The sequence below is a fragment of the Antennarius striatus genome, chromosome 19, assembly GCF_040054535.1.
Source record: "Antennarius striatus isolate MH-2024 chromosome 19, ASM4005453v1, whole genome shotgun sequence".
Lineage (NCBI taxonomy): Eukaryota > Metazoa > Chordata > Actinopteri > Lophiiformes > Antennariidae > Antennarius > Antennarius striatus.
This window is the reverse complement of record NC_090794.1, coordinates 16266877-16411055: the sequence shown is the minus strand read 5'-3', so window position 1 is coordinate 16411055 and position 144179 is coordinate 16266877. Positions and strand designations below refer to the sequence as shown.

Here is a 144179-nt window from a genome sequence, read left to right as displayed (position 1 = left end):
CCCCTGTCTGCATGCGACCTTGCAAGCTCATTTTCAAGTTAAGATAATACAAGATTAACTTTATTGATCCAAGCTGAAACAAAGCTGAGCAACAACAAAAGAAAGGACAGAGGTCACAACAAATGGTTGAAGCACTGACAGTTACTGAATGTTTCAGAGCAACTTCTACACACCAACCAGATCTGTTTTTGATAAAAGGTATACGGTGATCCCTCGTTACTTGTGGTTAATGCATCCCAGGACCACCCGCGAAAAATGAGATTCAGCTATATATCAACAATTTTATTTTTTTTATTTACGGTAATTTAGATGTTTATGAACCCACCCCATTGTCATGTTGTGTTTCTTGTTTTTTCTGGTCATGTTTCCAGCTGTTAGCTTTCGTTCCAGTGATTCTCTTGTTTTTTTTGTGGTTTACACGAGTATTCCTCTGAGTAAGGTGATTTTCTGTTGTTTGTTAGCTTAGAGTTGTTTCTCAAATGGAGATTCTCTGTTGTTACTTTATTAGTCAAGTTCTGCCCTTGAAGGTGATTTTCTGATACGTTGTTAGTTTAGGCTTTCCCTAGTAAGTGATTTTCTGTTGTTACTTTGTGCTCAATAAACTGTTTGCTCTTTTACACTACATCCGGGGTCCTGGCCTTGCTTTTGTCTCACGTCATATAACACCCATACTGATATTAAACCAGTATATATGTATACAGATATTAATGACTCTTTGAGTGCCCTTTTCATCATGTGTTGTGTGAAGACGGGGTTCTCCAGTTTGAGTTTGATGAAGACTACAGGAAGTTGGCCACGCGAGCCTGTCAGCCACTGCCTGAGTGTGGCGACAGCACTAGACTCAGGGCGACTTGCACGACTGTCAGCGACGTGCCAGTGATGTATACAGGAAGACTCTAGGCCGGGAGGCTGCATGGGTGATTGACAGCGTTGAGATGTTGACAGCGAACACATACTGCAGGGCAGGTTGATGAGTCGGTGGTCAGCCAGAGACAGTCTACTGACACGTCAGACCAGATCAGCAGCGAGACACGCATCAGGGCCGGACACTAAGCAAGCATCACATGACCAACCCATGCTGTTGAAGAGTAATTAAATTCAACTAACAAAAACATATTAAACTTTAAAATTAGATTCCTTAAATCCAAGGTGGAAAACTGGAAAGGCTCATGGAACTTCTCTATAACGGCCTAAGAATGATATAATTGGTGTTAAATGGGAAGAAAATCAGACTAATAGTGCCAGTGAGAGACTGAAACAAAAACAGGACAGCAAAGTGAAAATGTTTCTCATGTTCTATGTTGTTTATTCTTTTCTTTTCCTTCACACAGAGTTAAGATGTTTTTTTTATCTGATTAATTTGCACTTCACTATTGTTTTGTTGTGTTTTCACAAAGAATAAAATGCTGTATGAGAAATGGTTTTCATTGCACAACATTACAACATCTACATAACCCAATAAAATACACAAATTATATGGGTTTTAAATGTCAGGGCGGATTGAATTAACTCAGTTGTGCCTTCAAAAAATAAAAACCTTTCAGTTGTTTATTATATTCATTATGTTCTTCATTGTTGTGACACTTTTCACCACACTCCCATTAGAAATCACTGTTTTCAGAAAGTGTAGTAACTCTATTAGCTTTACCTTCATAGTTCAAGAGCATTCAGGAAAGAAAACCACCACAAAGTCACGTCTTTATAACCAGAGGGTCTGATTTCAACACTCAGTACATTCATACTTACTGTATATATGCAGTGTCTGTGTTTGGATCCTTTCAACGTAAAAATATTCTCCTAGAACTTGGATCAATCCCCAACTTTGGTCATACGGAAAACAGCTGTTCAATAAGATTCAGTATTTCCTGTCCTGGAGGGAGTATTCTCTTCAGAATGCAGTCATCTGTTCCCATCCCTAATGCCTGCCTCTGACCAAAAAAAAAAAAAATTCAAACATATAACTTTTTGACTTAAATAGCTGAGTTCTCACAATGTTAAAGAATGTGAAAAAAAAAATCATTGATCCACCCCTTCATCTGATCTATCCCCAACTTCAAAGGTCCTTTCTTTGGGACAACGTCCATCTTTCAAGTTTCATGTTAATCCATCCAGTGGTTTAAGAATAACAGAGTCCTCGTGTTGCAGACCTCAACAAATGGAAAGACTTCCTGACTTTGCCCTTAAGCTACATCCACTCCTCCTCTCTGCCACTCCGTGTGCATTTGACTGAAATGGCATCTTATCTTGTAATTTTATAAAAGCTAAAAGAGAAATCCTGGATTTCCTGTTTTTCCATATGCCTAATCCTCCTACAAAGTTTCATGATGTGTAAAGTCATTTTTGTGTAATGCTGCTAACAGTCGGGCAAACCCAACCACTTAACCTTCTTGGCAGAGGTAAGAATTGTGTCGGAAGTAAGCATGGCCAATAAAAGTCATTTCTCACTTGGTGCCTTCTCACTTCATTATCCTGTGGGTGGCACGTTCTCACCCAGGTCTGGCTGCAACGGCTGCCAATCCCATCTGACACCCCCTCTGCTGTGCAGGGCCAACTTTTCCTGCGTACATAGCTGCCGGTTTCTATTTATACGTGGTGTTAATCTGTGCTAGGCTCTTAGCTTTAAATCTACCTGCAATTAGTTGCCAGGTTTAAAATGGTTCCGCCGCTAATTTTCACGCTACTTCTGGCAAGTGGAAAACTGGGAAAAATCACAAGGTGTTCCATTTTAGCCTGACCTCTGAATGAATAATGGGGCCTTTGAATTGGCTTTCTTGCATGCCGCATAATACGGATTTAATATGGTGGAGCTCTCAGCATGACTCCTGGCAGAGGAATGCAACACTTGCAGGCACGCTGCTTTAACACGCCGCAAATGTGGACTGCTTGTTTTCACTCATATAAAAAGTATCTTCAAAGAGCCACAGAATGTATACAGTATGTGGAAGTACAAGAACATGATTAGCTATATATATATTAGATCCTTAACTGTTTCTTTCCACCCAGTAAAACTTTTTCGCTTCAGTCTAGACCTGCTCTTGGAAACTTTCATGAAAAAACTTTGATTATGATCTGCTGCTACAGACATAAAACTAAATTGAACATTAAATTTTCTGTTGCTCATGCCTCCTTTGACTGTTGTCAACTTAAAAATGAGAAGTCAAAGAGATTGGCTGTTTTCTCTATAACATCAGAGAGATTCAAATGCGTTTTAAAACAAATCACATAGAACACCTAAAATGATCAGTGCTTACAGTTCTCTGACAAGTAACCTCTTGAGGTGTAACAACATTAACCATCTGCTCAAAGAATGAACGACAGGAATAAAATATTTTACGGAGTACAACAGCATACAAAATGTTTAACTATGTATGTTTAGTATGAGTATGTATCTGAAGTCAAACCCCTGGTGGTCTACAACGGTCCCCAAACGTTCTGCACCACAGACCGGTTTAACATCAGACAATATTTTCATTGACCGTCCTTTAAGTTTTTTTCTAAATATAATAATATACGTGAATCCAGTGTGTATTAACTTTATTAGCAGTGTGTCAGTACTGCTGGTCATCCTTTACGTGGTCCACCACTATGGCTGGATGGACACTGGATGGCATACAGCTCAGTCAGTAGAGTGTCTCGTTGATCATGAGTAGAGCCCTCTAGTGGCCGGTGTGGAATTAATTCTGGCTTTGGTCAAGTTGCCCCTCAATCTCTCCTGTATTTTCTGTTTGTGCTCATTAAAGGTTACTTGGATTGATCACCATTCACAGATGCGCTGAGGACACATCACACCTGTCATAATTATCACCTGACCCATCCTGTGGTGATCCATGAGGCCTTGTGATCCATAAAGCAGATGGTCATAGTTCAGTCTTTATCAGCTGAAAATGATGAAAATTCTGACCCCTTTGAAACTTAAAATGGGACAGAAATGTTCTTTCTGGTATTTGGAGGTAATCTGTTTTGATTGCCCACAAAGGAATACAGTTAACCACAAACGCTGTCACTAGAAGGACCAAAACTGATTAGAATACCATTGTAAAAATGAGATGTTTGGGAGCCTCTCAACAGCTGATATCTATTTCATCCACTACAGCATAGGTTGACCATTTATTTTCCATCAGTCACCATCTCTGGCCGGGCCTGGCACTCCTCTCTCCAGCCGCTGATCTTCCTGATTGACTTCACGTCAGGACTTTAATTCCAGCCGATGCCACAGAGACCCATTTCGTGGGGATTAATTGTTGCTTTGTATCCCAAGCAGATGTGTAAAAGCTCAACTGATGAAGGCTGAATGGAAATCACTTTATTGTCATAAATTATAGGTATTAAGGCAGCTGAAGCTTGCATTTACCAGTCATGTATTGGCATTTAATCAAAATTTAATGGACAGGTCTTCAGAGAGCTTTTCTAAATACAGCCGTAGGTATCGTTAAATTCACTGTGAGGAATCAGTGCAGTCGATCTTTAGATCTGATCACTTCTGTCACAATGTGAACATCACTCAGTCTCTCAGAGGTGCTTCACATAATAGAAGATATAGAATTATATAATTGATTTCATCTACTTAGTCTAAACCATTTCATGTGAAGCCATGAAAGGTTGACAGTAATAAACCTGCCTTTGTAAAAAGTTATATTTTTTAGATTTACATTTTATCGGTATATTTTCGTCCCATTTTAAAGACAGATTTGATTATTCGCTTCTTAAATATGGAAGTGTGCAGAAAGCATAATGTTGGAAACAGCCCCCCAGTGGGTTTCTGACAAGGCAACAGTTTACCCACTGGTATCCTCTCCTGACAAGACCTGCATTTTAAATGATCCCCAATCAGTTTTCACAGAAGAGGCCACAAAGAGGACTCAGGTGTTCATTTCACCTAAACATCACTGCTTTACTGGTTTTTATCCCAGCAAGATTTAGAAAGCATAAATGCTAAGCATTTACAGTTTAAAGGCAATGCTGTTGCAAGAGACTTTTGTCAAGGTAGTTTGACAATTATAAATATTTGTGTCTATGCTTAGAGTTAAATGGGATTGTCTGCAACACTCACATCTACAGTGAGACAAACTGGAAACAGCAGCAGGTTGGCTTTGCTTACAAATGGGGAATCAGCTACCATCTGTGTGAAATAAAACACCTCCAGTAGTTCACTTGTTAACATTTGGATTTCAAAAGAGATTCAAGTTAATAAAACTACAATAGTAAGGGATCACTGTATTTAACAACTGATCAAGAAAGAGATTCTTAAACACATTTATTCATAAAGTTGATATTACAAGATAGTCACGTTTACACAAAATCCAAGAGAGATTGACTCAAACAGAACTCACACTTCAAAAACACATTATATAAAATGTAGGAACATTACAGAGTCCACATCGTTACCACATGGTCCACATGGTGTGTCCTGTTTATAAGTGTTCAGCGCTTACCACACTGCACTTCATTAACAATGATCCTGTAGTTATGTTTTTTGTTAATTTGTGTTTCTCTTCCTTTTATTACTCCTGCAGATTTTCTGGTTTACCAATGTGTAGAATGAAAATATTTAGTTACCCCTAAGGTGGCATGGAGAAAAGAAAAAAAGGTCCATCTTTGCGAGATCTCGCAAAAGTATTGCGAGATCTCGCAAAACTTTTACGAGATCTTGAAACGATGGAGCTTTTTTTTTTTTCATGTCATATGAGGGGCTCAGTATTTTAGTGACATGACAAGTAGAAAAGTAAACGCCTGCCAGAGAAACATAGTGGTTAAACTAATCATCTACCCGAGAGGTCATTAGCTCCTCATGATCATGATCACTTCATGTGATATAGACTAGTCCAGTGGTCACAACCTTTATTATCAACGGATCGGTTTATTGTTAGACAACAGAATACAATACAACAAAATAAGACGTTACAACCAGCAGGAAAACTGTTCTTTTCAAGATTTCTGTTTCGTTAAAGTCATAGGTTATTCTTCTGTCTCCTCACTGACTCTTTAATCCTACAAAAGAAACCACCCGAAGACATTTTTTACATCCCACGAAGCGGTGGTGAATTATTGTTGTTTTAGTTTCCATCCTTCTGTCTGTCCACTAAATATCTTCACAACCGTTGCAGATAGAAAGATGAAACAAAAAGCACATTACTCAGACAGCAAAGGGGATGAAAATGAGATGATGACCTTGACCTTGAGAAAACTAGGTCAAGGTCAATTTTCTACTTTTGTACATTTTTTGCACATATCTCAGGAACTGGATAAGATAGAAAGATGAAACAAAAGGCATTATATTCAGGGAGGCAAGGGGATGAAGGTTAGATTACAACCCTGACCTTAAAAAAACTAGGTCAAGGTCAAATTTTCACTTTTATACCTTTTTAGGTACACATCTCTGAAACCTGATGAGATCTTCTTTTTCTTTGCACTTTTCCCTTCAGGGGTCACCACAGCGAATCAATTGCCTCCATCTAACCCTGTCTTCTGCATCCTCTTCTGTCACACCAACGACCTTCATGTCCTCTCTCACTACATCCATAAACCTCCTCTTTGGTCTTCCTCTAGGCCTCCTGCCTGGCAGTTCAAAACTCAGCATCCTTCTACCAATATATTCACTATCTCTCCTCTGGACATGTCCAAACCATCTCAGTCTGGCCTCTCTGACTTTATGTCCAGAACCTCTAACATGTGCTGTCCCTCTGATGTACTCATTCCTGATCCTATCCATCCTGGTCACTCCCAGAGAGAACCTCAGCATCTTCATCTCTACTACCTCCAGCTCTGTCTCCTGTCTTTTCCTCAGTGACACCGTCTCTAGACCAAACAACATCGCTGGTCTCACCACAGTTTTGTACACCTTTCCTTTCATTTTAGCTGAAACTCTTCTATCACACATCACACCTGACACTTTCCTCCACCCGTTCCATCCTGCCTGGACACGCTTCTTCACCTCTTTTCCACACTCTCCATTGCTCTAGACTGTTGAGCCTAAGTACTTCAAATCCTCCACCTTCTTGATCTCTTCTCCCAGTAACCTCACTCTTCCACTTGGGTCCCTCTCATTCACACACATGCACTCTGTATATATGAATATATGTATACTCATATATATGTATATATGATTATATGATATATAACCACAAAACAAAAAGCAACATTTTCAGGAAGCCAGAGGCACAAAAATGTGTAGGTCAGGATAAAAGGTGGAATTCAGGGGTGTCGCAGGATGTTGCAGTCTCTGACTACTTTGTTTCTCGTTGGTTCTGCTAGCTTGGGAGTTTCAGTTTAGCTTTAATGTATTCTGTGCCCCATTAAGAAGGTAGAGGCAAGCATCTCCACAAGTGTCAGAGTGCCACAAGTGTCAAAACATTGTTCAGAATCAGATCGTAAATAAAACAACAATAATATAAGTCCTATACTCTGTCTGTGTGACCCAGAACCGACTGACACACAGACCGGTACCGGTCCATGTCCAGGGGGTTGGGGACCACTGGGATATACAATAACTCCTATAATAAACAGTCTTCAAACGGGTTTCCTGATGGGTGAGGGGTGTATACCAGTGGGTTTAGCTTTGAATCAAACATTTAGCTACATATGTTTTCCATTTCAGTCACAAAGAGGTAAAAAAAACATTTTTGTTTCATTCATCTATCGTTGGAGAATAAATATGATGCTGCTGTGTTCTCCTTATGCAATCCTTACTGACTCTCAGGGAAGCATTGATGGTTACAGGAATGTAGGACAGAAGTAGGTCAGATCATGTCTGTGTGCAGTGACCGTTAATGGGGACGGTATATCTACAGACTGGATGTGCACTAACAGAAAGAAAAATATCAGACTTTAATCAAATTGTAAAAACGCTTGAATGTCAATCAGATTTAAACTGATATGATTTCTATTTGTCAGCATTAAAGACAAGGTGACAGCGTGACGTCTCCTCGTTCTTGGGTCTGCTCACATCTTGTGTGAGAATGACGGCGTGAGATGAAAATGTTTTCAGATGTTTACAAATTGAGACGTCTAGGAGGGAAAAATGACAGCTTAATCACAGGGGGGGGGTGTCTGGATGGAAAATGATGGGAAAACTAGAGAAGTCAGGCACCAAGGAGAGTCCTCAGAGAAACCATCAGAATCTCTTTTTCTGCCTTCCCAAGCCCTGAAAGAGATTCTATAAATATATGATTGGAATGAAACGGGAGGAGGGAGGGAAACATTCCCCCCATTTCCAGAGTTGAAAATGATTGAATCTTAAAGAAGAAGGAATGCATGTGAGCTGATTTATGTTCATTGGAACCGCAGACATCTGCATGTTGTATTCCCTGGATATGGATAGACGTGTGGCACCTGCTGCTCGTCCCACGCAGGAATCTCTACGCTGTCATTTCGCCCTGCATGTTCAGTCATTTCCAGGGATCAATTACAGCTGGTGGCCACACTGGCCCATATTTTAAAGGGATTAGCCAATCAGTGGTCCACCTGCATTCAGCTCCGCCCCTTCTCACAGCTGGAACACCCTTCGTTTACATGCAGCAGTACAACGCAGATACAACAGATGGGAGGCAGAGACACTCATCTTCTCTCCATCCCAAACGGACTGACAAACATCACGTCTTTCTGAAATGGAGACGGGATCGGACGTAGATTTTACCTGTGTTCCAATATTTTTCATTACTATAAATTCTTAGTAAAGAGGATCAGAGGATTACACAGCGGTGACACTCGTCTCCAAGACGGAAGAGGTCAGAAGTTCAGCGCTACCCAGGAGTGTGTGAGCGCTGGAGCGTTCCCAAACCCAGGCTGTGATCTGGTGCCAGAGAGAAGAGCTCAGCGCATGGCAGGAGATAAAGACAACCTGCTGCTGGGTGATAATCAGAAAGGACTGACTGTCCAGACCCACACACACACTCACTGGTCAACTGAAGCTCACATTATCCACACAGGAAAGCAATCAGTCGGTTTATTCTCTTTAACACGTGTTCTACAGTGGAGTGTGTTATTAGGACTAGGCTCGGAAACACACTCCATCTATTGGGTCTATTTTAATATACAACAGATTACATGGAGTACGTACGTAGAGTTAGTCAAAGTGACCATGTAGGGATAATGGACAGTTTAGTTTAAAGTTCAGCCTGGTTATGGTTTTGCATTGTGATTTGTGCCTCCCTGTCTGGGGGGAAGCTGTCATTCTGTCTTTGGTTCCAGGTTACAGCACAGCCCCTCCAAACACAGTTCAGTCACACCCAAATCAGCTGGAACAAGGCAGTCAGAGACTGCAGCATCCTGTGACACCCCTGATCTCAACATTTTACCCTGACCTACACATTTTTGTGCCTCTGGCTTCCTGAAAATGTTGCTTTTCGTTTAGTGATTATATCTGATCAGGTTTCAGAGACGTGTACCTAAAAAGGTTTACAGTGATCCCTCGTTCCTGCGTTCCAGGAAACACACGCAATTGACGAATTCCGCGATAGAATGACAAACTATTTATCTTATTATTTATTGTAAATTAAACGTTTATGAACCCTCCCCATACTGATATTAAACCACCTTCTATCTGTATTACCTTTAAAACACTCTGATAGACTGTTTAAAGCACTTTTGTGTCTCACGGAACGTAGCGCACTTCCTGATGCCGTCAGCAAATAGAATGCGCGTACGGTATCACATGACTGCATCCTCTTCTCTCACACCAACTACCTTCATGTCCTGTTTCACTACATCCATAAACCTCCTCTTTGTTCTTCCTCTAGGCCTCCTGCCTGGCAGTTCAAAACTCAGCATCCTTCTACCAATATATTCACTATCTCTCCTCTGGACATGTCCAAACCATCTCAGTCTGGTCTCTCTGACTTTATCTCCACATCCTCTAACATGTGCTGTCCATCTGATGTACTCATTCCTGATCCTATCCATCCTGGTCACTCCCAGAGAGAACCTCAGCATCTTCATCTCTGCTACCTCCAGCTCTGTCTCCTGTCTTTTCCTCAGTGACACTGTCTCTAGACCAAACAACATCGCTGGTCTCACCACAGTTTTGTACACCTTTCCTTTCATTTTAGCTGAAACTCTTCTATCACACATCACACCTGACACTTTCCTCCACCCGTTCCATCCTGCCTGGACACGCTTCTTCACCTCTTTTCCACACTCTCCATTGCTCTGGACTACTACTGAAATTATTTTCTCACACTTCTAGACAGAAAAGCCCAAAATTTCATTTTCATCCAAATATGACATTAATTGTGTGTCAGAAGATGAAGTGGGAACAGATTCCTTCATATTTTATTGTGTTTTATATGATAATGTTTATTCATTTTGCTAATAAATGCTGATCAAACTCAACATTTCTTGTCTCTAAATACCAAACAACAAACTCTTTGTTTTCTCTTCAAACTGCAAACTAAGAATATATTTGAAACTTAACCCACTTTGAGTCTGTCTGATCTCCAGGGCAGAACTGATCTGCCTCAGTTTGGTACAGGTTTTAATGGATCAGCATGGACAGCTAACACCTCATGGCTGCAAATCAAATATATATCTGAAATAGGATCACATGTGAAAGTGACTCAAATCTGATTTTGTGTTCACACAGACTGAGAGAAGTCTCATTTGTGAGACGTTCATATGGAATTGGCACAAGTGTCGTAACTCAGGCTGTGCATTATGACTGAAGCTGATATGCTGGCTGTGTGAGATATGAAATCCTAGCAGCAGGTATAGCTGAGGGTTTGTGTGTCTGTGGATGATTCCGTTGCTCTGCTCACAATTTGATTCACCTCCACCCTGAAACGCTGCCTACAAAGATGACTGTGAAGAAACACTGCCAAAAATCTGTTTGAAAAACCTTCTCATCTGAGACGTGTCCATGTTCAGTATTTAGCTTAGCCTATGAATGTTTATTTCTCATACATGTGTTTTATCTAATTTGTTTGTTTTGCTGATCTCAGCTGAAGGTTTTAATTTCCAGAATGCTTCAGAGACCACATTTCTTCAATAAGCGCAGCTCCAATTACACTTATGATTGCAAAATAATAAATGAAATCATTTGTAAGTAATTAACTTTCCAACAGAAAAAAATATTAAAACAACATTCTGTAATATATCATTTTGGATTAGAGCCCTGAGGAGGCAAATAAAGTTCAGCTCCATCTAATCTGATGGAGCGGTTCGCTGCGTCTGACAAGCAGAGACTTTCTGGTGAGTCGTGGTTTCAGTCAGCGTCCAACAGCTTTTCATTCCGCCTGTCATTTTACCCCAGATGAGAGACGTCCACACGGCTGGAGCTCACTTACAGGATTTATTCCTAATTTTCAACCAAAAATGGACGAATGCTTTTCAATGAGTCGGAGGAAGTCTGTACAATATGACGCAGAAAGGCTGAATTCTGAATTTTAATAGTGATTTCCAGAGCTCCTTTGGACCGCGGACATCATTAACATGATACTGATAGATTTTTCCATCTCAGCTGATATTGACCATTCAAATAGCTACTGGGGATATATGACAGCTGAGAGGATGTGTTCAATGCCACCAGTGTTGCCCTTCCCCAGAGGGGACACGTGTCAGATAAGTAAAAATCTATGTCACATAAACACACCGCATGACCACAGCATGAAAAGTACGTACTGTGTGAAGTCTACAGGCCAGTCAAGTACTCTAAAGTACAACTTTAAGACGTGCTTAATTTCCTTTTTGTGATATCTTCTGCCTCTGGTGAACTACATGTCTGAACAAGACAGTCACAGACTGCAACATCCCGCGACACCCCTGAATTCAAACTTTTACCCTGACCTACTCTCATAACGGTCGCAGCAATGAATTCTATATTATACTATCCAGTATTTGGTTTTTCATTTCATATTTCTAAGTTGACCACTTCTAGAGGTATACTGTAGCAGACAGACTCAGGACAACCTACAACATTGTTCTGGGTATTAAAAAGCATAAAAGTGAAAATTGGACCTTGACCTAGTTTTTCAAGGTCAAGCTTGTGATCTAATTTGCATCCCCTTGCCTCCCTGAACATAACGCCTTTTGTTTCGTCTTTCTAACTTCCTGAGATATGTGCAAAAAAATGTACAAACGTTAAAATTTGACCTTGACCTACTTTTGTCAAGGTCAATGATCAAGGTCAATAGAATGATCACCATCTCAAACAGGAAATAGATTTGTTAATGAAGCTTCTTTGGCTAGACCTTACTAAACCTCTTAACTGTAAGGTCATACAGACTAATGCAAGCATGGGCAAACTACGGCCCAGGGGCCATGTACGGCCCCGTAGGCTTTGTTCTCCGGCCCACCAAACATTTTCAAACTATAAAATTAAATTTATGAAATAAAAGTGGTTGTGACATTAGTTTTACAGTAAAACTTGCCTGTGTATGCTTTGTTGCCCGTTAAAGGCCAGAACCATTAGTATGATGGTTCCTACATGGATTGGTCTCCACAATGTTGTTACAGTCAGAACAGTGTCAGAGTGAACGTGACCTTTACCAAATGAGCCATCAGAACCCTGAGCCATCTGGACCTCCACAAACACTGCATTTAGTCAAGCAGCTGCCTCAATTTTCAGCCGCTTAACCCCCGTGCAAAGTGACGATTCACTAGAGCACCTTGACAGCTGCTTCACAAACACATCCTTCTATCTCCACAAACTAACAGAAGTTGTTTTGGGGTTTGAACTGGAAACTTTCCAGACACAGGCCGTAGCTGAGTGGCTGGTGTCTGGACACAACCGTCCAGAGAGGCCAGACTGAGATGGTTTGGTAGATTGCGGAATTGCAGAATTTGTTATTCACATGTGGTTCCTGGATTAACCACGAGGAACGACGGATCACTACATTTCCATCCATCCATCCATCTTCCACCGCTTATCCGGAATCGGGTCGCGGGCACTACATTTCCAAAATGTTGTATTTAACTTTTCTCATTTTTTTCTGCACTGGGAGTTCCACAGACAGAAACAGAAGAAGGACTCGTCGACTTGATAAACCCTTTATGTTGGGGTAGAATCATCTACAGCAGGTCGTTTGTTTGCATCTTCTTCCCTTTTGTCTGTTCATGATCTTAGTGTATTTGTGGAGTTGTCTTAAGAGTTTGAGCAAATTGGTACAAATAAACATTCAGATCAAACCATTTGGCGGTGTTGACCTTAAATTGACAGCTGAAGCTATGAGTTTGATGAATCTGATTCGTTCAGCCGATACTTGTCTGAATCATAGTTCTGGTCCAGGCTCCTCGTGTCTCCTCTAACCACCACAGAAACAACCCTGAGAACCCCCGCAGCTATCCTGCCCCGCTCTCAGCATCAGTAACCACATCTACTTAACCACGCTGAGCACCTTTATGCCTTGAGATGATTCCATCCTGACAAATTGCTTATCTTGGCACCGTAGCTCCTCATGTCTATCACCTCATCAAACAGAACCCGCTGCTACTTTCATCCTGAAACACTGAGGTTAAATAGTTGTAGTCCTAAACCCTTGAAAGAAGCCACGACCTGCCAGCCATTGTTACCCCATCCCCGGGCGACCCTTCAGAGGAGCAACCACCAGAGATCAGGTGACTTCACGCAGCGAATCAAACATGGTGGAGGAATGAAGCCAGTAACGCCGGAGCTGCAAAGTGCTGAGCAGGACAGTATCTGATCATCTACCTGCTGCGGCTTCACGCCCAGCGGTACAACACGTTAATCCTCTCATATCCATAGGGGGCGCCGCAATAAAGGAAACCTGAAGCCTTTCCCATCATGCCACAGCAGGAGTGTGTGATGCCCAGGTGGTATCCATGGAGACCGTTCACCACGACACACCAACACGTGTGTTGTGTTCCGTTTCCCCCGTACAGTACTGAACCCAGGAGGCTCGGGGGGGGGGGGTCTCTTCTGCTGCCTGATTGATCACGTGTCACAATGAGGACGACTGACAGCTGCGTCCTGTGATCAATAACCCGTGTCCACGCTGTCACACAGAGTCTGCACCGGTCCGGTTTGTTTCTCCACAGAGAACAGGTCCAGACTTATGAGCCTTTGGCATCCACATTCATCTGTGGTGCGCTGAAAGATAAATAGTGTGAGTTCTTCACTATTTGTCTTACTGTCAACAAACCCCATGGAAATACAGCAGGACTGAAAAATAACAGATTAAACCTACAAAAGTTGGAAGTTCCTGGTTTATGAGCCACAGCTGTCCTACAGGACGACTGTAGAGGTGAAAAGAACTCATCTTTAATTAAGTTGTACTTGATGTTTTTCTGTCAGTTAATGATTATGACTCTTATTTGAATTTTAATACAAATTCAGTTTAAATTGGATCCACTGATTATGTTTCTCTCTTTTTACAAAGTAGTAATTTTTAATTCATATACAAGTAAAACGATCGGCAGCACTATGATTAAACCTTGGTAATTAAACAGTGATTCAGTCACATGTTGTCATTTATTAAAATGATGTTAAAGTTCTTTAATGGAACTGTAAATATAAGTAAGAGACACATTTGTATTTCAAAATAATGGTGTTTTTTGTTCTGATGAAGCACTTTTGCCATGGTAACAGTTAAAGATAATCAAATAATAATCACAGCACCAGACAGCATGCTAATCTGGATTAATCTTGTTTACACACAAATAAAACTCATCCTAACTTTTACTTCAGACGGTATTAAGATGGGATCCATCTTCCTCCAATATCACTTATTGAAGTGAAATGTAATCTAAACCAGTGTGAGTATCAGACCAATAAATCACCGGTAGAGCCTGGAATATTGACTCATTTAGAGAGTAAATAAGCTACGTAGTGAATGTGAGAACTTTTAACCCATTAGTCATCTAATTATGACCATTCTGAGGAAATGCACTAAATGATGAAAATACAGACAAAATGTACTGAAAGACAGATGATGATGATTATTGTTATTAATATTATCAATAATAAATATTATTATTATTATTATTATTATTATTATTATTATAATTATAAGCTAGAAGGTTCTGTGTTCCAGTCCTTTCTATGTTCTCCCTGTGTCTATCTCCAAAAACATGCGTCTTTAGATGAATATATCAGTTCCAAACTGTCCTTAGGGGTGTGTGTGTGTGTATGTGTGTGTGTGTGTGTGTGTGTGTGTGTGTGTGTGTGTGTGTGTGTGTGTGTGTGTGTGTGTGTGTGTGTGTGTGTGTGTGTGTATGTGTGTGTGTGTGTGTGTGTGTGTGTGTGTGTGTGTGTGTGTGTGTGTGTGTGTACGTGGTTGTTTGTGTTTCATGTGGCTACACGGTGCACCGGCATTGCGCCCGGAGTGTCCCCCGCCTCACGTCTGTAAGGCTGCTGGGATGGACTCAGCAACCTACGAAAGTGGAGTAAAGGGTATGGAAGATGAATAAATGAATGAATGAATGAATGAATGAATGAATGATTTTTTTAGTCATATAATAACTCCATATATTCCTCCCGTATCTCCCATCAGTAAACTCGTCTCCTGCTGTGTTCCATCACACCCCATGTGTCTTCTGTAGAGTTTTCTTACCTCATGGAACACGCAGCACCTTGTGGTGGTGGGAATCTGGCACCGACACAAGCAGAACAGGCAGATTGTGTCAGGGGACCGGGGCCAAGACTCAAACAAAGGGATCTGACAGGGAGGAGGCCGCTCCCCCCACACAGACACCATACCGCCTGTGATCACAGCCACAGCGCAAAAGTGAGATTCTGTAAAGTGGAAAGTTTTGCATGTTCTTTTCATCTATTTAGGAATTGTTGGTGATGATTGAAGAAAAAGAAAACAAAGGACAAATGATGGTAACAAATTCTGTTTCTGCTCAACAAGAAACTCTTTAATGACGGTGTTGTTTCCACACACACCCACAGGTACTGGAGGGGTTCAGACCTAAACGTTCCCCCCAGGAGTTCAGTGAATAAATGTGATCCTTCATCACCTTCATCAGGTGACGTCTGTCAGTGTTCTCTACGTTTATTTAAATACCTTCAGATGTAACTAAAGGAAATCACTATCCCCTTTAGATTCTAAGGTGTGATGGACAGACAGACAAACAGACATGAATCAAATAAATCATATGTCAAAAAAAACATCATGTATTGACTTTTAGTAGGACAAACACAATTACTGACTTTTCTTTGCTGTTGGTTTCTTATATCTCAAAAAAACGTTAACATACGTTCATAAATGATAGATGTGTTCAACCATTATGAAATCATTTTTATTCATTTATTAGCTACTATTACGTATAGGAAACGTTGAAACATCTGAGGTTTTAACTAATCTTTTACTAATAACCCCTCAGTCACCTATAGAAACATTAAAACCACACTATAATTGCTGATTTCAATAAAAATGGTTTCGATGTTGATGCTTCTCCTTCCAAATAATTAAAGTTTCTCACTTGACATATGTAATGTGTGCATGATTTGCCTGCATATTTATTTGTTCATTTCTTTAAACGATTGCGGGAGCTGTCTGAATGTTTTATCTGTGTAAATAAATTAATGGCCTTGTGAGCTATTAAAGGGGTGGCTGCCCACGTCAGTCTGGGAGTGTGTGTGTGTGTGTGTGTGTGTGTGTGTGTGTGTGTGTGTGTGTGTGTGTGTGTGTGTGTGTGTGTGTGTGTGTGTGTGTGTGTGTGTTTGTGTGTGTAATCTCCTGACACCCTGCACAGCAAACAGATTCATGCTCTGACAAATCAGCTTCAGGAAACGGCTGCGTCACCACAATCTGATGGCTCCGACTTCAGCAGCCCCTCCAGCGCTGATAGCAGCCGATGGAAGAGAGCTGCTGCTCCTGTCAATAAGCCGTCTGGGGGACGGGTTTGACTCGCTGATCACGGCGTGTGGATGGAAGGGGGCTGGGGGGCATGGTAACATTCCTGGGCCGATATGTGAAGTAATGCCTGAGATCACTTGCTGGCTGCAGGTACACTCCTTCCTGACAGATTTGGACCGAGTGGTCTCCATCACGGCTGACAGATGCAGTGGTGTCATAATGCGCAACATCATTTCTGGGCCCTTTTCCAGGCCACTTCCTCCTTACTACCCCTGCGTGTAATTTATGGGGGCAAATCATAAAGAGTGCCCTACACTCTTCCACAAAAACCTTCAATTCAAAGTTTATTTTTATGAGAGCAAATCACAACTACAGTTATTTCACATCATTTTCTAGAGCAGGGTGTTAAACTCATTTTCAGTGGGGGCCACATCAGCACAACAGCTGTCTTCGAAGGGTCAAATGTAACTAATAAATGTAACTAAATGTAACTCAATGTAATGTAACATAAATGTAACTACTCCTTAACGTTAAATAACTGAATTTATTATTTATTCAAGTTACAAATTCTGATTCAAATGTTAGTTACACAGAAATAGTTGTCAGGTTATTAATCCCACTGAACTCCATCCATCATGGATCAAACTATCAATGAATAGAGAAAAATAACACAAGTTTGGACATTAACTTTGTTTACAATGTTTTTGTCAGTGTTAAAATAGGCTGAATTACTGCATTGTGGGAAATGTAGTTTTGGTCAAAGCACATTTTTGACCTGTTTATTTTAGACACTCTGACCTTATATGCTCTTGCGGGCCACATAGAATGATGTGGAGGGCCACATTTGGCCCCCGGGCCTTGAGTTTGACACATGTGGTTTTAGATCATAATCACTTCACAGACCAAACAGCTCCATCATCAAACACATGGAAACAGCGGCATACTGACTTTTAAAGGATAGAAAGCTTGAGGCAGAGAAACCACTAGAAAGGAGCCCAACAGTAGGGTCCTGTTTAACTCAGCAGAAGTCTGACAGTCCCTCTGCCATCAGCTAAGGTTTATGAATTTATACAGAACAAACAACAACGTGGACATTAACATGTTAATCCAATGGCAGAGAGGTTTCGTTCCACTGCTTGTGGTTTCTGCTGAGTGGAGGATGGAGTTGGCTTCTGTCTGCAGGCAGTGTGGGAGTTTACACCAGGGTCGCGTCCAAACGCTGCGAGTCGGTGGCGATCGGGGAATTTCCTTGACCATACTGTGTGTTCCACCCACATCCCAGAATGCAGTGTTCAGTCAACCTTTATTTACAGAGACAGGGTCATAAGAACACAGCTAAGCAAGAGGATGTGAGTTTGCTGAACAATCAACGCTCACAACTTCACCTCATCACGGAGTTTTAGTAGGCAGTCACATGATACCATACATGCATTCTAATTGGCTGACGGCATCCAGAAGTGCGCTACGTTCTGTGAGTCTCGGACTTCTGTGAGACACAAAAGTGCTTTAAACAGTCTATCAGAGTGTTTTAAAGGTAATACAGATAGAAGGTGGTTTAATATCAGTATGGGGAGGGTTCAGAAACGTTTAAATTACCGTAAATAATAAGATAAATAGTTTGTCGCTATATCGCGAAATTCAATAATCGCATGTGGTTCCTGGAACGCATTAACCACGAGGAGCGAGGGATCACTGTATTACATGGTCGGCTTGAAACTATTGTAAACATGGTGGCCAACAGCCGCTGAAACATGAGGGTTCCTCTTTGAGAACCAGACTGAAAATATTTGGTGCACTTCTTGTCTTGGTGTCAGTTCCAGATTTATGAAGAAGCCTACCTAACTAACAGAAAACGTCCACCACATTAGACACACCCTGAAATCTGAAGTTTTTGCATCTTCATACTGGATAACGTTTAGCATACAGTCACCTTTGTCCCTCCCCAGGGCCATCCTTCCCACGAAATACCGTTGACGGCTGGTTTGAGTTATCCTGTATACAATCAGACTGAAACACAAGTAAAACAAAAGCTACCAATCATAACGCCTCGCTGGCAGAGGTAATCAGGCCAATCAAATTAAAGTTGTGGTCCAAATCAGAACCAATGAGCGTCAACCCCACTCACTGCTCACGTTACAGTCACTCTGCACCACGGCTCCTCAGTTCATTCAGTCATCTTCTGATCTGCTCCTTCCTCTTTTTCCTCTGTGGGTGCATCATTTTGTCGTTCTGCTAACACTTTGGTACGATGTTGAATCTCTGGTCAGTGCATTTGCAGGAAAAGAGGAAATGCCTTCATACCCTAGAGAGTGAACATATGTGGTGAGAACATCCACGTGTACAATATGAATTAAATGCATCCCATAATAAAATCCGACGGAATCCTGTTGTGTTTATCTGCTCTGGTCTCCATTACTGCTTCCTGTGGCTGGTCTCCAGTTGAAGAACTCCGGACAATCTGTAGAGATTACCTCCAAATCTCCGTATGTTCCGTCCACCAATAGGAAAAAGTCAATTAAATCAAAGTAGAGTCACTTCATCATTGTTGAGAACATGCTGCCACTTTTATCTCAACTGCAGCCCAGCCAAAAAGAACACAAAAAAAAAGGGTTCTTTCCACCAGCTTTTCTCAAAATGACCACAATCAAGGACACCCAGACCGGATCCTGGCACACTAAAGTGAATATTAAGTCAAATAATTGGATTTGCTTCTTAAGCCGTCACCACCCAGGAACTGACAATAAGGGAGAGGACTAGAGGATCTCTGTCTCTCCGGCACTCAGTGGGATTAAAGGAGGAGAAATTAATTGAATTCAAATTATATGTGCGTTAATCTTACTGTGAGAAAAAGGGCTGCAAAGTTGAATGCAAGAGTCGTCTGTAAGTACTTCACAATGAAGTGTGAATTGCTCTAAATGATAATCTGCCAAGTCTAATATGGATCTAGTTATAGAAGTAGCATTCCCTATTGATGGAATGAGTGGGGAGAGTGTCTGAAATGTCAATCTGATCGTCAGTATGATTATCTCGTTAGAGCAAAGCTCTCTGGGATCGTCTTGGGTAAGTGAGCAGCGGGCCTTGCATAATGCCGAGAGAGATTAGTGCAGAAATTGAAACCAGTGATAGTTCAGTGTGGGTGGGGTGAGTTACTTTCAGGGACGTGAAGCTGACAGGGGGTATTAGCCGCATGGAGTCACAGCAGGTAGAGGGACGTCACCTTATGTCCTACAGATTATCCTGTAGCTGTCCATATTAATATGACGGCCAGCGGGACCGGAGGAAAGCTCTGACATATTTCTGGACCCCCTTTCTTCTGTTCTACCACTCAGTTTAACACAAACCGTGGGTCAGTGTGACCGGTCCAAACAGATGCAGCAGCCTAGGGGTCCGGTGAGCACGGGGCATCAGATGATGGTTCTAAGCTGGTGATGGTTCCAACTACATGATGGGGTACATGTATTGAAGACAACAACCCAGGAGTCGGTGAACTCAGCCTGACTTTCCCATCCCCAATTCAGCGCCAGCATCAAATGCTCTAACTCTAACCATAAAGACACTGACTCTATCTGGACTATCAGACACACTCTGTCTCTGTCTCTCTTTCTCTGACCCTGTTCTTATCTTCCTTTTATTTCTTTTTCACCCAACTGGTCAAGGCGGATGGCCGCCCAAAAGAGTCTGGGTCCTGCCTGAGTTTTGTCTGGGTTTTGTCCTCAATGAGGGAGTTTTTCCCCACCACTGTCGCTTATGCTCTGGAGGGTTCAGTTCAGTTGATTGATTGATTGATTGATTGATTGATTGATTGATTGATTGATTGATTGATTGATTGATTGATTGATTGATTAGCTGGTTATTCAGGTTTCATGGCAGCCTCAGAAACGAGGATCCATTCTCCTTCCTCATTCATTTCTTCTGGCCTAGCTGACCTAACTGCTTTCTCCGTCTGGACATTTGAGCTAAAGGTCTGAACAACATGATGCATGACTATAAAGCTGCGCTGCTGGTTTACTTGTTTGTCTGTTTACAAGAAGCCACAAACAGCCAACAGCAGATTTTGAAGATATTTTGGTCCAGATGGACGATTCTGAAACAAATCCAGACGAGGCTCCAGTTTGTTAATTCCTTGTTGTTTTCTTGTTAACACTAGAAAATTGCAAATATTTTGACATTTTTCTGAATTTCTCTATAAATAATCTTAAGTAATGAGCATCAATAAATAAATAAAAATCAAGCCTATTCATTGACTAGTGTAAATGAAAAATTTCAATTCATGTTTGAGTGGAGTTTTCATTTTTAATAGCTGTTCTTTCACATAGTAATTCTACTCTTTGTATGGACGCCTGTTTACCAAGTAAATAATTCCTTTTGATGTGAATAAATATTGAACAGTATCATAGATTTATAAAATAATAAAGTCATAATAATATATCTGATGAATATTCATCAGAAGCTTTGTTGTGGCTTGGTGTGGAAACTATTTCCTGATTGCTTGAATTTTAATGACGATGCCGTCGGAGGAGGAAAGAACGGAGTTTGTTTTCTTTCTAGTTTGTTGTTGTGATGTCTTAAAAAAAAAACTGGAGAAAAAAAGCCGGAGGTGTGTGTGTGTGTGTGTGTGTGTGTGTGTGTGTGTGTGTGTGTGTGTGTGTGTGTGTGTGTGTGTGTGTGTGTGTGTGTGTGTTTGTGTAGGTGCCCTTCTGCAGGTTTGTGTGGAGGTGAGCGTGTTTATTTGTAAAGCACTCAGAAATAACTGTTTATTGGTCTGACTTGCTGCTCTCTTGCTTCACGCTGCTCCCTCTGCTGCTTCTCAACCACCAACCACTGATTCATAGTAAACAACAATTTATAAAGTCGGCCTGAGATTCTGATCCAAACTTTAATGACTTCTTTTACACCCTTCCAAAACGTTGTTTTTTTAAAAAAATCAATCCAATGGTATATTTTAATCCACTGACAAGTCAGTAAAATAACCTGATGTCATTATAGTTAAACCTCGTCTTACGTTGTCCGGTGTTACGCTGTTACACTGTTTCTCGATTATACGTCGGTTTTCAAAAAAAATGCTCAAAAAAAATAAAATCATGTTTATGTCATTTTTACTCCACTTTATGTTTTTCTGCCACAAATATTGGACTCCCCCAGTTGGAGCACCATTCAGTACCCCTCCCAGGGACTCTAAGAAGGCCGGGTATTCCGCACTGCCATTTGGCCCCGTAGGCTGAAACGACACTAAGACACCTCTCCACAACCCGAAGGTGCAGGGACGCGACCCTCTCGTTCACCGGGGTGAACTCCAACATATGACAGCTGAGCTGTGGGGCTACAAGCAAGCCCACACCAGCCCGCCGCCTCTCACCTTGGGCAACACCAGGCAGTGGAGAGTCCAGCCCCTCTCAAGGGTTTGGGTTCCAGAGCCCGAGCTGTGGGTGGAGGTGAGCCCGACTATATCTAGTCGGTACCTCTCAACCTCCCTCACAAGCTCTGGCTCCTTTACCCCCAGTGCGGTGACATTCCTTGTCCCTAGAGCTAGAGTCTTTGTCTGGGGATTGGGTTGTCCAGCCCCATGTTGACGACTGCCAAGAACTGCTCAAGAACTGCTAATTTATCTCCCCCTGGAACTGCCACCTTATCGTGGTGGGGGAGTTTGAGTGTCTGAATGATCCAAGGAGTTATGTTGTCAGAGGCTTTCTGCTCCTGCTAGGGTCTCCCTTGGTAAACAGGTTCTGGGTGTATTGAAATACCCAATTCAATACCCAATATTTCAATATTGAGGATGGAAAATGCATTCATAAATAAAATACAGCACAGAACTGGTAACAGCTGTGTTTTTTTGCTGAACTTTTGCTCTCCAGCCTTCTGACCTGAGACGTGTGTCAAAGCAGCGCTGTAGTGAAACGGAGTCAAGACACCTTCAGATGTCAAGGAGGAATTTACAGTAAAACGACGGAGACTGGAAGCAGCACTAAAATATGAGCCTGTAGACGAGGCAGAAGTTGCTGAGTAACTTTTTAAACTGCTGAGACGTGTTTCATCAGTTGGCATATATGGATTTGTCACCGAAGGAATAATTCTGCAAAGGGGGATATTTCAACAAGGGGTGAAATTCAGGTCACCGCCAGTGCGTGTGTGTGTGTGTGTGTGTGTGTGTGTGTGTGTGTGTGTGTGTGTGTGTGTGTGTGTGTGTGTGTGTGTGTGTGTGTGTGTGTGTGTGTGTGTGTGTGTGTGTGTGTGTGTGTGTCAGCCTCCACAAACTGGTTTTGAAATGAAAGAAGTCCCCAGCTGCATTATTCTTCCTGTCTCCCACTCTGTTCTCTCTCTGCCTGTCCACATTATGACAGCAAACCCTGCTGCGCTCTCCATAACTTGGTTGCCATGGTCACAGAAAAGTTGTGATTTCTGCGTGTTGCACTTCTCAGCTGCCATTTATCCCATCAGAGGGATGTGAATGGCTTAGAGGAGGGTTTCAGGAGCAGCGATAGGCCCAATCCCTGATCACCTGACTGCACAGGGATGAGCTGCATGTAAAACCCAGATTACAAAACACATCAGGAAGTCCTGTGAAAATTTAAAACACAATGTCGTCATTAATATTTTTGATGATTGCGTTGTTATACTTTCTGAATGTCAGTACTGCAACACGGGACAGGACAAATAACATCTACTCACAAAACTCTGAAGTCCAAGTTGTGTTGAGTCTTTGTCTTGTGTTTGTGTTTGTCATCCACTTCCTGTTTCATACCTTCCCTCTCTTTTTCACACCTTGATTTCCTTCCTTTTTTGAGATTTTCCAACCTGTGATATTATCAAACCCTCATCTTTAAATTATTCTGTGCCAGTTTGTCTCGATTGTTTAATCCAGACATCCAGTACCTCATATCTCATGTCAAATCAGGTTTTGGTTCTTTGAGTTTTTTGTCTTGCTTTACTTTCATATTTTACAAACTGTTGTTTTAATACTTTGCTCTTTGTCATGGTCTGAGCTGTTTTCCACAGACCGGCCTTTATGTTGTGTTGGATCAATACAAAATGAAACAATAGCAGCAAAAAAAAAAAATTTTTATGTACAATAATCCTTCGCTTATTCACACATCAAGATGCACGGCTTTACTGCGTCGCAGATTTTTAGTAGGTAGTCACGTGATACCGTACGCTCATGCTATCGGCTGACAGCATCCATGTGTCAATGGGATTTTCCATATTAGCATGTTAGCATTGAGCTAACCACCATTCGTTACTGTTGGACTGTGTGGAATTAATAACAACTGTAGTTTATATTCATATGTCTTGTATTAATGAATGTATAAGGATCAGGGCCTGACATGCTGTTTTTATGTGTTTTATTTCAGTTTCACAGATCTTCTCAGTAAATTCACCTGTCAATCACTTTTGATATTGTTTACTTTTTGCGAGTGTCATAAAAACATTTACACAATACCTCCAGTAGCTCCAGACATTTATTAATTATCCACTAAACCTTGGGAATTCAGAATAAATACTATGGGTTATCCGAAAATGATCTCATCTTCAAATCACTTTGGAAATCCTCCGGGGTGAAGTGCTCATGGAAGATTCTTGGATCTTTGGTTATTTTGACCCTGTTCATCCTTGCTTTCCATTGCTCTCCAATCTTTCCAGAAGGTATTCTGAATAAAGATAGGTTCCTATCTTCGTGTCTAACTCCTGTGGTGTTGGAACAACCGTTCACCTCACAGGTAACCATGACTTTATCGGGTTTATCGCTTCATTGATCGTATTGTGTTCTAATGGCTGCCCTGACTGATGAAGCGATGGGTGTCGCCAATGACCTATGACGCCCACGTGACCACCTTCCAGAGGCAGGGTGTGCAAAAGTACTTTTAGTTTAGAACGGCGTGAGGATTGAGACGTCTTCACAAACGGATTCTTTGGTGCCCTCTCCCCAGCCCCCACCCCCCACCCCCCCACACCCATCTCAATCCTTCACATTTCCACAGCCTGATTTCTGGGTTTCAGCTATGATTGCAGCTCCCGGTGGAGTGTCTTTACATGCAGGCGGACTCCACTCGACCGGCGCCTCTGGTTTCAGCTCCTCAGAGCCGCTCATGTCTCTTGGATGTAGAAATAGTAATCTCAGTCTGCTTCTAATTGTAGCTGCTCAAAGGCTGGACCATAGCATGGGCAGAGAATCAGAATGACCATCCAGCACTCTGGAAACATAGATGATTAAAACATCATTTCTATGTGCTTGAAATATTTTTACATTTTTCTACAGACGGACTGACTGTTCGATTTTACCGGTTTGTGTAAGTCGGAGAAGCTTCTAATTGGAAACAGCAGCTGCTAATGCTATACAATGATGTGTGAGTAAAGCTCACTGCTGCATCGGGATGCTTTCATCAGTGGAAATACAGCAAGACCATACGTAACACACACACACACACACACACACACACACACACACACACACACACACACTGAAGATGCTGAGATGCACTTAAAGCAGCTGAAGTGTCTGTACTTGCTTTTGATTTTACACTTTTCCCCCCATTATGATCTTCTTATTGGCTTTTACACTAATTCTGTTTGCCCATAACTTTCACAAAGACTATTTTTACTCAATCAAACATCACAGGAAGAAGTTAATTAAACACACGCTCCCCAGACTAAAGAGACTTGGGGAAATATGTCCTTCACTTGAACGTGATGAATGGCTGCTCCCTACGCTTCATCTCACACTGAAGGTCATTATTTTCTGTGATATTATAGGAATAAATTAAAGTCCTGATCATTTTGTCGACACACTCCTGAACCAGAGTAAACATCCTCTGAATGTCAAACCCTCGTGTCCAACAGGTTAGTGCACTGAAGACGTGTGTGTGTGTGTGTGTGTGTGTGTGTGTGTGTGTGTGTGTGTGTGTGTGTGTGTGTGTGTGTGTGTGTGTGTTTATAAGCTCATGTTTTTCCTAAGCTTCTTCTAGGCAAGTTTTCTTTGAGCCTCATTGTTCAGAATAAAGTAACAAGAAGAAAGACTGGGGGTGGTGGGGGTAATAGTGGGGTAGTAGTGGGGGTGGGGGCAGAGTTGGGTTAATTACAGTTCTGCCTCCCAGCCAGTGGTGTTTGTGTCGAGGCAGCAGGATAGAAGTGTGAGCTTCATGAGATCCACCACCAAGTAGCAGGGACAACAGAGGCCTGTAGCATAAAGCTGGATTACGGTTTAGCGAGATAATTTAACCCTGGCTTTTCAGTACCATAAAGGTGGCTGAATTTCTATCAGGCTACGTTGTCGCGGTAACCTATGCTGAACACCTAACCTGCTCCGGAGCAGAATAAGTTCAGGATAAGAGCTCAGCAGGTATAACAGCCCCACCTACTGACCAATCAGAGCTCAGCGGGTATAAGAGCCCCGCCTACTGACCAATCAGAGCTCAGCGGGTGTAAGAGCCCCGCCTACTGACCAATCAGTTCTCTTGGAAAATGGGCCGTCCGTTTTATGAGAACCCCGTGGATCTTGGTGCACAGCTTGTGCGAAGAGCGCTCAGGCAGAGAGAATATTAGAGATGGCTGTAATCCGGTGGGATTGCCTGAACAATGACTGTAGAAAGGTAGAGGTTTTGGGGAGAGGGGTTACATTACATCTGTCAGCTGCTAGAGCCTTACATCAGGAATGGAACGCACCCCAACCACGCGCTGACAGTCCCACACAGTGTGCATTGACCTGAGGGTCTTTGCCACAGTTAATATATTTCTTAGTGATGTTCATAATTATTATGATGTCCTTAAATCCCTCTTTGGATGGGTTACAAGCAAGACACAGATAAAATGCCGTTAATCAATGATTTGTTTTAGTAAATCATGGATTGATTCATTCATTCATTCAGGTACTTTTATGTATTCTGTTGGCGATGCCTGGATTATTGATTCGTATTTCTCGTATTTATTAATTATTATTGTTTGCTCCTCCGTTGTGAAATATGCGGCTCGGGCCGGTTTGTTGCATGTTTGCGATCGGTCGCATGCAGCAAACTCCGCCCTTTTTATGTGAGCGCGCACAGATCTAGAGTGGACAAGTCTGGATTGAGTTAGTGAGTTGATAGCCGGCTTTATGGTACCGAAAATCCGGAGGGTGGATGTCTGGGTAAGTGAAGCCAGATAAGTAAGAGGAAGCCTGGCTAGGTTAATCCAGCTTTATGGGACAGGCCTCAGTTGTTGTTGCTGTTGATGTTGTTGCTGTTGTTGTTGTTGCTATTATTGCTGTTGTTGTTGTTGTTGTTGTTGTTGTTGTTGTTGTTGCTGTTGTTATTGTTGTTGTTGTTGTTGTTGCTGCTGTTGTTGTTGCTTCTGCCGTTTTTTTTGTTGTTGTTGCTGTTGCTGTTGTTGTTGTTAATATTATTGTTGTTGTTGTTGTTGTTGACATATTTTCCCATGACAACAACAAAAGACTCACCAGACATCCTCACTGACGTGTTACACGTCGCGTCTCTTCATCATGCTACCTGACACTACACACTGAAGCGGTGTAGTTGTCACCTGATCAGCATTATTAGTCACTCACACACACACACACACACACACATACATACACACACACACACACACACACACACACACACACACACACACACACACACAGAATGTCGATACCCAGAAATCATTTTATTTGTTTATTTCACAACAATAAAATCTACTTGTTTTGTTTTATTAATTGTAATTAACTTTAAAGGAATCCTGTTTCATAAAAATAAAATAAAAATTTAAATGTGATCTAGCTTTGATCTTTGACCTATGAAAGTAGGTCAGGGTAAAATTTTGAATTCAGATGTGTCACAGGATGTTGCGGTCTGTGACTGCATTGGTTCCAGCTTTTATAATTTGGAATGTTTCCCTATAATAACCAACAAAAGCTGCTGTTTCTCACATTACTCCCAGTTCCTCCCAGAATGCCCCTTTAGCTTCTTCACGTATCAGCCTCATGCTAAGTCAATGTCCGTTTGTACCAGGTGAAAAATGACCCGATAGTGTTTATTGTGCAGATAATTAGCTCGGTCATTAGCAATGTCACACACTCTGGGTGCATTACAGCCTGTGGGTGTTACTGATGGTCCAGCCTGAAGCCACGGCACTGTGAGGGGAAACAGAGAGAAAGAGGTTACAAATCAATACTGCATTACCTCAATTTCACCTGCATAACTGCAGCCCCACTGCTCAAAGTGCCCCGCCTGAGGGGCAGAACTCAAGGTGAGCACAGCTCCCAACACGACGGGTGAAGATATCTGCACCAGTTTATAAAACTCACTAGTGAGCTTCAAATATCTATCAAAGTGTAGAACTGTGTGTGTGTGTGTGTGTGTGTGTGTGTGTGTGTGTGTGTGTGTGTGTGTGTGTGTGTGTGTGCGCGCGTGCGCGCAGGCTGTAGATCAGGGAGGCAGAATGAATCTTTTAGAGGAATAATGGAGCCTTTCCATCATCATGTCCTCGGTGCTACACGCCGTGTTTCTTCAGGGGTCCAGAGAGGAGCATAAAGCTCTTCCTCCTGATCTCTAGAGGTGCACACACACACACTGTTCTCCAGATATGACAGCAATGGTGAACTTTATTAGAGGCTGCTGTGGTCAAGATTTCGTCTTTAAAATGCCGTCTAGGATCTCAGGGCCTCTGGAGACTCTGTGTGGAGTCCATCTATGCTTGTTTTAAATTGTTTTTACATTTAAAAATGTCTCCAGTCTTCAGGAGCATCCCGGGAATCTGTAATGTAACGTAAACTTGACATTCTCTGAATGGGGAACCCTCACAGGACGTCCCATCTGCATCAGGTTACGAAGACGACAAATGAAATGACTTTTTTTTTGCTTGAATTTTGCTTTTTAATTCACTATTTGACATTGACTGTTGTCCTTTTCATTGTCTGGGATGCACACTGTCCTGATGGACGACTTACTGCACTGAAATGACCACTAAAGTTTTCCCACAGTGAGGCATCTCTCTAACCGTGAGGTAGAGAAAGAATTAATTCAACTTCAAGATGACTTTTAAAATGAAACCCTGTGAGACTCATAAAAAATGAGATTCAATTAGTGATAAATTTACCATGAACATTCCCCGCAATAAGAAAAATCTGTTAGCATTCTATAAAGAATACAGCTCCCTATTTAAAGTTAATTTCCTCTGATTAATCAGCGTGATTAATGAGCAGATAGCCATTCAGACTGTAATAATATTCATTCTGGGCTCATCTATTTTTCTAAATATGTGTTCATTAGCAGAGGCTTCCGTCTACCTTCACTCCTCACCTGATGTTTGCTGATTTGACGCCGCCGTTCGTCCTACATGATGGATGACCGATCGCTGCTGATGATGCTCCAGATCGCTCTGCCCACAAACAAAGCAGAAACTCACTTTTTAATTTCATGCATTGCTTTTAGTCCGATCACATGTGAAGGATCAGAGAAGCACCTGGCACACACACACACACACACACACACACACACACACACACACACACACACACACACACACACAAACCCACACACACACATCATAAAGATGTACAAATAAATGGGTAAAGAGATCCAGCAGGATCTTTTTTTTTCTTGCCCCGTGGGGTAACATGAAAATATGCCCTGAATATTTTTGACAGGCTGGGGTAAAAAAAAATAGCGTGTTGTGGATGAGACGGTGGAGGCAGTTTGTCTGTCCCTGTTGCCTCCTGGTAGATGCAGAAGTGCCACAGCAGCACTTTTCCTCATTCATGGGGGAACATCTTCTTCAACATGTCGGCTGTCATGCTCGCTCCAGCCCCCACCCACCCCCCCCGTCGGCAGGACGTCCTCCTGGGAGATAAGGAAGGGATGCCCTGTAGAATGACAGTCTGTCACGTCTGCAGGCAGGAGAACGTTGGAGCTGACCAGCATAAAGCAGGAGCTTTCTGCCCCCCCCCCCCCCTGCCTCCATCTGCCTTTGAGCTCGTAGAAAGCTGTATCTGAATATTTAAAGGAGAGCATCAGTGATTTCTGATGTCCAGGCCTTCATGCAGATGAAGGAGGAGACGGTCCCAGGAGGAACTCAGCCTTTATTCTTCACACCAGCTTTTTTCTTTTTAATAAATCGAAATGAACTCCTCACACTCCCTCTGAGACCCCCCCCCCCCTGAACTGCAGTGCGCAGTCAAACTCCTCTGCCTCCCACACACACGTGTGTGAGTGTGTGAGTGAGCTCGCCCATGTGTGCAGTATGATTTATCCATCTAGAGGCTGTGATTGGTCCAAATATGTACTCACCAGAACAGGAGTCACAGAGTTAACTGTGTGTGAGAGAGGAGACGCAGCAGAATGAGGGGACACATAATTGAGGGTTTGGGGGGGGGGGGTGATGGTAGTGAGAGGTGAGCAGAGGACAAACTGACTCAACTCAGTAAACAGTTCATAAAGGACCTCAGTGACCAATCAGATGCTTCTGGTACCAGGTTCATGAAGGTGTGACCGGACCTACGATTAAATTCACAACAGCAGTATCAGCTATTCAAGTATTTTATGAAATGAAAAGTCATTCGTTCTCACTCATTTTTAACCCTTGAGGACCTGTTAAAATGTCTACACACATTACCTGATTGGGTCACAAAAGGGCCGTCTCATAAAAGTGTTTAAAAAAAACATGTAATACAGAAATATGTTTTTCTTTCAATGCTTTAGATCTTTTCCATTACTTCAGTCCTATCCATAGATATAAAGTTTGTTATATTTTTTATAATTATTATATACGTTCATATGGAATTTGCCATTAGAACCATGTTTATCTTCTAATGGGAAAAACACAAAATATGGAATACAGTGGTACCTCTACTTACGAATGTCTCTACATATGAAATTTTCTACTGACCAAACATCTTTCACCGGAAAATATTGCCTCTAGTTACGAAAGAAATTTCGAGATACGACAGGTAAAAATACAGTATGGGCTGATACTCGCAGCTCCCACAGGTTCCTGAACGCAACATTCTTATAGCTGCTCTGCCATTGGCTATTACCTAGCATCCTGGCATCCCATTGGCTAAGAGGGACCTCTGTGTGTAGCTACATAGCAGCATCTATGCAGCCTCCTCGTCATTCGTACCTCGACCCATGAGGTGTTCTGATAGTTTTACGTAAATATATTAACTTTTAGAGTATTCACTATGGACCCCAAGAAAGTGACGGAGAAAAGAGGAAAAGAAAAGACAAAGAAAAGAGTTTTTTTGTCCGTACAAACAAAGGAAGAGATGATAGAAAAGCCTGAAAAAGGGATGCGTTTGGTTGATCTCACCAAAGAATATGGCCGTAATGCATCTACAATCACCACGTTATTAAAACAAAAGGAAGTTTAAGGAGTTTAAGGCATCGCGTGGGTGGTTGGAGAAGTTCAGAAGGAGGACTGGAATTCACTCTGTTGTTCATGGTGGGGCAAGAGGGCATGAACCAAAGAGGGCAAAAAACAATGAGGACAGCAGTTAAAAGGTAAATGACCATCATTATTATTCTTTATTCTTTGTTTTTTACATTATGTCCAACTCTCATTTATTGTGTAATAATCTAATTGTAACATGTATTTGTTACATGATTTGATGCATTTTTATGCTTTATAAAACATTTATGTCTGAATTTTGGGGGGCTTGGAACAGATTAGGGCATTTGCATGGAAAACACGTCTCTACTTACGAAATTTTCTACTTACGAAATTTCTTCCAGAACCCATTAATTTCGTAGGTAGAGGTACCACTGTATTTACAAAAGTTAGTGCACAGCTGAATACTTCTGATAAAGATAAATAGATAAACTATTGTATGACTGGAAAAAATGTTTTTGTAGGTGTGACAACACAGACAGTGGGTCTGTGTCTGGGCTGCGGGGTGATCTTACTGCAGACAATGAAGATCATGTTTCATTATAACATGTCAGCATTATTGTATATAGTAATATATATCATATACATATATAATATATAAATACAGTGTATACAGTACAGTATATACAGTATATACAGTGTGTGTGTGTGTGTGTGTGTGTGTGTGTGTGTGTGTGTGTGTGTGTGTGTGTGTGTGTGTGTGTGTGTGTGTGTGTATATATACATACATATATGCTTATAGTTTATAAAAAATGATGGGAGACCATTTTTTGACCCTATCAGGTATTGTGTGTACACAGTGAAAATCTGCTATTCTATACAATTCCAGTGTCATCTGTATATGGAATATTCTTGTGACACAGATATTTGTGAACCATCCAGATGACGATCAAAGCAAAATGTCACAATTAAACAGTGAATCATGTAATGTAGACACAGCTGTGGTGAAAACTGCTTCACGCAAACATGAAAATGTCACACTTTACATACGTGTATGTGTGTGTGTGTGTGTGTGTGTGTGTGTGTGTGTGTGTGTGTGTGTGTGTGTGTGTGTGTGTGTGTGTGTGTGTGTGTGTGTGTGTGTGTGTGTGTTCTGAGGCAGACATGGATGAAGGTGCAGAACCAGGAGGTTTATGGCGCTTCCTTCAACACTGTTAGTCAGCAATTGTCCAACTGGTGAATACAGAATAGGCTGTTTGACCTGAATGTACGTGAATATTAGCGTTAAAGTGTAGAAACAAAACAGGTCTTGGACTTCAGTTCCACTCAGCGTCTCCTCTCTGGGGTTTCTGTCCTGCTGTCTGGTTCATTCAGGACGGTCTGAGCACACAGGACTTCCAGTTTGGTCGGTTCAGATTCCAAAGCCGTCCTTGTTCTATACTGAGGGAGACCGACTTCTGAAAAAATAATTGTCTCCTCTGACCTCTTGACCCTTATCAGGGTGGATTTAAAGTCGTAACCTCGTCTTTATTTCGGCTCCCTCAGGAGGAGATGGGTTTCAGGAAACATCAAGACGCTCGATGTGTTTCAGTCTACATTCTGTCTGACGGAACAGCTAGAAAGTTGTGAGCCTCTCCATCGTTATTAGTTACCTCAAAGCAGTGGAAGTTTCATCAGCCCTATAATTCAAACACTCTGGATCACCAGATCCACCATATTATTAGGATCCAGATCAGAATCCTGAGTGAGCTTTAGTCCAGCATTATGAACATGATCCAAAGAAATATATGGAAATTGTAAATAATCTTGTAGTAGGTTTTCCTTTGGCCATACCTCTCAGAATGTCATCCAAATCTCCTGAGTTTTGAATTATCATGCCACTGAGAAGATGGACATGGATGTTTGGTGACCTGAACCTCCCCGTTTCCTCCCTGAAGAGTTGGATGGTGTGTCGTTTTTGGGTGAGCTGTTAAACTGCTTTCATTCCCAAAGATCTTGGGTGTTCTTTATAAAACACTAATGAGCCAAAGGTTTACCTTTTGGCTCCTTTAAGTTGGGGGTGGTGGGTGGTGGATGTATTTCTGTCATTAACTGCCGCTGGAGCTCTGCACAAACCACTGTAATGTTTTCTGTGTCGCTGTGAAAATGAATGTGTAATCCTCCAGATGTCTTCCAACTCCATTTCCATAATTGTCCACCTGACATAATCCTGAGTGAAGCCCCGTATCTCACCGTAAACGCCGGATCCACAGCCTCTCCTGATGTGACAGCAATGAAAAATAGATGCAGTGTGAGCGGCTGAGCACCGATAATGGGCTTAATGTGCATCAGGTGTACTGGCAAGACGCTTCGTTTAGCTAGACATTCTTTTTGGGTCCACTGGTTTCCACCAGTCCTCCCACACAGGGCGGTCAGGAAACTATTTACAGACACTTGAACCACCAGCTTTTCTCGCCGTGCGGAAAAGATCTTAAGACAGTCATGCATGAACATGAGGCCTGAAGGAACAGCCACCTTTTTATGCGGTGATACAGGGGTAGGAGCGAAACAAAGTGCCTCTGAGAGTTGCCCTTTCCATCTCTGATGGTTCTCCTGCAGCTCCACATGTCAGATATCCTGCAGGTTAACATGAACGACCCAGTCAGGGGGAACTCAGGGACTTTCATATTTACATTAAATGAGCATAATTTTGCACAGCGTCACATGGAAAATATTGTTTTCAAAAGCAAACCAAAAATTTGGTATTTTATAAATTGTACTTCATTAAACGCGGGGCTAAGAGTCAAAGCAGCATCAGAGTGATTACAGGCAGCGATTCTCAGCTCCAATTACACAGAAAGGAAAACCTGACCCCGACAAACTTTACTGGCTCTCCTTTCTTTTTCTTTCCCAAATTTAAATGATTGATGAAGTCGTCATGTACGTTATTTTTCCCTTTTTGTCGCAGGATGTGAGAAGAGAATCTAAATCTTTCCTCTAAATAACAGTAAAAACCTAATTCCCTGGATTATAAGGGAATAAGTCTGTGAATTATACAGCAGTGTAGAGAGTGACCCTCCTACACGAGACCAACACACCATAATGAACACGGAATGGTGACAGTGGATCTCATGCAGGCGTTTAGAGTCTCGCTGTAATTGCTTCGTGTCTCTGGTCACTTTTCCGTGTTTGTTTTTTTTCCCACTTATTTTTGAAAGAGAAGAAAACACTTTTTATTTCTGTATATTTCTGACCTCTTTGAAGTTTTATGTGTTTTTATATTTCTTCATGTTATTTTTTTTTTTTTGTCTTTGGAGTTATTGTGCCTCCCTTGTGGTGTTTTTCACGTACAGTATTTTCCACACTATAAGGCGCACTTGATTATTAAGCGCACCTTCAATGAATGGCCTATTTTAAAACTTTTTTTTATATATGAGGTACATTGGATTATAAAAAATTTAGAAAATCAAAGGCTTTTAGGTGCGCCCTATAGTGCGGAAAATATATTTACTGATATTTTGATATTCTTTATGTTTTTTCATCTCTGCTGTGAATCCTTCTGCAGTCGTGTCTCCTCTGATACGAGTCATTAAACCCACAGATGTCTGACTGAGATGGAATGTGGACAGACTTTTGACACAGATGCTCAGATGCAGGAGCTCCTTGATCCCTGGCCCCGGGGCCGGCACCGGCCCCACTCAATAATCCACCCATACTCACAGTATCTAACTTATACATGATAAAACGTGGACGTGGTTTCAGGGTATGTGAAAAAACAGGGATGTCTGTCATGGAAGCAGAAGTGGACGGTCTTTCTTAGCTCTCGATGCGGCCAATCAGGAGCAGGCAGCTAAAAACAGCCCTGACAGGCCGGGACAGGGGCAGGAGTGCCATCACTTGAGACGCCAGTGGGGCATCTGACTGGTCTTGTCCTCACTAAATGACCACAACAAGTGGATTCCTGTGGCTGTGGTCCACGGTGTTCGTCCAGCCCACACACCCCATAAAATGGGATTAAACCCACAAATCCTGAGCTCCAAAATAAGACACCAATAAGTTCTATCTCGTAAGAAACACACACTCGCTTGATGAGGCTCCGCTGCACATGGAATTCCAAATATGATGTTGCTTTGAAGGCTGAAATAAACAGAATGTCTGGGGTTTACCGTGTTGTGTGAAGGTCAAATTAAGTGAAAAATAAACCAGACGAGGTTATGAGAAACGTGTTGGAATGAGGGATGTGACGGACGTGTCTGTGGACGAATCCATTCCCAGCCCTGCAGTTAATTGTGCATTAGTAAAAAGCGTGTGTCACGGTTCCCATCAGGCCAGCTGTCCTCAGAGACCCGCAGGACCTGAGAGGTGAAACCTCAGCGCGTGGTTTTTCTGTCCTGTCAGCCAATGAAAGGATAACTAGCATCTCAGAGACCCAGCTGTGTGGGAAACACAACCTCAGTGTGAGTTCAGGCCCCGCTTCCCCCCAGAGACAGAATGACAGCCCACCCTAGAGGAGCTGAACAAATTAATTAGGCGTCTGGATGGGTGACAAATCCTGCATTTTTATTGTAACATAAAACCTCACATGCAAATACTAGAGAGCTGCAGAAACACTGCAGCAGCTCTTTAATAAATCACCTGCGAGGTGGAAAAGTGTCAAATAATTGTTCACACTATGGGATACAACTCTATTCTCTTTAAAATTCAATAACATTAACAATTGATGCAATAAATTAGAGGTGTTTGATATAAACTTTAAAACGGATGGATTAAAACAAATGGATCGTGATCAATTCAATTTTTTAGTAATAAACTAATTAAAGAACATATTCTATAAACCATCCAGTCAGATATGACTATTTTTAATTATACAGAAAAATACACATGGATTTCTGTCGTTTATTCTTTAATTAAATTTAATTAATTAAAAATAATAACTTTTCTACATCATTTTAAATAACTAAGATTGTTTAAAGTGACAAACTATGGCCTACCTAGACTATTTTCAAATATTTTTATTTTTATTTGTAATTGTTTTAAAATTCACTTTTATATATCTATACAGTATAGTTAAGTCATGAATTGTTTCCGTGAATATGAACCAAGACCAAAGGGGATCCATTCAAAGTTTAAATTGATGGTGTTATTGAAGGCTTTAAATTTTGTCTTTAAAATTAATGAGAGCATTAATGTGTCTGGCTACCACACCAAAGGCTGTAATTTATGTTGGGGTCCGGCCATGTTTTCAGGCATTAATTAAGGATTAGGCTTTGGATAAAAATTAAATATTTTGAAAAGTACTGCTTTATGCAATCATAATGTATTTTTATTCATCTTGGCCAACAATATCCATCAAATAAATCTACTAAGATATGCATATAGTTAATTGGGTTGTTCTGGTCAAAATGTAAAAAAAAAAAACTTTTTTTCCCTTTTTTTCATTAACTATTTCCATAACTTTAAACAAAAAACATCTTTAAAAAATCTAGGACCACTTCCTTTTAACCGAATAATAATGAATGTTGGAACACAATAAACACGAGGCTGTATGTTATGTAGTTATGACCCTCAGACATGCACGTCAGCCTGGCTGTTACCTTTTCTATAGTACTTTTATTTTACTTGTGACACAAGAGGATGAGACACAGATAGTAAAATAAGCAGCCTGTGAAACCAGTTTGACCATTTAGTCACTGGTAAGTGAAGATGCCTCTGAAGGACAGTGTGATGGGATTCCCTTGGTTCTCCGTCTAAACCACAGGACAGGTGTTATAGAATCAGGTTCCCCTGAGTGGATAAGTTAGTTAACCAAACTCTGTTAACCTCCTGTTAATCAATCAATACGAAGAGAAAACATCGATTCATTCTTCAAGAGTTAATTGGCCTTGGAGTGAAAGACTGTTACATCACCGTGGAGACCAGGGAGAAGGAGCAGATCTAGACAGTGTTCAGCTTCGATGTAAAGAAACAGAAAAGAAAAGCAGCTGAAGCTCAGCTTCAAAGCAATGCTTTGTTTTAAAGGGTAGTTATGTTAAACTCCAGTTGGTTCCTCAGTTAAAATAATGTCTCACAACCATCAGTAAATTCATATTTTGGTATAAGCCTGAGAGACAAAGATTCTTGTCCGGGTACAATCAGAATCAGAGAATCAGAGTCTGTATTTGTCATGCTGACACACGTTTACATATGACAGTACGAAATATGTCTCTGAAGGTCCCAGTAAGCCTGGTCGATAAATAAGATAGAATAAGATAGAATAAGATAAATAGGATAAGTTAAGTAAAGATTAAAAATGTAAGATAAATAAGAGAACAGAGAAAAGTTAAGAATGCTAGGTATACGGTATAAAGTGTAAATTGAAAAGTGTCTGAACAGCAAAATCTATTTACAGTGTAGCAGCTTAAGTGTGTGGGTGCTCCATCTATTGCCCCTGATGAAGCATCATGTTGCACCAGATCCCCGTGTGTCTGTGATGACACTCGGGGAGTCGTGAGGGTGACTACAGAGCACCGCAGGAGTTCAGCTGTCTAACAGCCTCTGGGAAGAAGCTGTTCCTCAGCCTGGTGGTCCTGGTGGTCCTGGTGGTCCTGGTGGTCCTGGTGATCCTGCTCGGAGGGTCCGTAGTCTCCTGCCTGAGGTGAGGGGTTGGAACAGACTGTGTGCTGGGTGGGTGGGGTCTCTCATGATGTGAGAGACCCCTCCTTCTACACCTACTTGTGTAGATTTCTGTGGTGGTAGGTAGGCCACCCCCTGCAGTCCTCTGTGCAGCCTTCACCACCCTCTGCAGAGCTTTCCTGTCTGCTGCAGAGCAGCTGCCATGCCACACGGTGATGCTGGTGGTGAGGATGCTCTCCACCGCTCCCCCGTAGCAGGCCTTCAGGATGGGACCCCCCAGTCCAGCACGCCTCAGCTTCCTGAGGAAGTAGAGATGCTGGTGGGCCTTCCTGAGCAGGTAGGAGGTGTTACAGCTCCAGGTGAGGTCCTCAGTGAGTTGAACCCCCAAGTACCTGTAGCTGGGAAACCACCTCCACAGCTGCTCCTCCGATGTGCAGGGGGGGAGGGGAGTGTCTCTTCCTCCTGAAGTCCACCACCATCTCCTTGGTCTTCCCCACGTTGATGCAGAGGTTGTTGTGTCTGCACCAGTGCACCAGGTGCTCCACCTCCTCTCTGTATCTGGACTCATCGTTGTTGTGGATGCATCCCACCACTACTGTGTCGTCTGTGAACTCTACGATATGACAGCTCGGGTGTTTTGCTGAGCAGTCATACGTCAGTAGGGTGAACAGGAGGGGGCTGAGCACACAGCCCTGTGGGGAGCCGGTGCTGAGGGTGATGGGGAGGAGACCGTGTTGTTGATCCTGACAGTCTGTGATCTGTCTGCCAGGAAGTCCAGGACCCAGTTCCCTGTGGCGGCAGACAGTCCCAGCTCTGACAGTTTCTGCACCAGGGTCTGGGGGATGATGGTGTTGAAAGTGTTGAAAGTACAAATGTGGAAGATTAGAAATATGAATATGATAGAAAGATGTGGAACTCTGTCATCCTGTTCTAGTGAAGATTCTGATAAATCAGTGTTCTGGGTCCAGATGAGGGTCTGGATCTGGACCTCCTGAGGATCCAGTTGGTAGACCCGGCCCTGGTGTGTCTTTGGCAGCTGAGTGGAATGCCTGTTTAGTTGGGGGTGTTGGCTGTTGAATACGTTCTCGTCAGGCTCTCAGTGTTTAATTCAACAGTTCCAGCCCCACACACAGTAACATCTGCCATCCTACACATGCTCATTAACAGCTCAGCTGATGTCATGATAACCAGCAGTCTGGAGGACCACCGGGTGCCTCCAAACTGATCCGTAGTGCGTTTCTCTGGCTTTATATTGTTACTGGTTCGTATCAGATCCAATAGAAAGAGACTTAATTAAAGCAATCACCATATGTCAGTGTCAGCCGTACCTCCTCTACGGGTTCATCAGGAGCTCCAGTCCAACGCCACTGAAACGACATTAGACGCCAGAAACATCTACAAGCAAGCCTGATATACCTGTACATCCAGCTGGATGGCCAGGAGCTAAGATGGAACGTGTGTGTGTGTGCGTGTGTGTGTGTGTGCGTGTGTGTGTGTGTGTGTGTGTGTGTGTGTGTGTGTGTGTGTGTGTGTGTGTGTGTGTGTGTGTGTGTGTGTGTGTGTGTGTGTATGGGTGGGTGTGGGTGGGTGTGGGGGCGGCCTGGTGTCACTCTGTGCATCTTTGTGGGATTCTGGTCTGTGGGCATTTGTCCTCACGCTGGCAGCTGAGCATCATCCTGATCAATGGTTCTGTATGTGTGAAATATCTGGTTTAGTGAAACAATTCTACAGGAGGTACTAACAGCAGATTACATTAACAGCAGATTACATTAACAGCAGATTACATTAACAGCAGATTACATTAACAGCAGATTACATTAACAGCAGATTACATTAACAGCAGATTAGGTCATAAATGTACCCTTTTCTAAATGTAATAGGTCAACAGCATTAATAACTAGACAATAATGTAATAAACGTCCTGAGCCTGTAACATAATGTTTGGCTAAGGGTTAGGGTGAAGGTTAGGTTTAGGGTTAGAGTTAGGGTTAGAATTAAGGGTTAGGGTTAGAGTTAGGGTTAGAGTTAGTTTTTAGGATTACGGGTTAGGGTTAGGGGTTAGAGTTAGGGTTAGGGGTTAGGGTTAGGGGTTAGGATTACGGGTTATGGTTAGAGTTAGGGTTAGGGTTAGGGTTAGGGGTTAGGATTACGGGTTAGGGTTAGGAGTTAGGGTTAGGGTTAGGGGTTAGGGTTAGAGTTAGGGTTCAAGTTAGTGTTAGTTTTTAGGATTAGGGGATAGGGGTAGAGTTAGGGGTTAGAGTGAGGGGTGAGGGTTAGGAGTTAGAATAAGGGGTTAATGGTTAGGGATTCGGGTTAGGAGTTAGAGTTAGGGGTTAGGGTTAGGCATTAGGATTAGGGGTTAGGGTTAGAGTTAGAGTAGTTCTTAGAGATAGTGGTAGAGTTAGGGGTAGATAGATAGATAGATAGATAGATAGATAGATAGATAGATAGATAGATAGATAGATAGATAGATAGATAGATAGATAGATAGATAGATAGATAGATAGATAGATAGATAGATAGATAGATAGATAGATAGATAGATAGATAGATAGATAGATAGATAGATAGATAGATAGATAGATAGATACTTTATTAATCCCGGAGGAAATTGCATAAGAGTTAGGAGTTAGGATAATGGGTTAGGGTTAAGGATTAGGATTAGGGGTTAGGGTTAGAGTTAGGGGTAAGAGTTAGGGGTTATGAGTTAGGATAATGGGTGAGGGTTCGGGGTTAGCATTAGGGGTTACGGTTAAGTGTTAGGGTTAGCCTTAGAGGTTAGGGTTAGGGCTTTTTTTATCAGGCCAATAACGTAATAAATTATTACGTTAGTATCCAAAAATCATTACGCTATTGGCCAGTTGTTGTGTTTTTGGCCAATTGCATTTCAAAAAAGGACAAACTTATTACTTATTGGCTTTTACAAATACTAAAGTGAAACTTTGACCAAGGGAGACATTAAAGGCTAACCAAAATCCATTAGTTTTAAAGTTTATGCTAAAACACATTAAATATGTTATTGCAACACACCCAACTTGAGTAGATCAATAACTAATGACCTGTTCTAATCCAGGGAATACTACCAAAAAACATGTGCCCCAAATGAAACTATTGGTCCCCACAGTGGTCAGAATAACAGGAGAGAAGGGCCTCCAGTGGTCAATCAAGTAGGACGTAGAAAAACAATCAAGCTATTTGGTAGTGATGTCAGTTCACCACATAATGGATGATGGGCAATCAATCAAGCAATTCATAACGGAAAAAAAATCCATTAATTAATCGTATTTATGGCTTTACTGGCTCCCTTTATCTGGAGCAGCAGAACACAATCTGGATGCAGAGTGAGGTGCGAGAAGCAAATGGGTTGTATCTCGTCCCTTAATTATTCATGGGTGTGTTGTGGGCGTGAAATGATCAAAGTATTGTCTGTTACTGGCTTCACATCTGGTGGGTGGGCATTTTGCACATTCCACTTACAAGGTTGCTCAATCACTCTCTCGTGCTGTGTGATCAACAACCCTGCTGCCATGCATCCATCACACAGATCACAAGCTATAATAAAGATCATTCAGTTTGTCAGCTGATGGGAGGAGGATGGCTCTAAAAATACATCACGGGGAAGAAAATGCACATTACCTACTAGAGTACAAGTACACTTTTATTAAACTGAGGCATAAAACTCTCCAGCCGGGGTGTAGTGTAGGCCGGTCCCTAGCTTGGTGTAAAGGCAGAGGGTTGCAGCAGGAAGGGCATTCAGCACAAAAAACTTCGCCAAACAAATATGGGTATTTATAAAGAAGTGGAAAAAGGGAGTGGACTGGCTCATGGTTCACAATCCTTAAATTGTAGCTGCGATCCTAAATTTGTTTAATTTGCTCGTGTTTTATTCGCAGCATTTCTTGATTTGTTGAAAATGTTGAAAATGAACCTGTCAGGTCTATTGACGTCACTGGCAGCTGCCTTTGCCAAACATGTTGTATTTAGAATCTTAACAATATATCGGTTATTTCGGGTGTAAACAAAATTAAATCATCAAATGAAATCAAAAGTGTTTCCTGTCAGTCATCCTGAGCTGTGTGTGGTACTTTCTCTGTCCTCTTTGAACTGAACTCTTTCTATGTCTTGTTTTACCGTCTCCTCCTCTCGCTTCATATGAACACAAACATTTCACACAGCGTTCAGTCGGTGTTGTTTGCTGTTATCCTCTCTGAACCATTGTTGCCTGACTTTTATCTTGTGTGGCTCGCACAGCTGAATTCATCCAAACAGGAGTCGGGGGAAAGTCGTTATGCATTTATTTATCAGTAAACACAACCCAGTTGATTTCTCCAGGCTTTGTTGATCAGCGTATTGATTCTGAATGAGATCTAATATTCCAACCTGGTGGTCAGTAGATGGCATGCTCCTTTGTTTGGCTGCTTTAGCACCATTGATTTCACCATTGTTTACACATTCGCTTTGCAGTTATTCCTGCTTTTCCAAGTAAATGTTTTACCGTTATCTTTGGCTGAGCTGCACATTCAATGAACGGCCTATTTCAAAACATTTTCCATATATAAGGCGCACTGGATTATGAAGTGCACTGTCGTGTTTTGAGAAGATTGAAGACTTTTAGGTGCGCCTTAAAATACTGTAATCTGAGGCCCATGGACACGGGCAGAGATCTATCCCCTCTCAGACTCCAACTGAACCTTCTCTTCCATTTCTTTCCAATTTTTTTTTTTGCTGTACCTTTGATTGTTTCATTTTTACTTTTTTACTTACCTATCCTGTAAATCATTTTTCTCTCCATGTCTTTCTCCATATCTATTTTTTGTTCTTATTAGTATTCGTATTACTATTTTCTATTATCTTCACGTTTGCCCCATATTTTTTTCTATGTTTGTGTCCTTTTGCATTATTTTCATTTCATTTCCCTGTTTCATTATTTTCCTTCTTTTCCCTTTAATAATTTGATCTAAAGCAGTGATGAGAGCAACAAGAGGGTAATTCTGTCAGTGGGCAGTAGCTGTACAGTTAGTACTGTTCTCTGTGCTGAGACACGTTCAGTTGAATAACCAATCTAATATATGTTGAATTTAATGTATGTTCCATCTAACGTCTCCCCATAAACACGTAGGATGAAGCTGGAAATCCTCTCAGAGAGATCCTGACCCCAAACCTCGTTCTGTTCTTCTCACCGAATCGACGTCAGGAGGAAAACGTTTCTTCATGACATCTTCAGATTGGCATCTTCTTGTCCTTCAGGATCTTAAAGAGCCCTCGTGTGTGTTCTGAGGACACACAGTGATCCCAAGCAGCAGGACATTGGCCTATGTGTGTATGCATATGTGTGTGTGTGTCCACCCGTAGCCTCTCTGGGCTGACGCTGACCGGTCCGTGTCCCTTCCTGTCAGGCTGTCTGCTCCATGCCCACATGATGTCCTCCTGCCAGCGCTGCCGGCTGTTCTGACTCTGTGTGTCTAATCACTTAGAGACTCATACAGTCAAACCATACCAGTTCTCTCATTGTATTTGTTGTGACCTCAACACACCTTTTATATCACAATTAGTGGAATGAGCCCAGGGCAAGAAGAACTCTGTAGTTTTTTGTTTTTTTTTAAAGCTGCCCCTTTAGTTTTAGAGCTAAGGCTCTTAGCCGTGGGGCAGCAGATATATTACACCACTGCCTTTTGAAGTGGCTAAGCTGCTAAATTAACTGGGTAAGAGTTCAGTCCTTTATGAAAATACACTTGAAGAAACAGTTGGACTGTGTTTTCTGGTCGGTGTTTTTATGGACAGACATAAACAGTGTTCTGTGTGCTCTGACTCTGTGGGCTGAATGAATCAGAGGCTGGAGTTGTGTGAGCGAAGCGCTCCTGTTCCCTCTGTAGCTCCTCTGATAAAAGATACCAGATTTGGGTCAGGATTTCTATTACTTGAGAAAACATAATGAAAGTTAAGTACAGTATTATAGGAAAGAGTAACTGCTGTATGTTCTGGTTCTAGCTCTAGGTGAGGCCTGCAGGTCGTGACGTTGCACAGCCAGCAGCTGTTTGTAGCTGTTACATAAAATCACTTTTAATTTTCATGCCCGTTTTAACAAATTCACGGTTTATGTTTATCTGAAGGTGTCATGTCTGAAATAATTTTGGTCGGTCCTGGAAAACTGTTCAGGACCTCTAACCTGTGCGGTGTAAGACTAATCCAGTTTGTTGAAGGTTGAGTTTCTTTTTGTTTTGTCCACCTTTCCCTGAATCAGCAGGACAAGAGTCATCAGAGACGATCAAGATGATAACACCAACCATTCCTTTCAATTTCACTTCACTTCATTTAATTTTTGACAGCTTTTTCAGATGATTCTGTTAGTTACAGTTAGATTTACTGTGAAAAGGTTCACATTGTTCACTGTCTGCAAATGATGACATGTTTATAATCAATAAAAAGTTGTGTTTCATTAATTTGGTGTGACTAGTGAAAGCAGCTAAAATAGACTGATTTTTGCAGTGATGATGTGACAAAAGGACACTTTTCACAAAGACCAAACCCGTGAATGTGTGGTCACATGACGGACGTAAATGTGCTTATAGTTAATGTAAGTTAATTTATTAAATTCATATTTTTCTTCAGGATTAAAAAAGTGTCTATCCATCCATCCATCCATCCATCCATCCTTCCATCCATCTTTCCTGGTGCTAATTGGAGTCAATTCCTGGATTTGGCCACAAGGGGGCCTCACCTCTTTAGTGAGACGGTTTGATGATGCTAGGATCGAACTGTCTTCCCTTGTCTTCAGTCCACCTGAATAGGGTTTGTTGTGTCCAGTATGTGAAGAAGAAACTGGTATTTATTATTTTTGATGATATCATGTTTTTGCAAACTGGGAAAAAAGAGGAGAAAAGTGAAAATGTTGCTGAAATATTTAAATGTATAATTAAAGTACAGCATCAGTAAACACGTGACCTGCTGCCTGTCTCGTTATTTATTTCATCGTTCTTTCCTGAACACATAAAATCTGACCACAGGCCTCAACACAAAGAATGAAAACATTTTTTTTTACTTTCACAAAGGAAAGTAAGGCCAAAGACATCACTGTTATGATAGTAAATCAAATAGAAATCAGACACACTGTGTGTTCACCAGTTCTGTATGCGGTCCCTCCACGACACATTCAGACCAGTCTAATCAGCCTCTTTGTCTCTCTGCTGGCAGTGGATTCATCAAAAAAAATAATAATTTCTGATCGTTGCTGCTAAAATGACAACGAAAAGACAAAGGATGAATCCTAGAGCTGTGAGACCAGAGTTAACAGATGCTCTAAAAGCTTTCATGACATCTTTAGATGTTGTGAATACAAATGTTGAGTTTATCCATCGGCTGGGGTCCAGCTGCCTTTCTACCTCCGTGCCACCATACAGCCATCCATGCAGCTGTAGTTATGCCTTGAATTAACCCACTAGATGATGGGGAACATGTATTGAAGACAACAACCTAGGAGTCGGGGAACTCAGCCTGACTTTCTCGTCCCCAATTCAGCGCCTGCATCAAATGGTCCAACTATAACCATAAAGGCACCTCAGCAGGTGCCAGTTCACCTTCCAAGGTGATGGTGTTTTTTGTATTGAAGTAAGACTGAAAAAGTGGGGGTCGTCTTACATTCGGGGTCTAGACATTATACCCAGTCGCAACGCTAGATGGCACCGGATATCTTTAAAGCGAATGCTGAACTTAACTCCCCAGGCCAAAGCGAACTCCTGTCACCAAGACAAAAAATAAAAATAGCGGTAAGAAAGTAAAGAGAAGAAAATAATAGAAGAGATAACAGAAACGTAGCGACAATTTTCAGATATTAAGATGTGATATACAGTTTTTTCATGATTTGAATGAGGTAAAATAACATGCTTTTTCTCTTGAATATATTCTTATAATCATTTGTTTCAGATGTACTGTAATTATTTTCTGTATAAAAATTAAATTTTGTTCAAAAAGTCTTTTTTCAAACTTGAGTCTTGAAAAAGAGGGGGTCATCTTATAATCAGGGTCGTCTTATATTCGGGCCAATACGGTACTCACCTCACCACATTACATTATATACCTAAATATGATATTAAGGCTTTTCTTTTAGATGTATGTGTATTAATATATTAGTGCTTTTATTTAATTTACGTTCTGAATAGATTTGACACACCTCCTCTGATTTAGGTTAATGACCTGATTCCCTCATTTATTCATTCCATGGTAATCGTATTTGGGTCATCAGGCTGATGGTCTCTCCTCTTCCTATTCCCTCTTCTTCACTATTCTGGAGGAAGTCGATCACACAGCACAGAGCTGGAGTCTCTGGAGGAGCGGAAAAACACACACAGCATTCAGTTACAGCAAAACTACTAGGAAACACAACGGCGTGCACCACCGGATCATTTATGATGACATGAGTGATTCCTGAGCAAAGTTACACTTAAAAATCTGCCTCTGAAATCTATTTGGACAGTTATAAAGGAAATAAAGTCTCCATGTCCTACCCTTAAAATCATCAAGCATGAAAGAACGATGAAGCCAAAAGCTTGTTTCCACGGTGGTCCTCACGGGAAAAGTGAACGATTTATGTTCAAGTCAAGAAAGACAGGGGAAAAAACACCACAATTCATTCTGAGAGATCCCAGAGAATCTCCAGAGAAGCAGCGCAGCAGTGAATTAAATTGTTTTTTGCCCATGGTATTCCCAAATCTAATAGGCACAACAGATATTGAGCTATATTTGTTATGTAATTATGACAGAGATATTAATTTACATTTCTCACAAACGTCAGAGGGGGCCCATAACAGCTTGATGATTTTTTAAGTTGTAGTTTCCACTATGACCTTTATATTAGAATAAAACAATCACACATTTAATGCAATATGAATGCATTCATTCACAAAAAAACACTATTATTTGCACTTAAAGCACATTTAAAAAACTCTAACAGAGGCATTTGCAACAGCCTACCTTGCTTTTTAGAAATGAACTGATATTCAAATGAATGTGAACAGGACATTCCTCAACTGCATATCCTCCTTTCCCACAGAGGTTCATCCCACCCACACATTCCTGTGAAAGCAGCTAAATCCCCTCCCTAACTGACTTTAATATCATAATTTCCCTTTACCTCGACTGGTCACTTAAATCTGAGCTCGCAGGCAGAAATTATATGGAGAGAATCATATATTATATCCGAAAGTTTTCAGAAATCTACTTAGAACTTTTCTCCTGATTCCAAAACCGTGGCTTGAGGCCACTGATTAGTTTTTCTTTGCTCTTGCAGACAGTGTGTATTTCATCGGTGGTAGGCAGTCACACTACACTGATATGGTATTCACGAAGTCCCTCAACAGCAGTTTATTAAAGAATACATGGCTGTCAGACATAGTCCACTTTACAGACACAGAGGGACACTTTCCTCATTGAATTTGTGCTTTTAAATTTTTTTTACCATGTAATTCATTACGTATAAGCCTGCAGTGAATATGCATTTGATATATAATTAGAAAGTTTCACTCCTACCGGGTCTTTGGCGGCATGATGGAGCGCTTCAGACCATATAGGACCATCTGTCCGGCTCCTGGCTGGGCTTTCATGGTTTATAGTTTACTGCCCCCTACCGGTTCTATGTCGGTACTGCAGATCGGACCCATGAAGAGTCATTTCCAAATTATTTCAAAAAGGTTCTGATAAAATCAACCTGACTTACATTATTACATGCTTTTGTCATCTATTCAGATTATTTCAGATAATGGCCACAGTAAAGACTAAATGTTTTAGTCACGAAATAAACATAAAACTAACTCAAACTACTTACTATGCTTATATTTTGTCTATATCTAGGCTTAATGTTGTTACTGTTAATGTTGTTGATTAATTTACTAAATCATGAGTAATCTAATATTTGAGCTTACCATTAGTTGTATGGATATTTAGTGGTGTATTTAGACAAAAAAGTATTCCTTCTTCATTTACTTCTCTCTTATTTTAATAATGTGATATTTATTGATTTGGCAGAGGGCTACTTCTTTGAATGTTTTTTGATCCATGATAATAATTATGAGATTGATTGACATCTAAAATATAAAAATGCTAAATGCATTGCTTGGGCAAAATAAATGGTCAAATAAAATAATTAGTTTGTTGGCCAAAATAGTTTGTAGTTTCAATAACTCCCAAGACCCTTACAACAACAGCAAAAAAAAATATATGCAAAAAATATGTATTGTTTTCAATTAAAATATAATTCAAATATAATTCATATAAATATGAATTGAAGTATCATCAAGCATCTGCAAAATACTGTAGAAAAATTAGTATGGAATACAGTACAATAATAGCAAACTGCAGAAGAGACCAGCTCTCAGTGTAGATTGATTTTATGACGTTAGTCTGTGATCATTGGACATCAGCTCCTCAATCACATCACAGACATCAGTGGATAACAAGAGCAAGTACTTTAAAGATGTTCTGAAATGCCTCAGGAGAGGATATTATTACAGTACATTTGTGCCGCAGCAGGCCGCTGTTTAAAGCTCGTTGCGCGAAATGTCTGAAGGACTTTTGTCCCTCCCGACTCTCCGTCGCGCGTCTCTCTCTGGTGACGTGTGTCTGCTGCGTTAGCCTGTTAGCCTGCTAGCTGAGCTGCAGCTGTGGGTCCGGAGAGGGACGCTGACAGCCGGCTGTTCTTCACACGGTCAGACCCGGAGTCATGGCGGCGGAATGGGAGGAGATCCGCCGGCTGGCCGCCGACTTCCAGAGAGCTCAGTTCGCCGAGAGAGTCCAACGGTAACCGCTGCTGGAGCCGCTAGCGTAGGAGCTAACGTCTTTTAGCATGGATGCTAACAGCTGCTCCGCAGAGCCTCCATTCAGAAGTTCAGACATGTCGTTAATAAGAGCGAAAACTGTTAACTTCTGGATTAAACCTCTAATCCGTTCACAGATTATCTGAGAGGAACTGCATCGAGATCATCTCCAAACTGGTGCGGGACAGGAGGCTGGATGTGGTCCACACGCTGGACGGGAAGGAGTTCATCACTCCGGCTCAGATCAGCAGGGAGATCCGGGATGAGCTCTACGTCCACGGGGGTAGAAGCTCCGCTTCGGTCCGCTCCAGTCACCACGGCCAGAATAATGTCATGTAGCTCTAATCTCATTCTGCTTCACAGGGAGGATTAACATCGTGGACCTCCAGCAGGTGTGTGAGCAGGTCTCCACTAATGTCATGTGCCATATGTCACTATGGATGCGTTATGATGCCGTTATAACTGCTGGTGTTCCTCACAGGCCATCAATGTGGACTGGGTCCATGTGGAAAACAGAGCCAATGACATCGCCAAGTCTGACAAAGGGGTTCAGCTGGTCCTGGGGCAACTGATCGAGGAGTGAGTTTGTTACCCCCCCCCCCCCACACACACACACACACACACACACACACCCTTGTCCAAAGAAACAGTTCAGACCTCCATCAGTCATGTGTGTGAGGACATCGGTTTGTGTCACTGAGGGCCACATCAGCATCACGGCTGTCCTCAAAGGGCCAGATGTAACTAATAAATGTCACTAAATGTAACTCAATGTAATGTAACTAAATGTAACTACTCCTTAATGTTAAATATCTGAATTTATTATTTATTCTAGTTCCAAACATTACAGTTAGACAGAAAAAACATGTTTGTTTGTTTTTCTGTTCTAACATAAATCATTTTAATCTGTCAGGTTATTAAACCCACAGAACTCCATCAATCAAGGATCAAACTATCAATGAATAAAGAAAAATAACACCAGACACAAGTTAGGACATTAACTTTGTTCACAACGTTTCTGTCAGAGTTCAAATGGGCTGAATTACTGCATTGTGGGAAATGTAGTTTCTGTTCAAAGCACACTTTTTAAAAAATCTATTGTAGACACTGACATTTTATGCCCAGCCGGGCCACATTTGGCCGCCTTGAGTTTGACATGTGAAGTAGGGTTACAAATAAATGAAAACACATCAGAGGTATGTATTAATGCTGATATCGTTAATGTAGTTATCCAGGTTTACCTCAACCCAGATGACTGAGATATTGATCATAAAGGAAAATAATCTTTGAAATAGCTGGTTTTCTAAAAATAACCAATAACTACAATGTGTGTGTGTGTGTGTGTGTGTGTGTGTGTGTGTGTGTGTGTGTGTGTGTGTGTGTGTGTGTGTGTCGTGTGCAGTGCGTACCTGGACCGTGTGGCTGAGGAGATGAACGACAAACTGCAGGAAGCCGGATTGATCAGTATCGCAGAGCTGAGTAAAAACTACGACCTCCCAGGAGATTTCTTGACTGAGGTGAGTCCCCCCCTTGTGTGTGTGTGTGTGTGTGTGTGTGTGTGTCAGTCACCACACGAGGGACGACTGTGTGTCCTGTGTGTGTTTGGATGATCCTCTTCAGGTCTCTGCTGACCGACAGTGAAACAGGTGTGTGTTGTCTAATGTTTCTCAGGAGTTGTCGAAGCGTCTTGGGAAACTCATCCAAGGAGAAATGGACCAGTTCAACAGAGGGGCCATATTTACCCCGGCTTTTATTGCCCGTCACAAGGCCAGGATACGAGGGCTTTTCAGTGCCATCACCAGGTTAGGATATTTCACACAACATGTTTCATATAAAAACCATTCATTAACTCATTCATGGCAAATTTCACCAAAATTGTTCTTCACAACTTCCTTCTGAAAGTTTCAAATGTAAAATGAGAAAACTGTGAAGCTGTTTTGTTGTCCATCTGTTCTGTTTTAGTCCGTTCTTCCTCACCACAGTGTAATATCAGGATTACACTACAATAATATAATCAGTATTTAGAGTTGACCTTTAGTATCCACTACGTTTTTCTCTTAAAGTAATAATCTGCTTCAAGATACTTTTGTTTTGAAGGAGACATTTGTGACAAACTGATGATTAGCGCCCTCTTGTGGCCAGCAGAAGCTGTGCAGCAGATTTGACCAGATGTGATCACACTCAGTGTGACTATATTGATTATACCTGTGATATCCTCTCTTCATTCGACCTGAAATACATCCCATCTGGACTCCTACGTCACAAACAGCCATGAGGGCACAACCGTCCATCGTATTTAATCTCTATTAATGACATATTTGTGGAGTTAACAGAGTTTTCTGCCACATGAACAAACATGATCAAACAAAAGTGACCATTTAAAAAAGACATTAGACTTGAGTCTTAATTTCTAGTTGTGTATTTTACACAAAATCTCATGTTTCTCTCCCTGTGTAGGCCGACACTGGTCAGCAGCATGATTGGAGCGTTTGGATTTCAGGAACACCTTCTGTACTGTGAGGAGAGACATCCCATGTGTTTGACTGCTTGTGGTTCCACACTGTAATATTTTGTAAGGCCGTACGTTCTCCTCTCCCCAGCCGTCCTGGAGGAGTTGGTGAACACGGGACGCTTAAAAGGAAGTGTAGTCGGAGGTCGACAGGACAAAGCTGTCTACATCCCCGATATTTATGCCAGAACACAGAACGCCTGGGTGGACGCCTTCCTCCAGCAGAACGGGTATTTAGGTATGGGTCCTCAGGTGGTTCCTCTGATCGTTTCTCTGTCATTGAAGAATCCAACATAAAACGTTGTTTTTTGTGTTTTAAAGTTCCTCCTAAAATAATCAGGGAAGAACTTTTACCATTAAAGTCAATTCTTTGGTTCAACAAACCAACTTTTCTGCAAAAACAACCAGGTTCATTCTGAAGGTCCCCGGCTGAAGTCTGTTATGATCAGAGAAGTAATATTTGTGTCCTTTTTACACGATTTTAGGGCTCCTAAAATAATCTCACCTGCTGTTTTTTTTCCCACAGTGTGTGTGGATCACTTTACCCAGAATGCAACATCAGTGATGATGCTAGAACTTTGTGTTGTTAGTCACTAGAACATTTCTGGTACGTCGCAACAAAACAGTGAAACAGAATCCTGTTTTAATTTAAAAAACAACTAAAAAAAGGGTTGAAGAATCTACTAGGAAACATGATATTTAAGAATTTTAAGACTAAAATTAAAATTACCTTTAAGCTGAGACATTTAGCGCACACACACACACACACACACACACCTGAGAAGGTGGACAGACTGTAACGTCTATCACCAGATGGGCTGAGTTCCTGTTATCATATATGATCATCAGAGAAGATGATGATGATCATCATCATCATCATCATCTTCAGCGGACTGAAAATGTGGAATAAACTAGTCAAGAAAATAAAAAATATAGAAAATAGTAACTTAAAAAAATACCTGAGCCCGCACATACTTTCTAATGTTTGTTAATTTAATTTAATTTAATGTGTCAGGGATCTTTGGTGATTCTACCTCCAGTGTTTCTGCTGCTCTGACCAGATAAAATGTAGAAACTTGCCATCGCTGTTTGCTGTGTAACCATGGCAACCACCGAAATCAGACTGGTCTTCCTCCTCAGAGTTCGACGCACTGGTGCGACTGGGGATCCCTGACCCCCCCACCTACATCAAGAAGCGCTTCAGGGCCAACAAGCTGCTGTTCCTCCGGGCGGCGTGCGTCGGCCCCACCTTCGTGGACCAGGTGGAGGCGTCGGTGGAGGAAGCCGTGAACTCCAACACGTGGACTGACATCCAGGTGGGCAGACGACCCCCAGGTCACCACCTTCAGTTCTTTTCCTGTGTCTCACCCCCCCCCCCCCTTCTGGCTGCTGTAGCCCATCCTACCCAGCTGTCTCTCCACCGAGGACACCGGCATGTTGATCAGCCAGGCCATGAGGAACTGTAACGTCCAGTCGTCTGCCAGGGTGCTGGGGGGGACGGTCGTCGTCAGCGAGAAGTTCATCAGCGACTGCCTGGCTGTTTTTGATGAGGCCATGCAGCAGAAAGCTGAGAAGGTAAAAGATCTCCTGTCAGACGGAGAAAAGGTGTGAAAGCTCCTGAGGAGGGGGTCCAGTGTTAAACCCCCTTTGTGTTCTGTCTCAGGAAGTCAAGAGCAGTCCGGTGTTTCTGATATCTGAGGACGATCTGAGGATCACATCGGTTCCCTCTGAGAGCTCAGCGCCTTCTAAGAAGGAAAAGAGAGAAGCAGAACGCAGGAAGAAGGTCACAGGTCAGATAATCCCAGAAAGAGGATTCATTCATTGTCACTAAAAGCTGTTCTGGTAAATGTTTCTGATCCTATTGGTGAACCCTCGTGAACGTCATGACTCTGGAGGATTCTTGTTAGTTCCTGCTGGCTGAAGCTGCAGGATGGTGATCATGTTCCTGGTGTTATTTAGCAGGGGGCGTGGGGCCGTTCCACCTCTACCGTCCTGAAGGAACTTCCATTAGGAACCTGAATGCTTCAGGGCTTTGGCTGTTGCCATGGTAATCCTCAACCAAATCAGTATCGGATGCTTTCCCTATCGTTTTTTTAGAGGACGCCGTTGTGTCACATTTACAACATTCACAAAGAATAAACCTGGACTGAAGAAATAGTGGCAGGATGTAGTTTTTTCAACCTCTAGGCTCTTTTTAGCCCTTTTTTTATGTTGTCATTTAATTTGAGATTGTTAGAACCAAAAGAGGGGAAAGTTATTGGGGTGAACAGACATCATAATGTTGATTATTGATTGATTATCAAACCGTTTCTTGTCCTGTAAACTGGCCACAGTGTTATCAGTCCATCGGATGTGTGTGATGTTTGAGGGCCGTCAGGGAGCTGCTGTTGTTAACGCTGTCCTGTTTCCTGTGTGACCCTCAGAGGGCGGCGGCAGCGTGAAAGGAGGCGGGGGCGGCAACGCCCGAGAGATCCGCATTCGCAAAACCAAGAAGAAAGGGAGGAGGGAGGAGGACAGCGATGAAGAAACGGGCTCTTCACAGCAAAGTAGAGTCAGAGCCCCCCAGCAGTGACAGTAACCAGGAGCCGTGTCTGTTCAGTGGAGTGTCCTGCTGTAACAAGAGCATCACGGCTGGTTGCCTAGGAATCTGTCCCCTGGGGGGTTGATGGATGTTCTTTTTCCATAGAAGACGGTAATGGAACCCCCCCCCCAGAGACTCATTATGTCTGTTTTACCTGTTAGATCGCAGCAAACAGACTGCAGCCGTCTTCATGACCCAGGAGGAGGTCGTTGGTGTTTTGGAGCAGAGAGTGAGCGACTGCCCTGAAGAGGTGCTGTGTGAGCTGGCAGAGCATCTAGTGAGGTAACACACACACACACACACACACACACACACACCTGGTGTTTCCTCTGCACACACACCGGGGACAGGGAGCCCACTGTCACATCTGTGCAGGCCTCTGAGTAAAGCCTACCAGGAGGTCCTCCGGACGGTGTTCATGTCCTCCACCAGCTCTCCGTCAGGCCCCAACAAGAAGAAGAGCATGAAGGACATCCAGGAGGAGGTCACTAACCTGTACACCAACATCCGTCTGTTTGAGAAGGGCACCAAGTTGTTCTCTGGTACGTCTGACCGAACCGCACCCCGCAAAATAGGTCCCTGTTTGAAATCATTTCAATCTGCTCCCGCCTTGTAAAAAAGCCCCAAAACACACAAATTATATATAAAACAAAAAGAACATTTTTATCAACCAATAGACACACAGACTTTACCTGTGTATAATTAATTATATATAAGTTACATAAACAATGATAAAGAACATCCTCTTACGAGGATGGAACAGATTAAAATGATTTTAGTCACGTTGATGAGTTTCAGTCACAGAATGTTCCCTTTAGTCATATTTATTTGAGGTCCGGAACTATTTTTCCCTGTTTTGGGGTTGTCCTTCAGCCTCTGCTCAGCGTGTGCAGGTGAACGTTGGTGTCACACGTGTGTAGATAGACGTGTTTGTCGTGACCTGAGGGACGTTTGTGCTGCAGATGAGACTCAGGTCCTCATCTCGAAGCACGTCCTGAAGACGGTGTGCACAGACGTGACCAACGTGCTGGTGAACTTCCTGGCTGCTGACCTCATGATGTCTGTGGAGAATCCCAGCAGCCTCAGCAGCGAGGTGAGATGAGCCCCCGCCATCAGGCCTGTTGGTCCTTAGAGATGCACTGAGGGACTTGTGATGTGCCCCCCCCCCAGGTCAGACTGAAGATTCTGAGCAAATTGTCAGAGGAGACCCGAGGACCCCTCATGAAGCTTCACAACTGCCTGAACGGAAAGGTGTGTGTGTTTCCTGTGCTTTCCGTCATCCTCTCCCGGCGACCCCCCCCCCCCCCCCACGTGTCCTAACTACTGGTTCTCCACAGAACATCGAGGACTTCCTGTCCAGTGTGGAGGTGTGTGCAGAGGTGTGTGGCTTCCTGCTGAAGAAGGGGGACAAGAAGAAGGAGAGGTGACCCCCGCCCACGTCTCACGTGCTCCAGGTACGGGTCCTCCTGAGTCCGGTTTCTGACTGGGGGGGGGTGTGTGACGGTCCAGACAGGCCCTGTTCCTCCACCGCCAGGCGCTCACGGAGCAGCTGAAGGAGACGGAGGACCCCGCCCTGGTGCTCCACCTGACCAGCGTGCTGCTGCTGCAGGCCGCCACCCACTGCATGCTCCACGCCCCCGGGCGCTGCGTGCCCCAGGTCATCGGGACCCTCATGGGGCGGATCCCAGCGGTACGTCAGCGACCAGACAAAGAAAAAAACCCCTCTCTGATCAGAACCCCCTCTGGACGAGGTCAGGTGTTTGGCATCTGTTGCCATGGTGATCTCATCAGATTGACAGACACTGTGGGTCTTCCTTCAGGAGCAGCAGCAGCTGCTGTCGTCCTACCAGAGCCTGGTGGTGAAGCGGCTGCTGAGCAGGAAGCAGGAGGGGGCCGACGGCGAGGAGGAGGAGCCGGACCAGGAGGCCGGGAGCGTCCGCGCTCAGCTCGCCGCCATGACGCCACAGGTCAAGGACCTGCTGCTGTCCCAGAAGAAGACGGAGGAGTGAACGCTCCAGACGTCTGGAGCTGCTCTGGTGGAGCTTCACGTGGGTCACAGGAGCAGAGGGACGTTACAACTCTGACCAATCAGGTGTGACCAGTCAGGTGTGACCAATCAGGTGTGACCAGTCAGGTGTGACCAATCAGGTGTGACCAATCAGGTGTGACCAATCAGGTGTGACCTATCAGGTGTGATCACTGTGTTTTTGATGTATCTGTGAGCATCATCTGACCATTCCGTTATTAAAGCTCCACCCTCCTCCAGTGTGTGTGTGTGTGCGTGTGCGTGTGTGTGTGTGTCTACTGACAAACGACCACCAATCAAACCAACAGCCGCTTCACCTGGCTGCCACTGGAGGAATGTGGGGGGGGGGGTTCAATCACCACGTTGTGAAGACTTCATGTCAGTGATGTGAGGGAAAGAATGTCTTTTTGAACACTAGAGGGCGCCATCGTCCAATGACACCCACTGACTGATCCTGTGTCAGAGATGAAGATGCACCACACACCTGTACTCTCTAACCTGTGACCTATGACCTCTGACCCTCACCAGACTCGTCCTCCTGCATTAACACAGACGGTAAAATAAAAACTGGTGAACATGGAGGAAAACAGCGTTACTCTGGTGGTTCCTTCATTCCCAAAGCACAGCTATTAATGGCATCCCATAGGAGCCTTCACTCCGGGGGAGGTGGTGATGATGGGGGGGGGGGGCTTTTAATGCTTCTAGCAGCAGATTTAACGGGTGACGACTTGTAGTCCTTATTTTAGGGGTGACAGTAGAGAGAAAACTTTTTAAAAAATACAAAATTATCATAGAAATAAAAGAAAGCAGACTAGTAAATACAATAAAAATACCAAAAATATAAAGAAACATTCATTTGTTTTGGCAGATCAAACTCATTAGGGTTCATGGTGGCGTTTTTCTCTGGCTCACGTGATCCAAAGGAATGATGAAGGGCTTCATGTTTAACGTGTTTAAGATCGTCCACCTGAAGCCTCCAGCAGGTCTCTGGGATCCTGAGCAAAGCTACGACTGTCACATTCATCAGCATCTGGATAACCATTTAGACCACGTGTCAAACTCAAGGCCCGGGGGCCAAACATGGCCCGCGAGAGTATAAAAGGTCAGAGTGTCTAAAAATAAGTGTGGCAAAAGTGTGCTTTGAACCAAAACTACATTTCCCACAATGCAGTAATTAAACCCATTTTAACTGACAAAAACGTTGTGAACAAAGTTAACGTCTTAACTTGTGTTCGATGTTATTTTTCTTTATTCATTGATAGTTTGATCCTTGATTGATGGAGTTCAGTGGGTTTAATAACCTGACAAAAGATTTATGTTAGAACAGAGAAACGTGTTCTTTTTCTATTCAACTAGAATAAGAAATAAATTCAGTTATTTAACATTAAGTGTTTATATTTATGTTACATTACATTGGGTTACATTCAGTTACATTAGTTACATCTGGCCCTTTGAGGACAGCTGTTATGCTGATGTGGCCCCCAGTGAAGATGAGTTTGAGCAGAGCGGGCTCAGTGGTTGGTCTGAGCCTGGACTCTGTGGAGACTCTTCTGGAGAGCAGGACCATGTCTAAAGTTAAGGCTATCATGAACAACACCAGCCCCCCCCCCACACACACACACACCACCTTCCCCCAGCAGACGAGCACCTTCAGCGACAGACTGCTGTCACACAAAGCCCCCACAGAGAGGCTGAGGTCCTCCTTCGTGCCCCGTGCCACCAGGGGGTACAATGACTCTCAGATCCACCCCCCGTCCTATAATGTGTTGATGTGTCTCTATTGGTGACGTCCACATGACCACGTATCTGATTACATGCAGCACATTTACCCCCAACACCTCTTCTGGGGTAGATAAGATCTGATAACGGGGCGTCTAATGAGGCTGGAAGGAGGTCACACACACACAAACACACACACACACACACCGTGCTTGATTTGAGGACACAGAAAGCAGGAGGAGTGAATCTATAAGTGGTGATTATGGGGAGGGGTCACGATGTCTGATGGATTCAGTGTGAATGAGTCCAGATGAGGCTCAGATGAAGATGAAGATGAAGATGAAGACGTCTGCCGGCTCCTGAGAACAGAAAACAATCAGACAGGATGAATAATTCAAACACTTTAAACCAAAGGAGAGAAGACAAAGAGGATAAATTCCCTCTGAGGACAATCAATAATCAGATCCTCTGATCAGTGGGTTGGAGATAAGTGTAACACACACACACACACACACACACACACACACACACACACACACAATTTAAATCCAGTGTAAATGATGAGGACAAACATTCCTGAGGGGAATATCTGGTGTATCCGCTGGAACGTCCTTTGGTTCATAGAATCAGTGATCAAAGTGATCAATAACTTCTCTTCCAAATATAAATAATATTCCAGGATGTCTTTGAAGCACATTTTACTAACTGCATTATTTCTTTAAAATATTGCACATTAATACCAGGAGTGATGACATATATTATTTAGTGTTCACCAGCCCGATTTTATTAGACAAATTTTCTTTTAACTACATTTAAGAACCCCAGAGACGTTTCCTCGGGCTCTTGTTTATTGTAAAGAATGGGTTCATTAATCACACGTGTTTTATATAAAATACAAGTAATTAGAAACTGTGGCTCTAAAGGAAGTGTAGTTACTGGACTGCAGTAAAAAATCTGTCCAGCTTTGTGTGTCGCCTCTCCAGATTTTCTTTTATTTTCACAGATTCGGTGAATTTATCCAGGCGTTGTGTCGTCAGAGTTTACAATTGAGTCAATTCTAATAGTGATTGACCAAATAAAGATTTAGCCCACATCTGTTTTATTTTTATACTTTATGTGAGCAGGAAGCAGGAGGAAACAGAAACAAGCAAATTTCCCCACTGAAAGGTATTCTTATTCTTATTCTTAAGTATAAGATAAATATTTTACCAGAATGGCAAATTAACAAAAAGCACAAAAAAGTTTGGTGTTGTTTCATTCATTAAAAAAAATTCTTAATAAAAAAAATCAAGATCAACTTGTTAAACATGGAGAAGTTGTTTAAAGGAGGCACCAACTATATATTTTAAAAAAACATTTCTAAAATGAATATAAAGTTGCTTTGAACATGTAATTTAACAAAAGCACATTTTAAACTGTTATAAATGACGTCATGTCTACGCTGATTTATTTGAGTCTGGGGGGGGGGGGGGTCACCAGATTCCCCACTATTCTGTCCCTCCTGTCCTCTCCCCCACTCCTTCACCTCTCTCCTCACACTGTGGGAAATAGATTTTGAATTACATGTTGAGTGTTTCTATATATCTCCCATCCTGACGTCAATACAGCTGGAGTGACACCCCAGACCCACACACACACACACACACACACACACACACACACACACACACACACACACACACACACACACACACACACACACACACACACACACACACACACACACACACACACACTTTTCTGTCTGAAAGGCACAAGAAAAAACAGTAAATATGACAAGATTATAAATTTAGATTTTTCACTCACGATGACAAATTAATCACTAGTCAGACCATTTAGAAATTATACTTCAGAGTTTCTTCATCTGAGAGGGTTTGTATTCCTGAGATCTGTAGCACAAGAATTGCTTCTTAGCCACACAACAACAACAACAACAACACACACACACACACACACACACACACACACACACACACACACACACACACACACACACACACACACACACACACACACACACACACACACTTGGAAAGAGACCTCTGCACCAAAACCCAACATCCCTCCTGTTCCCCCTGGGGGTCATAAAGGTACTGGATTTGTGACAACCAAACCGTTAAATCTGATGGAGTCCCATATTTGGATCCACACCATATTACCCCCTCCCACACACACACACACACACACACACACACACACACACACACACACACACACAGACACCATTAAAGATGGAAACTGCACCATCAGAATAACTTCTTCTGTGGAACAAGACTCTGTTTCAACTCTGAGCCGTTAACATCCCACAATGAGGATGGTTCAAACCCCATCCCTGTCTGGAACCTTCCGTGACCAGTAGTTGGGTTAAAGATGAAGTCAGCTCATCATCATCCTCTGTGAATGAAATCTGCCCCGGTGAGGGGTGACATTCTGAGTCCTCGTTCCAGCCCGTCCTGACATGTGACTGGTCCACGTGCTGCGTGGAGACAGACGCTGTCTGCATCCCGGCAGAAGACGAGGCTGGTGAGGAGGATGTGTAGATGTGAGGTCACCATACACACAGGCGCATACTCCACATCTCCATGGAAACAAGCAGCTCCTCAGATTATTTTCCTTTCTTGGCTTTTTTTTACCTCCAGGTTTGGCAAGTGAGAGATGTCAAATGAGAAACCTCATACGAAAATATAGATTTAAAAACAGAACCTCCCACGCTCACAATGTGAATCACAGCAGTACAATATACTGACACCAAATATAACCACCCACATTCCCTTAGCCTACAGGACAATAGACGCATCTACACACGCAATACACACCGTGGTGGATGAAGACGGAACCTCTACACACACCTGGAGCACATTAAGAAACGCTGGGTAAAGCTTTAGGTCAGAAACATTCATGTTAAGATGGTTTCAGATCATCAGACATTCTACAGCTCAGGTATATAAATATACTGAGAATAAAATGAAAATAGAGCGTGGTACGGAAATAGATAAGATAATTTAGTTTATATGTTGTTGTACAGGCAGATTGTAATTTTGATCTCGATTATTGATTTTCAAAAAAAAATGAAAATTACGTTTACAGATTTTACTCCACTTTACTTCTGTCCACCAGAAAAATATTGGAATCACAAAATCACTAGTAAACCATTACTGTACATGTGACTGTACAATAAATCAGAACAAAAACATATAATATCATATTATTAGCCTGTAGCAACCCCCGTGACCCACAATGTGGAAGAAGCTGCTGAAGACGAGACGGTGACATATTTTATGTACTATATTAAAAAATAAAATTTAATTTCTTGTGAGATTAAAATACAGAACTGGGAATATTATCTACAGTTTAGGCTGGAGACAAATTAATTCACTTACGTAATTTTTTAACTTTTGTCACGTCTCCCATGGAAAGATCATTATTATTATTATTATTATTATTATTATTATTATTATTATTATTATTATTATTATTATTATTATTATTATTATTATCATTATTACCATTATTACCATTATTATTATTATCATTATAAATAATAATAGTTATTATTTTTATTATTTTTATAAATAATAATGATAGTTATTATTGTTATTATTGTTGTTGGTGTTATTATTAGTATAAATAATAATAATAATAGTTATTATTGTTATTATTATTATAAATAATAATGATAGTTATTATTGTTATTGCTGTTGTTGTTGTTGTTGTTGTTATTAATATTATAATAAATAATAATAATAGTTATTATTGTTGTTGTTGTTGTTGTTGTTGTTGCATCCCTTTTCTGTTCATAAGCACACCATCATGTAACCTTTGTAACCTGCAGCCTTACAATGGAATACTGAATGACTGCATGCATCACTGCAGACCACAAACTTCAGGATATCAGCATCTGTGTGTCAGAGACCAATAACACTAAGTCCACTAAGAGGAAAATGCGAGTCTCAGAAGAAACTCATGAGGTTACAAGACATCCCAGTGCTTGTTCCTGTTGGAATAACAGCTTCACAACCTGTGAGCACCAATGACCTGCTGTCAGAGAACCGCAGAGGGTTTGAGTTTGATGTTTGAATGGTGATGAAACTGGTACTGTGTGACTCTGTGTAGGTCAGTGTGGAGACATCAGGTTAATTTAATGTCATAAACTGAAACTGAATTTTAATGCAGCAGACACAGACTGCCCATCATCCCATTCTCAGAGCAATCGTGTTCAATGTGCTATAGTGTGATAAAAGAATGCAGAGATAAAGCACTTCACATTTGTTTCAGCCTTGAAATCAAAGCATCTCAGGGTAACTGCTGGAAGGAGAAACACATGATGATGGTTCCAGTGACGAGTTGGAAAACTAACACATGTGGAGGTGAAGCAAAGCAACAGGAGTTTCAGCAAAACTCTTCCTCTGCTGTCCTCTACCACAGGACATCACCACGGATTTCAGAACACGCCACCACTCCACGTGTTGTTTGCATGTTTGAAGCAACGCTGGGAGAAAAAATAGCAGCAGAAAAAATGTAGAGAAGTAGAAACACTCAGTTCCATCATGACCTGTGAACAGATGTTCCAGTCGCCACAGTGAACAGAAACCATGGTAACTAAATAACTATATAACCACCTTCTCATTCCTCCACCAGCACCTCGTAGGCTTCATATAACATGATAACATGAACTGTAGCGACTCGTGTCTTCTGTGTCTCCACCGTTAATGATCGCTGCACACCATCAGTCATTCAACACTAACACCACTTATTTTTTTTGTGGAATATTTATGTGCATTTTTTAGCAATTGGAACTTATTTCAATATTGAATCTTTTTTTTTTAAAATATATGTGTTGCTGTAGAGACTCTGGTATGAAACTGCAGCCATCGATATTAAGTACTGTTCAACTCCAGTGAAACAACAGAGGCAGACGGAGCGCTGACTTCCTCCTCTCTCCTCAGGTGAACGTCACACATGTCCTCCTGAGACCTGTGCAGCTTCCCGTTGCTTAGTGAGTCTTCAGTGCGATGATTAAAGGGAGCTTCAAAGCTCCGGGCACGCACATTACTCACCGCCCGCTGCATAATAAATCCCTGGGAGGAAGCTGATTAAGAACACCATCCTCTTTAATCACAATGCTGGCACAAGCCAAGCTGCTAAAATCTGTGTCTGACCAGCTGCTGAAGGTCACAGAGGTCACAGCGGTCTCCTATTGACTTAAACACCTGTGACCTTCTCTGGATGCTATCAGCATCTTCATCTGCTCACCTCTCTGGTGTCATAATTTACACCACAGATACCTTAACGTGTCACGTGGACCAATGAACCAGGATTTGCAACATGACAACACAGGTACAGTTTCCTGAGTGGAGCCCCTGGGGGTCCGCGGCCCATCGGCGGTTGTTCAGGTTCTCTTGCTGACAATCCCCCTGGTAATATACAAGGCACACATTCACGGTGATGACACTGTGACTTGTTGAGGGCGACAGCGTGCTCGTGTCGCCCTCACGTCGCCAATCAGCAGAGACAACGACAGGAAGCCGAGTCCCTGGGTGGAACGAGGAGACGCACCGCGAGGAGGATAATTAACACAGACCAACACTGAACCCTCCAATGAGACGCTTTACATATGAGACACCGCTTATATAACACAACCCCACCAACATGTGAGTCACAGGTGACTGTTATCATATATGGAGGTCCCCACAGACGTGTGCCATCCAAATGTCTGCTGGCTAACTTCTGTTAGCGTCGCTTCACCATGTTCTGATGTAAAACTGGTGAAAACACCTTTTGTTTAACGACATCATGACTTAAACAACCCTTCAAAGGATTTTAACACTAAAATAATTTCATTTGATTTCTTTCTTGTTGCCTAAAAGTCACCAAATATTGTTTTCTTAATACTGCCACTGCTCACATGTGCACAGTACATTGTACTGTTTCTTCTTGCTATTTGTTTAGTGCTTTTATATTATGTGATTTGTTCTGTTGTAAATTTTTTTAATTTTTTTTTTAGATTTCTTTATATATTTTGGCGCTCTTCGTACAGCAAAGTAGGAATTTCATTGTATCGGGAAACGTCTCCATACTGTACATATAACAATAAACACTTTGAATCATGAGCCAAACATATTAAAATACTTCAACCTAACAGTTTAAAATCGCTTTTTAAAACAGCACTAATTCTGTTATTCATGGTGGTGATAAATGTGATAACAGAAACATCAAATTGTGTGTTCAATACAGGTGAGCTTATAGTGCTCACCTGTATTGAAGTGTGCAATAAACCTGGTATAACACACACACACACACACACACACACAATCTGACCTAAACTTTTACAAGTTAAACCTTCTCCAATGCAAATATCTTTAACATTGTTTAAGCTACTTTAACAATATGTTTACATGTAGTTTCAATCTGCTTTAAGGTCACGTGATGGTTCATCCTGTCTGATTGTCATCACATGTGAAGGTGTGGCCTATAACGTGTCAGTGTGATGAAATGAAGACCTGTGACACACAAGGCGGCTGCAGACGGGTGGATGTTGGATCTAACTTGCCGTTATTCACAGCTAGTGGAAATCAATTAATTAGAAACTTCATTTATCACTGAAGTGAGATTCAAATAAAAGCAAAGCCACAGAAGTAAATGTGACTCATTACAGAACATGTTAAGAACAATGTGATGTGGGACGGTTACTGGTGTGAAGGGCCATGGACAGGCATGTCTAACAGCCTCCATCAGAGGCACAGTTGAGTAAGAACTGAAATGAGTTTCAAGTACAGAAAATGTAGAGCAAACATCTAGACTTGTTTAAAAAAGGCCTCATAAAGGTGAGAAGAAAGTTAAAAAACGATCTGGGACCAAAATCCGTGTCTTAACATTTAACCAGCTTCTCTAAAAAATAAAAAAAACAAGTAATTTATTCAAATGTTCACCAGTGGAGGACCTGAATAAGATAAAATAAGAACTTTTTAATCCAGATGTTAATCCTGCAATGACCCATTAAATGAAAACCCATCAGACACAGTTTACCAAGGTAAGAAATGCCTAATTCTTTATTACATTCAACAGTACAGTACACTGAAATTGCACATTTCACCAGATATAGCAGCATTCTGACTGGCCACTGGACTATTCAATAGGCACATCCAACACATTGAAATAGAAATAAACATGTTCACGCGTGTGGTGGCCACGTTTCAAACCGATAGCTGTTAATTTACACGCCTCCAACAACAAGTCCTACGCGGCTATAAATGCAGTCCTTCCTCCACAAGGTGAGGCTCTAGGGAAGAAAATGCATCCGACCAGTTGGAACCGAGTGGCGCCTGTAGTTCAAAACCCGTTTCCTGTCACAGCGTGTGACAACCAGAGCATTCATGAAGCAGGTTAATGAATGTTCCTTCAGTCACACCTCACCTCCTCTATTAAATAAGACAGTGGTTGACCCTCAGTGTGGACCGTAAGGACCTCTACCTGTACATGATGGCAGAAGAACAACACACTTATTAAAGGTTGTGTTTTTAGAATCAAGCACTGAAGGCCGTCATCACGTTTGGATAGATTGATAACCTGTCGACCGGATTGATAAAGCATTTCATCTGCTGTTTGTTCTGTCTGGAGCGTCTGCTGGTGGAGATCCGTGTTTCCACCTGTAGAAAGGATTTTTTTCTGCTATGGTTTTTATATAACAGAAGCCGTTCAAAGACAAGGACTCCCAGGGGTCCCACTACAGGATGCTGTACCTTCTTCTTGTAACCGTGGGGCAAATTCACAAGAGAACAGTTAAACTGCACACATCAAGAGGAAACCTCTGGAAGGGGTGAAAGAAATGGATGCTGATGGCAATTACTGACCCTGAAACAAAGAAATGATTGCAAGTGAGGACGTCCATGGTGATATTTATAGTTTATAGATATTTATAGAGTCTTTAAAGTAATATTGTGAATAACTCAACCCCCTGAACCTGGAGTATGTGTGACCTTCATCTCCCAGTAGATCCCTTTGGTAGATTTATGGATTTAAGGAAGTTGAGCTGCTGTACCTGGTGCATAAACGGCATAGAGACACTCATTGTTCTGCCACTGATGTCATTAACATTTAATTATTCCTAACGATTATTTTGAGCTTAGTCCAGGTACTGTGATCCACACATTTCCCAGCAGCCATCCTTCTGCTCCAAATAATTGACAAAAATGCCACTGACAGTTCATTCTAGATATTTTAAAGCATCCACATCTCGATGATGGTAGGAAACACTAAGCACACTGAAACCTCTTCTACCACCTTCACAACCCTAAGAATATACTCAAACATGACAGTCCTTTAATTTAATGAGGATGTAATTGATTATTATTGGTCACTTCTCTTTGAGGTTGTTGTGCAGATGACCGTTAGCTGGACATTAGATAAGCTAGAGGACATCAACATTTGGTGACGTCACAAAGCTCTGTTAGTGATGAGCCCTCATGATGCAGTTTATTCTTTGTGAACTCACCCCACATCTGAATGAACCTTCATCCTGGAAGGAACCTGGACATCCAGTGTTCTCTAAACCAGCAGTCCCCAACCTGTTCTACACCATAGACCGGTTTAACGTCCACACGGACCGTCCTTTAAGGTCTGGTGGATGAATACAACAAAATAAAACCAACAGCATAAAAACTGTTTTTTCCACATATAGTAACGTGAATCCAATGTGTTTCAACTTAGCAGCATCCTCGTGACCTCGCCTTTGTTTTTTGTTGGTTTTGCTAGCTTCGGAATTTCAATCTAGGGATTAACCATTTCTGTGTTTAGCGGCCCCTTTCAGAAGGTAGTCATGTGACCGAGGCAAGCATCTCCACAAGCGTCAAGAGTGACTCATGGACAGATGTGGAGGAGAGAATCCACTCATTTAAAACATCGTTCAGAATCAGATCAGAAATTAAACAGAAATAATGGAAGTTCTGGATTCTTTCTGTGTGACCCGGTACCGACTGACACACGGAACGGTACCGGTCCACGACCTGGGGGTTGGGGACCACTGGTCTATCAGACGAGGTAAAACTAATATATTAAGATTCAAGTTCTGAAAAGGTGACCTCAGACTGGTCTAAACATGATTTTACTTTTTAAGAAAGCGAGGCGAATGTCAGGAGATAATCCGTCTTTCACACACTCGATTTTCCGATTACAATGACCTCGTTCACACACACCCTGACTGTGGTTGAACTCCTGTCGTTAACTGTATTAAAACACTGTGGGAGATTCAGCACTTCAGGCTCCAGCAAGAAAATGGAAGGCAAACCAGTCTACTCTGATTTCATGATATCCAACGAAGCAGAGGCAAACAAATATGTAGCACATACTGCTATTAACGGTCAGAGAAGAAATGCTCTGACCCCAAAATCCGGTTACAGGCTGTTTGAAATGCTTATTTATAAAAATTAAAGACGTATAGAAAATAGACATGAAACGAGTTAAAACTAAACATTCACCATTACTGAGAATTGTTTCTAACTAACTGGCCACTGGCTCAACCTGCACACATTTCATTTATCATCTTCTTATTAACCGTCATGTTTGTTGATGATATCTATTTTTAAATTATTTATTATGAGCCTTCAGTAATGTTCCTTGTCCCAACTTGTTACCCTTTTCACAATAACAACGAGGCAGTCTGAGACCGCAGCATCCCGCGACAATTTTGCACCCTAAAAGATACAAAAGTAGGTGACATTGACCTAGTTTTCCAAAGGTGAAGGTCATCATCACATTTTGTGCCTCTGGCTTCCTGAAAATGTTGCTTTTTGTTTTGTGATTACATCTCATCAGGTTGCAGAAATGTGTACTAAAAAGGTATAAAAGAGAAAGTGTGACCTTGACCTAGTTTTTCAAGGTCAAGATTGTGATCGAATTTTCCTCCCCTTGCCTCCCTGAATATAACGCCTTTTGTTTCATCTTTCTGTCTTATCCAGTTCATGATATGTGCAAAAAATTTACATACGTTTAAACTTGACCTTGTACTAGTTTTCTAAAGGTCAACGTCATCATCTCATCTTCATCCCCTAATGAGTAATGTGCTTTTTGTTTAAGCTTTCTATCTGCAACGGTTGTGAAGATATTTGGTGGACGAACACTGACAATACATCACCGCTTCACGGGATGTAAATATCAATTACGTGGTCCTGGAACATATTAAATGGACCATTTTTTGATATAGTTCATTAAAAAGCATCAGAAGATGATCACACTGTATATTTTACAGAGCAGCCCATCTTTTTGGAACCTGGGTTGTGTGTTGCTCTAGTCTCAGTCTGGATAAATTCATATTTGTGACCAAACAGAACCAGGTGTTTGTGGGAAAAACATTCTAAACTCAGGATATCTCACTAGATATTTTCAGCCTTCAGCTTCCATCACATGATGGAATGTCCAACCTTGGCACAAACTGAACTTTGCGGAATGCATTTCATTTTCTTGCTGGCGCCTACAGCAACATGCTCCCACTGTTGTTTTTTTCTTAACATCTGCTAATATATATACCACCAAACAAAAAAACAGGCCCAGATCTGCAAAATGTTATGCAAAGACATGATTTAGCCGTCTTCTAGTGATTGTGGGTGGATTGGTCCTTTAGACCGCTGAACGATGCTCTCCACACACATACACTGCACTCGGCTGTATTCGCCTCTTGGTGTTGCCTAGCAGCTGAGGAAGAAACTTGAAGTACTTGGGCATAAGATCAAGGCAGGCGTCGCGGAACTTCTTGATCCTCCAGTAGTAAATGAGAGGATTGAGGGCTGACTTGAGGTAGCACAACCACAGAACCCACGTGCTGATTTGAAAAAAGCTTTCTTTGTGGTAGAAGTCGTCGCTGAAGGTAGCGACCAGACTGTAGGCAGTGAAGGGTCCCCAGCACATTGTAAACACTGAGAAGAGGATGAGGATGGTGGTGAAGGCACGGGTCTTGAAGCTCATGTCGATGTTCATCTGGAAGGGTCTCTGGAGGCTGAGCAGGCCCAGCTTGCTGGCCTGGCTCAGACAGATGCTGTCTGAGTGGCTGTGGATGCGGATGGCGTTGTGGCGGATGGTGTTCAGGATCCCCATGAAGGTGTACAGCATGACCATGAAAGGGATGAAGAAGAAGACCAGCATCAGCACCAACACGTAGGTGTGGTAACCGGGGTCGAGGCTGTAGCCGAACACACACTGGGGGGCCCTGGGAGGGATCTGCAGGGGAGGGGAACTGAGAGCCAGGGGCAAAGAGAAGATGAACGCAAGTCCCCACGTGAGCACGATCAGCACTTTGGCTCGATGTGGGCTCAGTTTGTCTTGCTTCTGGACAATAATAAGAAAACGATCTATGCTTATTATAAGCAGTACAGCCACGCCCTCCATCACAAAGAACCAGAACAACATGGCCGACACGCGACAGAAGGCGTCTCCGAAAATCCACCTGGTGGTAATGACGGTGACCAGAGCGAATGGCATGTTCAGGATGGCTAGCATCATGTCTGCGAATGCCAAGCTGGCCAGGAGGATGTTGATGGCCGAGCGCATGGCGGACCTCTGGTACACCATCAGGCACACCACCACGTTCCCCAGCAGAGCCAGGAGCAGGATGACCACCATGACGAAGCAGAAGAAGATCTGCAGAGGAAGGCCCACCCCTCGCAGGGTCTCTGTGGCCTCGCCCGTCGGCACGGGCGGCTCTGGGAGCAACCGGGGGCCCAGGGAAACATTCGCCATGGAGATGTTATCCATCAACGGACTCTCGGAAATGTTCAGCAGCCCCGTGACGAGCCTGATTTTAGTGTCCCCCGCCGCTGGAAGGGAAAAAGCAGTGGATTGACCCATTCTTCCCCAGGGGCAGCAGGCATTGTTGCTGCTGGGCTCACGGTTCACGAGGTCCTGAAAACGTCCCCATCTCAGCCAAACCTGGAGGTGTCCTCATGGCTGCTCCACCCTAGAATGCACACAAAAGTGTGGTCAGTGCAAAGAGGTAAAAACAGACATGAAAGGACAGCACAAAACCAGATGAAACCAGCATCACTTCCATCAAACGTCCCCACGGAGTGAAGTCTGTGAGCCTGTTATCCACTCAGGGTGATACATCTGATGTCTCCAATTAATTCACACCAGCAGCATCTCCCTCAGTCCTGCCGTCGACCGCAGCGAGGCAAATTATTATTCCTGACACCCCGCAAGTCTTCAGTCATTAGTTTTCAGATGCTAAAAATGGCCTGGTGTGAATCTCCAGCTCTAACAGACGGATGCGGAATCTTTCCTCCCTTCAGAGAAGCTGATCAGTTTGTTCAAGTAGAGTCAAAGCAAGAAGGATGTAATGAAAGTCCTACATGTTACAAACTGTTCCTCAGCTCAGGCCTTCACCAAATGAGGACAATGTCTACAGACGCTTTCTTGACTGCAATAACTGACTGCTCCTACCTACAGAACATTTTCACAGCTAGTTCAATCGGTTCCACATTTTAGTACTTTGGTAATAGAGCTTCAAATCTCTAGATTTACTTAACCTAATACTTTACTTCGAGACTGTCAATGAATGAAGAGACAGATGGGAGCTTCGTGAACACAGACTAGAGTCTTTGGAGCATGCAGCCCTTACAGTGACTGAAAATTGGTGCAATTTCCTTTAAAAACACAAATTGTACTTTGTAGCTTCTAGTTATCAAAGTAGTTGAAACTAACTAGCAACTAGTTGGTGCAACTTATTCAGAGTTGGCAGACAGGAGTATTTTTTAAGCACTGGTAAGAAACAAGCTTACTCCAATGTTTATGCTAAGCTAGGCCACACCATTGGCTCTCAATCTCATCAGCAGCTTTTTGGATGACGGAGCAGTCTAAGTACAGACTACTGCCGCCTACTGGCATGGAGGGGTACTTCCTGTAACGTATGAGTCACTGCCATCTGCTGTAGCCTTAACGGTGCGTTCAGGTTCATCGTTGCAGCCTGCTTTCACGTGAAATAAAGTCTTACTTCCAAATGGAGATGGCATGTTTGAAGCGACATATATCTTTAAAATGAGACAGCAGACATGTTTACCAGAACTAGATCATAATATGAACAGAAGAACACAACAACAACAAAGAACACAACTGGAAGATGTCATTCTGAAAAGAAATAATGAATCTCTCATGTTTGTCTAAAACGCGATAACAAATCCATTTAAAGTGCTTTTCTTAACCGCTGGCAGGAACCAGGAGTCACTGTTCAACTGGGGACAAGTCAAACACACAATAAAACACCTTATCACCTGAGTAAACACTGGACACTGTTATTTCAGACTGTCTGGCATCATTTACAATCAGAACACCAAATAATAAATGTGACGCAGTAGGACTCCACTGCATCACTGATGCAATTAAACATGAATTTTCACCCAAATCAAGTATTTTCATCATGTTGTTTTTTATTGTTATTATTTTGTGTGGGCGTAAAATACCAAGCAATTATGACTATGGGCAGTTACTATGAGAATGCTGCCTGTTTGCCTGTTAAGCAGCCATTTTTAACAGGCTGGATGTTGGCGTAATGAGTGGAGGTGCAGCCATTCAACAGATAATGTTATCACATGTCAGCGAGGCAGTCGGAGAGAGCCAGCGCTGAGGCGAGGTGATAAACAGGCTGGCAGTAGCAACAAGCTTTATTCATATGCTGATGACGATCTTATTGTGTGCTGCAATTACCCAGCAGCACCTCACAATGAAGACCTGCTGAATGAGGGCACCCGGGGAACTGGTTTCATCTCATCCTCCTTCCTGTTCCATTCACCTCACGTGAAGAACTCGTGGCTTGTACTTCAGAATACTACTAAACATCAGTCTGCTACTGCAGGGAAGGGAATTCCAATTTCCCAGCGTTCCTTTAATGGTGCAGAGACTGGAAATGTTAGAATAGCCACTTGAGCCTCCAAGCAATCAAGTAAACCTGCTTTAACAGCAGACGATCAGGTACTTGGTGCTCGGAAACACGGGGGGATTGTTCAAATACTGTGTGTGGCAACGCAATTATGTACTAGAAAACTGCAGAGCCACAGAGGAACTGTGATTCAGGAGGAAGTTTATTTAACAGACAAGCGGTGCTGCACAGCAGCCATGAAAAACCATCAGGGAAGGATAAGAAAACTGAATTCCCAATTTACTTCAAGCTGCCCTGCCAAAGGAAGAAATAATTGTCGTGATGTGTTAAAAATGAAGGATCCAGGGTGTTAAAGCGCTGAAGGATGCGTGCTGTTTGTGCAGGAGGTGTTGCTGTGGTGAAACACACTCCTGTTGTTGTTCTTACTGAAACAAAAGGGACAAAACTAAAACCACCACGGGGTTAAAACGCAGCCCAGCCTCCAGAGAGGAGATCCAGATGTTTGGGACTCAAACATCTGTAAAGGACGGTTACACGTCTGTTTGCATGTATGAGAACAAATATAGACGTGGATTTCACACAATCGACTCTGGTGATAGTTGGTCTTAATGTTCTGGTTATTGAGCTGATTCACAAGAATATATTTCACCACTGACTGTTCCAATAGTGAGTCTACACAACATACTCATTTATTAGTTGTTGTTGTTTTTAAAGTAAACCCTAATCATTCTGACATAATCTTACGCTTCTTTTATTTTATATCGACATCTTATTTAAATAGATTTCAGATTTTTCAGGAAACACAAAAAAACTGAAGCTTTTGTTGATGATTAGAGGATTTAGGTGATTAGTGCGGAAAATACAAAATAGATTAGAAATACTTCACATTTTATTTCAGAGTTGCTTTAGAAATGGAAAAGGGGGGGTATTTCCACATAAAATTGTTCTTTTTAATTTTAATGAGTCAAAGCCACATGAGGGTCAAACAGTCGGGTGGTGTTCCAGTTCTGACTCCTGGGGTCAGATCTGATCCAGGGACCTCACTCAGGGTGGGGTTCGACCCCCCACCACAACTGCTGCAGGGAAACAACAACCGGAGTCCTGGAGTTCTCTCACAGCCCATTAGAACCAGACCCCCCCCCCCCCCACACACACACACACGGGGTTACCTGTTCCCTTCTCCCATACTGTGAGGCGATGCGGCTCAGATCTCCAGCGGGGGGGTCCACGGCGGGTTCTCCTCCGCCTGATGCTCCTTCCTCATGAGGCCGCTGATAAATCACAGCTCAGGCCTGGAGCCCCCCCACCCCACCCCCGCCTCCACGACCGGACGAGACGGTCCCGTTCGGCGGCTCCGGTTCAGCGTTCACACACAGCCGCTGCTAATCCGGTTTAGATCCGGGTTCCGGCTGGTCTTTCTGTCACACACCAGCGGCTCATCCCCAGCACCGAACCCAGCACCGACACACTCACCACGGACACACACACTGCTGCTGCTCCGGACTACCCACTGCAGGCGGCAGCTGGGGGGAATAAAGACCTGCTTCCTGTCAGGACTTTCAAAATAAGAGTCACACAGGGGGTGATTGAACATCTAAAGGCTCATGAACGTCATAAAACTGCTGTAAGAACGAAATGAAACACCCACCTTTCAGTCTACATATAAAATAACGGATTTCTTTTTGTGTCTCTAATGCCTTGATTTTGTTTCTGATTCTTGAGTCTGAAATAAAGTTCTTGAATTTGAATTTTCATACTAGTGTCATCCAGTTGGACTTCATTGTGCCGGTCCCAAGCCCAGATAAATACAGAGGGTTGTGTCAGGAAGGGGAGTCTGGAGTGGCAGAGAAGTATGTTAGAGCGGTGCAGGACATGTATGAGGACTGTAAGACACTGGTGAGGTGTGTGTAGGTGTGACAGAGGAGTTCAAGGTGGAGGTGGGACTGCATCAGGGATCAGCTCTGAGCCCCTTCTTGTTGCTATGGTGATGGACAGGCTGACAGACGAGGTTAGACAGGAATCTCCATGGACTATGATGTTTGCAGATGACATTGTGATCTGCAGTGAGAGCAGGGAACAGGTGGAGGAGAAGCTAGAGAGGTGGAGGTTTGTCCTGGAAAGGAGAGGAATGAAGGTTAGCCGCAGTAAGACAGAGTACATGTGTGTGAATGAGAGGGACCCAAGTGGAAGAGTGAGGTTACAGGGAGAAGAGATCAAGAAGGTGGAGGATTTGAAGTACTTAGGGTCAACAGTCCAGAGCAATGGAGAGTGTGGAAAAGAGGTGAAGAAGCGTGTCCAGGCAGGATGGAACGGGTGGAGGAAAGTGTCAGGTGTGATGTGTGATAGAAGAGTTTCAGCTAAAAGGAAAGTAAAGGTGTACAAAACTGTGGTGAGACCAGCGATGTTGTTTGGTCTAGAGACAGTGTCACCGAGGAAAAGACAGGAGACAGAGCTGGAGGTAGCAGAGATGAAGATGCTGAGGTTCTCTCTGGGAGTGACCAGGAAGGATAGGATCAGGAATGAGTACATCAGAGGGACAGCACATGTTAGAGGTTCTGGAGATAAAGTCAGAGAGGCCAGACTGAGATGGTTTGGACATGTCCAGAGGAGAGATAGTGAATATATTGGTAGAAGGATGCTGAGTTTTGAACTGCCAGGCAGGAGGCCTAGAGGAAGACCAAAGAGGAGGTTTATGGATGTAGTGAAAGAGGACATGAAGGTAGTTGGTGTGAGAGAAGAGGATGCAGAAGACAGGGTTAGATAGAGGCAACTGATTCGCTGTGGCGACCCCTGAAGGGAAAAGCCGAAAGGAAAAGAAGAAGTCATCCAGTTGGACTTGATACGTCCACCATTCTACGTGCATTCTATTGGCTGACGGCATCCTGAAGTGTGCTACGTTCCATGAATCATGGACTTCCGTGAGACACTAAAGTGCTTTAAACAGTCTATCAGAGTGTGGGAAAAGGTAATACAGATAGAAGGTGGTTTAATATCAGTATGGAGAGGGTTCATAAACATTTAAATTAACGTAAATAATAACATGAATAGTTTGTCGCTCTATCGCGGAATTCGCGTGTGGTTCCTGGAACGCATTAACCGCGAGAAATGAAGGCACACTGTGTTTGATAAAAGTAAAAAGGGCAAAGGTAGAGTGGGTGGTAATTAATTTAACATACAGTACATAATATAATGTGGAGGCTGTAGAGCGGGGAGCAGTGGTCCATGAGGTCATCAAACACAACGTGACAGTTGGATGCAGACTTTTGTCTTCAGAATTGTTTTCTTAATTGTGTTGAAACAAATGTCAATGTAAATCATTTCCCAAGCATTTTCCAGCTTTGGGATCAATAAAGACTTCTGTTATTTGTCTTGCTACACTGACCCCTACGATTTCCAGAGTTACTACTAAGTTTCTCAGTTTTCAAACAACTAAAATGGGAAAACTTAGAAACAACGAAGAACACATTCCTTCAGCTGTCCTTCAACAAGTTGGAACGTACCACTGAAGTCACAGACCTGCAACTAATGAAGTAAATAACAGCATTGTATTCCATTTCCTGTTCCTGTCTGACAACTTGCAAATATTTTTTAGATCATAAGGAATATATAATTTACTATAAGAAAAAATCTCATCTAATTATTTATGATTAATGTACAGTTTGGTTTGTGGTTGGGTGAAGTTGAACCAGGGCAATTATGAACTCCAGATCGTTTCTAAAATCATTGCAAAATAAAGTTCAATCATTCAATCAACTGTTATGTATAAAGCAAGTAATCCCATCAACAGACATTTCAAAGCGCCATTACAGACAGACAAACCCAACTGAATCCCAGAACAATCAAGAGACAGCTGGGGGGAAACACCCCCTCACTGAGGAAGAAAGTCTGTCTTGTAACCCGAGTCTCTTCCTTTTTGGAGCTTTATTTTGAAGGCGCAGCTGCATAACCACCGTGGTCCATGTGTTCCCCTTGACACAGCTTTGTTTCCTCTGATGAGTGAAACCTGCAGCAGCCAATGCTTTGGACGCATGTGGACTTTTTTTTTATAGGACACGCCCCATTCACGTTCTGGCCAATAGAAACGAGAAAAAGGCAAATGGGCGCGGTTTGTTGGAGGAAGTGGTGATTTGGGGCTTTGTGAAAAGTGACATTTATAGATAGTTACTGCAAAAAAAAAATTAAAAAAAATCTCAGCGTTAAATAAAAACCATTGTGTGTTTATGATGAGGCCAGGCTATGAAAATGACTGATTTAATATTAACACATATTATAACACATATAAACGTTTAGAATCAGATAAATATAAATATGTTTTGGTTTTTTTCTGTGCAGCCCGGTACCAATTGAGCCATTAATAGATTCTAAAAACAATTCATTAATCACATCAACATTTTGAAGCGCTTAAAGTTTACTAGAGCCCAACTTAAAATCTTCAGCTACACCAGGAATTTTCAACCTTATACCCCCAAAACGTTGAGTCTGAATACTAACAAGATGTATATATATATATATATATATATATATATATATATATATATATATATAAATGTAGATACACAGAAGAAAAAATATTGTATTATTCCTCTTTTATAATATTTTATTTTTTCAGTTTCTTTCACAAATATTAACTTGAACAGAATTTAAATAACGAATCCACATAATTCCAAACTAAAGACATATCAGCTCAGCCCGTTGTACTGATGCACATCCCATAGTCTCACGAGGCCTTGATCTGCTTGGTGTTCTCAGTTTTGGTTGGTTGGACATAAACACGGAAAAGAATGAAGTACTCCAGAAAAGCTTTAGTGTCTTTCAGGTCAAGAGAATAATCCTGAGCAATCTTCTCCGGCGTCCACGTCAACGGCTCACGCTGGTGGCTATTCAGGGCCTTCAGGGCCTCCGCGATGGACAGTTTGCCTTTAGGCACGTCTGTGACCTCCGCCAGGCCGGGAGTGTTGCTTGGTACATGGAATTTTAAAGGCCGACGCGTCTCGTCCTCCATCACTTTGTTCGAGACCTATTGAAGGGTTTAAGAGAAGGAAATGAGTCTGAAATACCTTTAAAAAATACTTCCCTGACGCTGTGTTGGTAATGCTAGTAGTTGTAACAGTAAATTGTTGATAGTCATGTATACTATATGTTAATATATTTAATATGCATAGTTCATATTTTACATTTGTTAATATGTATTTATGTATGTATGACCCCCACACACACACACACACACAGTGGGACTATTAAAGGCTTACCTTATCTTATCTCTTAGTAAGACAGCTCATGTCATCCAATACTATGATCAAGAACTTACAACAAGCTAATGAGTTACATGATGATGATGTGTGGCCCCACTTTAAAGCTATAGGAAACTCATTTTAAAGGGATACATATTTTGTTCATCATTATGAAAAAAAACCAAAAAACATTCCTGATGTCTGGCATCATCCCCGGTGATAGGAACCTATCTGTCTTCAAAATACCTTCTAGAAAGATTGGAGAACAAAATAAAAATGCCACCAAAACGTTTGTTCAGGTATGTACTTCAAACACACACCTGGTCCATTTTGACTTTACTGTCCCTTTCAGTGTCCTCGTTCATGAAGGGTTTAACTGTCCATCAAAGCATGCAGGAGGACTCTAGACTCTAACATGAGCTGCAGGTTACTGCTGGGGGGGGGACACCCTCTCAGAAACATGCAGCTTCTTTAACACCAAGTAAAAAGGGGAAGTGAGTTTCCCTGAATCATGAAGGATGACACAGGACTGGAACAGGGGAGCCTGTTCCCCCACCCCACCGCTCCACCGGACCCGTGTCCTTGTCTCACCTCTGCCGCTGCAGGGTCAGTGGAGTCCACGTAGACCGACCGGAGGAGGCCCAGCAGGGACTCGTTCTTCTGGTTCAGGGCATCCGCGTCTGAAACAAACAGACAGTCAACAGACAAACCCTGGTGGGGGGGTCGTCTCGGTCTGACCCCATGCGGGAGCTAACACTGCGGGGGTTCGGAGCCTCACCGCCCGAGCTGCCGGCGCCGGCGGGCGGCGGGTCTCTGACCGTGTGTCGGGGGGCTGGCACCGGCTTCTGTCTGCTGATCTCCTTGTGCGCCCGGTTCTCTAGGTTGAAGTTTCTGAACATGCGAGTCACCCGGGCCCCCATGATGAGTTACACAACAACACGAACAATAAAGTTCATTCAAACTGTCTACGGTGCGCGAGAAGGTTCAATTCATCACAATAAGGCGAATACTGAACAACAGAGACCCCGTGTGGCCGGAAGTGTACCCGAGTGACGTCACTTCCGCCCCTTGACTGGACCGTAGCAGAGACTATTTTATCAAAGTTTAAAAAAAAATTTTTTTAAAGGATTTCTTAATTATAAAACTCTCTTTTGGAAAAGTTGTATATCCATAAATGTAAATATAATAAGTAAAGATCTGCATTCAGACATTTGATGATGATTATGATGATAGACAGATAGATAGATAGATAGATAGATAGATAGATAGATAGATAGATAAATATTAATATTAATATTAATAAAGTATTAATCTATCTATAATTATCCAGGATTAATAAAGTATCTATCTATCTAGATGATTGATAGATATTTAGATAGATTCGTAGTTTCGTAGTGGCGATTCACGTTATTAATTAATTAATTAATTAGTGCTACGTGTTGAGACTATATGAGGTAAAATGGTTTCCTGGTACGCTGACAGAACAGTTAAACAAATTATCTTATTGGCTGAACTGAGTAGCGCTATTACCGTATTAACTGGAGGAGCAACGCCCGACGTCTGTGGCCGTCAGTAAAAATGCGGCAAGAAAATCTACTCTCGTGAATTTATCATGGAGTGGTCACGGGTCCGGACAGAACCTGGATCTGGACCGCGGTCCGCCATTTGGTGACCCCCGCAATAGGCCAATATAATAAATAAGAATTCTGAACCAACAAGGTAGTAAATGATTACGTCATTGGCCTGGTAAAATCAAACCCTAAAGCAAAAAACTTTGAAGTCATCGGTTCAGGACTTTTATTATGTAATTATGTAACAGTATTACATTTCATTCATTCATTTTCCAACCACTTCACCTGCTGTCGCGGGTCACGGGGGGCTGGAGCCTATTCCAGCTGGCTTGGGCGTGAGGCGGGGGACACTCTGGGTCAACGCCAGTGCACTGTGGATATATTTCAGTACATGCAAATGTATTCTTTTTTTCGGCAGTAACTACATGATTGGCTGTAACAGAACCATTTGGACTGATAGTGATACTGTATGTTGAGTTAATCAGGTATATGTATCTGCTGCCTTACTGTTTCCTGAAACGTTATGTGTTTCCATGGCTTTGTGGCTGTAATGTTTTCTACCCATAAGCCTTCATTGTCGTTTCCCACATCTGTTCAGACTTACTTTCTGCTGACTCAGCCTTTGACCAACAGTTTCACTACAGATTTTTCAGCTGATTATTTTCTCATTCAGTTATCTGGTTAGCATGACTTCAGGAAATTCATAACACATATGAAGCACAAGTGCAGGTTAAATCTTTTTTATTAGTATTGTTGTTTAGTTTTGTAATTGTCTACTAGCAGAAACCGTCAGCTGCTGAGCCACAAACAGAAAGCCTGGACATACGTTCAGAGTTAACAGAATGCTTCAGTTTTAGGGACTCAACCTCTGACAGTGACCCAACCTGTTACAGCAGGAGCCAAATAAAACATGACGGATAAATGACTGCATGGAAAATGAACTGGAAGTAAAAAATGTAAGGAAATTGAAAAATTAATTATTAGTAATAATTCTTACCTAAAATAAAAAAAATATAATACAACTCTTTTCAAATGCCTGAATTTCAACGCTAATGGAAGTAATTATTTTATTATGCTACTTCTAACTAACTTTTATGTTTTTAAACACTGAAAAGGTCTCAAATCTTTCTACGGACGTACTTCAGCCTCCTCTCTAATCACAGCCAATCGTCACCATCATACTCCGAAACTCTCCAATATGAGAGGTAGACCGATGTTTGTGTCAGCAAACAAACCATCAGTACAGTATCTGGAACTGCGCCCCCTGGTGGTCAACGACTGCAGCTCACTGCTCACCTGGAACTGCTTACTGGTTACAAATGAAATCTCAACATTTGATCTTCTACAGCTGGATCACTTCCACATTTATTACTGCTTACTGTACTTTGAGCTGTATCTGCAATGATGAAGGCTTATTATTTTTGTGTGTGTTACGTTGACTTATGTTCAGCAGTTAGCTATTTTCTAATGAAGTCAAAATGACCCCTTTCTGACAACACTGATATCAACCCATCAACCTGCTGTATCCTGTTCCATGATGTTCCAGTGCACTACATCATTTTAACTAGTCTCACACACAAACAGTCACATTTACCAGCACAAAGCTTATTACACTGTTTCCCTCCAACTTCCACTATGAGCCAATGACACCATTTACACCAATCAGAGACATCGACACGAACATTTCTACTCACAAACATTTACAGTATGTTGGACTAATTTTGTACATGTTTGTGTGTGTGTGTGTGTGTGTGTGTGTGTGTGTGTGTGTTGATGTGTCATGGCACATTTGATCAATGTAACCCCTAGATTCACACATATTTCATAACTTTCAACAGTCAACAAGAGCTGCCCACATGACTGTAGTACAGTCAGTCCAGTGCTTCCTGGAGGACCCCCAGGGGTCTGAGTGGAAAACGTTTAGACAGGGAGAGCTCTGATTCAGCTCTCAGTTCCCTGCTCTAGTTGTTACTGGCTGATAAGAGGAGGTGTGACCTCGTGGATTAGTCTGTCTGCAGCCGACACACAGGTGTGTGTTAGGACTCCTGGTGGCGGCTGGTCCTCAGCATGCGCAGCTCATCCTCCAGGTGTGTGATTCTCTCCACCAGAGCAGCCCTGTCGGCCTGAGCCCTCTGATTGGCCTGCATGCGAGCCTCCTGCACCTTCCTCTCGTACCAGCGCTCCATCTGCTTCGACACGGCTTCAAAGAAGTACTGGGTCACCTCCAGGGCGTGCACGTTGTCCCTCTCCTGAGTAAAGCACCGCTCGCTGGGCCGCTCGCCAAAGGTCTCCAGGGTCTTGACCCCCGGGGGCTCTCTGAACCTCGTCCTGCCCTGCAGGTGTCTCCTGCGGTGCTTCCCTCTGTGTCGCCCGCGCTCTGGATCTCGGAGCCCCTCTTTAGTCCGTCTGCTGCAGTGCCCCCCTGTGGCTGGAGGCAGGCTGATGGATCTGTGGTTCCTGACAGCACCTCCTGCACACACCCCCACGTCAATGTCCTGCAGCTCCTGGGTTGTCCTCTGGGTGTCAGTACAGATCAGCAAACGTTCTTTTGGTCGAACCACCTGTCCTGATGGGAGCGGGCTTTTGGCACCTTCAGGGGACACCACCCCCCTGTCACCATCTGTAACAATAGAAATTCAGTTACCACACACTGACAAACACTACCAAGCAAATGGTTTACTTCTTTCAGGGGGGGCTTGACAGGAAACAATTGAACAGCACTGAAGGAAGGGAATCCTGTCAGACGGAATGATCATCAACACACAAAAAAAGAAACAGACAAAAAAGAGGTCAAAATAGTTCCCTAAACCCTCTCAGTCTCATCTTCTTCAGCTGCTTGGGAGAATATTACAAAACAGTTTTTCTGTGAAGCTCCAGAAAAGATTTGTGCTAACTGCAAAACTACTATAGGTACATCAAATGTGTTTTTTTAAAATTTCTTGATGAATTTTGGGCTACTCATGGCCTGTTTGCACTGATCCCCACAGGTGTTCACAGGTTCAGTCAGATGCTGTGATCTTACCAGGAGAGCTCTCCGCATGAACTACAAAATAGTGATTGGCTGGACACCCCTCTGCAACCACGGCCTCCCCAGGACTGGGGTCCAGGATACCAGGGCTGCTGTGAAGGTCCAGGACCTGGGGGCTGCCTCTCTGGTCATCAAGATGGGGGGTGAGTCCTGTGTCCAGGCTCTCGGGCACAGAGGAGGAGCGCTGCAGTCTGGGGCTGCTGGCCTCTGCTGTGAAGCGAATCTCTATGTTTTGCAGTTTGGACAGACACCAGCTCTTCAGCTCGCTGACCAGGGAAGCCTGCTTGAAGACCAGACACGACCAAACACTTTTATGACTTCTGGCACATTTCTGAAGAGGAACGATGGCTGACATGTGCCTGGGATCAGCGGCATTGTCAGCAGGTACATAGAGCTTCTTAAAGACGATGACAACATGCCCTGTTGTTCAGGACACACAGAATTTATGACGGTAGGAATTCTGGATCGCTTCCACCGTGTGAGAAACTTGTTGCTACATGTTGTTATCCCCTTTCTGCTTTAACATCTAAAGACTGGGAATTCCTGACATTCACTTTTAATTTGTAGCGTTCATAAACAGCAGCAGGGATAAACTTACATCCTGACATTTACAAACCCAAAGGCCAGAACATTACTGAGCACACTGAGTGAGGGTAAGATAATAATAATAATAACAATAATAACAAGAACAACAACTACAATAATAATAACAACAATAATAATGATGATAATAATAACAATAATAACAAGAACAACTACAATAATAATAATAATAATGATAATAATAACAATAATAATGATAATAATAATAACAATAATAACAAGAACAACAACTACAATAATAATAATAATAATAACAATAACAATAATAATAACAATAATAACAAGAAGAACAACCACAATAGTAGTAATAACAATAAGAACAATAACAAAACAACAACAACTACAATAATAATAAGATATAAATACATCACAAACGGTGGACACACTTGGATTAACTTTCTTTACCTTGAAAAATGTTACCACAGCATCTGTAGAGTCATAAAGTCAACAGGACAAATCTAAAGATTTACCCTGAGTTCAGGCTCAAAGGGATTAGCCTGTCTGACTGACTTCCTGTCTCCAGGTCGGAGGGGCTGGTTGCTAGGGTTACCTGTCTCTGCTCCGTCTCCAGTCTCTCCTGTGCTGCCCGTTGCGCCATCCTCTGGAGACATTCGCTCCTCTCCGCCGACACTCTCTCCACCGTCATCTTGTCCAGGGCTTGGATCTGATAGTGAAGCACACACCGTGATACACCCCAGTGTTCCTCCACCCCCACAGGCTACAGACAGCGTGTGTACACTTCTGTCTCAACGTGAAACTGTGAAAATCTTATCCCATTTCAGGCCTACTATTAAAGAGTTTTTTATTTTTGTCATACTATTGAAGTACTGTCCATAAGACCTGATGCTCAGCTGATGCTCCAGTTCATCCCAAGAGTACCTGATGGCAGTAGAATCACAAGACTATTTTTTGGAGAACTTAAAAAAAAGTCTGTCTTAAGGAAATGGTTTAACAGGAAGTGCAGCTTCTTGCAGCTCAATCATTCACAGTCACTCCCACACCCACGGAGAGCACTGGGAGCTGCTTCAGAGACACGTCCTGTCCACGTTTCTAACAAACTGGGCCAAAGCCTTCCCACATCACGGAGTTTGGCTCCCATAACCGTAATGTAAAGAAGGAGTAAAGAGACGTGTCCACCGTTTTAAAGTTCCTTAATAAGGTTACTGTGAGCCCTCGTGTCCCAGTTAATGGGGATTCCAGTTCCTTCTCAAGGACTGAAACAGATAAAGTGAATAATGCAGTGGGTGGCGCCGTTGCCTCACAGCCTGAAGGAGTTCTGTGTGGAGTCACAGGTTCTCCCTGCGTCTCCACGGGTTCCTGTGGGTTCTACAGCTCCCTCCCACCAGACACGAGCAGCAGAGGTGAACGGGTGGCTTAAAATGAACCACAGGCACGAATGAGACCAATCGGTTGTCTTAACTAGTGACCCACACCCTAAATCAACTGGGATTTGAATTCTGAACTGCAGGATCACTGGACAGTAGAACGCATCATTCACTGATGACTCCATCATACATCCATGTTCTACAAGAAGTCTTCTGTTTCCTTTTGAAGTAAATTTTTAAATTGAAGTTTGAAGCTATATTTTTTGACTAATGCTCCGGGAACGACTCCTGTGTGCCCCCCCTCCATCAGGTGGTGTTGATACAGTGACGGTGCTGTGCTCTCTTTGCGGTACCTGGTGTTTGTTCTTGCGGTCCAGCTGGCCCATCTTGCTGTTCAGCAGGTCTTGGACCGTGTGGATCTCAGTCTTCATCTCCTCCTTGGTGGCCTGAAGCTGATTCTCTAGTTTGCTGATGAGAGGCTCACAGCGACACCCGCTGAGAGGAGCCTAACAGGACGAACACATCACACACATTTATCCTCACACAGTCTGACTGATTTCTGTCCCATAGTTACCACTGCTTCGATTTGTATTTATGAAACATCACCAGATAAAATCAAGAGAGGACGGAATAACACTTTATGTTCAAACGAGTGTCATCAGTTTATTTTAAAATTGTAATTCATTATTTAATGAGTAGCATCCTTAAAAATGACAGGTCAACACAATAATCTTACATTTATATTCAAAGAGTGAATAACATCGAGCATCTATCCCAGGGGGGTCAAACTCATCTTCACTGAGGGCCACATCCTCAAAGGGACAGATGTAACCAATAAATGTAACTAAATGTAACTCAATGTAATGTAACATAAATGTAACTACTCTTTAATATTAAATATCTGAATTTATGACTGATTCTAGTTCCAAACATTAGTTAGACAGAAAAAACATGTTTGTTTGTTTCTCTGTTCTAACATTAATCCTTTTAATTTGTCAGGTTATTAAACCCACAGAACTCCATCAATCAAGGATCAAACTATCAATCAATAAAGAAAAATAACATCAGACACAAGTTAGGATGTTAACTTTGTTCAAAAAGTTGTTGTCAAAGTTAAAATGGGCTGAATTACTGCATTGTGGGAAATGTAGTTTTTGGGCAAAGCACACTTTTGACCTAATTTATTTTTTCTCAGGATCTCCATCCCTCGCTGTGTGCAGGGGGTCACCTGTGAACATGACAGAACCCTCCCATGAAGGACGTACCTGCATGATCTTTCCATGTTTGTTGCGGTACAGAGTGTACAGCTGATAGGCTTTATAATGGTGTGGAGGGACGTTGGCGTGCAGTGCTGCTCCTCGCTGTTTGTCCTTCCTCCTGTGGAGCTCCTCGCCGTGTCTGGTGGCTCTGTGGCGCAGGGGGTCGGACAAGGAGGGCTGGACAGACCAGCAGTAGGGGTTAGCAACCGTCTCATCACAGACAGACAAACAGTGTTTAGTCAATGGGGACATCTCAGACCTACTTTTTCTTTCTGCTTCCTGTTTCTTCTCCGTCTGGTGTTTGACTCGCTGACCTCGGCGTGTCTGAAGGCAGCCCGGTCGCTGCTCTGGGAGTCGTCTGCAGCAGACACGCTGTCCTGCACGGACACAAAGATACGGTCTAACAGTCTGACATCCAAACACACCACAGGAGAAGTGTTCTCAGTGGAGGTTCATTAAATAAGCAACGTAAACCAGGTGATCTGACATGTTTTTACCTTACGGGGCAGCATCTCGTCTCGGGGCACTGACTGAGCCCTGCCCTCGGCCTTCATTTTATCCCTCCTCTTCCTCACACTCCTGCCACGCACAAAACTCTGAACCTGAACATACACACATGAAGCAAACTGTTAACGGTCATCATGTTCCTGCTGAACAAACTAATCTGATATTTTTAGAACAAACATGTTTTCACGTGCACATATACGAGTGATTTTTGAAGTCTCAAACAAAGGAAGCAAACAACAGCTTCATTAGTATTAATAAAACATACATGATCATAGTCTCACCTGAATGAAACTCCAATCACTTGATATAAAAAATTGATAAAATTGATATTCAAATGGTGAATCAGTAAAAAGTTGTAGTTAATAAAAATAGGAAAGGTATCCAGAGACAGATTCCACCACATAAACCATCACAGCCGTCCTACGGGTGGATGAGAGCGGTCGCCATGGAGACGTCCTCCAATCAGGGCATCACCTGAGTGAACTACTGGACCCACCTGAGGAGCCTTAGTCAGCAGAAGAGCCACAGCTGGGTTGTCATGTTCTCTGGCCTGGTCCAGAGCCGTCTGACCTGCCTGCAAAACACACACACACACACACACACACACACACACACACACACACACACACACACACACACACACACACACACACACACACACACACACACACACACACACACAAAACTCACATTACTTTGAAAGACGATAATGAAAGATCCGCATCATCAAACAGAGACCATCATTAGCTGAGAAGCAACCAGGAGAACCAGATTAACAGCAACGTGTTCTGTAAGGCGTGGTAAAGAACGAGTTACAATCTTCTAGCTGTGATGTCCTGAGGTACAGTTTGTATCTCAGATTTCTGCTTGTATGTCAAACAAAACGCGGACGGAGCGACGGTTCGTACCTCATATCACTGGTACGTGGAGCAGCTCGTACCTCGACGTTCTACTGAACTATTTCTCTCATTTTGTGTGAACTGTATTATGTGGTTAAATTGAGACCACAAGGCAGCCGGTTTAATAAAGAGTGAGAATTGCTAAAACAGTTCCAGTAAGTGTAGACGTAACCATGGAGACAGAGTGAACACCCTCAAACATCTCCTGAGGAACATCCGTGGGCAGAAGCTTCAGCCACTCACACTGTTACACACGTGGCTGTCGGCCCCCGCCTCCAGCAACAGACGGACCGTCTTCTTATGATTCAGAGCAGATGAAACATGGAGGGGGGTGTCGCCAGCCTGGGAGGCAGAGAGCGAGAGGGGAGATCAGAGGAGGAGTCTCACCTCCGGACAGAGCTCCGGTATTCAGGAGGCACTCCCGTCGGTAACTCACCAGGTTCTTCTCTGACACGGAGCAGAACGCCCCCAGCAGGATGCGGATCACGGTCACGTGGTTGTAGCGAGCCGCCACATGTAGACACGTGTCTCCTGCCTGGGAAAATATTCATACACCCTGTTAGAAGACATCTCCTTTCAAAGTAAAAGCATTCCTTGCTGATAGTTGTTGTAGATTAACCACATGCCAGTCCTCTCCTACTTATTGTGAGCCAGACACACAGATACTTCCTGTCTGCTTTACACACATTAGCAAACAGCTAGTATGACAGGATGAAGCAGGACACGTTCAGGAACATGCTGGTGTAGAGTCGTGTCCATCAGGTCATGCTAACCCTTCATCTGAAGCGGTTTGGTGAAGCATCACCTTCAGCCTTCTTGGGTTCTACTCGACTGGTGAGGAGAACAGAGGATGAAACCTTTCCGAGGAACACAACGACAGATCACATGTTTACAGCTGATCGGAGGACTATTATGGGTCATGACCATCATGGACGACATCATGTGAGTCATAAATATACTCAATCCAGTGTTTCTGGCTGTTAACATGTGACCTTCAGGACTGTCCGTGTGTTCTCAGCCTGAGAGGAGGCAGCTAGCGTGTGTTCTCCTCACCAGTCAGTGTGAACTGAAGCTTCTTGGAGAAGGTGAAACATCTCAAACCCCAGACAGAGATCCAGTAGCTTCACATTCAGTGTTCACTCTGAAGGACAAAACATCTGCAGGTGGACCCCCCAGGAGCTACGCTGGGGACCTACGTGGTTCTTGCTGTCAGGCCTGGAACCTCCCAGAAGCAGAATCTTGGAGCTTTGAGCGTGACCGTTCTGACATGCGAGGTGGAGAGCCGTGTTCCCAGCCTGGAAACCAGAGGAGGAGAGTCCCAGTCATTGGGTCAGTCTGTGTCTAACCGACCCAGAAACACGTGAAGCATCTGAGCTGACAGGAAGGTTTAGTCTGTCGCTGCACTCTGACGTGTACCTGAAACGGTCTACAGTGATCCCTCGGTCCTCACGGTTAATGTGTTCCAGGAACCACACGCGATTAATGAATTCCACGATAGAGCGACAAACTATTTATTTTATTATTTACAGTAAATTAAACGTTTCTGAACCCTCCCCATACTGATATTAAACCACCTTCGATCTGTATTACCTTTGAAACACTCTGATAGACCGTTTAAAGCACTTTTGTGTCTCACGGAAGTCCGAGACTCACGGAACGTAACGCACTTCAGGATGCCGTCACGGTACGGTATCATGTGATTGCCGACCAAAAATCCACAATGAGTACAAAAGTTGACATTTGACCTTGACTTAGTTTTCTCAAGGTCAAGGTCTTCATCTCGTTTTCATCCCCTTTGCTGCCTGAGTAATGTGCTTTTTGTTTCATCTTTCTATCTGCAGCGGTTGTGAAGATATTTGGTGGACAGACAAACACAAACACTGACAATTACAACACATCACCGCCTCACGAGATGTAATGATGACCGGGATTGTTCACCGCCAACAGGTGTTTGTTAGCGTGGTGCTGCGGTTGAATGTGTGCACCTTGTTCTTAGCGTGAACGTTGGCCCCGGCCTTCACCAGCAGTTTGACAGACTGACTGAAGCCATGCCAGGACACCTCATGGAGAGCCGTGTTCCCATCCTGTCAGGACGAAACATAACACCGAATTTAAAAGTAAGGTGAACAATGACTGAAAACAAAGATGTACAATCAGTTCTATAGGTTGAACCACACAGAACCCACCACCCTAAACACTGATCACACGTTCCTTAATGAAATAAACTACATACAGCTACCTGAGTTCAGCATCATTTAAATTTAAATCAATATTTTGTGAGGTATAATGTGTGGGGAAACTAATCATCAACATTTGTATTATCATTTTATATTGTACCCTAGAAATATTACTTTTTCACATGTATTTTTCACTAATTTTTTTAATTTGCAATCATGGTATGACTGTATTATTTTTGTACTCATGGCTCCAGCATAATGCACCTTCTAAAACACACTGATGTGACAGTATTCACTAGAGGACACCAGATTTCAGCATGTTGACAGTTTTGCCATTAAGTGCAGAAATAAATGGTGACATTTTAGCATCCATGGTTCTAATCTCTGGAGGTCACGTCTCTTCTGACAGAGACTCCAAACACTAAGAAGATTATAAACATCCTGGTTCCTCTGATTGTCAGATACTCTACTGTCATTATGATGGACCTGAAATCCCCGTCCTCCGGCTGACTGGAAGAGAGGTGCCATTAGGCTGTGTGTGTGTGTGTGTGTGTGTGTGTGTGTGTGTGTGTGTGTGTGTGTGTTTGTGTGTGTGTGTTTAATGCGCACCTTGTCCTGTCTGTCCAGGGCACATCCTTCCTGGATGAGCGCACTGATGACATCATTGTTCCCCGCCACAGCAGCCCGGTGTAACGCTGCCTGCTCGCCCTGCACACACACACACCAAACACACCGAGCTGAAGAGGCAGGAGAAACACACACATCAGACAACCAGGATCTACAAAAAACCTGTAACAATCTATTATGAGATAGCATTATTCGTTTGCTCAGTGGAAGTTTATTTTCAGTTCAACTGTATTCCAAATTTCCAGATTTTTTCTGGATAATTAGCCCGATAAAAGGCAAATTAATGAGCATTTGCATCCACTGCTATGAACTAGTCTCACCTTTAAGAACTGATGCAGAGGAGGACATAAAAAGTTAAAGTCACACGCTTCATGTATGTTATGGTCCATTCTGAGACCTGTTGTTGTACATTAACCTTATTAAATAAGTTGTTTTTACTCTGGATAGCTTTGACTGATATTTCATTTGGTGTGAACCTCAACACATTTTTGTCTGACACACACAAACGTAGAAGAACGCAGGAGCAGTTCCTAAACTTGTTCACTTCTATGGTCCAACACAAACCAAAATGTGAAACAAATACTACTCAGGACTAAGCAGGACGTTTCCTGCTGGCGGTCAAACAGCAGCAAGATTCAGCTGTTGACTGTCCATCCATCCATCCATCCATCCATCTTCTTCCGCTTATCCGGGGTCGGGTCGCGGGGGCAGCAGCTTAAGCAGGGTAGCCCAGACTTCCCTCTCCCTAGCCACTTCGTCCAGCTCCTCCGGGAGAATCCCAAGGCGTTCCCAGGCCAGCCGGGAGACATAGTCTCTCCAGCGACTCCTGGGTCGTCCCGGGGTCTCCTTCATTCAAACTCAAGCATTAACAAAATCTCTCATTTAAATATTCAAAATTTTACACCCATTGGCATTCATGAATAAAATAATAAAAATTACAACTACCACTACTACTACTACTAATAATAATAATGATAATAATTATGTGAACCTCCACTGAACCTTTCTCTACTACTGGACAGATCTGCCGCTGCAGATGTGAGCGTTGCTCAAACTACTGGAAAGCTCTGTAAAGTCTTCTTAAAATAAAAACGTGTCTCCACATTCAGCAGAATTCTTACCGACTCACTAACTAAGCAGAAACATTTGTCTCAATATAAGAGATCCACACACAATCTAATTGAGTTGTATTTGCTGCAGCGTTGGTGTAACCACATGAAGCAGTGAGCAAACAGGAAACAGCCGGAGCTCACGTCCAACGGCAGCTGAACAAACAGAGGGAACAGAACAACAGTTACCTTAAAGGAGGAGGAAGAGCAGGAGGGACAAGATAGGTAAGAAGTGAACTGAAAGCATCGTCAGTGGTGGGGGGGGGGGCATGAAGGTAGAAAGGATGGGGAGACCTTTGGTGGCTCACTAGGAGGAGTTTTGGCTGACCTCCTTCTCTTTCCAAGCCCTGCTCCTCCGTCTTCTCCCCTCCTCATCCTCCTGCTTCAGATTGCCCCTCCTGACCTCTTCAGGTGTGGAGGATGTATTGCATCCTGTTGCAGAACTCATTGACCACAAGGAATGAATTTGGCAGAGCCGGAGATCTGTGCTACGATGACATGTGTGAAAAACGGACCGGCGTTCTGTGGGCAAACCCACCAGTGGAAAGTCCAAAGAGTCCCATTCCAGTCCACTGGAGGTCATTAGACTGCAGGTAACTGTGTCAAAAAGGTCAATGGGCTCCAGAAAAAAGATAAAAAGATTGGCACGGAACTGGTCACCACTGATGACAAGTGTAATCTGAGTGGTTAAATAGTGGGAACTAACCCAGCCAAGTAATTTACTCACGTCGTCCTGGATGTCCAGATCACAGCCGGCTTTGAGCAGGATACGGACAACCTCAATGTGGCCTTTGTAAGCAGCCAAGTGCAGGGGGCTTCTGCCATACTGTGGACACAAAACACACACAGCTCAGCCAAAGAACCAGTCAGGGGACCTCCCACAGACGCAGATAGAGTCAGACACAGAGATCCACCCCACTGCCCCACTCAGCCTCAGAGCAGGGAGCTGGAATTACCCCCAGACCAGCCACTGCTGATGGAGTCTGACCCATCTCAGAAAAAACATTGGACAAAAAGCTTGACAATTTCCACAGCTGTTCATTTTTGGAGAGGATAAAGTACAAAGAGTAAAAAGGCCCTGAATTATAAAAATGAGATCTAGTTAACTTTCTACCGGCTTAAAGAACTCAAAATATCATTACAATTTGGGCAAACAGCCAAATGGATTTCTTTTTAAACAAGAATAATCCCTATGACACGTTGCTTTTAAACGTATTAATAGATTACCTCAATGCCATTAGCACCACAAAAAACATTGCATTCATCTTCAATGCATTTGATTGGAAGTAGAAAGTTCAGACATCTCTGAAACAAGGCCTCTATGATCGTATTTAAAGCAGCAGTGCATTCTATTGGCTGACGGCATCCAGAAGTGCGCTCGTTCCGTGAGTCTCAGACTTCTGTGAGAAATTGCTTTAAACAGTCTATCAGAGTGTTTTAAAGGTAATACAGATAGAAGGTGTTTAATATCAGTATGGGGAGGGTTCAGAAACGTTTAAATTACCATAAATAATAAGATAGTTTGTTGTTCTATAACGTGGAATTCATTAATGCCTTGCGGTTCCTGGAACACATTGATATATTATATATATATATATATATATATATATATATATATATATATATATATATATATATATATATATATATATATATATATATATATATATATATATATATATATATATATATATATATATAGTACAGTGGTTAAGTCAACTGACTTGAATGCAGGAGGTTGTGGGTTCGAATCCCGGTCGGGACAAACACTATCCAGTCAACGTGAAATGCAGAAAGGGGCGTGGTCTGGAATGCAAGAGGGCGTGGTCTGGAATGCAGGAGGGCGTGGCTTCGAACCCCAAGACATGGCGGGCACTATCCAGTGAGTGAACACAATAATGACAGAGTCATATTGGCTCGGACGTCGCCCGGGTTAACAAGGTCCGCGTCAGATGCTAGGGAACCAGGGCAATCTGATGAGAAATGGGCTACTGGAACAAGACACACAAGGACAAGGGCGGAGAATACGGAGTTGTTGGAATGCTACTACACAAGTAATCCCAGAGAGAGGGGATATATGGGGCGGATGTGGGACCAATGGATGCTTCGAAACCCACAATCAAGGCTAACAAAGAAACAGCTGTTAGCCCAGTGTTCCAACATCCGTAACCGAAAACTGCTGTCACAACTAGAGATCGATGAAATACAACAACAATGCTACGGCAAGGGGGAGCCAGGACGCCAGGTCAGCGGGGGGATATCACTCCCCCCCCCCACAATCCGAGATTGGGTACCAAGCCCCAAGAGACATAGACAGCCTCAATACAAGAGCTACTGACCTGCGAAGGAAGATCGTGACCCAAATGGAAACCTGGAGCCTCCGACAAATACCGAAGCTAAGTTGTCAAGTACCTTCAGAAGATCTGCTGGAAGATGTGAATGCTGCAATAACAACCATCCCCACAGGGAACATAACTGAGACCAACAAGCTGATCCACAGTACAGCAACAGTAATCCTCGAGATGCTGGGATACAAGATCAACACAGGGCATAACAAACAATACCCTCCATGGAAGAGATGGTTAGAGGCCAAGATAAAGGCGACACGGAGAGAAGTCAGCCAGCTAGCCGAGCTACAGAAGGGGAACATGGTGAATAAAGGGGCACCCAGGAAATACAGCAAGCTCTCCATACCTGAAGCACTCGAAACTGCCAAACAGAGACTAACAGCTCTGGCTACCCGACTGAAGCGATACACCAAGGAGATTGAGGCCAGGAGAATAAACAAGACCTTCTCCACTCAACCAGCAAAGGTGTACTCTCAGTGGCAGGGAAATAGCATCCGGCCAGACCCACCAAGAGCTGAGGTGGAGAAATACTGGAAGGGCATATGGGAAAGAGTAGCATCACATAACACCGATGCCCAGTGGCTAGTGGACCTAAGGACTGACCACAGCTGCCTCCCAGAACAAGAACCAGTAACCATCTCAATGGCAGACATCCAAGAAAGAGTGTCAAAGATGAAGAGTTGGTCAGCACCGGGCCCCGATATGATCCATACATACTGGCTAAAGAAGCTGACAGCACTCCACGAGCGTCTAGCAGCACAGATGAACCAGCTGCTAAGGGATGGGACGCACCCAGAATGGTTGACTGAAGGCAGGACAGTCCTGATCATGAAAGACCCACAGAAGGAATCTACCCCATCCAACTACCGGCCAATAACCTGTCTCAGTACAACATGGAAGCTCCTGTCAGGCATCATGGCCGCTAAGATGAGTAGGCACATGGATCAATACATGAGTGGGACACAGAAAGGAGTTGGTAGTAACACCAGGGGAGCCAAGCACCAGCTACTGGTGGACAGAGCAGTACACAGAGACTGTAAGAATAGGCAGACCAACTTGTGCACCGCCTGGATTGACTACCAGAAAGCCTACGACTCAATGCCACACACGTGGATACTGGAATGCCTGGAACTGTATAAGATCAACAGGACACTAAGAGCCTTCATCAAGAACTCAATGGGGAAGTGGAAGACAACCCTGGAGACTCACTCCAAGCCAATTGCCCAAGTTAACATCAAGTGCGGCATATACCAAGGGGATGCACTATCACCACTGCTGTTCTGCATAGGCCTGAACCCCCTCAGTCACATCATCACAAAGAGTGGCTACGGATACCAATTCTGAAGCGGGACAACAATCAGCCATCTCCTCTACATGGATGACATCAAGCTGTATGCCAGGGAATGAGCGAGAAATTGACTCACTGATCCACACCACCAGGATCTACAGCGACGACATAGGGATGTCATTCGGATTAGACAAATGTGTCCGGATGGTATCAAGAAGAGGCAAGATGATCAGAACTGAAGGGGTCAACCTACCAGGGGGCAGGATAGAAGACATCAAGGACAGCTACAAATACCTTGGAATCCCACAGGCTAATGGCAACCATGAGGAGGCCGCAAGGAAGTCATCCACAGCCAAATACCTCCAGAGAGTAAGGCAAGTCCTGAGAAGTCAGCTGAATGGCAAGAACAAGGTCCGAGCCATCAACATGTATGCACTGCCGGTCATCAGATACCCCGCTGGGATCATAAGCTGGCCAAAGGAGGAGATAGAAGCCACAGATATCAAGACTATAAAGCTCCTCACCATGCATGGAGGGTTTCACCCCAAGTCCAGCATCCTGAGGCTGTACACTAAGCGGAAAGAGGGAGGCCGAGGACTAGTGAGCATCAGGGCCACTGTCCAGGATGAGACATCAAAAATCCAAGAGTACATCAGGAAGATGGCCCCAACAGATGAACTGCTCAGTGAATGCCTTAGACAGCAGAAACCTGAAGAGGAGGAGGAGGAGGAGGAGGAGACAACATGGAGGGACAAGCCCCTACACGGCATGTACCACCGTCAGATAGAGGAAGTGGCTGATATCAAGAAGACCTACCAATGGCTGAATAAAGCTGGACTGACAGACAGCACAGAGGCACTGACCATGGCAGCACAAGAACAGGCCCTAAGTACAAGGGCAACAGAGGCCAATATCTACCACAGTAGATCTGACCCAAGGTGCAGGCTATGTAAAGAAGCCCCAGAGTCAGTCCAGCATGTGGTAGCAGGGTGTAAGATGCTCGTCAGCTCAGCATACATGGAAAGGCACAACCAAGTAGCTGTGATAGTGTACAGGGACATCTGTACCCGGTATGGACTAGAAGTACCCAAATCCCAATGGGACATACCACCGAAGGTGGTTGAGAACGGCAAGGCTAAGATCCTGTGGGACTTCAGCTTCCAGACCGACAAACAGCTACTGGCTAACAAACCGGACATTGTGGTGATGGACAAAGAGCAGAAGAGAGCAGTGGTGATAGATGTGGCGATTCCAGCTGATGCCAACATCAGGAAGAAGGAACACGAAAAGATTGAGAAATATCAAGGGTTGAAAGAACAGCTGGAACAGATGTGGAAGGTTAAGGTTAATGTGGTCCCCGTGGTAGTAGGAGCACTTGGGGCAGTGACCCCCAAACTGGAAGAGTGGCTCCAGCAGATTCCTGGAACAACATCTGAAGCCTCAGTCCAGAAGAGCGCAGTCCTAGGAACAGCTAAGATACTGCGCAGAACCCTCAGACTCCCAGGCCTCTGGTAGAGGACCCGAGCTTGAGGATGACACACAGATACCACCCCACAAGGGTGAGAGGGACATTTATATATATATATTATATATATATATATATATATATATATATATATATATATATATATATATATATATATATATATAAAATATTAAATAAAATATGAAATGTAGCCGCAAAAGGACACAAGCCAGCGTCTTATTGTGCCCGCCCCAAGCCGGGATAAATACAGAAGGTTGTGTCAGGAAGGGCATCCGGCATAAAACATTTGTCAAATCAAAGATGTGAATCAAACATATGACTTCCATACTGGATCGGTCAAGGCCCGGGTTAACAACGACCGCCATCGGTGCTGTTAACCTACAGGGTGCCGGTGGAAATTTGACTACTGTTGGTTGAAGGAGAGGAGGGAAGTGTGTTTGTAGGAAGAGAGAAAAGAGGAACACCAAGAGTATAGGACTGAGAGTAGGGACGTTGAATGTTGGAACTATGACAGGAAAAGGTAGAGAGTTGGTTGACATGATGCAGAGGAGGAAGGTAGACATACTGTGTGTCCAGGAGACCAGGTGGAAAGGTAGTAAGGCTAGAAGTTTAGGAGCAGGGTTCAAGTTGTTCTATCATGGTATAGATGGGAAGAGAAATGGAGTAGGAGTTATCTTGAAGGAGGAGTTTGTTAGGAATGTCCTGGAGGTAAAAAGAGTGTTGGATAGAGTGTTGAGTCTGAAGCTAGAAATAGAAGGTGTGATGTTCAGTGTTCTTAGTGGGTATTCTCCACAGGTAGGATGTGAGCTGGAGGAGAAGGAGAAATTCTGGCTGGACTTTGATGAAGTGATGCAGAGCATGCCTAGAAGTGAGAGAGTTGTCATTGGAGCAGACTTCAATGGACATGTTGGTGCAGGAAACAGAGGTGATGAGGAGGTGATGGGCATGTTTGGTATCCAGGAGAGGAACACAGAAGAACAGATGATTGCAAAAAGGATGGAAATGGCTGTAGTGAATACTTTCTTCCAGAAGAAGCAGGAGTTTTTGCAGTTTTTGTAGATCTGGAGAAAGCTGATGACAGGGTGCCCAGAGAGGAACTGTGGTATTGTATGAGGAAGTCTGGAGTGGCAGAGAAGTATGTTAGAGCGGTGCAGGACATGTATGAGGACTGTAAGACAGTGGTGAGGTGTGCTGTAGGTGTGACAGAGGAGTTCAAGGTGGAGGTGGGACTGCATCAGGGATCAGCTCTGAGCCCCTTCTTGTTGCTATGGTGATTGACAGGCTGACAGACGAGGTTAGACAGGAATCTCCATGGACTATGATGTTTGCAGATGACATTGTGATCTGCAATGAGAGCAGGGAACAGGTGGAGGAGAAGCTAGAGAGGTGGAGGTTTGTCCTGGAAAGGAGAGGAATGAAGGTTAGCCACAGTAAGACAGAGTACATGTGTGTGAAAGAGAGGGACCCAAGTGAAAGAGTGAGGTTACGGGGAGAAGAGATCAAGAAGGTGGAGGATTTGAAGTACTTAGGGTCAACAGTCCAGAGCAATGGAGAGTGTGGAAAAGAGGTGAAGAAGTGTGTCCAGGCAGGATGGAACGGGTGGAGGAAAGTGTCAGGTGTGATGTGTGATAGAAGAGTTTCAGCTAAAATGAAAGGAAAGGTGTACAAAACTGTGGTGAGACCAGCGATGTTGTTTGGTCTAGAGACAGTGTCACTGAGGAAAAGACAGGAGACAGAGCTGGAGGTAGCAGAGATGAAGATGCTGAGGTTCTCTCTGGGAGTGACCAGGAAGGATAGGATCAGGAATGAGTACATCAGAGGGACAGCACATGTTACAGGTTTTGGGGATAAAGTCAGAGAGGCCAGACTGAGATGGTTTGGACATGTCCAGAGGAGAGATAGTGAATATATTGGTAGAAGGATGCTGAGTTTTGAACTGCCAGGCAGGAGGCCTAGAGGAAGACCAAAGAGGAGGTTTATGGATGTAGTGAAAGAGGACATGAAGGTAGTTGGTGTGAGAGAAGAGGATGCAGAAGACAGGGTTAGATGGAGGCAACGGATTCGCTGTGGCGACCCCTGAAGGGAAAAGCCGAAAGGAAAGAAGAATAATTAAATAAAATATGAAATATTTAAATATTAAAATATGTATTTTAAAATATTGTGTTTTTATTCCCATTCACTTTACATTAACATGATAGGGTATTGTCTGCATTTAACCTTTTTACGTTTGAAAATTTTGTATTCTTTTCTACAATCAAATTGGTTTTTAAGTGTTTGCATGGTCATGTTTCACCTGTTTTCTGGACTGATTAATGGACTCCCGAGCTCTGGGTGAGCAACCACACGAGCCCCAGCAAGTGGCAACTGTATTGTTCCCAGGTGTAACAACTCATTCAGACAGTCTGCCCTCTCAGTAAAGGGAGCAAACCTTTGGAACTCTTTTCCCACTGTTGTAAAACTAGAGACAGATGGTAATTTGTTCTACAAAGGACCCAAGTATGGCCGAAATCAAATCAACTGTGCTCACATGTATAGCTTCTGACTGGTTACTAAATTATGTTTACTCTTGTACTGAAGGTCATTTAATGTACTGAAACATTGCTCTAAATATTAACAGAATGTATTTTATCTTTTGTACTTGATTGCGTGTTTCTTTTTAACTATAGTGATACTGTTTTTCTATTCTCTTTTTTAGAAAGTCTCCCATGGACAAAGTGGTGAAAATTAGCACTCATGCTAACACACTGTAAACTGACGCATGTACGAGTTGTGCAACTGTGCAATGAGCAATGTGATTGTTATGTCCATGTCAAATACACAAACATAAACAGAAATGGTTTTCTATAGATTTTAATAGTCCAAAATTTGTGGCAGACAGACGTTAAGTCGAGTGAAATGACGTAAACCTGATTATTACATCTCTAGAACGACTTAACTCAAAAGGACCTACAACTGTATTTTATTTCATCACATCCCGCTGATGTGTTGTTTTTGTCAGTGTTCATCAGTTCATTCGTTTGTCCACCAAATATCTTCATAACCGTTGCAGATAGAAAGATGAAACCAAAAGCACATTACTCAGGCAGGAGAGGGGATGGAAATGAGATGATGACCTTGACCTTGAGAAAACTAGGTTAAGGTCAAATTTAAACTTTTGTACACTCAGGATAAGATAGACAGACGAGGGAGGCCAGTGTGAGTGTGACCATAGATTAAAACTCGTGCTTTGATCTACCTATACACCAGTTTTGATCTATCATCAGAGCTAGTGCATAGGTTTGACCTACCCTGAAAGGTCAAAGCTATGCACTAGTCAGGTACTACTTTCAGTGTACCCTGACCTACCCTGAAAGTAGCTCAGGGTAAGTCACGGGATGTTGGTTCTAGTTCCATTCCGATTCAACGCGGTGATGTGTTGTTATATTTTGTTTTTCTGTCCTGTAATTGTTTCTGCTCAGTCTTAGGGAACAGAACGTTCATGTTTAGAGCAGTAAGGACATTTAAATGAAATGAAATGCCAATTTCCCATCATTTAAATGTCATAATTAAAATTTAATAAATAATCACTTCCAAACAATTGATCTTATGAACAACCTCTCAGAACCAGTTATGTTCATATGTTGAGGGATACCAATAATCAGATAATCGAGATAACAAGGTGCACAAAGGTCCTCACAAGTACAGTTTCATGACACCTCTGCCAGTATCAAAAGGTGAATGATGTTTTCCATCTACACATCAGTTTAACTAGAATGAGGGAACATTTTTCAGTCCAGACCTCTACTACACTGGGCTAACAAAACTAATCTGTTAGCATGGACAAGCAATGATTGATATTTCTTTAAATTGTGTAAATTAATGTTTTCTTGTGATGAAAAGCCATCATTTGGAATGCTTTTGCTTGATAGTTAATGATGGGGTGTGATATGACTAAGGAGTTCCTGACAGCCAATCTATCCAATGAATTACACGAGCAGGACTGACAGAACGGGATGTCAGCCTGTTGGTAAGCATTCAGCTCAGACATGATGGAGTGTGTATTCACACACAGCAGCACGAGCCGCGTTCCTCCTCGTGTGTTATCTTGTCTGCGAAGGCTCCTGCTGTTTGGGAGTGGCCCCGTTGTAATGAGGCCCTCAGATTGAGTTACTGGGCCCCCAGCCAAGACAACAGCTCAGGTAAACTACAGGTGTCAGGACTGCAGGGAGCTGACGTTGCCGATGCTTTGTCACTGGATCTATGGGGTACTTTTAACTTTAATGGTGACTGTTTTTATATCTGGAAGGAGCACTACATTCTTTTGACAATGCAGAAGAAACTCTTTTACATTAAACCTTTAAATAATTTCCAATTTCCATGAAACTTTCAGCACAAAACATCCGCCGCTCTCATTACGTGGGTTCTTGGGTAAGTTGATAATGGACAACAAAGCATTCGCCCTACCAGTAGGATTCCGCTGTAGGCCATAAACATCTCTAGTGTGGCAGAGGAAAACAAAACCCAATGAAGTAGGTGAAAGATCACCAACAATGTGCCAGCAGAGGGCAGGAAGTCACATTTGAAAACATATTTTGAAGACAAAAAGCTAACATTATGAAAAGTTCCTGCCTTTGCAGAACAACTTTATGTTTCCTCTCATTACGACTGTGTTAACAAACAGAAGGGAGCACACTGTGGAGGTCAGATGTTCAGTGCCAGTAGACGACCTGTGAAGAGCACAGGCAGAAATGAGAACGTAAACCTCCAGCTTATTGTTGATCCGCATTGAAACACAATCTGCACCCCTGCTGTGACATCGGACATCCATTAATACATCCATGAATACCATTAATAGTAGGGTAATAGACATCCATAATGGCAGGGTGTTCAACACTAAAAGGAGTGACCTATAATTAGAACAAGAGCCTTCATATTTTTATGAAAAACTTCTGGATAATTACAAGAAGAAAGAAGTGGTGACATAATCCTTTCAAATTTATTAAAATGATGATAACACCAAAACAGCCCGGCACAACTTAGGCTTTTGTAAACCAGAGGGGCTCAATACATTAATCAAGATGTACTTAGAAATAACCACACTCCTAGTTTTTAATTAGCCTGATAACTAAAGACAAACACAAACAGATCAGATGCTGATAAGAACAAATATTATTTGCTGGAATCTAATGTATTCACAAACTATACTATATGGGAGGAAAAGAATGAAGAAAATAACTACTGAGAAGAAAATTAAATTACACATCAACTGACAAATCATCACTATTAGCCCCAGAGTCACATGACTGGTACAACAAACAAAACTACACTGCATTGGACTTTGAGGTTTTTACATATGTATATAGCATACATTTAATATATACCATTATAAATTAAGTTATTCTTATTAAATTGAACATAATATTATCTTTTTAGACAAAACAAGGAGCCTGATGACATTTTGTCCAGCTGCCATTCTTGGACTGGTGAAACTCTAAACAGATGTGTAAAAGCTATCCACCAGTACATTGTAACTATCACCACTACCCACCTTGGTGACGGCGACTTTGGCCCCCCTGTTGATGAGCTGGACCACATTGTCAGTTTGTCCCTTGTGTGAAGCTACGAGGAGGCGCTCGGACAGTGCGAGAACCTCAGCCTCATCCTGCTGGCTCATGAAGCAGGGCGAGTGATGCTGCTGACGCGGTCAGACACGGGGCTCCAGATGGGGGGGGGTCATTTAACTCATGGTGCGTTCTGCTGCAGATGGGCGTGGCAAACAGGAGGACCGGTACCAGAGCTGCTGGTTCTTCTGATGCTAAGACCTGCAGCAACCAGGAGGAGTTTTCCCCTTCATCCTCTCATCTGCTGCAGAGAAAACAGAACACACATGAATGAAAACACACCACAGTCACACAACAGAGGAATCACAGCTCCATCCTGGAAACACTGGTGTTTGGTGAGTTTACTTGTGAAGAAATACACACAACAACAACAACAGACGAAACATTGAACTACCAAATGTATTCAGACAACCAAGATGTTTTTCCAGTCATGAAATAGACTGGACCCATGAAGAGCTGGCGTCTCGTCTGGGGTGTAGCCCCCCTGACGCACGTAGGTAACTGAGATAGGCTCCAGCAGACTCTTTACCCACAAGGCAGATAGGCTGCTGAATCTACAAGGAGATGGAAGGATGGATGGACGGACGGACGGATGGATGGATGATGGATGGATGTCCAGCTGTTCCTGTTGCGGTAAGGGTTGTTGTTATTTCCTGTTGTGTTTGTTTGGCGTCTTGGTTCGCTGTTGTTGGATAATCACTGTAAAAATATCTAATGCAGTGGTTCTTAACCTTGGTGAAGGTACCGAACCCTGTTGGTTTCATATGCTCACTCAACGAACCCTTCTTTAGAAAAAAAGAATGTTTTTTTCTCAAATTTAAGACATAAGTACATGTTTTACTGGTGTATTTAATTAAAGTGCATTAATGTCACCTTTTTCCAAGAACAAAACCCCAGACAGTGCATGAACTCACATGAAATGACCTACCTGCAAATCAGTGTGACTTCTGCTGTTGTTATTGAGAGACCAGATTAGATATGCATGGCTTCACCTTGACAAGTGTTACTCTGATATCATTTTCACAGCAAAGTCTGTTTCTTTTGTTTTCCATTGAGCTTAAGGAAGTGTTCTTTTATTTTTGCCAGTGTGAGACTAGAGTTGCTCAACTTGACATTGCAAATCCTGCAGAACGCTGACTCCCATCACGTTTCGTTATACAGTACATGCAAATTTACGTTGCACATATTCGTCTGACCACTTTCTTTTTTTGCTCAACATAGTTACTATGAACTAAAATATTAAGAAAGCAATCAGATGACAGACCATCATGACAGCAGAGGCAAGATCTTAAGCCCGAGTCCAAGCCCAAACTGGCCCAAAATTCGGGCCGGGTTGGGCTTAAAATGTCAATAATTATGTTTGGGTCGGGTTGGACTTTAATACCCGTGGGCTCGGGTCGGGTCGCACTGGATTTTTTTTACCTCTACATGACAGGCATAAATCGACTACTGAGTGCGCAAAAACCACTGTAGCACAGGTAGGCTAATCGATGTAGCGTCACGTGATCACGTGCAGCCAGTGATGGCTAAGGGGGGGCATGTCATCACGAATTGACGCGATGTGTCAAACGTACACAGTGATTTTTGTATGTTCGGCAAAAACCAGTTTAGTTGTCCGGATCAATGGGTGATCCGAAACACCGGTGAGTCTTGACCTCCGTCTCCACCGAACCCCTGAGATTGACTCACCGAACCCCTAGGGTTCAATCGAACCCAGGTTACGAACCACTGATCTAATGTCATTTTAGAATTGTAGAAGAAGCTAGTTGTTATTTCTATTTTAAACTTGATAGCCAAAGCTATCTAGTATTTTGGCTAACTTCTTACAAGTTGTTAATTATTGTTTGGAGCTAGCTTAGCTGCTAACCATGGCTATGCTTCCTGTGGCATGTGAAGTCAGAGACACCAGCTACCATAGTGAAGGTTGGGGTCCTGCTTCCTTTTCTTCCTCCGTGCCACCATACAGTCATCCATGCAGCTGTATTCACACCCCACTTCACAGCGGTGGTGTAATATCTCCACAACCGTTGCAGATAGAAAGATGAAACAAAATGCACATTACTCATAACTCTGAAAGTAGGTCAGGGTAAGTCGCAGGATGTTGTAGTCTCTGACTGCCTTGGTTCTAGTTGTGCTTTGAGTCAACCAACTACATGATGGGGAACATAAAGACAACAACCCAGGAGTCGGTGAACACAGCCTGACTTTCTCGTCCCCAATTCAGCGCCGGCATCAAATGGTCTACCTATAACCATAAAGACATTGACTCTATCTGGCCTATCTGACCCTCTGTTTGTCTCTCATACCGTTGCCCTGTCCTTATCCTCATTTTTTTTTCTTTTCCACCCAAGCGGTCAAGGCGGATGACCGCCCTCCAGAGTCTGGGTCCTGCCCAGAGTTTCTTCCTCAACAAGAGAGTTTTTCCCCGCCGCTGTCTCTTATGCTCTGGAGGGTTCAGTTGCATTTTTCTGTCTGTTAAAGTGCTTTGAAATGTCTGCCGCCATGATTAAGGGCTTTATAGATCAAATTTAGTTGATTGGTGTCCTTCTAGAACCTTTGCATTTCAGCAGAAGAGAACGTTTGGACTCGGATGAACTTCTATAGTTCTTGAGCTCAGAACACAGATAAGTACAGGAGTACACAGAAGAAATACATGATATATCAAATACTGAGAATCAATTGTTCACACACCGTCTTTGTTCTTGGAGAAGCTGAATGCAAAACACAAGAGGCATCCATCAGTCTGTTTGGATCAGACTTCAGGTGCTTCATCGAGTAAACAATATACAGTAGACCAAGAGTAGAAGAATATTTCACATATGCCATCATTTATGCCAACAAAACTGTGTTGAGCTATGTTATCATCCACATTTGTACCTGTGCATAACATTTAAAAGAGTTAATATTGGATTACCATTACCTTTTAAAACAAATGGGCCTCAAGCCATGGATGAGTTGACTTCCATTTTTAAAGTTAAGGGTGTCAAAGGCAAAACGAATGAAGCAGAATTTCTACAAAAGTACAGAAACCCAGCAGCTTCATGGGCCTGGTTGATGGTTCTGTTAGCCTCAGCATCACTGGACCATGTGATAAAACATTATTAATCAAATTAATGAAATAACACCCGGACACTTACACACATGCACACACGCGCGCACACACACACACACACACACACACGCACAGGTTTTTAAATTAATTTTCCAAAATGGCTTAGTGAGCATGCTCACTGCTCTCCCTCTCCCTCTCTGCAGGTGTTCCTGGGCTCGTGGGCAGAGCCTGGTCTCACACATGAGTCTCATCAGGCTGCTTACCTGGGGCTTATTTATTATTTAGCCACCTTTCCCCTTTTGTTCAGCGCCGTAAGATTTCCAAGTCATGCACTTTGTGTCTCGCTACCTGGCTGGCCTTGTCTCCTGCCACATGTTCCAGCTGTGAGCTTTCGTTCCAGTGATTCTTTTGTGTTTTGGTCTTCACGAGTATTTCCCCCAGTAAGGTGATTTTCTGTTGTTACTTTGTTAGCTTGAGTTATTTCTCCGAAGATGATTCTCTGTTGTTACTTTATTAAGTTATACCCTCGAAGGCGACTTTCTGTTGCTTCTTTGTTAGTCAAGCTTATCCCTCAAAGGTGATTTTCTGTTGTTACTTTGTGCTTAATAAACATTTTGCTCTTGTACTCTGCATCCAGGGTCCTGGCCTTGCTTTTGCCTCATGGCTCATAACAGATGATTGTCTGGTAGAGTAACAGGAGGATGGATTGGATGATGCTCTGGTAGAGTGACAGGGGGATGGGTTGGATGGTGCTCTGGTAGAGTAACAGGGGGATGGGTTAGATGATGCTCTGGTAGAGTAACAGGGGGATGGGTTGTATGATGCTCTGGTAGAGCAGGGATATCCTTGCTGTGCTGGTCCAAAGTGAGCTTATTGTCCAGAGCGACTCCCATTTAAAGCTTCTTTGACTTTAACTTCCACCATCTTCATTCATAGTAAAGTTGTAGTCTGGGTTCTCCTCTCTTTTATTTATAAGGGAGAAGTTGTGAACTGGCTGTATTGAGACCTTTCAGTGTTGCTGCTGGGGGGTCTTCTCTCTCTCACAGCCAGGCTTCACTGAGTTGTTAATTAACTGGGTTAATGCTGCTGTATGTCACCAGAGGCATCCCAGTATTACCTCAAACCTCTGTGTGGCTAAAGGACCGCCTCTGAAACGGTACTTCTCAAATGTTTCCTCATGTTATCAGACTCTTCATGGACTCTTTAAAATTGTATAATTGTACTGGTATCAACAGCCAAGGTTCTGTTCCACCTCAAAGTCAAATGTATTAATACTTTTACAATAATCACTATTTAACAACAATATGATGTTCTACTTTGACAGAATTCAGAATGCCAAAGCCAAAATAAAGACCTCCAGTGAGATCAGCCCAATGCTGTACAGATAGGACCTTCATCGCAAAGACAGGATGTGTTCTCCAGGTAGTAGCTATTATACTTCTTGTTGTGGCAGAGAAGGAAGCCCTGAGTAAAGATAAGGCTACATGATTCACATACTTGAACGTAAAACAAATGCTTGATTTCACTCATGTAGTACTTAAGGAACTAGTAGTCATACTTTATATTAGTACCACCTCAGGCCTGATGTCATCCAGTAATCATACGACCATTAATGCCACTAGGGTTTAGCCTTTGGTCTGTTTGAAAACGCTCTTTTTTTCTACGGTTTCCTTTTGTCCACACGACAGATATCCGGGACAAATACCCATACATTTTCAAAAATCTCCGTATGTGTTTTCTTGTGGACGATCATCACAGCTTCTGAGCCGTTCTGTGACCGTTCACACCATTGTGTTACTTTCACTGAAGCCATCAGAGCGGTGATGCACAGGGGACAACAATGCAACACAACAAAAATGTTTCTCTGTGGAATCTTTTCACCACAAATTACTCTCCAGCTACACAATGTTCATGCGTCTATACTGGTAGCAGTGTTTGGCCTACCTAACTGGCTGACAGGCCAGCGTTAGCTGAAGATGGTACCATGAGGTCTTTCAGGGTTTTTTAAAACAAAGAACATCCTGAATACAAGGATGACATGATGGGTCCTGTTGGGTTTCTCTGTCTGTTAAACTGCTTTGAAATGTCTGCTGATGTGATTAAGCGCTATACAAATAAAGGTTGATTAACTGATTGGTTGATGGTCAAAGTGGGGCGACAGCAACTCCCCAGAAAATGGGAAAAAAAAGCTGAACCAACTACAGGGAAGAAGGTAAACTCCATGGACGTGATGGTGTTCAACTCAACTAGTAGATGAGCAATGATCAACAGACGTCTGTTAAAATCAATTTAGAAAATGTCACAACAGAGAATACCACAGCCTATGAAGTTACACCAATTCAATTATTAGGATTTATGAACCTGCATTTGCAGAATTTTGACTCAATTTGTATTTTGTATTTGTATGAATAGTCCAAAAATATCCTTAATATTTCATCCTGCAGATGAAATAATTTAAGAGACCAGGGATTTGAATTCCACAAATATCTAAAATTTTCCAGAAAATTAATTGTATCACACAAAGTGTGGAACTGATGAAAACCCTCACCCTTAAAGGTTAATGCAGTGGAGCTGAAAAGTGTGATAATTCACCATGGTAGCATGTGAATGACTCCCTGCTGCCAGCTGAAATGTGAATGGCATAAAGGGGGAATCCTCTCCCTCACTGCATTCCAGCGGCTTCTTTAGAATATCCTGTTCACTCTGAGACCCGTGCACACAAAGCAGGCCTGGCAGCCGCTGTAAGGCTCTTCAGATGCAGCTAGGCAACGGGGCTTTTGTGCAAACGTTTGGAATCCAACACTCCGTTCAAAAACAGGAATACCAAGCCTTTGCTTTCGCATGGCTCTAGGAGGCAGCCTAGGGAAATATTCCAGCAAAACAGCCATTGTTTCCTGTTTGGAAAAAAGACACATGTACAGAGAGTTGGAAACCAGTTTTTCTGATACACAGTAATGTACTGTGTATCAGAAAAAAGAAAAAACAACTTCCAATACAAAGGAAAACACAACAGCAGTTGAAAAATATGTGTATTACTTCTTTCATGTATGCAGCTTTCAAACATCATCAATTACATTAGTAGTTTGTAGTTACTGGAATAAGTCAAGTGCAAAAACAACACATTAAAATATTTGAACTGGCCCTCAGAAGTCAACACGATGCAACTTTATAAAACACAAACATCAACATACACTACATGCATGTTTAATTAAAAAGATTTACTAATTAAATCAAACTTGTTAATGATCCACGAGGAAATATAACAGCAACCTCCTCATGGACTACGTCTGCAGTTCATTTTTACGCATTATTTTAATTAATTCACAGTTTTAATTATGGCAATGAATCAAGTAACGGTACAGGTGGGTTGCTGCTGCAACACCCTATTTACAGGTATATTGTTAAGTTTTGGTTGTGAGGTCTGAAGGAATTTAATATCCAGCATTGCAGAGATTTTTGCAGAGCCAAACATCTTGAATGATTTGACTCTGATTCATGATGTCGATCCAGTTTGATCTCAAATTTAATAGATGCTTTTAGAGACATTTCAGTTTTAATAACATTTAGTGCATTAATAAAATATTACATACAGTAAATAAAAAAGTTCTTAAATGCACACATTGATTTTATTGGTGTTAATTCAAGTACAGTGGTACCTCTACTTACGAAATTAATTGGTTCTGGAAGAAATTACTAAGTAGAAAATTTCGTAAGTAGAGACGTGTTTTCCATGCAAATTCCCTAATACGTTTCCAAGCCCCCAAAATTTAGACATAAATGTTTTATAAAGCATAAAAATGCATCAAAACATGTAACAAATACATGTTACAATTAGATTATTACACAATAAATGAGAGTTGTGCATAATGTAAAAAACAAAGAATAGAGTAAAGAATTTAACTGCTGCCCCCATTGTTTTTTGCCCTCTTTGGTTCATGCCCTCTTGCTCCACCATGAACAACAGAGTGAATTCAAGTCCTCCTTTTGAACTTCTCCAACCACCCACGTGATGCCTTAAACTCCTCAAACTTCCTTTTGTTTTAATAACGTGGTGATTGTAGATGCATTACGGCCATATTCTTTGGTGAGATCAACCAAACGCATCCCTTTTTCAGGCTTTTATATGATCTCTTGCTTTGTTCGTACGGACAAAGAAACTCTTCGTCACTTTCTTGGGGTCCATAGTGAATACTCTAAAAGTTATTATATATTTACATAAAACTATCAGAACACCTCATGGGTCGAGGGGCCGAATGACGAGGACGCTGCATAGACACCTATCTAGCTACACACAGAGGTCCCTCTTAGCCAATGGGATGGCAGGATGCTAGGTAATAGCCAATGGCAGAACAGCTATGTGAATGTTGCATTCAGGAACCTGTGGGAGCTGTGAGAATCAGCCCATACTGTATTTTTACCTTTCTTAAGTTAAAATTTCTTTCGTAACTAGAGGCATTATTTTCCAGTTGAGGCGTTTCGTAAGCAAAGACATCCGTAAGTAGAGGTACTACTGTACTGTGTAATGTGAACATTGCTGCAGCAAATGGATAGTAGCAGTACTCTGAATAGTGGCATGAACCCTGAGAGAGGTAAAGAGAGGAACCCTTAATGGATAATAAATACAATGAAAAATTTCCACTTTGTTATAAACACCTTGAAGCAGGCTGGTTAAATGTCTGGTTAAATGGTTTTGGAGATTTGTGGTAGTTCCACAGTATTTTATGTTGAGTTTGTGTTGTATATGGTTTTGATTTGTCCAGGTCTTCTCTGTCTTCACACTTTTAATCCAAAACCCAGCCAGACACCTGCCTTCAGGCCTGACAGACCATCGGTCCTGTTTCAGTTTGCCTGATTCACACATGGACAGATCCTGAAACAGGAAATGGAGTACTCCATCTCAGGTTTTTATGAATGAATATTATATCTTTCAAATGACAATCGATATGAATTAGAAAACCTTTTTTTAAAAACCCAGCTACTAACCACAATGTCACCTTTTAATAGCTGCTCAGCTTTCTGGGAACCTGTCAGCCATTATGTAATCACATGACTGACCTCAAAAATCGGCATAATCCTTAAAATGCCTTCCCTAAATCCCTCTAAAAACAGATATATGAATGATGCTCATCACATGGGTGGATGGCCAGAACTACATACAACTTAAGTAAGTCAACTTCAGTGATGACATGAATGAAGAAGGATCTCATGTTCAGAGTGCTGCATCATCAGACAAAGTGTGTCCCTGATACGCAGGCTTTAAATGCTTACAATTAAAAAAATGATGCTACCTTTTTCCATGATATAATATTGCACTTCCATTCAACAAAAATATTCACAACTTCACCATTTCTCCACTTAAATTTCAAACCCGGAAATCGCCATTATGTTTTGATCACGGCGTCCACTCTTTTAAACGCTGCAAGTTGTGACAATGAGTGCTTTCATGACAGACAGATATTACCGTGGAATGACCACCAGGCTGTAACATTTTGATAAAAACAATATGTAATCCTACTTTTTTTTTTACTTAAACAGTTATGATGTTGTTATTAAAAAAAAGTTAAAATTAAGGTTGCTTAATTTTTATATTATATAATTGGCAAAACTCAATCCTTGCATACAGCTTCTAGTGTATGTTCTCTTATTACTTGTATAAACGTCATGTTGGGATGCACACATTTTTTTCTGAAGCACATCCCAGGGATGCACTACTTTCTGGAGGTAAAATGAACGCTGCAGTTCATGAGCATACTCTTGGGGACGTAGTACACCTAGACAGACTCATATAAAGGTCGGTTGGTCAGTCATCCAGTTGCAGCTTCAATCTTTTATCAGCATCTCAGGAGGAGTACTGTTTTGCATTGTCACCACTGTTTTCAATTACATTTCACAATTAATTATTAATGATTATGAATTTTTTACATCACTACTGATGCCCTGGCATACACAACAAACAGCACACTCAGCATTTTCTTTGTGATCCATGTACTTCCAAATAAAGACATTTTTCACCTTCAGAGGGGAAAACTATATCCAAAGATAAACAGCAGCTTCCCCTAAATACTCTCAAAAGTGCACATTATTCTATGTGTGTTATATATTATGTATGCGTGAAACAGCAACCCCTTCATCCACTCCCAGATTGAATCCAAACCTCAGCCATCTGTCTTCATTCACCAGTAATGCAGGCGGCCCAAGCCTGATTAAAACAATACTTTGGCCGTCTCAGTAATTCCAAGATCTGCTTCAGTGCTAAACGATACAGAGACTCTGTGCTAAATGAGACAGTGATTGCGGACGTGCATGGGCCAGTAATAGTTCCATTAATGAATATATCACATTTATTTTATCACTACTACCACTAGGAAATTGTGCTTTTTATAAAGACACATGGTAGATTAATACACTGTTGGCTAATCCTTATGTTATCTATACGACAGCTGAGCCAGATGTGGCAGATAAGCAGTACAGGGGTTACCATGGTTACCATAACCATAAGTCTAAAACTAACATGTAATCTTTATTTCAGTGTAACACTGCCATAACAAAAGACTTCCAAAAACAGTTCCTTGGTTTCCTGGTTGTTTCATCAAGAAACATTCTGCCAACCTTCTAAACCTGCCACCATGGCGTGTCTGGTGAACCCTGGCTAATGTAGGGTTGACCTACAGCAGGTTTGACACACATTAAATACAGTATCAAGCTGACATTTTTCTAATGTTGTTAAGCAGCATTTCAAAATTAGGTCATAATTAAGTGAAATTAACATTTACTAACAAAGTATTCCTGCATTTTATTACAAATAATACAAAAAATCATTCCGTAGATCGGATTTCGCATTTTTTATTTGTAATAAATCTATTAATCCATTTGTGCTGCTGCTGTATTGGTATCATGATGTCATTACAGCGTAAGATAATGGTTGGAAATACTGTATGCTGCTTTTGTGAAAGTATAAACTGTGTGGAATGTACAAATTTGTGATGTACATCAAATACCCAAAACACCTGGCTGCAAACGCCAGCATACTACTACAAATGCCAGCATACTACTGTATGTAGTGCGATGGAGAAATCAATTTCCCTGATGGAACCTCCTTAAGGGATCAATAAAGTTAAACTCTGTTCTATTTTTTGGTTTTTGTTTTAAATTAACTGTGTATTTGCTGATAATGTTCTACATCATACACAGCTCTAACAGTATGACTTTGATGTCATACTAGTGACAGTGTGTTTGCAGCACTGATGGTCTCGTCTAGTACATCATGCAGACATATTCTAGCTTGTGCACCTTCTCCTAAAGCACCCAATTCATTTTCAGCTAAGATTTGAGCATATAAAAGTATGTACACAATACCCATTTCTACCCCTTTCCAGACCAACGTGGGATCTCTGGGGTTCTGAAGACAATGATTATACGGTGTGAGCCGTCAGACTGTGTTTACATGTCTTTAGCTGGTATTTTATTTGTTAAACAAATATTTTTCTGTGGAACTCCAAAAATATTTTGTGGACTTCACTTTAACTTGAAGATGCTTCACCTTCATCCAAGAGGCTTCTTCAGTTCTTACTTACTGGTGAGACAGTCCATCACTACAGAGGTGAGTAGAGATTGTTATAGAGGTGAGACAGTCCAGTATAGATTACTATAGAGGTGAGACAGTCCAGTAGAGATCACTACAGAGGTGAGACAGTCCAGTATAGATTACTATAGAGGTGAGACAGTCCAGTAGAGATTACTACAGAGGTGAGACAGTCCAGTATAGATCACAGTAGAGGTGAGACAGTCCAGTAGAGATCACTACAGAGGTGAGACAGTCCAGTATAGATTACTATAGAGGTGAGACAGTCCAGTAGAGATCACTACAGAGGTGAGTAGAGATTGTTATAGAGGTGAGACAGTCCAGTATAGATTACTATAGAGGTGAGACAGTCCAGTAGAGATCACTACAGAGGTGAGACAGTCCAGTATAGATTACTATAGAGGTGAGACAGTCCAGTAGAGATCACTACAGAGGTGAGACAGTCCAGTAGAGATTACTATAGAAGTGAGACAGTACAGCATAGATCACTACAGAGGTGAGGCAGTCCAGTAGAGATCACTATAGAGGGAGACATGGATGAATTAACCAATATTGATCATCTCTTGGGCGGCACGGTGGCGCAGTGGGTAGCGCTGTCGCCTCACAACATGGCAGGTCCGGGTTCGGGTCCCGCTCTGCGCGGAGTTTGCATGCTCTCCCTGCGTCTGTGTGGGTTCTCTCCGGGTTCTCCGGCTTCCTCCCACCTCCAAAAGCATGTGCTTCAGGTTGATTGGTCGGTCCCAAATTGCCCGTAGGAGTGAGTGTGTGTGTGCGTGATTGTCCGTCTTTGTGTGGCTCCACGGTGCACTGGCGTCGTGCCCGGAGTGTCCCACGCCCTATGTCAGCTGAGTTAGGCTCCAGCTCCCTGTGACCCGCTACGGCGGATGAAGCATTAGAAAATGAATGAATGAATGAATGATCATCTCTTTGTATTGTTACTGTGCATCCAGCTCTCACTAATCAATTTGATCAGAGAACACAGCGCTGCACTAAAGACAACCAACTATGACATGAAAACCCTCCTTTAGATGTACATGAGCAATGACAGCTGAAATACATACCAGAATACACACTAATCACACAAACACACACATTGAGTGCCCCCAGAATGTGCACTCATGTAAACACATATAGCATGTTGTGGACTTGGAGGAGGAGGAGCCCAGCCGTCTCATCCCCCGCATAAGAGACCTGAGTGTCAGCTGTTGGGCATCGACCCCCACACACACCATCCCATCCGACACATTCCTCTGAACACACTAATACGTGTGTGTTATAGTCTCTCCCACAGCACGAACCTCCATCTCTTTTCACATTACCTCTGATGGGACTGTACACCACATCTCCCACCTCTCTAACACTAATCCTCTGCATTGGGAGAACTGAATTCCATCAGATGCAGTGTCTCTGTGCACCACCCTAGAGCTCATTGTTTCCAACTATCAAGAAAGGCTTGAATGAGACTCAAACCCCCTGGAAGGAGAAAGACTAAGAAAGCTTTCATATGCTCCGGTGCCTGGCTAGGAAGCAGAGTTGACACACAATGTTCTAATCCCACAGTTTATCCTATTATTCTGACACCCATGCTGAGTTAAAGTGTGCTGAAGAAACATTTTGAAGTGGTCTGTTCTCTTTTAAACAATATTGCATAACTAATATGTTTGTGTTCTAAATACCCGGTAAAAACCTCATGTGTTCTTTAACAACACGGGAATGGACAGATCTCACATTTTTGCATAACAAATACACACCCTGGGAATGATCGCTCCGTCTCACAGACAAATCCAATGATCTCCACTCATGCAGTGTCAGATTTCACAATCCCATCAAACCCCACTGGCCCCACTGGCCCGTGGGCCATTACGTCTCATTATGCTCCCATTCTACACCTGCTGACCTTTGACCTTCCAGCACTGTACTTCACCAGTCAGCTTCCCATGGGACATTAGCAGATGGGGAGATGGGTGTGGCCGTTTGTGTTTGTGAGTAGCTGACTGCACTAATCAATTTCACAAGGCTTCAGAGTGCAATGCTAAATGATGCTAATGAGAAAACTAAAGGCTTTACTTCAGCAGTAACTACAAAAATGGACTTATCTGATATTTTCTATACCAGATTCTACTTTTTTGTTAAATGTGGTTAAACTCTGCACCTGTTAATATTTTTACGTGAAGCACTTGGTATGTAGGGTTCTTGTTTGGAATCTCGTTTGAGCTGCATTGAAGGTGAGACATTATTAATGTTATTATTATAGATCACATCCCCGTATAAACAGAACACTTAAACAATCAGACCAGTGTTTATTGAAGGTTTAGTATCAACAGGCTTCCTGTTCACTAGGCGGTATTCCAGACAGGAAGTGGAGATGAAGCTCTACAGCAAGGGTGTCAAACTCATTTTCACTGAGAGCCACTTCAGCATCATGGCTGTCCTCAAAGGGCCAGAGGTAACTAAATGTAATGTAATCTAAATATTTCTACCCCTTTAATGTTCAGGCCTAACTCTGAATTTATTACTTATTCAAGTTCCAAACATTACAGTTACACACAAAAAACATGTTTGTTTGTTTCTCTGTTCTAACATAAATCCTTTTAATCTGTCAGGTTATTAAACCCACAGAGCTCCATCAATCAAGGATCAAACTATCAATGAATAAAGAAAAATAACATCAAACACAAGTTAGGACATTAATTTTGTTTGCAACTTTTTTGTCAGAGTTAAAATGGGCTGAATTACTGCATTGTGGGATATGTAGTTTTTGGTCAAAGCACACTTTTGAACTATTTATTTTTTAGACATGACTTTTTATGCTCTCTCGGGCCACATAAAATGATGTGGCGGGCCACATTTAGCCCCCGGGCCTTGACTTCGACACATGTGTTCTATCTAACCGGGGTGACTGAGTGAAGGTGAATCTTGTTTTGTGACTCCTGACCTCCTGACCTCTGATGTAAACCTCATTCAGATAAAGGATGACAGGCTCTCAGTTCTGTGTGGATGTGTCAGCGAAGAAACTCAGTTTGACTCTGAGAACTGAGTTAACATTTTAAGGATCAATTAAGTCAAAGTGGACCTGCTCAGCGCCCTCAGTTTGAACCCCTGTAGATTTATAGATTGAGGTTAAGCCTCAGGCTGAATTCCTGCTCACAGGACTTCCCTTCTTGTTTTTTTACACTGGAGCCTGATTTACAACAGATTCAACACAGATGATCTAACTGCAGTAAACTATATTCACTTCATAAATACTGTATTCATAAAGTTATGTCAGGCCGGAACAGATTAGATTCATGATGTGGAACATTTATGCAGGAAACCCAGATGAAAAACGTGACAGGGACGACCAGCGTCAGCGCAGACATGAATATGTCTGAACGACATTTCTACAACAAAGCCCCAGACGTGAGGGGGGCAGGTGGGGGTCCGGGTTCGGGTTCGGGACTTGGAGCAGGGAGGGTCTCTACGCACTAAAGAGTTAGTTAACTAAGTAAAGTCGTCAGGAGACGCGAATGGAGCAGCCGGGTCCAGAACAGACTCCGTGGGTGATCAATACCTCTGATTATCTGAAGACTCCACTTTGATTATGTTTGTTCTCTCCGGGTGGGACGCGACCCACGTCCGAAGAGTCGCTCCGAGCGTCACGTTCAGCGTGCGCAACGCTAACAAAGACGCGCAAAGCACACAACCGGATCGATACACACAACCGGATCGATACACACAACCGGATCGATACGCACAACCGGATCGATACGCACAACTAAAGCATTGATTCACACAACCAATAGATCGATACACTGACCTCCACCAGAAGCTGACGAACCACCGGCCGAGGGCAGCGGGGGTGTTACCGGTAACCGGTCCGGCGGACGCACAGGAAACACGAGACCGCTGCTGCCGCGTCCCCGACCGCAGAGGAGCCGCTGACCGCCGGTTCATACCGGGGAGTCCACCTCCATCCACAACCCGACTTCATGCAGGGGGAAGTCTGCTGCCCCGCCCCTCTCGGGTTTACCCTGACCTGTTTCATCAGTAGGATAAAGAACTAGTTAACATGTAAGACATCAGTAGTCTCTAGCACTAAAGAACTAGTTAACATGTGAGACATCAGTAGTCTCTAGCACTAAAGAACTAGTTAACATGTGAGACATCAGTAGTCTAGCACTAAAGAACTAGTTAACATGTGAGACATCAGTAGTCTCTAGCACTAAAGAACTAGTTAACATGTGAGACATCAGTAGTCTCTAGCACTAAAGAACTAGTTAACATGTAAGACATCAGTAGTCTCTAGCACTAAAGAACTAGTTAACATGGAAGGCATCAGTAGTCTCTAGCACTAAAGAACTAGTTAACATGTGAGACATCAGTAGTCTCTAGCACTAAAGAACTAGTTAACATGTAAGACATAAGTAGTCTCTAGCACTAAAGAACTAGTTAACATGGAAGGCATCAGTAGTCTAGCACTAAAGAACTAGTTAACATGTAAGACATCAGTAGTCTATAGCACTAAAGAACTAGTTAACATGTGAGACATCAGTAGTCTCTAGCACTAAAGAACTAGTTAACATGGAAGACATCAGTAGTCTCTAGCACTAAAGAACTAGTTAACATGTAAGACATCAGTAGTCTATAGCACTAAAGAACTAGTTAACATGGAAGACATCAGTAGTCTAGCACTAAAGAACTAGTTAACATGTAAGGCATCAGTAGTCTCTAGCACTAAAGAACTAGTTAACATGTAAGACATCAGTAGTCTCTAGCACTAAAGAACTAGTTAACATGTAAGACATCAGTAGTCTATAGCACTAAAGAACTAGTTAACATGTAAGGCATCAGTAGTCTCTAGTACTAAAGAACTAGTTAACATGTAAGGTATCAGTAGTCTAGCACTAGAGAACTAGATAACATGTAAGACATCAGTAGTCTCTAGCACTAGAGAACTAGTTAACATGTAAGACATCAGTAGTCTAGCACTAAAGAACTAGTTAACACGGAAGGCATCAGTAGTCTCTAGCATTAAAGAACTAGTTAACATGTAAGGCATCAGTAGTCTGTAGCATTAAAGAACTAGTTAACATGTGATAACCAACCATTAGACAGGTGAATCTAGTCTTCTAGTCTCAACCCATGATAAACCTGTAAACCACAGTGATGATTAAAGTGTTATAGACTTCAAAAGGATCACCATAATAACAATACTGTACCTGAAATAGTAAGTCAGATTTTGACTTTAAAATAAGTATTTTAGGTGATTTGAATGTTTTATTTTGATTAAAGCTAGACTTTTTATGACAGATTTTACACTAAATTTTGAAAATTGATGCTGCATATTCTGAGGTATTTATAATTTTAATTCCTCTGGATGACGGTAACAAAAATATACTAGAGACACCCCTAGCTCATAATTGACTGTAATTGACTGGTAAGCATAATTATATTTGTATGTATTAAATTGTTATCATTTGAATTCACATGTTCGCTGTTAGCATTAAAGAGTACAGTGCCTTGAATCTCTACTAAAACTTAATGTCTCTAACACACATGCTACATGCTTTTAATCCAAACAATGTTGGGAAATCAAAAGCTTTTCTGAACCAGCCAGTTCAAGTTCAGTTCATACCACCGATCAGATGAATCACTGTTTACTACAACTTTAGTAGTAAACCTGTCCCACTGTGATTGATTAATCACTTTATACATACATTATGATTTTTAGCCAAGGCTTTGTTAACGTACAACAAACGATTTTTGATTGTAGAATTATTCAGGCTCTAGTTCTTCTCCACCGCCTCAGAGGCTGTGTGTTCGATTAGGGCAAAGACACTTTAACTCATTGCCTTTCCAGAACCCACAACAGACAGAAATGCTTGGAATGAGTGAACTGTAGGAAGTTTGAATAGAGCTCATGTCTTTCAAAGTCCACATGTGTCCCTGCCAAAGCCTGCCTCAGATGACCCGGATGACCTCATGACATCATCTGGGTTGTTTTCTGTGGCCCAGAGCTATAGTGAACACTAAACCGCCACCTGGACGGTGTTCATTAGAAATACAAAGGCTTTGGTCTGCTTGTTTTTCGTGATGACATGATAAGAGCTTCTCATCATTCCCTACATTTTGACTATATATTATTTAAATCACCATACACTGTATTTAAAAAGGCACATGCAAAGTTTGCAGTTTAAATGGTCCACCTTTGTGAATCGGAACTCAGACATTTTCAGAACCAGTATCTGTAGAAGGTCACACTAAGCCACGGAGACCAAGAGACTATTTTCACTTAACTGGATTTTTCCATTCTCTTCTCTTTATGCTGTTTCTCACCTGCTGTATGTCTAAGCCAGTATTTCTGAAGAATGGATCCAGACTGTATGTGTGAAACCGTTGTTTCCTGATGCTGACACTTTCATTCGGTACAGGGAGTCGGCATTGTCTCCATCAGTGAGTCAGAGCAGTGGGAACTCATCCAAATTAACCTAAGGGCTTGTTTTGATCCAACCACAATGCAGCAAGGTACGACTTCACACAAAAGTTTTTAAGGTGAGCTACCAGTATTGGTTTCACAGTGGGAGAATAAAGCAAAGACTGGCACATTAGTGCATGTGAAGGGTGTGGGGTTCTGGGAATAGAAGAGCTGTGAATTATTGTATGAATCCAGGGCCTGTTTAGTGTACAGTAGGATGATGTCGTGTTTCTGGGCAGGTACTTCCACAGTGTGGAACATGGCATAATTGTACTTTACACAGTTTGATTGTAATTCAGTGGGATGAAATTTCTTCAAGCCACTGTCCATTTGATATGCAAATTTTAAGATAAGTTTATTGAATGTTAGTCTCTCTCTCTCTCTCTCTCTCTCTCTCTCTCTCTCTCTCTCTCTCTCTCTCATTTAAATATGATATATATATATATATGGCAGACACTATCAAGTGAGGGTCCTTAGGCAAGACCCTTATGCTATACCAGCCTACCTCAATCATGAGCGAACACACTAAAGACAGAGTCATACCGGCTCGGACGTCGCCCGGGTTAACAAGGTCCGTGTCAGTTGCTAGGGAACCAGGGCAATCTGATGAGAAATGGGTTACTGGAACAAGACACACATGGACAAGGGCGGAGAATACGGAGTAATTGGAATGCCACTACACGAGTAATCCCAGAGAGAGGGGATATATGGGGCGGATGTGGGACCAGTGGATGCTTCGAAACCCACAATCAAGGCTAACAAAGAAACAGCTGTTAGCCCAGTGTTCCAACATCCGTAACCGAAAACTGCTGTCACAACTAGAGATCGATGAAATACTACAACAATGCTACGGCAAGCTACGGGAGCCAGGATGCCAGGTCAGCGAGTGGATATCACTCCCCCCCCCACAATCCGAGATTGGGTACCAAGCCCCAAGAGACATAGACAGCCTCAATACAAGAGCTGCTGACCTGTGAAGGAACATAGTGACCCAAATGGAAACCTGGAGCCTCCGACAAATACCGAAGCTAAGTTGTCAAGATCCTTCAGAAGATCTGCTAGAAGATGTGAATGCTGCAATAAGAACCATCCCCACAGGGAACATAACTGAGACCAACAAGCTGATCCACAGTACAGCATCAGTAATCCTCGAGATGCTGGGATGTAAGATCAACACAGGGCATAACAAAAAATACCCTCCATGGAAGAGATGGTTACAGGCCAAGATAAAGGCGACACGGAGAGAAGTCAGCCAGCTAGCCGAGCTACAGAAGGGGAACATGGTGAATAAAGGGGTACCCAGGAAATACAGCAAGCTCTCCATACCTGAAGCACAGAACAGACACTAACGGTTCTGGCTACCCGACTGAAGAGATACACCAAGGAGATTGAGGCCAGGAGAATAAACAAGACCTTCTCCACTCAATCAGCAAAGGTGTACTCTCAGTGGCAGGGAAATAGCATCCGGCCAGACCCACCAAGAGCTGAGGTGGAGGGCATATGGGAAAGAGAAGCATCACACAACACCGATGCCCAGTGGCTAGTGGACCTGAGGACTGACCACAGCTGCCTCCCAGAACAAGAACCAGTAACCATCTCAATGGCAGACATCCAAGAAAGAGTGTCAAAGATGAAGAGTTGGTCAGCACCGGGCCCCGATATGATCCATACATACTGGCTAAAGAAGCTGACAGCACTCCATGAGCGTCTAGCAGCCCAGATGAACAACAGGAGAAAACATGGAGGGACAAGCCCCTACACGGCATGTACCACCATCAGATAGAGGAAGTGGCTGATATCAAGAAGACCTCCCAATGGCTGAATAAAGCTGGACTGACAGACAGCACAGAGGCACTGATCATGGCAGCACAAGAACAGGCCCTAAGTACAAGAGCAATAGAGGCCAATATCTACCACAGTAGATCTGACCCAAGGTGCAGGGTATGTAAAGAAGCCCCAGAGACAGTCTAGCATGTGGTAGCAGGATGTAAGATGCTCGCCAGCTCAGCATACATTGAAAGGCACAACCAAGTAGCTGGGATAGTGTACAGTAACATCTGTACCCAGTATGGACTAGAAGTACCCAAATCCCAATGGGACATACCACCAAAGGTGGTTGAGAACCACAAGGCTAAGATCCTGTGGGACTTCAGCTTCCAGACGGACAAACAGCTGCTGGCTAACAAACCGGACATAGTAGTGGTGGACAAAGAGCAGAAGAGAGCAGTGGTGATATATGCGGCGATTCCAGCTGACGCCAACATCAGGAAGAAGGAACACGAAAAGATTGAGAAATATCAAGGGTTGAAAGAACAGCTGGAACAGATGTGGAAGGTCAAGGTTAATGTGGTCCCTGTGGTAGTAGGAGCACTTGGGGCAGTGACCCCCAAACTGGAAGAGTGGCTCCAGCAGATTCCTGGAACAACAACTGAAGCCTCAGTCCAGAAGAGCGCAGTCCTAGGAACAGCTAAGATACTGCGAAGAACCCTCAGACTCCCAGGCCTCGACCAGAGCTTGAGGATGACACACAGGTACCATCCCACCAAGGGTGAGAGGGACTTTTTTTTTGCCATGTTGGCGTCAGCTATATATATATATATATATATATATATATATATATATATATATATATATATATGGCGATTCCACGTATATGTCCCATTCAATTGTGGGGTGGTATCTGTGTGTCATCCTCAAGTTAACACCTTGATATACAGTATATATATATACTGAATGTATACTGAATGTATACTGTATATATTGTATATTGAATTTTATCTATATATAAATAGATAGATGGATGGATGGATAGATAGAATTAATTCGACAAATGACATAACTAGTCAGTAACTTCAGTAACACTGGTAATTTTTTTCCACAGTTTCGAGACAAATATCACTTTTTATTAACCGTCAACAATCTAAATGATGCAGCTGATTCACTAATTAAAGTACAATTTTGATGCTGGGACAATATCTCCCCCGTCTGGCTGCCACCGGGACTCCATCAGACCAGAACAGAGGTATCCAAACAGAGAAGTATACTGGCGGCTGGTCCACTATTAGAGTTAACATGAACACCATCAGTCAGCTGTAGGTCAATTATACCTGATAATTAAATATCTTCAATACCATCACAAATTTCAGTCAGGGATTTTCATTTATTTTGTCACAAAAAGAGTTAACAGCACATTTTCAAAATAGCAGCTTCTGATTGGTTCTTAGGCTGGAGAACCCCCATCGCAGCGAAATTTATTCATTTATTTCTGACATGTTAATATAAAAGACTTCACACCTTCATCACATTTACAACATCAACAAAAACATCCGAAAATAAAGGGCTGACAGGTAGAAGCCAATAGGCTTGTGAAATTCCCGTCCCCCAGAATCAACAAACATCTCTCTCATTACAACATGTTGTCAACAAACTCAGACATTAAAAGTTTTCAACCAGTTCACACATTGAATTTTGACAGACGTTCATATTCTTATCCACTTCCAGATATTAGCGTTTGTCCCAGATATAACCTAGAGAATAACCATATTTGCATTATTCCTGGAACAAGGTTTGTTAACATCATAGATAGTCAAAACTAGAAGTTGACCTTTGCCAGTGTTCTCATATTCATCTCTTACAGCAGATTAACCAGTTTGTCACAGACACTTTAACAGTTTCACATGCTATTATAATGTCAAAAGATATCAAAATGATCTTTAAAGTCTCAAACTTAATGTTAACCCTCCAAGCAGAAATCCTTGTTTTTTGTTCATTAATCCATGTTTCTGACATTGATGATGTTGAATGTTTTTTCAACCGTTCCATGTAATTCTTGACGTGTCCAACACGTGTCCTGAGGTAAATACGCGAATGTGCGAGGGATTACTGTAATTGATTAATTAATGATGTTTCAGTCCGTAAATAACAAATCCAGTCACATTTCTATTTGGATGTGAAATCTGCCGTCAGTGTTTAGTGGGTCATAGAGGTAACAGGATGGATTGATGGTTGTGCTGTTGTTGTCAGACAGTAAACCTTTGTAAACCATGGTTTCTGTTCTAAATGCAAATCAACTGCACCAAGACACTGGGAAAATATAAAGCGTCTCAAAGGCAAGCTGGAGAAAGAGTTTCTGACTGTCTTTGTTATTCACTCCCACAGAACAGTGAAGCCTGAGCAGTGTCATCTTTCAGCCCGAAGGTTCAACGTAAAGTCAGGAGCGATTCGTCATCTTACATTACCAGCGTTGGTGCGGTCATGCTTTACCGACTGAGATCTGAAGCCCCACATAACTACTGGACAACAGCACAAAGGACATTTACATTTCACTCATTTCTCATGACTGTTAGCTTTTGCCATGAAGTATCATCCTCGTTAGAAGGGTTTCAGAACTTCAAGACAAGACTTCAGGACCAAAACTATAAACCAAGACTTCGGGAATGAACCAGCAAAGAGCTCCGACAGAACCTGGCTTAAAAAGCCTCATGGTGGTCAGCCTAATCGAGTCCAGGTGTCGAGATCAGCAACGGGTGTGAAGAGGACCAAGAGGTGTGGCGCCGAGGCTCCACCTACAAGTTTGGCCTCTCCCCCTGCCACACCCCCCAGCACAGCCACTCCAAACTGTGACACCTACAGTGTAGCGTGTCAAAGGTGTCTTGTGTCCTGATTTGAGTGAGATGCTTGTGTTCAGTCATTGGTTGGTTTAATTTATACATATTTTGTTTAGTTTTTTAGAAGAGCGGGCGGCAGTGGCTCAGCGGTAGAGCAGATGTCTTGAAGACAGATCGCCCAGCCATCGGTGGATCGATTCCCGCTCCCGCCAGAACATCTCCGGAGTGTGAGCTGACGGTGGGAGGCGTCAGCTCACCTCCCAGCCACTGCAGAGGCGCCCTTGAGCAAGGCGCTGTCCCCCTTACAAGCTGCTCTATTGGGGCGCACTCCAGGAAGCTGCTGCCCGTCACTCTGCCTCCCAATGTACAGCTTGATGTTGTGTTTGTATACTAACTGCATGATTACAGGCCCCTTTGTGTGCTGTGGTTGTTTCAGGGGCCTGTACATACATAGTGTGTGTGAAAAACTAACACAAAAAAAAAATGTAACAAATGTACACCTGAGTGACAAATGTAATTTCCCCTAGGGGATCAATAAAGTGTATCTTCTTCTAGTTTTCTTTATTATTTTCGTGCTGTTTTTGGTTTTTGAATGTGAATTTCTTTTTGTGTGAATTTCTTTTGGATTTTGTGTGAGTGTGACAGTTTTTTCATTTGTGGATTTTTTTGTGAATAAACATGCTTTTAAAAATGTAAATCTTTCTCTCTTTCTTTCTTGCAATCCGACATAAAGAAAGTGGTCTTTAAAGTGGTCTGTGAGAAGAATGACTGCTGTCCGGATGACTAGATTTTTAGTTCCTTCACCTTTCTCTTTTCAGTGGAAAGTCAGAGTCGTAGTTTCAATGAGCAGTCCAAAAATGCCACTCCACATTTCCCTTCTTTGCTATTCACTTTGTACTGTAGTCGGGCACATGCGGCAAATGCACTTCGAAAATGTCAAAGTGGGAAAAAAAAGTCCTTCTCTATTCAGTATGGAAGTGGTACATTTTCATTTTCTTACTTGGTCTAGATTCCCCATTCATTTTTATACGTTTTCTTGAGGCACAAAACTAAGGGCTAAAATTTGTACACGACCCGCTAACTAGCTTGTTAGTGTTGCCTGGTCAGTAGCATTGCTTGTACATGTGTCACGATTTAAGTTTTTATACCATCACCCCAGTTGGACCGGTCCAACTGGGGTGATGGCCTATAAACGACAATTTTAAATTATCAATAGAATCAAAAGGAGACATCCCAGCGTAGGAGGAGTTTAAGGGTGTTTAGTGAAATATCTTGGCTGCAATCATCATCAGGGGTTGGTACCCATGATCATCATTGTCCTGAAGTGACCTGCAGCTAATTGACAACATTATAGCTGTGTTGAGAAGTCTGGAAGAGATCAGGGTTTTAAACATCAGATTATTCACATACCCCATTCGATGTCAACTAATCAATGGCAATGAAGTACAAATTACTTTTATAGCACAACGGATGTCAGGGAACTCTAGACACATGAATGATTTGGAAAATATTGGTATGATATGCATCCCTTTGTAGTGTTCACACTTTGTGTCAAAAGGGGGGAAGGTGACAGAATATTTGAAGTAGAGATAGTACCGGTTCACATCCCGATCCCTCAAACACATCCTGTTTCACAAAGCAGGTTTAGTGGAAAACCTGGTAAGTTACTCCGGGTCCACAGTCGTCGCAACCAGAGGTTCCCCCGCTTAATGCCCTATGCCAGCTGGGATACGCTCCAGCTCCCTGTGACCCACGCAGGCGGATGAAGTGGGTAGGAAGATGAATGAATGAATGGGTAAATTAATCCTGAAATCAGGGAAAACCAGGGTTTCCAGTTCCACAAAGGGAGGTAACTTAACCCAGAGTTAGAGGAGTAACCCTGACCTGTTTCACAAAGCAAGCTAACCAAACCTCAGTTAGCTCACAGTGGCAGACTCTCTGAAGCTAACCTGGTCGGGAGCAGGTTTTATTCCACAAACCCAGGGTTTTCTCTGACTCCGCCCCCTTTCACCGCCGCTTGTGCGGCTTCATTTCCTGGTTCTGTTTGATGGAATTTTACTGTCGTTCGGTTTAATAAAAAAAGAAACACCTCCATATTTTAGAGGCAAAAATTTCATGTCCTAGACGAGGATCCCGTTTGTGAAGGTTCAGCATTAATTCACAGAGAATTCACTATTTTTGTATCGCGTTCAGATGTCCCGTCGTATCCAGACTCTTCATGCTTGTTACCGGTTCACGTCCCGATCCATCACACACATCCACGTCCTGATCCATCTTCACATCTGCAGCAGAACAAATCAGTCATACTCTTTTTATTTGAAAAGGTAGTTTTCTATGTGATGCTGCTGACTACATTACTGATGTGGAGGCAAAGTGTTCTGGGTCTGTTCCTGACTCTTGGATGTATGATGAGTCTTGCCTGAGCAATGAATCCAGTCTAATTAATCCACTCTAATAAATCCACTATACAACAGAAGAGAGTTTGATGGTTTTTTGCTGGGGGACTGGGGTTACCCATGACAACCGAGGCTGCTGACCCCTGACACTGATCCAGGCCCTCAACAGAACTTCAACTGGGTTCACTGGTCATCTCCACCCAGACTCTCATCCTGCACAGGCCTGCTGAAAGCCCGTTTCCAGCGCCTACGACATCTCAGTTGTGTTGGCGATAAAACAACAGACACCATCTGCCAGAATCACTTCAGAGTCACCATCACCACCATCACAGCGGGCAATAAAAACATACAATACACATTTCCTTTGGTCGTCTTTATTTCTGACAAATACAAAGTTAGTTTTTGTATCGTTACAATACTTAACATTCTAATAGTTAACATGATTCACCTGTGACCATTACCCACCTCTAACTTGTGCTCCAGTATTTCTATGTCCAGATCTGTCCTCCTAATCTGGAGGTCCCAGATTAGGAGGACCTCCAGATTAGTAGGATTCTATAAACTTCTTCAGCAGATAGATAGAGCTACATGTCAACTCTTGATGTCAGTTCTTATGTAATATACTGTAGGTATACGCCATGGTATGAATATTCTTCAACTGTTTTTGTAATTGGCATATGCTGATTTACTGTTTTATTTACATATCATTAAAACATTTAAATAGATTTCCTTATTTAACTTGATATAGATGAGAGCGAATTTATGTACGTTTAAAGAGCGTTATGTTGGCGATAAAACAACTGAACAGTCTAACGTCCACTTAATATTTACTGTACAATATCAAACATAATGAGGATGAGGAGGATCCCTGATGAGATGATGAAGTCTGACCCTTGTGAACAATATTTTTATCCTTTGTTCTCAGCTGCTGACAAGTGCGTCTCCCCCACTGGACCGCGCCTAAATAAAATGAAAAAAATAAAATGCGTTGACCTGAGCAGCGATTCACTCCCGCGCCATCTCTCTCTTCTTTGCAGCTGCACCGCTGTTCCTCTTCAGAAAATGTCCTCAAAGCCTTCATTTGCATAAATTAAAGAGGAACTAATGGCTGAGCAGCCACACCTGTTGGGTAGAGGCAGACACAAATAAGTGGAGGATCAGGCTGCTCACCAAGTGGGGGCAGGATACATTTGATCAATTCAAACTGTTGTTTTTTTATGCAGACAGCTGACAGAAAGTATATGCTATAGTTATGGTAAAATATAGAATGGGTGCTGAACTTTTTTGTTCTTCAATCTGCACATCCTTCTCATTGTGTGAATGCAAATGACATGTTGAGATTCTGTCTGCAAAAGAGATTCGACCAATCACATAGCAGCTTGAACAAACCGTAAATCAAGAATGCAACCTGAATTAATTAACCTACACTTTACAAGCTAGTTGAACTCGTCTTCCAGGTGTGGAAATGACCTCCATAGGTTAGAATCTCATCAGTTGTTCAAGTTTAAGTTCATTTTCAAATGATTTTCAACCTGTCTTGCTTAGCTGCTAACCTTTTACAGCTGTATTTTTTATCTATAAAAATTAATTAACAAATTGAATCAGTGCAAATATTGGATCACAGGTTAATCCCGGGTGTAAACATATAGTCCACATAGGCTGCATGAAAGTGACAGTTCTGAAGGTGAGTTGACGTCAGAATAATGGTGATAGAGGAAATCATTCTAATTAGGTGGTGAACATTTTTGAGCACTTAACTGAAGTGTCAAATATTTGGGCAGATTAACACTGATGTCAATTCAGAAGTCTGTTTGTAGCTAAACACTAGATTCCTTCCAGAAGATCAATTTAATAAAAGTAACAAAACATACGTGGAATGTCACAAATAACATATTTAAATGATTTCTGAGTGAAAAGTTTGATACAATTTTACATACAAATGTCAAACGAGTTGGGACAGGGTTATGTTCTCTCCTTTTAACCACAATTTGTGATTTTTTTTTTCTTGTTTAGTTTCTTTTTTCATTTTATAATAATGAATCTGGACTCCTTTTTTGTCTGCAGTCCTACTGTACTGTAAATATGTGCAACTTTTCCTTCCTGAAAGGAAAAGTTGCTTCAAAACCCTGTAATTTGAGTCCTGTTAGCAACCAGTTGCCATCAACTTCAAAATGGGTGTAAACATTTTCATTTTTAACATTTGATAAGTTTTTGTATGCATGTTTGTACGTTGATGCTATTGGCAATTAAATGTATATTTTCAATCTTTTGCAAATCACGTTAATCAAGTTACCATAATATATTGTCTGGTTAGTGGACAGATGATCCTTTAAGCCATTGTTACAGATCTGAGAATGGCATGAGATAATCCAAGAGCCAGTTAAACGGACACACTAAACGCCACTAGACACCAAACACATTCAGTACTGATCATTGACTATTGACATGATTATAGTGATGAAATATCGTTTTTGTGTTTGCTGTAGATTTTGAAAAGATGTCCTCTCAAATCAGACTGAGGCTGCTGCCCAGAGCCAGATGCTTGTTTGATGAGCCCGTCCAGGTGAAGGTGGCCAGGCTGAGATCAAGACAGGTGGTCACCATGAAAGCCAAATCCACTGACGAGAGGGGAATGGTATTCAGCTCCTCGGCCACCTACAGGGCTGATGACAGAGGAGAGGTCGACCTGGACAGACAGCCCTCACTTGGTGGCAGCTATGTTGGGGTTGAGCCAATGGGTCTGCTGTGGTCACTGAGGACAGAGGCCTCTCATCAGTACTTTGAAAAGGGCAAATCACTGATGCCTCATGTGGTGACTATCTCTGTACATGATGAGGACGGCACAGTGTTGGCAGAGGCGAACAATGAGAGGTTTCTACTTGGAGACGGGGTCACCCGACTCCCTGTAAATGAGGGGAATTTACGAGGAGTTCTATTTACTCCCTCAGGTAGGTAATTTGCGGTATCTTTGTACAGTCTGCTAAACAGACCACCAGTCTAATGGACAAAATTCAGACTATGCTTCTTAAAGAGGTACTACTGTTAATAAATAAACTCATACTGTCAATAATTAACTAGTCCTTAAAAATAGGTTATGTGCCACAATCTTTAAAGATGGCTGTGATCAAGCCCCTCCTTAAAAAACCAAACCTAGAGATTATCGTCCTCTCAAACCACACACCAATGTCCAACCTGCCATTTCTGTCTAAGATCCTAGAGAACGTAGTGACAAAACAGCTAAAAGACTACCTGTTGGAGAATCATCTGTTAGAGAATTTTCAGTCAGGTTTTAGAAAAGATTAGAATGTGGAGACTGCATTGCTAAGGGATAAAAATGACCTTTTAATAGCGTCAGATAGAGGTCTTCTGTCTGTTTTAATTTTATTAAACCCTCCCAGGGCTCTTGTCTGAGGATGCAGAATTTCTGGTAACGTGAGGCAGAAGCTTTAGCTGTCTGGCTCCTTTTACTCTGGAACGGTCAAGACCAATCAAGACCGCGCTCCAGAGTCTGGGTCCTCCCCGGAGTTTCTTCCTCAATGAGGGAGTTTTCCCCCGCCAAATGTCTGTTGATGTGATTAAGGGCATGATAAATAAGAGTTGATTGATTCACTTCTGGAATAAGTATTGATCTGCTTGACACCATTTCCTGAACCACCCCTGAACTAAAACCACAACTCTACAGCCAGCAAAACTCTAAAGGTTGCTGGGTGGGTATATTATGGAGCAGGAACTGAGGACTTCTGTAAATTAACATTTTGTTGCTGAAAGATGTGCTAGAAGGAATTGCATTTTAGTGATGCTGACTAAAAAATACACAGTTGCATTTTATGTACAATTTAGGATTCTTTTGCCATTCAGTCATATTTGTGTCTTCCAGGACCAGGTCCATTTCCTGCTGTGTTGGATCTGAACACCTTTGCATCAGAGAGAAGAGCTGCTCTGCTGGCCAATAAAGGCTTTGTAGTTCTGGCTTTATATGTATTCAGTGATAATCCCAAGAATGTGAAGGGGATTCTTCTGGACCACTATACAGATAGAATAGATTTTCTACAACGACAACCCAAGGTGTGTATTTTGATTAACTTCGAACACAACAGCTAGAAGTAACATTAATTTGACAGATTTGATGGTATGAAAGTATGACTTGTGTTCTCGTTCGTGTGCTATGGAGACAGGTTGTCATGCACTGGGTTGGTTTGACAATCCGGAGGAAAAGTATTGAGCTCAATGCTCCACCAACAAGCCACTGGTGTGTTTGCTCTCTGCTGTTTAACAGATATCTAGACCGACCCTGTGTTTCTGAAAATGCAGTTTTGACATCTGTTTAGGTGAAGGCAACACAGATTTTTTTGAAGCAGCGACAGACTCTAGCTCAGCTGTCATTTATTCTGTGTAAGGGTGTGAGTGTATTTTAGTTTTGTTTCATGTGCACAGTCTGCCTTGCTCACTTGTTGATAGATGGTATGATGGTTTTGTAGGTCTAGCTATTTTGAATTTGTCTACAAATTCATATCTGTCTGTATAAGTCTCTTTAGCAGTAGGAGTGCTCTTTTTGTACCATTATATCGAAAAGGCTTTGTAGGTTTTGTTACAACTTTCCTGTTAGTATATCAGATAAAATCATTAGCCCTGTCTTTGAAGCTCTCTTTTAGTTATATTTGCTTGTTCGTTTTTGTGAAACTCCCCTCTGCGTTGGGCTTTGAAATTATTCTTGGTTATTAAATAATTTTATTTCAAAGAGCTGGTTTGTAAAATCAAGTGATTCCCTTCTACTCATTTAATTGGCAAATGTCTTCAAAGTCCCATTAGCTTATCTCCCCCATCTGTTCCTTCTGCTGTGTGGACCCACCTCCACCTCAGCTCCTCTTATTCAGGCTTTGTCTGACAGAATGAAACCACGCCACCTACTGTGCCAGTACTAATAACTATCTATTTCTGATGATGCTGTTCCTGACTGAAATAATTCAGCAGCAAAACATGCAGAGAAACAACTTGAACTCATAGAAGACTGGAATTTATTGTCACTGTACAAAGAGAACAAATAAAACCTGTGTGATATCTCTCCATGTTGGGTACCTTTGAATGATTCTGTAAACAATGGGAGAGATTCAATAAATGAAATATTCAACATATACCTATCTGTCAATCCCCACCACACAATCATATGTAAACCATGTGATTGTCCGATACCATCTCCTTGAGGAGATGGTGTAAATGTACGTATATACTTTATTAATCCCTTAGGGAAATTATTATCACACCTAGTTTTAGTCTCATCTATGTATGTACTGTATATACAGTGTGTGTGTATATATATATATGTATATATATATATATATACTGTATTATCTATATGTGTGTGTATATATATGTGTATGTATATATGTGTGTGTATATATATGTGTATGTATATATGCGTGTGTATATATACATGTATATGTGTATATGTATATATAGTATATATAGTATATATGTGTGTATATATGTAGCCGCAATGTAGCCGCAAGAGGACAAATGTAGCCGCAAGAGGACACAAGCCAGTGTCTTATTGTGCCGGTCCCAAGCCCGGATAAATACAGAGGGTTGCGTCAGGAAGGGCATCCGGCGTAAAACTTTTGCCGAATCAAAGATGCGAATCAAACCTATGACTTCCATACCGGATCGGTCGAGGCCCGGGTTAACAACGACCGCCATCGGCGCTGTTGACCTACAGGGCGCCGGTGGAAATTGGATTACTGTTGGTCGAAGAAGGAGAGGAGGAAAGTGCGTTCGCTCGAAGAAAGAAAAGAGGAACACCAAGAGTATAAGACTGAGAGTAGGGACGTTGAATGTTGGAACTATGACAGGAAAAGGTAGAGAGTTGGTTGACATGATGCAGAGGAGGAAGGTAGACATACTGTGTGTACAGGAGACCAGGTGGAAAGGTAGCAAGGCTAGAAGTTTAGGAGCAGGGTTCAAGTTGTTCTATCATGGTGTAGATGGGAAGAGAAATGGAGTAGGAGTTATCTTGAAGGAGGAGTTTGTTAGGAATGTCCTGGAGGTAAAAAGAGTGTCGGATAGAGTGATGAGTCTGAAGCTAGAAATAGAAGGTGTGATGTTCAATGTTGTTAGTGGGTATGCTCCACAGGTAGGATGTGAGCTGGGGGAGAAGGAGAAATTCTGGCTGGACTTTGATGAAGTGATGCAGAGCATGCCTAGAAGTGAGAGAGTTGTCATTGGAGCAGACTTCAATGGACATGTTGGTGCAGGAAACAGAGGGGATGAGGATGTGATGGGTAGGTTTGGTATCCAGGAGAGGAACGCAGAAGGACAGATGGTAGTTGACTTTGCAAAAAGGATGGAAATGGCTGTAGTGAATACTTTCTTCCAGAAGAGGCAGGAACATAGAGTTACCTATAAGAGTGGCGGTAGGAGCACACAGGTAGACTACATCTTGTGTAGACGGTGTAACCTGAAGGAGATCAGTGACTGTAAAGTAGTGGTAGGTGAGAGTGTAGCCAAACAGCATAGGATGGTGGTGTGTAGGATGACTCTGGTGGTGAGGAAGATCAAGAGGGCAAAGGCAGAGCAGAAGACGAAATGGTGGAAGCTGAAAAAGGAAGAGTGTTGCATGACTTTCAGGAGGGAGTTAAGACAGGCTCTAGGTGGTCAGGAGGTGCTTCCAGATGACTGGACAACTACAGCTAATGTGATCAGGGAGACAGGTAGGAGAGTACTTGGTGTGTCATCTGGAAGGAAAGTAGACAAGGAGACTTGGTGGTGGAATGAGGAGGTACAGGAGTGCATACAGAGAAAGAGGTTAGCTAAGAAGAAGTGGGACACTGAGAGGACCGAGGAGAGTAGACAGGAGTACAGGGAGATGCAGCGTAAGGTGAAGGTAGAGGTAGCAAAGGCCAAACAAGAAGCTTATGATGACTTGTATTCTAGGTTGGACAGTAAGGAGGGAGAGACTGATCTATACCGGTTGGCAAGACAGAGAGACAGAGATGGGAAGGACGTGCAGCAGGTTAGGGTGATTAAGGATAGGGATGGAAGTCTATTGACAGGTGCCAGTAGTGTGATGGGAAGATGGAAAGAGTACTTTGAAGAGTTGATGAACGTGGAAAATGAGAGAGAACAAAGACTAGAAGAGGTGACTGTTGTGGACCAGGATGTAGCAAAGATTAGTCAGGATGAAGTGAGGAGGGCATTGAAGAGGATGAAGAGTGGAAAGGCAGTCGGTCCTGATGATATACCTGTAGAGGTATGGAAGTGTCTAGGAGAGGTGGCAGTAGAGTTTCTGACTGGGTTGTTCAACAGGATCTTAGATAGTGAGAAGATGCCTGAGGAATGGAGGAGAAGTGTGCTGGTGCCCATTTTTAAGAACAAGGGAGATGTGCAGAGTTGTGGCAACTACAGAGGAATAAAGCTGATGAGCCATACAATGAAGTTATGGGAGAGAGTAGTGGAAGCTAGACTAAGGGCAGAAGTGAGCATTTGTGAGCAGCAGTATGGTTTCATGCCAAAAAAGAGTACCACAGATGCAGTATTTGCTCTGAGGATGTTGATAGAGAAGTACAGAGAAGGCCAGAGGGAGCTGCATTGTGTTTTTGTAGATCTAGAGAAAGCTTATGACAGGGTGCCCAGAGAGGAACTGTGGTATTGTATGAGGAAGTCTGGAGTGGCAGAGAAGTATGTTAGAGCAGTGCAGGACATGTATGAGGACTGTAAGACAGTGGTGAGGTGTGCTGTAGGTGTGACAGAGGAGTTCAAGGTGGAGGTGGGACTACATCAGGGATCAGCTCTGAGCCCCTTCTTGTTCGCTATGGTGATGGACAGGCTGACAGACGAGGTTAGACAGGAATCACCATGGACTATGATGTTTGCAGATGACATTGTGATCTGCAGTGAGAGCAGGGAACAGGTGGAGGAGAAGCTAGAGAGGTGGAGGTTTGTCCTGGAAAGGAGAGGAATGAAGGTTAGCCGCAGTAAGACAGAGTACATGTGTGTGAATGAGAGGGACCCAAGTGGAAGAGTGAGGCTACAGGGAGAAGAGATCAAAAAGGTGGAGGATTTTAAGTACTTAGGGTCAACAGTCCAGAGCAATGGAGAGTGTGGAAAAGAGGTGAAGAAGCGTGTACAGGCAGGATGGAACGGGTGGAGGAAAGTGTCAGGTGTGATGTGTGATAGAAGAGTATCAGCTAAAATGAAAGGAAAGGTGTACAAAACTGTGGTGAGACCAGCGATGTTGTTTGGTCTAGAGACAGTGTCACTGAAGAAAAGACAGGAGAAAGAGCTGGAGGTAGCAGAGATGAAGATGCTGAGGTTCTCTCTGGGAGTGACCAGGAAGGATAGGATCAGGAATGAGTACATCAGAGGGACAGCACATGTTAGAGGTTTTGGAGATAAAGTCAGAGAGGCCAGACTGAGATGGTTTGGACATGTCCAGAGGAGAGATAGTGAATATATTGGTAGAAGGATGCTGAGTTTTGAACCGCCAGGCAGGAGACCTAGAGGAAGACCAAAGAGGAGGTTTATGGATGTAATGAGGGAAGACATGAAGATAGTTGGTGTGAGTGAAGAGGATTCAAAGGACAGGGCTAGATGGAGGAAATTGATTCGCTGTGGCGACCCCTGAAGGGAAAAGCCGAAAGGAAAAGAAGAAGATGTGTGTATATATGTATATATAATATATATAGTATATATAGTGTATATATGTGTATATATTTATATATATATATATGTGTGTGTGACGTGTGGTGAGGTTCATGGAGGTAAGAGCCAGACAAAGTGGCGTTTGCCACCCCTTCTGGCAAAATACGCCACATTAAAAAACCTGACATTAAAAACTGGTTAAATTAATTACGAGTGGACCACTCAGTTCAAACAGGGCGGATTGTTTCCGGATGTTTAAGCTCTGACGTTCGTCTTCGTTGATTAATTATTGTTTCAATTGATTGGTAGTCCGGTCGGAGGTAAGGTGCAGCTACTTGCGGCTGCACTGTGTGTCCAAAATGTTTAACCAGTTTTTAATGTCAGGCTGCTTATTACTGGCAAATGTGACGCTGTTTTACTCCTAGAACTGACTTTAACGTCGGTGTCTCACCGCCGTGAATCTCACAGCACATCACTGCCTTTCGTTTCTCGTCCACATATGCGCACACCCTCTTGTCGAGCTCTTGGAAGCGGCTGCTCTGAGGACCATGGAAAGCTTTTCTCTGACAGTGAGCATTTTTAGACGATCTTTTTGAGCTCTCCATCTCCATACATTACACTCTGTGACACCATATTTCACAGCCGCTTTGAAAATGTTTGAAGACTCTACCTCATTTATCACCATCTTGAAGTTTGCATCAAAACTTCTCAGCTGACAGTTAACCTGGCCGATCTTCGACCCACTTTTCTCCAGATTGTCGCCAAGTTTCTCCATTTTCTGTTATCTCTTGTCTTATTCTCTTTCTTACCGCTATTTTTCTTTGTGACAGGAGTTCGCTTTGGCCTGAGGAGTTCAGTTCAGCGTTCGCTTTACATATATCTGGCGCCTTCTAGTGTTGTGAATGGGTAAAATGGCTAGACCCCAAATGTAAGACGACCCTCACTTTTTCAGTCTTATTTCAAAGCAAAAAAGTCTTGTATTCGGGCAAATACGGTAAATCTTTATTTGATCGATCGGTAATTGAATCTGAGGTGAGGCTCAGCTTCTCGCTGCTGCCCTGTGTGTCACTGCCATGCTGATATTAAACCACTTTATCTCTGTCTTACTTTTTCCCAAACTCTAATAGACTGTTTAATATAATACGCATCTTGAAGCGCAAATAAGCGAGGGAATACTGATTTATATAAAATTAGTGTGTACAGGCCCGTAGCACACACAAGGGGCCTGTAGGCATGCAGTGTATGTTTGTAGGGGGTGGAGTAGAGTGGCGGGCAGCTCCTTAGTGGTGCGCCCTAATTAAGCAACTTATAAAGTGGACAGCGCCTTGCTCAAGGGCGCCTCGGTAGTGCTCGCTTCGGAGTGTGAGCTGACACCTGTCACTGTCAGCTCACACTCCGAAGTGACTGGAGCAGAAATCGAACCACCAATCCTGCGATCACTGCTGAGCCACTGCTGCCCCAGGACAGTGTCCACCCAGGTTGGAATGGGTCACTACAGCAGGATGGAGTATAATGTCAATGTCAGGTGTGACTTCGTATTTCATCATATTTCAATTGCTTTTTACAGTGCTTCAACTCCTTACCCCAGTTCCTGTGAGCTTTGTGTGTTTATCATGTCCTGTTTTAATTTTTCACAGGTGAATGGTCAAGGAGTTGGCGTATTGTCGCGCTCAAAGGCAGCAGATATTGCGCTGTCCCTCTCTGCTTTTGCACCCGCTGTTAAAGCGTGTGTGTGGATCAACGGCTGCAGCGGAAACTTAGTCACTCCTCTCTACTACAAGAATAACCAAATTTTGTCGGCAATACGTATTGACCATAGCAGAGGGATTCAGACAGAGTCTGGAGCTTTCATTTTGAAGTTTGCTATTACAAATCCCCTGGCAGAGGAAAACAAGGGCAGCCTGATCCCTGTCGAACAAGCCAAAGCCCAGCTCCTCTTTGTGGCTTCAGAGGATGACATGTGCTTGAACAGCAAGGCTTATGTGGATCAGATGGTGGAGAGACTCAAACGTCACGGGAAGAACAACTTTGAGAGAATCTATTACCCGAAAGCTGGACACATGCTGGAGCCACCGTATGGACCATTCTGTAGGTCATGTTATCTAGGGATCTATCTCTATCAAGCCTTGTGGGGGGGGTGAGCCTAGTGGTCACGTAGCAGCTGAAATTCATCTGTGGAAAAAGATTGAGGAGTTCTTCAGAGCTCACCTGAGCTAACAAATAGGTTCACAGGGAAAACGGTGTCATTCTAGTTCCCAGTTTAGTCCACGACAATGCCCTTTATTAATCTTGCTTTTTGTGCAACTGTCAAAATGGGAAGCAAGCAAACTATGTTTGATCTCCCAGGTTAATTGATATGCATGTCATCATATACGAATCTGCTCATGGTTGACTTGCTGTGGTTCAAATATGAGGAGCACACTATTACATGTGCAAGTGTCCTCCAGGAACTCTTGTTAACCCACTTTTATCCCACTTAAGTTGCTTTGTAATTAAAATTGGATAATTTAACCTGCACAGCACAGAATCAGCTCTTTTAAGAGTTTTTAACGATATCTTTTTAGCTACTGACTCTGGTGACTGTGTTATTTTAGTGCTTTTAGACTTAACTGCTGCATTTGATACAGTGGACCATGAAATCCTGATCTCCCGCTTGGAGCAGTGGGTGGGCATCAGGGGCATAGCACTGGAGTGGATCAGGTCGTACTTGGCAGATAGAACGTTCTGTGTCAGCCTTGGCGACTCAGTGTCCTCCTCTGCTCCTCTCCTGTGTGGGGTCCCACAGGGCTCAGTTCTGGGCCCTCTTCTCTTCTCTCTCTATCTGCTCCCGCTCGGCTCAATACTTAGGAATCATGGGATTCACTACCACCGTTATGCGGATGACAGCCAGATTTATGTTCCACTCAAAAAGAACAATGCGTACTCTATCACTGCATTAGTTAAATGTCTTGATGACATTAAGGCCTGGATGGCCCTGAACTTCTTGAGTTTTAATGAAAAGAAAACTGAAGTGATGTTTTTTGGTGGCACCGCTGGTACACCCCTTCCAGATCTGGGTTCTTTGGCCCAGCATGTCAGGCCAGCCATCACTAATCTTGGGGTAAAAATGGACTCGGGTCTCAAGCTTGACAGCCAGATCAGGGCAGTAGTGAAGTCCAGCTTTTATCATTTGAGGCAGCTGGCCAGAATAAAACCTATTCTTTCGAGGCAACATTTCGAAACAGTCATCCACGCCTTTGTCACCACTAGGCTGGACTATTGTAATTCTCTTTATGTGGGGGTTAGTGCTTCTTCCATCTCCCGTCTCCAGATGGTCCAAAATGCTGCTGCACGTCTGTTGACCAGCACCCGTAAACATGAGCACATTACCCCCATTTTAGCCTCACTCCACTGGCTGCCCATACATTTTAGAATCCATTTTAAAATTCTTTTATTTACTTTTAAATCCCTGAATGCCCTTGCCCCACCTTACCTCTCTGAGCTTCTACACCGCTATGTACCTGCTCGCTCTCTCAGGTCAGCTGATCAGCTGCTCCTGGGTGTGCCTAAAACCAAACAGAAGCTCAGAGGGGACCGTGCCTTTGCTGTTGTGGCACCCAAATTGTGGAATGATCTGCCTCAGCAAATCAGACAGGCCTCTTCTCTGTCTGTTTTTAAATCTCGCGTGAAGACCTACCTCTTCTCCTTGGCTTTTAACATCTAGATAGACACCTGATTTTATTTTGTCTTATCTTTTTTTATCTTACTTTATTGCTCTGATTATTTGCTTTTGTTTTTATCCATATTTTGTTTTATGTTTCTAGTTGATTAACTTTACTTATAATATTTGAGCCATTTTGTCTTTTATCTATAATGTTTGTTCTTTTTATTCATTCGCCTGTACAGCACTTTGGTCGACTGCGGTTGTGGTAAAGTGCTCAACAAATAAAGTTTGGATTGGATTGGATTGGAATTTTATAAGGTATTTAATATTTTTAAATAGCTTTGTAGTGAGGGTAAGTAAGGCCAATTGCAAAGAGGTAATGCATGCAGGGAAACAAAAATGAATCTCCCTTCTCGGCGTAAACCTGTTGAACTTCACCTCTGTCAGGAAGATAAGCAGTTTTAATCAGTGTTCTTTTAATTTCAGGTTTTTAAATTTTTTTTGCTGAATGTTGATAAATGTATTCCTCTTAATTTGCATGTGACCGTGTTTGATTGCAGCTGTAAAAAAAATTCTGGAGATCATCTTCCCTGAGAGCACAAGCACGCCTGCGCTCTAGCTGGTTGTCATTGCAACAACGGGGCCCGTTTCACAAAGGCAGGGTGAACCTACCCTGAGATAAACCTGTGGTTCTGGGTTGATTTACCCAGAACTTGGAAAAAATGGGAATTTAAGTTTTAAAAACGCTTTTCAGGGTTAGTTTTTTTTAACCCAGAGTAAGTTGACCTGCAGTTTAAAAGGCGCGACAACTCTAAAAAAAAAGCCATCAATGGAGCCCCGATTCGAAGATTCACCATGACGACGGACGAGACGTGCACCGCAACACTTTACAGCAGTCGAAGTACAGATTTTAATTTATGCAAATGAAGACTTTCAGGACATTTTCAGAAGAGAAATAACTGCTGCTGCAAAGAGATGTGGGACTGAATTGCTGCTCAAGTCAATGCGTAAGTTTAAACGTAGTCCGCTGCACTCACTAAAATACGCAAGTAAACGGCTTGAATAATAGTGTATTAATTTTATTTAGGGGCAATCCAGCGTGGGTGAAGCGCACACGTCAGCAGCTGAGAACGAAAGATACATTCACACAGGTCAGACTTCTGCATCTCAAGGATCCTCCTCTTCCTCATTGATATTGTACGGTAAATATAGTGGACGTTTGACTTTTAAGTTGTTTGATCACCAACATTACGCTCTTTACACACATATAAATGTGCTCTCGTCTATATAAAGTTCTGCTAAAGGAAATCTAAACAAAACAGTAAATCGGCTTATGCACATTAAAAAAACAGTTGAATATTCGTACCATTGCGTATACCTATATTATATAAGAACTGAAATCAAGAGCTGACATGTAGCTCATTTGCAGGGTTTCCTTGATACAGTAATAGCCAAAACTGCTTTAGTTCTTACATCAATGGCTGTGGCATTGTACTGCTTAGAACCACTTTAAGGTATTCCAAGTTTTATTTTCTCTGTTTTAGTCACAAGATACAGGAGTTACTAATTGATCAAAAGAAAAAGAAATGAAGAAGAATTTGAAGAAAACAAAGGTGGTCTAATATTTTATGTTACTGATTGTTCTCTTCGCATTGCTTCACATTCTGGTGGAATACAGAGTGACATCCTCTACCTTAACAAATTCTCGTCCTTTTTTAACAGAGCATGGATGGACAGTAGCTAAACCTGCTTTGTGAAACGGGCCCACTGTTTTGCGCTACTCTGACATCATTTTCAACATTTCCGAGAGCCCATGTGATCCACTCAGCTTCAAATAACTTCAACGTCTGCATCCTTTCAATTGAACAGGGTTTTATGAGGCTCAGGAAAAATGTTATTAAAGAAGAATTATGTAGAACCTTATTGTTCACCATGCTTCAAGCCACCTGTATTTTAATAGATGCCATTCTTTTTTAGTATTGGTTAGTGCAGTGGCAGCCACACCTGAGCCACACCTTAGTGTGATCAATACCCTGGATGAAGCCAGGTAACGCTCATTTGTTGGACTGTTTTATGAATATGGTTTTTAGAAAATGTATGAATTAATGTATTCTAATTTCTTGTTCATTTTTATAGAATTACCCACAAGTGCGATGACTCACTGCTCTTTCCCTATATTTTTTTTAGAGTTACTGGCCTTTGTTTTATTTCCCTTTTTATTAATTTATTTCTATTTTATCTATCTCATTATGAGGGCAGAGGTATCACCTGCACCGACAGGTACAATTATTTAAGAGTGGTAGAATCAGGGCTCTCCATTTATCTAGTGACTCTCCTTTTTATCGTTTTGAGTCATTGCCTTATTCTATATTTTATTGTTTTGAGTGCCTTGCCTGTTAATTGGCATCATAACGTGTGCGCTGTGTCCGCAGTGACTCCCAGTATTTTATTGTGTGTTTTGGGCACTAGATTATGAAGCCTTGGGTACTTTCGCGCGAACTGCCACTGCTTACTGGCTGTTGTGTGGTTCCAGTACCTATCAGGTGTTTTTATACTGTGTGGCTCTAGGCTTGTCTCATTGGCCTGCCCTGTAATTTTAGGTGTCGGATTTTTAATTGTTTTAAATTAGGTTTTAACTTGGTAACCTGTTTTAATAAATTGTAAATTTTGTTTTAACTGCCAGCCTCTTGTCCCGCTTGTTCTGGACACTGACCTGTGTATCCAGTGGGTAGATTGAATTTAGTATTTATAGTCTTAACGACCACAAATTCAATACTACACATAATAAACACCTTGTTCAACCACAGGGATGTCCATGATTGCACATGGCACCAGGACACCCTAGGATGGAGGTCGACGATAGACTTTGTTGTCGTATCATCAGAACTTCGACAGCATGTATTGGAAATTCGAGTGAAGATAGGGGCAGAGTTGTCAACTGATCACCACCTGTTGGTGAGCTGGTTTTGCTGGTAGAGCAGGAGCCCAGACAGACTCGGCAAGCCCCAACATGTTTTGAGGGTCTGTTGGTAAGGTCTGTTGCAACTCTTGTTAAGCAAGGTCTTCAACTCTCATCTCCAGGAGACCTTCTCCCAGATCCCACAGGAGGCTGGGGACATTGATTGTAGACCATGTTCTCCTCCTCCATTGTTGAAGCAGCTGTTCGGAGCTGTGGTCACGAGGTCTCTGTTGCTTGTTGCTGTGGTAAACCACCGGGCCCCATGGTGGACACCGGAAGTAAAGGATGCCGTCAAGCTGAAGGAGTCTCATCAAATGTAGTTGAATGCTAGTACTCCGGAAGCAGCTGACTGGTGCAGGGAGGCCAGGCATACTGCAACCAAAGTAGGTACAGAGGCAAAAACCCGGGTCTGGGAGGAGTTTGGGGAGGCTTTGGAGGAGGGCTATCGGTCAGCTTTAAAGAAATTCTGGCAAACTGTTTGGTACCTCAGGAGGGGAAAGTACTTCCAACAATGTTTACAGTAGAGGCGGAGAGCTGCTGACCTCGACTGAGGATATTGTCGGGAGGTGGAAAGAATACTTTGAGGATCTCCTCAATCCCACCACCATGTGTTACACAGAGGAAGCAGAGGCTGAGGTCTCAGACGTGGACTCGTCCATTACCCAAGCTGAAGTCACGGAGATGGTTGCCAAACTCCTTGGTGGCAAAGCACCGGGGGTGGATAAGATTTGCCCTGAGTACCTCAAGAATCTGGATGTGCAGGGACTGTCATGGTTGACACGTCTCTAAAATCGCATGGCAGTCGGGGACAGCACCTCTGGATTGGCAGACAGGAGTGGTGGTCCCTCTTTCTAGAATGATGACCAGAGGGTGTGCTTGAACTACAGGGAAATCACGCTCCTCAAAGTCTTTTCGATGGTATAGGAGAGAAGGATTAGACAGATAATTGAACCGCAGATTCAGGAGGAACAAAGCCGCGGAACACTGGACCAGCTGTACACTCTCCATTGAGTGCTCGAGGGTTCATAGGAGTTTCCCCAAGCAGTCCATTTGTGCTTTTATGATCTGGAAAAGGAATTCAATTGTGTCCCTCCTGGTATCTTGTGGGGATTTCTATGGGAGTATGGGGTTCGTGGCCCTTTGCTGAGGGCCAAGCATTGCAAACTAAGCCTGAGCTTGGGTTGCAGTAGAAACCAAGCTTCAGCTTGGTTTGCAATGCAAACCTGTTGCAGATGCATGTTGGTCTTCGGTAGGGCTGCCCTCTATCACCGGTTCTGTTCATAATCTTTATGGACAGAATTTCTATGAGCAGCCAGGATCCGGAGGGAGTCTGGTTTGGGGACCAAAGGATTTCATCTTTGCTTTTTGCAAATGATGTTGTCCTGTTGGACCTTCAGCATTTACTGGAGCGGTTTACAGCTGAGTGTGACACGAGTGGGATGAGGATCGGCACCTCTAAATCCGAGGCCATGGTTCTCTACCAGAAAAGGGTGGTGCGCTCTCTCCAGGTCGGGGAGTCTTCGCCCCAAGTGGAGATATGAAAGGATCGTTACTTTGCATCTTCCGGTCAGCAAACAAGTTCTGACTGTTGTATGCGCCCATGTGGAGTTCAGAGTTTCACCCTTTCTGGAGTCTTTGGGCTGAGAGCTGGAGAGCGCCTCTACAGAGGACTCCTTTCTTCTGGGGAACTTCAATGCCCATAAGGGCAAAGGCAGCATATCCCAGAGGTGTGAATGGGAAGAACAGCTTGAACCCAAATAGTATTCAGTTGTTGGACTTATATGTTAGTCACAGTTTGTTGATAAGTAACACCACCTTCATAAAGCATGAAGATCCACAAGTACACATGGTACCTGGAATTTTCATTTTCCATACCACTTCTTCCACTTACATGGGGTTTGCTGGAGCCTGTCTCAGCGGACTTATGGGCATGAGGCCGGGGAATGTTCTGGACACGTTGCAACCCCATCGCAGAAATATAACGGAAAATTAAAAAAACAAAGATGAAAAAATGCACTAAAAATGGGGTCATGCTCAGTTCAGATCATGTCCCCTCATTCCTGTTCTAATCAGACCAAAATGCCCTGAGGTATTGAATTAAATCATTCATATTAACGTTCAAAACTTTTAAAAATTAATATGTGATTGTTTAGTAGTTTTTCCTATACAACAAGCCACAGCAGAGACACATGTTAATAGCAGTTTATGAAATTAAAGCAGCAGCTGCATTAATGAATAACATAAATGAGACATTATCTAAGACATAATGACACTTCAAATCCATGAAACTGATGCTGTGTGCACTGACAGCTGACATCTGAGCAGCTTTTATGTCTTTACTGTCGTTTCAAGGCTGATATATTATTGTCAACTTCAATGAAGTGACTGTTGTCAGTCAAACTGAACTAAACATTTGTTTTACAGATGAACGCAGAACTTTCCTTCAGACTGAGTGGCAGTATTTTATAGCCCCAGGCATTCTGTATACTGGTATATAACCACTTTCCATCTGCATCCTACACCAGGAGGAAGACAGAGGCTTGTTCTGCCCACAGCTTCTTCTAGTCTCAGCCACAGCGGTCATCTGCAACTAAAGAAAGCGCTGCAAACAATCCAATTCCGTCACATCTGCAAGGGAGCAGGATTAGTAAACAAGGCCAGTGCATCTGCAGTAGATCAGTGTGTGTCCCAGACAACTGAAGGACCTCTACTAGTCGTGACCTCAACAGTAGACAACAGTGCCACAGGACGAAAAGCAGCCTGTCCAACTCAGGAACAGTGATGCCTCCCAAAGAGCTGTCATCCCTCCTGTACAGCTTCTATACCACTGAACTTTAATTAAACTGTAGTGCCAATTCCTTTATCACCTGTATCACAGACAACAACTTGGGACCAAAGAGCTGGTCGACTTTGAACAACTCTTGTTACAACTTCATTTCAAAGAGAAGGTGAAAGATGACTCACATCTGCAATTTATCATGTACAGAAGACAAATAACTGTGGCTTGAGAGAACAATTTTATTTTTATTGAATAGCATTGGCAGACCTCTCCAATAGAATTTGTCAAACCCACAACACAAATGTTAATGAATGACAAATAAACCTTTCAAATAAGGCCTGAGTAATTTGGCATATAATTCTTGGAATTTGTGATTTATATCTTTCTGAAAAAAAATTGCAATGTCATATTTTTTCTACATTAACTGTTTATGCCATTGAGACATAGTAGTACAGGTTGTCCAAATATGTTCACAGGATAGAGACGTCACTCCTGTCTGATAGAAGATAAAACAATTAATTATGAATTAAAACTTAAATTTTGCAAAAGAAAATTTCTTCCACAACAGAAAAGAAGAGCACTCAGAGAGTACAAATCTCCCCCAAGGCCATAACATTTGAAATGATTTGTGGAAGTGATTTTTCAAACTTTTTTAATGTTCTGTGCACATTATTATCAGTCAAAATAATTCCAGGCATGACAATGTTAGAGAATCCTTTAAAAATTCACAGCACTAGTCCTGCACCATCTTTGGTGCAAATTTTCTGTATGCACCTGTTAATTTTTGCTCAGTCTTTCTAACAGATAAACCAAATCAATCAAATTGTGTTCTTTTTGGAAGCAATGAACTCACTGATACTAAGAAAATGAGAAATTTCTGCTAAAACCATGACAAATTACAGTAAGTAATTAAAGTTGGAAATTTTAGGAGCCTAAGTCATTCTGTCCACCCATTACCAATAAATGAATCAAGGAATCAATAGCTGTATGCAGTAAATAATAGATAAAGCTTTGCTCAGTAACAGTAGTGTTTCGTGCGATGGAACCCATGAAGTAGCAAGATCCTCTTTAGTCTTGGCTTAACATGTCAGTTTAGTCCAGTTAACACTAATGGTGTTAAAAGGGTGTTAAAACTAATGGTTTATTTATGTTGTCCAGGTGGACAGCAGCATTTCGTGTTGTTTCAGTTGAAATGTTGTATAGTCAGAATACTGTGGGGAAAAACGTCAGCCACCTAACACACTGATTGCCTACTTATCCATCTGCTCTGGACACATTTGTGTGACTCAGTTTTAGTTCCAAAAGGCAAAAGCAGCCAAAGCAAAAGCTTTTATTAGTTTGACAGTTTTATCACGAAAATAGAGCTTCAGACGAGAGAGATAGAGAGAGAGAGAGAGAGAGAGAGAGAGAGAGAGAGAGAGAGAGTACATTAAGTAAAGACTGCTGGTTGTGAGACAACTATGCACTAACAAGACCAAAAGCCAAAGCCAACTTTGCTTTGCAGTAAAGTTCTTCTGTTGGCTTTTTCCAGACATGCTAATTATCACACAGCTTGTTTCCCATATTTACCCCATTTGAAGGGGGTACTATGTTTTTATAGGCAGAGTTAAGAATAGGACATACTGTGACTTCAGTTCTGTACCTAACTAAAATATATGTCTTAAGTTTATTACAAGCAATCTCTTGATGTAAAAGTGTAGATGAGATGTGAACCATGACGTATATTACCAGACAGAAATTCATCAGTAGAGATGCAACCAAGCCAGCTTTCAAAGAAGTTCAAATACCTTGTTGTCAGACGCCTGGACAGACAGACCTGCAGCCTCAAAGGTCATTGTCACAGGTGGGAGCTTATTTTACTGATATGTGTCTTTATTTTTTAT

General features: G+C 42.6%; 5 protein-coding genes across 9 annotated transcripts; 2 read left to right on the top strand and 3 right to left on the bottom strand.

The window, feature by feature from the left end:
* Positions 1-48222: 48222 nt before the first annotated feature.
* ufl1 (UFM1-specific ligase 1) lies at positions 48223-55995 on the top strand. The gene is made up of 19 exons (XM_068343078.1): positions 48223-48422; positions 48577-48722; positions 48803-48831; positions 48921-49018; positions 49842-49956; positions 50111-50241; positions 50897-50955; positions 51040-51186; positions 52089-52264; positions 52344-52523; positions 52612-52738; positions 53372-53494; positions 53691-53811; positions 53905-54071; positions 54492-54622; positions 54700-54780; positions 54867-54952; positions 55039-55219; positions 55350-55995. The coding sequence occupies exons 1-19, from the start codon at positions 48346-48348 to the stop codon at positions 55536-55538; spliced, it is 2364 nt and encodes a 787-aa protein (XP_068199179.1). The 5' UTR covers positions 48223-48345; the 3' UTR covers positions 55539-55995.
* Positions 55996-64319: 8324 nt separating this feature from the next.
* Positions 64320-72435, bottom strand: gpr63 (G protein-coupled receptor 63). Its single transcript, XM_068342530.1, has 2 exons — positions 72302-72435; positions 64320-69218 (listed from the first exon to the last, which is right to left on the bottom strand). The coding sequence occupies exon 2, from the start codon at positions 69107-69109 to the stop codon at positions 67886-67888; it is 1224 nt and encodes a 407-aa protein (XP_068198631.1). The 5' UTR covers positions 69110-69218; positions 72302-72435; the 3' UTR covers positions 64320-67885.
* A 3285-nt stretch (positions 72436-75720) lies between these two features.
* Positions 75721-77347, bottom strand: ndufaf4 (NADH:ubiquinone oxidoreductase complex assembly factor 4). Its single transcript, XM_068342946.1, has 3 exons — positions 77142-77347; positions 76955-77043; positions 75721-76149 (listed from the first exon to the last, which is right to left on the bottom strand). Exons 1-3 carry the CDS (start codon positions 77281-77283, stop codon positions 75850-75852), a joined length of 531 nt encoding a protein of 176 aa, XP_068199047.1. The 5' UTR covers positions 77284-77347; the 3' UTR covers positions 75721-75849.
* Positions 77348-78152: 805 nt separating this feature from the next.
* Positions 78153-114771, bottom strand: ankrd6b (ankyrin repeat domain 6b). Of its 5 annotated transcripts, none has more exons than XM_068342722.1 (16): positions 114621-114771; positions 100118-100431; positions 90196-90294; positions 88342-88440; positions 87541-87639; positions 86752-86850; positions 85992-86090; positions 85799-85897; positions 85153-85230; positions 84647-84751; positions 84413-84526; positions 84156-84326; positions 83244-83396; positions 82116-82229; positions 80957-81245; positions 78153-80554 (listed from the first exon to the last, which is right to left on the bottom strand). In XM_068342722.1, the coding sequence occupies exons 2-16, from the start codon at positions 100241-100243 to the stop codon at positions 79971-79973; spliced, it is 2328 nt and encodes a 775-aa protein (XP_068198823.1). In that variant the 5' UTR covers positions 100244-100431; positions 114621-114771; the 3' UTR covers positions 78153-79970. The 5 variants fall into 5 exon arrangements, with proteins under 5 accessions (XP_068198823.1, XP_068198825.1, XP_068198824.1 ...); XM_068342724.1 differs by having other exon boundaries at positions 80957-81242; XM_068342723.1 differs by having other exon boundaries at positions 100118-100434; positions 114621-114743.
* Positions 114772-126778: 12007 nt separating this feature from the next.
* On the top strand, positions 126779-142175 carry LOC137613771 (acyl-coenzyme A thioesterase 1-like). The gene is made up of 5 exons (XM_068343205.1): positions 126779-127229; positions 128159-128346; positions 134553-137565; positions 137646-137709; positions 142043-142175. The coding sequence occupies exons 1-3, from the start codon at positions 126779-126781 to the stop codon at positions 135054-135056; spliced, it is 1143 nt and encodes a 380-aa protein (XP_068199306.1). The 3' UTR covers positions 135057-137565; positions 137646-137709; positions 142043-142175.
* Positions 142176-144179: the final 2004 nt, after the last annotated feature.

Coding starts and splice junctions, on each gene's coding strand:
- ufl1 (XM_068343078.1), top strand. CDS start 48,346: ATGGCGGCGGAATGGGAGGAGATCCGCCGGCTGGCCGCCGACTTCCAG. Junction 48,723..48,802: donor TGAGCTCTACGTCCACGGGG/GTAGAAGCTCCG, acceptor TCTGCTTCACAG/GGAGGATTAACATCGTGGAC. Junction 54,623..54,699: donor CCAGCAGCCTCAGCAGCGAG/GTGAGATGAGCC, acceptor CCCCCCCCCCAG/GTCAGACTGAAGATTCTGAG.
- gpr63 (XM_068342530.1), bottom strand. CDS start 69,109: ATGGGTCAATCCACTGCTTTTTCCCTTCCAGCGGCGGGGGACACTAAA.
- ndufaf4 (XM_068342946.1), bottom strand. CDS start 77,283: ATGGGGGCCCGGGTGACTCGCATGTTCAGAAACTTCAACCTAGAGAAC. Junction 77,044..77,141: donor CGGCGCCGGCAGCTCGGGCG/GTGAGGCTCCGA, acceptor TGTTTGTTTCAG/ACGCGGATGCCCTGAACCAG. Junction 76,150..76,954: donor CTGACCCTGCAGCGGCAGAG/GTGAGACAAGGA, acceptor ACCCTTCAATAG/GTCTCGAACAAAGTGATGGA.
- ankrd6b (XM_068342720.1), bottom strand. CDS start 90,051: ATGACCTCCAGTGGACTGGAATGGGACTCTTTGGACTTTCCACTGGTG. Junction 88,441..89,796: donor GGGCTTGGAAAGAGAAGGAG/GTCAGCCAAAAC, acceptor GTGTGTGTGCAG/GGCGAGCAGGCAGCGTTACA. Junction 87,640..88,341: donor CCCTGGACAGACAGGACAAG/GTGCGCATTAAA, acceptor TCGTCCTGACAG/GATGGGAACACGGCTCTCCA.
- LOC137613771 (XM_068343205.1), top strand. CDS start 126,779: ATGTCCTCTCAAATCAGACTGAGGCTGCTGCCCAGAGCCAGATGCTTG. Junction 127,230..128,158: donor AGTTCTATTTACTCCCTCAG/GTAGGTAATTTG, acceptor TGTGTCTTCCAG/GACCAGGTCCATTTCCTGCT. Junction 128,347..134,552: donor TTCTACAACGACAACCCAAG/GTGTGTATTTTG, acceptor AATTTTTCACAG/GTGAATGGTCAAGGAGTTGG.